Consider the following 141,539-nt stretch of genomic DNA (forward strand, 5'->3'; position numbering starts at 1 on the left):
GAAGACAACATACAAACAAATTTCCAGTGTTTCAGGGGGGTGGGAGCGGGAGGAGGAAGCCTCGGGGAGGGAAGGGCACTCTGAGACATGAAGACACAAACAGAGTGTAATATACAGGCTGGGCAACAGTCGTTAAAGCAAAGAGTAACACCTAAGCCACCGACCAATACAAACACCACAGAAGGGGACGAAAGTCGTCGAAGAGAGGAAATTAAAAAGCCAAACCAAAACCGAGAGAAAATAATTACCCGACCTCCCGCCCTCCCGCACGAGCCCCGCCCCCCCCCCCTCCCCAAAAAATGATCCGAAAGCAAAGCCGCCCTCCCTCCCCGCTGGCCCCCAGCACCCAAAAAGTCTGTGCGGGGCCGGGGCGTGCGTGGGTGTGCTCGGAGGGATGCAGGGGAGGGAGGGCATCGCTCGTGGGCGTGTTTGTGAGCGCGTGTGTTCGCGTGTGTGTGTGTGTGAGTGTAGCAGAGGGGCGTGGAGCTACACGTACCACTCCTTTTTGGAAATAAAAGACCCGTCGTTCTGCGACACCATGTTCTCGGCCAGGTCGAGCTGCTCGGGGTCGTACTGGAAGCCGAGTGTCCTCTCGTCGTAAGGTTCGGGGTGGGCCTCGCCCTCGTCGACGGTGAAGTAAGGCCTCTTGGCGTCCTCCTCGTAGGCTTTGGGGCCGCCCAGCTTGCGCTCGCCTCCTGCATCCTCATCCTCGTCCTCGTAGGTGCTGCCGCCCAAGGGGCCCGGCTTCTTCTCGTCGTCCGAGTCGTCGGGGTACTGGAGGTTCTGGGCCATGGGGGGGTGGTGCTGTGGGATGCCAGCCTTGCTGTAGCCGTTGCCGTACACGTGCTTCTTTGTGCTGTAGTCACCCTTGAAGGTGTGACGCCGGCGCCGGAGTACCACAAAGAGCACCACGGCCACCAGCAGGACCAGCGAGACGCCTCCCACTATGCCCCCAATCACCGGTGTGGGGATGTTCGGCTGCACCATGGATTTGTGATCATCGATTGGAGACGGGGTGTAGGGAAATTCTGGGTAGGAAAAGACAGATGGAAGGGGGAACAGTGTCAAACCATGCGGAAACGCGCCCTCCCTCCATGCTCTCATTGCCAGTTTGGGGCGGGGGGTGAGGGGGTGGGAAGATGAGGGTAAGGAACAGGGAAGGGAAAAACTGGGGAAAGGGGAAGAGGGGCGTCCTCACAGGGATCAGCTCTGCCTCAGCAAGGGGAAGGTGCCGTGCCAAGCTGGCCAAGCCTCATGCAGGAGCCCAGCAGGCTGGAAGCAGTGACTTGCCCTCCCCAGCCCTCCTGGTGTCTCCAGGCGCGCTCAGATCCCACCAGCCCCGTGTCTTGAGTCCGGACGCGCTCCGTTTAACCGGGTGACAGAGTTCCAGTTCCAGTTTCCCTGAGAGTGCTCCTGACAGGGAGCGAGACCCCAGACCCCACCCGAGGGTGGGCACCGAGCTGCTCAGAGGTGCCACGCTGGACCCACCAGCTCTGCACACATCCCAGCCCGGATCAGAACCAGCTGGGGCCAGAAGGCAGCAGCAGCTTGTGATCCCCCACCCACAGGTGCCCTGTGGCTGCACGGAGCTGCTCAGAGCCCTGCTGGCTCCTGACCCCTTGTGCTGACCCTGCAGCGTGAGGACACAGCCCTCCCACTGCTTCTTCCCCTTCCCTGGCCAGCACAGTGCCACTCCTCCTGCTAATCTTGCTCCTGCAGCTACCCTGACCTATTTAAAAAAAAAAAAGAATAAATAACTCAAAAAGAGGCAGAGGAAAGAGATGAGAAAGCAGCTCTCTTCTCTTTCATGCAGTTCAACACCTACACTTTGGCACAGATAAAGTTTGAGCCAGGACTTCAATCAGCCTTCCTGGGCACAGTTACAGCCCCTGGCCGAGCTCAGAGCCTGTTGAACACCCGTGTGCAGCAGGCGTTAAACACCACATGCTTGTCTCAGCCCTTCACCTGCCTCCCAATTCAGGCAGCAGGTGCCCTGTTAATGCCCTGTGACAGCCCTGGTTTCGCATGTGAGACCTCTCCCAGTGCTCTTCCCACCCCTAAGGCCTCTCTGCCAACCCTGGCCTTCACGTCTTCCCCCAGCAGCCAAGGAGAGGTGCAGACCCAGCAGCAAACTCAGCATCCCTGAGCACAGCCAGGGTGGGGTGATGGGCAAAGAGGGGCTCAAAGGCAGCAGATTCCAAAGGGATGAGAGGCAGTGACTGCTGCCTGCCCCCCTCCGTGTCCCTGCTGGCACAGCTTAGCCCAGCCACTGCGGGAGAGGGGACAAAAGAGCTTCCCCCAAGTGAAGGCACAGCAACAGCTGCAGGTTTTGGACAAGGGCACTGAATTCGAGCAATTGCTGGCCTGAGCCATAAATGTTTTAGGTTTTTTTGTGCCTGGAAGATGATTAATTCCTGCCTTTCCTGAAACATCAACCCAACAACAGTGTCTTGGTTTCTGCAGTGCTGACTTGCCTGGAGCAGAGCCTCCTGAGGCTGAACCCACACAGAGAGCAGCCCACTGGGCAGAGTGGGCTGGGGGACAGATGGAGGGGCCCTGCTGCAGCCAGAATGAGGAGCAAGATGCTGTGCAGGCAGGAGCCAGCATTTTTTTCCCAGAGACAGCCTTAGAGAAGCAGCAAGGACATGTCTTGCAGCACGGGGAGCCGGGGCTGGGCTGTGGAAAGCCAAAGCCACATGTTGCATCAACAGAAGGCCTGTCCCAGCCGGCTGGGTAATGCAGAACCTCCCTGCAGGGACAGTCACGTCCATCCCCTCGTGGTCCTGCCTGCTGAGGGCTCAGCTTCAGCCACACAACATCCACACTGTTCCCTCTACCCCTGCCCAAGCCACCTCCCCGGCGCTGCCCCTCGCTGTCCCAGCCTCTGCGGTGCCCAGTTCCCAAAGCTGTGCACGAAGCAGGGGAGACCTGGAGGCTGAGTGGGAGCAGGGGAAGCCCAGCAAGTCCCCAGGGGCTCAATCGTTCATTTTCCCACAGCTCTGAAGGCTCCTCACACCCTGCTGCTCCCTGCAGCAAGGCTGACTCTGTGAGTCCCCAGTGCCACCCCGAGAAGCCCCAGCCGTGGTGTGCAGATGCCCCAAAGCACACTGCTCCCTCTGCCTCGCAGCTCTGGAGAGCACACCCGAGAGGGGAAGGCTGTGCCTCATTTCTAAAGGAGCTTGGCCCACTTTCCTGTTAAAAGCCTCATTAACAGTCCAGGTTGGATGCGTGCAGAGAAAAGGGGGGATGTTTTCCTACCTTTCTCAGGAGATATTTATTTTTTTCCGTGCCCTTTGTGCTGCCCACCCCCGATGTAGCACTTGCCACCCCTGTGCCACCCCCGTGGCACTGCCAACGCCGCGGACACGAGCAGGAACACATCCATCCCTCCATCCCTGGTGGATTTCACACCTTGCTCAGGCAAGGAACTATTTTCTCCCCTCATCCCATCCCCACCCTCCGTTCCCATGCCGGAGAAAACAAACCCAGACTGTGGGAAGGGAGAAAGAAAGAAAGAAGGAAGGAAGACGGGGGGAAGATCACCCGCCAGCAGCCCCAAATCGCCCCCTCCTCACCCACACAGCTTCCTCCCTCCTCATCCTCCCTCCGGCGCCGGGACAAGGGGGGCTCTGGGGGTTAGGGGGTGACCCTGGGGTGGGGTCAGTGTCCGGGGAGGACGGGGTCCGGCCACTCCAGAGCCCGGCACTGCCACTGGATGGCGGCACAGACCGGCGCTGGCTCCGGAGCAGGGTGGGCACTGCCGCGACCCTCAGCGGGATGGGAGTGGCGTTCCCGGGAAGGAAGGGCTGTGCCCCGTGACCAGGTGCCTCGGCACTGGCAGGTGGTGAGCGGGGAGCGGCGTGTCACCTGTCCCCACGTCCAGATCCATTAACGGCCGCCGATCCCACAGACTGGGATCCACCCCTCTGCCCACCCCGTTCCAAACAGAGCAGCACCAAGGGGAGAGAGGGAAGTGTGGGAACAGGATCCCCTTTTTTTGTGTCCAAGGGGGCCGTGAAATTTCTGGAAACCGGTGTGATGCCTGAGCGTGCTCGGGGGCCCCATGTGAAAAATCCATTAGGAAGAGTCTGGAGAGAATTAAAGCCCCTGTGAAAAGCAGCCTGGAGAAACAGGAGACAGCGGAGCCGAGGGAGGGGGAACAAGCCAGGCTTTAATGCCAGCATGAAAAGCCTCCCCCCCGCTGCCACCCCCCAGCCCTTATAAAAAGAGGGAGTGCTGTATGAATAGGAATTAAAGCAGCAACACTATCTGCCCGTGCCCGGCTCTGCCAGCTGTTGCATTCAGCTCAGCTTCCTGTCCCTGTGCCAGCAGCCAGACCTCTGGGACAGCAGCTGGGAGAGCAGGGAGAGAGGCAGGAGGTCAGCCCGGGCTCAGCCTGGCACCTGGCCCAGCCCACAGGTTCTCTTTGATCCCTTTGCAAAGCTCCAGGCATCTCCTGCCCTCTTCCTGCAGCACCCCAGGGCTCAACAGTGAGGCCACAAACTTCCCCAAACCTTCCCCATCACAAGAGTGGCTTCAAAAGTACAGGTTTTAAAGAATCCCATCTTTCTCTTAATGGCAGTTTTTCAATAAAAATGAGGCATATGCAAATCGTCCCACCTGTCCATCAACCCTTTATCTGCTGCTTTTTTGAACTTGCTGGCCAATTTTAGTGCTATGTGACAGAACGAGCTGAAATTATCCCTACCAGAAAGCTCCTGGAGACGGCTGGGTGGGATCCTTGGTAGAGGTGGGAGCCAAACCTCATTAGACATCAGAGAACCCAGAGGGACAGGAGGCTGCTCCCAGGGGCAGGAAGGGCCCAGATCAGAAAAAGGGTATTTTTAGACACGCGGTAATTCTTCTGTGATATGCAGATCCACTGGAAATCAGCTTTCAAAAGCTCTTCTGCTCATCTGCTGGGATATTTTAAAAGACTGCTTCCTGTGGACATGTTTTTCCTTTAAGTCCCATTACCATTCTTTTCTCCTCAATTCTAAGGACAAGGGAAAAGCCAACCCCAGCCCAAATTCTCCCTGTAGCCACGGGCACTGAAGAAAATGTCAAACTCCATAGGGAATTAGCTGTTGGCCATGTGTCATCCCAAGCTCTTCCACAGGAGTACTCTGGATTTCCTTCTGCCTTGGAAAACCAAACATCCACACAACATGAACAGTGCTCCACAGAGGAACAAGGATCTGAATTTCAGTGTATTCACGGGGCTTCCCAGTTCCCAGATGGCCTCAGCAAACACAGAAATGACCCTGTAGGGTTTGTTTAGGAGCCAGATTGCTGATGGCAAACTTTCCCTGCCGGAACAGCCCACGCCAAATTATCCCAGAACTTTGCCCGTGTGTTAAATTATGTACACCAGGGAAGATAAGGAGAAACCTCGGGACAAAGCTGCAATTTGAGAAGCCCAGAGCACTGCTGACCTTCTCCCTCCCCGCTGCACCTCTGCATGTCCCTCTCCAGCTTTCCAAGCTTTCTTCTCCCTCCCAGGGGTTCCTGCAGGGCGGGTGGGGATGGAAAAACCACTGGCAACTAATCCAGCAGTTCAGCAGCTGCCACTGGCGTGTCAGGGTGTGACGGCTTTCGGGCCAGATGCCAAACGTGTCTTAGGTTTTAATCTCTCTCTCAGGTCACCTATCCCCTGTCAATCAAGCCCTGCTCCCGCGGGGGCCGCTGGCACAGATGCCACCAGACAGGAGGCACAGCCACTCTGGAAGATTAGCATCAGCCAGACCCCCCCTCGGGGCTTGCTCCTCTTTGCCCCCCCCCGGCCCTACATCCTCCCACCTAAATCTGCCTGGCTTTGGGAGCACCTGCTGCAGGAATTGGGATTTAGGACTTCCCAGAAAGGGCTTTCCCCTGCCCGGTGCTGCGTGGCAGCAGCTCCAGCGAGCCCCACGGGCTGTTTGCAGTGACCTTGCTGGGACGAGAGCTCTGCTGGTGTGTAAATAACTCTCTGCTGGAAGCCAAGCGAGCAGGGGGGTCAGCAACCCCTGCCAGCTTTTCCTCCCCTCCAGCCTGTAGCACATCCAAGGCCAGGGCTGCAAAGCTGCTGGCACAGGCTCTCCCTGCTCCCCCAGCTCTGTGAGTCTCCTTCAAATGTCCATTTGCCATTTTTTTTCCCTTTTTCCTTGTGCTTCCTCTGGCTGGAGCCAGTGCACAAGGGGGTGAATGTCTCCTGCACAGGGCCAGGGGGTGTCCATGCTCTGCTGCACCCAGAAGAGCCCATGTCCATGAATCCATGGACATTCCCACTTGCAAATGCTTTATTCGTGTCATGTGCAGCAGGGCATCCCTGTGCATGCAGGGTTGGGAAAACCATTTCCATGGCCAGGATGAAAATGGGATCACACAGGTGTGAATGTCCAATGGGATCACACAGGTGTGTAAGTCCAATGGCAGGACAAAAATGGGATCACACAGGTGTGAATGTCCAATGGGATCACACAGGTGTGTAAGTCCAATGGGATCACACAGGTGTGAATGTCCAATGGGATCACACAGGTGTGTAAGTCCATTGGAGTCGCACACATGTGAATGTCCACGACCAGGATAAAAATGGGATCACACACATGAATATCTGTGACCAGAACACAAATGGGATCGCACAGGTGTGAACATCCATGGCCAGGATGCAGGTTGGGATCACACAGGTGAATATCCACGGCCAGGATGCAGGTTGGGATCACACATGTGAATATCCATGGCCAGGATGCAGGTTGGGATCACACATGTGAATATCCATGGCCAGTTCTCTGTGCAGGAGCACACACGTGCAGTCCATAAGCACAGCCTCTTATTGTGTCACCCACTGCCTGCAATAAATAGTTACATGTCACACTACATGGCTTGCCTGTGACTGACAAAGGTCCTGCAAGGCAGGAGAAGCTATTAGGGGAACAGATTGCTGGAATAAAATATTAAATTTTCACTTATCAATCTCTTTAATGCGCCATAACTCTCATAGAAGCATTCAGCCTTCTCCCTCTGAACAAATTGCCCTCCCCGTCAGGGGGCTGAACCAGCCCTGCACTTTTCTTCTCTGGGGCCTGGAGGGAAGATTTTGGGTGGCAAAAGGGGGGAGAACAGGGAGACAGAAAGGGGAAAAGCTGCTGCAGGGTTTTCTCTGCATCAGCCTTCCGTGTTGGTTTTTTTTTTTTTTTTTCTCCCAAGGCTGGCTGCTCACTAGATTGAACTCCATTTATTGCGTGCAGCTCTTGAAAGAGGTTTCGTGGTCCACTGACAATCCCTAAATTGCCTGCAAGACCCAAACAAATGTACCTGTAATAGCTGAGAGAGGAGGGCTGAGCCCTCCCCAGCACCGGCCTAATCGCTCCTTAGGGAGAGCTGGATAAACATATTCAGATCCCATGAATTATTAAAGGATTTTTTTTTTTTTTCATGTGGTGCAGGCCTGGCCTGTGTGGTTGGCTGTTAATCCCTCCTCGCAGGGCAGCTGGGGGTGTGCCCTTCATTGCCTCTCATTTAACCTCAACCCCACAGCCAGGACCCGTGGGAACCAGCTGAGATTACAGGCAGGCAGACACCAACCCAACCCCAAAAATCCTGCCAGCCCCCACTTCCTCTGCCAGCCCTGTGCTGGTGGAGCCTGAGAACGATGCTCTTTTCCAGTCCTCTGAAAAAACACCAGGAAAAGAGACAATTCCAAATCCCAGAGAGGGAACCCACAGCCCCCGGTCTCTGGAGGAGCCTGTGCAGGTGAGCTGGTGCAGCCACCTTCAGTGCCACTGAGGTGCTGAGACACATCAAAAACGGGCAGGAAACATGAAGAGAGGGCTGTGCCTGGTGTCCTGACACCCCAAATGATACGGGGTGGTTGGACAGGCAGAATGGCAGCAAGAAATGGACACAGAGGCTATGGAGGAATGGAAAGTTACTCTCCTGTTTCTCTCAAAGTCTTCTTCAGTCCCTACTCCACCTCCTTCTCTGTGTCTGAGGGCTGAGCTTGGAGGTTTTTGAGCTCTGCTCGCTGTTGGGATGGATTTCTGTTGCCAAAGGGAGTCACGGCTTGTACCAGGCACTGCCCCAGGAACACTGAGGTGACAACTCCCCTGCAATGGCCAGCAGCTGATTTTGGCCATGACCTTGCCCTGGTTTTGGGTGGTTGGGCAGGGCTGGGCACAAAGGGCTTTGTTCTTCCAGTGCCTTTCCCTGGCAAAAGAAACAGCCCCCAGAGAAGTGGCCGTACCAGGAACAACTCAGCAGGCAGGGATCCAGGCCAGGAGGTGTGAAAGAAAGGCCTGCTACAGTGATAACGATCATAAATAAATACCGGGTAATTAGCATCTAATTAGCACATCCCATCCATTGACCTCCAAGCACTTGGATAGAGGGAGATTAGCCTGGTTTGCCCACGTTACAGAGAGGGGAGCTGAGGTGCCAAACACGGAGTTCTTGCTCATTTTAGCTGCCCAGACTGGGCTCTACGCTTGCTCAGCATTTACCAGCAGAGAAAGCTGGTGGAGGGGGCTGGAGTTTCATCACCCTCCGGTCAGACAACTCCCCAAGGGCTGGGGTGGCAGGAGAGGCTCTGACTGCCTTGGGCTGGACAGAGGAAGAGGGAACAGCCCCGGGAGCCTGTTCTGTGTTCCCCGTGCCTCGGAAGCCCCCAGTGCACCTCATTCACCTCACTGCCCACCCTGTCCGGGCTGTTCGCAGCCCAGAGCTCGCTGCAGTGCGGCTGTGCTCCACCTCACTGCTCCAAGAGGCACTTCCAGCCCCCCTGAGACCCACCAGTCACTGCCTGATAGCCCAAATCCCTCCTTTTACCCCAAAGGAATGGGTTAAATGTCCCTTTCTTGCTTTCAAAGCACCCACAGCCACTTTTCTCCCTTGGTGATGTCTCACAATGTCACTCTGACTTTCAGAAATCAGGTTATTGCCATATGTTATTTCTTCCCTTGAAGCTATTTCTTGACAAGACTTTCTCTCCCTGACACTACCTAAGCTTGCCCACATGTCTTTCCCTCCCTCCCGTGGCCGCACTGCTTTGCAGGCCGTCAGATTCCTTCTGTCTCCTGTGACATCACAGCCTCACTTCCCACCGCCTGCATGCTGGGATGTTGTTCCTCCCTGGAGCCCAGACAAAGCTCCTCCAGCACTCACAGGAACCCGTGGCAGGCAGGTGAGCGAGTTCACAGCACTGCAAGGAGCTCAAATGAAGACCATGAGAGCTGCCCGACACCAGAAACACCAAACACCATCCTGGACAAGTGACTCATCCATCTCCTGCCTTCCTGGCAGTCCACATCCTCATCCTGCCCCTTGTTCTGATCAATACCGCCCTGACGTGTCACTGCTGTTAACACGTACAACAATCCAAAGCAGAAAGGTCGGGGGGAACAGATTGAATTGGTGTAAGAAAGAAAAAGACCATGAGAGGAAAGGAGAAAAAAAAAAAATCCAAAGCAAACCAGTGCAACACCAGTACAAAGCCAAGAACTCCACTGCCCCGTTTGCCTCAGGAGATTCCCACACCTGGAAGGAGACGCTGGTGACTGAAGAGATGGAACTGGTAGATGTCAACTCCTCACACGTTTGCCTCCCTCCCCACCTTCTTGTCCACGTTCCAGAGCAGCCCAGGTGCTGTCCTACCTGTGACATTGACTTCCACCAAGCCCGAGCGTGTCCCGATGGCGTTGGTGGCCTCGCAGACGTAGGTGCCGGCCACGCTGTAGGACACGGGCCCTTTGAAGTAGATGGTGTTGTTCTGGATTTCCACGCTCCCTGGCAGGGTCCCGTTTGGCCTGGGGGGGACAGAGACCGTGGTTGACCCCACAGGTGACACCCAGAGGTGACACCAACGTTCTGGGGCTGTGCTTGCCCTTGGGTGTGGAAGCTGGAGGTGCTGGCTGGAAAATCCCCATTAATGTAGGCAGGAAAGGGACACAACCTGACCCTGTTTTAGCCCAATTTCCTGCCCATTTAACTCTCCTGATCAGCCAGTGTTAATTACAACTCGAACTCAAGGACAGCAGTGTTGATTTAGAGCCCTGCTCATGTCAGAACAGTCAGGTAAGTGTGAAACTGGAAAAATGCAAAACTAAACCTGGAGATACAGAAAATAAATTGACAAAGGCAGATGAAAAAATTTTAAATAAAGCCCCTGTGTGTTAGGAAAAGACACACATGGCCTGGTTATTCTTAATTACTGAAGCAAAGTAAAGTAATTACTCCTCTTAGGCAATTAAAAATTACTCAAGCAATTCCTCCCCCTCCTCCCAACCCAAATGTGCACATATTGTCAGCAATTTATAAGAAACAAAAGGGAATAACGGGGGTATAATTAGGATTGTGAAGAAGTGCCTAAATGCATGTATTTTGCATGTCTACATGTACACATATGTACAGAAAACACAGATTTCCCAGCTGCATCAAGCCAATGATCCCCAAGCTGATGGAAAAACACCTTAACCATGGTCCTATAGAGCCCTGAGCCTACACAAAAAACAAGACAAAAACACAAAAACAAGAGCCCAGCTCAAAAGGGTGGTGTGGGATGCTCCAGGAGGCTGCTGCCTCCTCTGACAGCTCCCCTGACTGCTGCTCATCACCATCCACATGGGAGGAGAGGAAAAGCACTGCTGGGTTTTACATTCCAGGCACAGAAATAGCCTCAAGGGGCATCTCTTCTGCCTTGGGTGCATTTTTGCCTCTGAGGCTTTCCTGGAAATGTTGAGAGCCCCCTAGGAGTTTGTCAGACTGGCAGAACCAACAGATGGAGAGAGCTGGGGATGGAGAACTAGGAAAAAAGGCAGGAAAAACAATCCTTTTCAGACTTCCACTTTGAACAGTTTGATCTGGGAAGTGGAATGAGAGAGAATGTGCTCCTTGCAAAGCCATGTTGAGAGCCTCTCTCCTGATGACAAATGCCAGCTGAAAAGAAGAAAGGATCCATTTGATCTTCCCCTTTTAAAGCTACGTGAGTGCTTACAGAGAAGAAAGAGCAGCAGAGAGAACCACATCAGGTTGTGTCAATTCCCACCTGACTGCCCAGACACCCCTCACTCACTTTTCAAGTCCCTTTAGTGTGTTCAGCCAAAAGCTGGAAACCTGAGGACAAGGAATTGTTGCTGTTTAATGTCAGTCACGTGAGGAGCTGATTCCAGGGAAAGGTTGTTCACACACAGACAAATTTTGTGTTATTTGTGCCCTTTCAAAGCAGGGAAATCCTGGGTTCTTCCCCAGCTCTGCTGCCGAGGCACTTGGTGGTGCTGGGCACGTGAATCACCTTGTCACATCTCAGCTGCCTCACGTCACCAGGGCAGAATATCATCCCAGTGAGGTGAGAGGGGGAAGTTTTCCCTGGATATTGAGGCTGCGCTGAGCTGGCAGCCGCCTTCACCACAGGCACAGGTTGTACCTTGGGGTGACACCGCTGACACTAATGGGACTGGGCCCTAAGTGACCAGAGGGTGAGTGAGGTGTGTGCAGAGACTCCTTGTCCCTGTTGGGAGGTGACATTTGCTGCTGGCAGCAGGGCTCTGGGGACACTTACAGCTTCCACTCGTAGGTGTGAGCTGGGGGGTTGGCATCAGATTTGCAGATCAGCTTCACATCCTTGCGGTTCAGGAACCAGTTGCCATCAAAGCCCTCGATGGTGACTTCTGGCTCATCTGCAGGGGTGGGGAAAGGCAGGAGAGCAGAAGGGGAAAAGGAGAGAGGAAAGGGTTGTGGGAAAGGAAAGGGGAGGAAATGAGATGGGAAGAGATGAAGGGCATGGGTGGGAAAAGGAGAGAGATTAAAAGGAGAGGAAAGGATTGTGGAAAAGGGGAGAAAATGAAGTGGGAAGAGATGAGGGGGCAGGAGTGGGAGAAGGAAAGAGATTGCAAGGAGGGGAAGGTGATGGGACAAGGAATGTGGGAAAGGAAAGGGGAGAAAATGAAATAGGAAGAGATGAGGGGGCAGGAGTGGGAGAAGGAGAGAGAACACGAGCAGGGAAAGGTGATGGGACAAGGAATGTGAGGGAGTGCAAAAGAGAGAAGGGCAGCAAAAGGGACACGACAGAGGCAGAGAAAGAAGGTAAGAAAAAGAGAAAACCCACAATCATTCCAAAGGATCCTTTCAGTTTCCACTCTCAGAACCAAGACCACGACCCCTCCACCAGCCCAGCCCCTCCCCTGACAAACCCCTCTTTTCCCAGAGCCCGTCCCCCAGGCAGCCCTGAGCAGGGAGCCCTCCCAGCCCTCCAGGCCCCTTACACTGCACGTTGAGGGTGATGCTGTCAGTGAACCTCTCCAGCTGGTAGTTGACCACGCAGGTGAGCTGCTGCCGGTGCGCCTCGCGGCTCGGCACCAGCCGGTACCGGCTGATCACCGTGATGGTGCCGTTGCTGTTCCGGATCTCCTGGAACTCCGCTTCCCCCTTCAGCTTCGTGTCCCAGGTGACGGTGCTGGGGGGTTTCCCGTTGGAGGAGGTGCAGGTGGCTACCAAGATCTTTTCTGTCCTGCCAGACTTGGCAATTAGTGGCCTCCTGGTGCCCTCCATCCAGTTCGTGGGCTTGGCTGCAGGGGAGTGCAGAAAGGAGGAGGAGAAAAGGGTGCAAAGGGATGGTTAGAAAGGCAATACTGCTCTGTTTGCTCCATGCCAAGAGCCATCTAACACCACTGAGGCTGTGACAGAGCTTGTGATGAGTCCAGAGCTGTGCAAATTGCCAGCAGTAATTCCCATGTAATAATTGCTTTATGGCAGTGCCTATGTACCTTGCACCATCTACCTGCATCATTTATGGGGAAACAATGGTGGAGGTGCCATAAATGTGGAATAAATAATAAATAAATAAATATGGAAAGTCAATCCTTTCCTCCCAGAGGTTTTCATCCCTGTGTTAGAAAGGAGCTGAAATTGGAGAGAAAACAACTCATGTAGACCTTGGGTGGGGTCTGTTCACTCACAGCCCTGAACTCCAGGGACAAGCTCTGCTTGAGTTTAGGATCAATCTGTTGTTTCTTCTCTCTTGAAAACCCCAGCTCACTGAAACTCACAACTCCCACAGGGACCTGGTCACTGTTACTGCACCTACATTAGGAGTAGGTGGAGGGAAAAGGGGAGCTGAGGCCTGGAAAGAAGAAGAGGTGTGACAGCTCAGCTGCCTCAGAACCACCTGCTTTGTGCTCCCTGCTCTTCACCTCTTCCCAGTCAACTTAAAAATCCATCCCAGGTACAATTTACACCCCCAATTCATGTTTGCCCTGAGCTCCCAGGATGTGAATCCCAGGTTCCTCCAGCTCTGCTGGACTGGAGGTTCACCCTGCAGAGCCTGCCCAGAGCCTTACCCAGCACGGTGAGGTTCAGCTGCCCTTCCCGGTTGCCGGTTGGGAAAGTGGCAAACTCACAGATGTAAACCCCCTCATCCTCCAGCTCCAGCCGGGACAGCTGGATGGTGCCATCCTTGAAGGAAGGGTTCCGGAAAGTCACCCGCTCCTTGTAGGGGGACAGGATGGACACGCCCATGGCGGGGTTGTAGATGGCCACATTCTGCTTGGTGCCGTTGGTGGCCTTCTGCCACGTCACCTGCGTGATCTTCACAATGGGCAGCGAGTTGGTGAAGCTGCAGTGCAGCACCACGTCCGTGCCGATGAACCCCGAGACGGAGTCATTGACCAAGACAGTCTGAGCTTGCAGCCCTGCAAGGAAATGGCAACACGTGAGCGCTGGGGTACTTCCCAGAAGCAGTGTGGTTATTGGGCATCAGGCTCAGGAATTCCTCTGTTTATTCCACTTGTTTCACAGAATTCACAGAATGACCGGGTTGGAAGAGACCTTCAAGGTCATCGAGTCCAACCCAGCCCCAGCACCTCAACTGAACCCTGGCACCCAGTGCCACATCCAGGCTTTGTTAAACACACCCAGGGATGGTGACTGCAGCACCTCCCCGGGCAGAACATTCCAGAACTTTATCACCCTTTCTGTAAAAAAACCTTTTCCTAATATCCAGCCTAAATTTCCCTTGGTGCAGCTTAAGGCTGTGACCTCTGGTTCTGTCAGTTCCTGGAGAAAGAGCCCAGCCCCAGCTGAGCACAGCCACCTTTCAGGGAGTTTAGAGAGTGACAAGGTCACCCCTGAGTCTCCTTTTCTCCAGGCTGAGCACCCCCAGCTCCCTCAGTGGTTCCTCACAGCGTTTGTGTTTCTTATTGGCATGGCTGATACAAGAGCAATTTGTGGCTACAGGCACCTTCTGCACCCACCTGCAGCTTCATTCTTGGTCATAAACACCTTCCTCCCACTATGGCCAGCCCAAGGCTCATCATCATCATCACCCAAAGGTACAAGGCTGGATCAATAACACCTTCCTCCCACTATGACCAGCCCAAGGCTCATCATCATCATCACCCAAAGGCACAAGGCTGGATCAATAACACCTTCCTCCCACTATGACCAGCCCAAGGCTCATCATCATCATCACCAAAGGCACAAGGCTGGATCAATAACACCTTCCTCCCTTTTGTCTTCAGCTCGGGGTGACTCTGAATCGGTTGTGGTAAATATGCAGGGCATGTGTGTCTGCAGGCATGTGAAAGCCCTGATGTTTATCAGCTCAGCACATCCCAACATATGCTAACACACACTCAGACATCCATTTAATCCCATTGGAGCTGCAGCAGTAATTAAAGGAGCTGCAGAGACTCAGCCTTCATTTCAGGGCAGCAATAATTCCCATACAAGAACGGCTTTAAGTCACTGCCTCTACACCTTGCATGATCTCCCTGTATCATCCAGGTCATTTCTGTGGCCTTTTTATAACCCCAGAAGTGGCTGAATTTAGGAACCTTCCACCCTGATTCTGTGGAAGGTGCTCGTGAAAAGTGGGAGCTGCAGTCCATGACAGCTCTTCTGTCTCAGTTGATTCCTCCCCCGGAATCTGGAGAAAAGTATCTCCCACCAGACTGACCCTGAAATTCATCTTTGCTGCCACTGTGTCTTTTCCTAATCTGTGTGTTTAGAGATAATGCTCTGGTAATTATACAGCCAGTATTTGTATGATAAATACAACAGAGAGGCAAGGTGGGAAGAACGAGAAAAGCGGGTTTTGCTCCCAGCTTCTGGGAGAATCTGCAATTGGATGGATTCTGGGAGCTGGGGAGGAAAGGAAAGAAAGGGAAAATCAAAAAAAAGAATGATAGAGAACTCTTTCATGTTCTGCACAGAGAGTGGGGAACATGAAAGAGTAATGGAACAGAGAGAGGGGCTGGGGAAAGAAAAATGCAGAGCAAGAGAAACAAGACAGCACCTCCTAACAGAAATGTCACCCTACTCTGTTCTTCCAGGGATGAATGGCTCCCTGTCCAAGGGTAAAATAAACTCCTCAGTGTTGGTCCCCGTGGCAGATGTGCCCTGGGACTTCTCCAAGTCTCCTTCCTGCAGTTTCTCTCTCACACCCATGAGTGCAGGCAGACAAAACTCTTCCCCACCCACACTCCATGTTGCCCCCTCACTCCCTACCTGCTGTTCCCAGCCTTATCCTCATCCCCACATCTCATCCACGCCTCTTCTTTCTCCCTTCTCCTTCCTGTGACCCTGAGGACAAGCCCCAACAACCCAGCCTGGCCACAAGACGCCACCAGCTGACCACAGCCATCAGCAGTTCCGACCGAAACCCGGCCTCCAGAGCTTTGTGTGGACTTGCCCCCTGTTCCCCGAGCCAAGCCCCACACCCCAGCACTGCAGCTGGGTGCTCAGGAATGTTTTCCAGAGCTTCTTACCACCACAGCAAAGTGCTGGTGCCCTCAAGTGCCTGCACGCACGAAGCCACCGTGTCCTCTGGGGCTGGCAGGGTGCACCCTTCCCCTCCCAGCACAGCCAGGGCCATTTCCCCCACAGTTTTCCCTCCACAAAGCAGAGGGTAGGGATGTCCCCACCCTGAGAAAGTCACATCTGGACCACGTTTCCCCTCTGGAGAAGGATGTCCCAGCAGCAGGACACAGTGCAGGACTTTTCTGCCACCAGTGCCCACAGCATCCTCCCTGATGAACTGAGGGCACAGGCTGGGTTTAGACGAGGCCACGCTGAGCTCTGAGGGAAGGATGGGTGGACAGGGGAGGGGGAGATGTCTCCACCATGCTGTGCAGAATATGCTGCTCCTTCCACCCCGGAGGTGAGCGAGCCTCTTGCAGCGTTGCCCACACCCGCCGAGGTGAGGAACAGCTTTGCCAAGCAGTCTGGCTCGGAAGGCTCCAGAGCCTCCCAGAGCGTGTGGGAGCTTGCTGGGGAGCACTTCAATCACGTAGCCAGGGCCTTGGGAACGGCCCAGCCTGGGTGGGTGTGCTCAGCACTCCCTCGGCTCCCAGGGCCGGGGGAGCGCGGAGTCATCAGCGCCTCTTTCACCAAGGGCTTGTGCCCCCAGTGGGGCCTGCCTGGGGCTGGGGCGCTGGCACAGCTGGCTCTGCTCCCCACAAGAGCTGGCTCTGTCCCCACAAGCTCCCTGACCCCCCATGGGGCCCAGCGGGGCCCTTTGAACCGGCATTTCCACACCCCAACAAAGGAAGTCACGGCTCAGCGTCTCCTCGCGGTGCCCGGGAGCAGCAGAGGAGCCAACCTGCAGGCAGGAGAGGGTGGAAGGCCACCAGCTTCTCCTCAGAGTCACCCTGCAGGGCTGGCAGTCCCTCGTGGCGTGAGCACTGCCAGGCTGAAGGCCGCCACTGATGGGCAACCGAGATGTGCCTCAGGAATGAAGATAAAGTCAATCAACCTGCAGCCATTCCAGCAGGGAATGTGATGGATAGCACTGGGAAGGTCAATCCAGTCCCTCACTCCATCCATCATTACTGTGCCCTTCCTTTATGCTTTGATTTCCCTGCAAATTAATGAACCGACCCTTTTAAAAATCAAGTTATTTATCTTGACCTTGAGGAGCAGCAACAATTCCCAGTTCTACCCTCCCCCTGCCATGGGATCCATGCATCAAAACAGGCAGGGCTTGGACATAAACTGGAGAAAAAGTGGATTTTGGAGATGATAAACCTAATCCTGAACCCACAATGGTCCTGCAGAACCCACCTGTGTCCAGGTGTGAAGAGCCAGGGAAAAAGCTGGTGCCAGTTGAGTGAGGACAGCTTGCCAAGAGCCAAACGCTGCCAAAGCTGGGATTCAGGCCCTTACACGCAGCAGCCTTGACAAAAACACATTCCAAACTTTCTCGAGGCTCCAGGGGAAAAGGGAAAACAAAAAAACAACACCCGGCAGAAGAAAAAACAAACAAAAAAGCACCCTGAAAAACCCCAAACACAGCGCGGAAATCGCGTTTCCTTTCCAGGTGACTGAACAACTCTTTTGCAAGACAGGAAAAACTCTCTCTGTTCCAGTCACCCAAGCCTTAAATCAGGAAAACAATGCACCCATTCTGCTCCAGGAGCACCCACAGCTCAATGCAGCGATGAGGAAGGGGGACAGATGGAGGAAAGGGTTTTGGGAAGTTGCTGGATCAACTTCCCACCCTAAATCAGAAGCCAGAGGGCAAACTTGGCTGCTGCCACGCTCTGGAGAGCGCTTGTTTGCAAGGTGACTGAGCTGGGCTGGCGGGCCTTCCCTCGCCCCGTTACACACTCAATAATTCATCAGGGCAAATGCATAGATAATTGATGGCAATGAGCACGCACGGCCGGCAGAGGAGGAGAAAATAAAATCACTAATCAGCCTCTGGAGAGGTTTGAACATATTCAGCTGGATATGTGTGTGTGTGTGTGAAGTGCTGGGATTGGCCACGTTTCTCCTTTGCTGAACGATCCGTGTGGTTGGAAGGGCAGGGAGAAAGCTTGGGATGAATCCTGCCATTTTCACACCCCAGATCTCCCAGTGCCCACCAATCCATGCTGACACCTCCCAGGGGCGGCCAGTACCCAAGCAAGGATTAGCTGGATAGGTTGCAGCTTGCCCACTTGCATTTTATTCATTAGTTTTGTGGTGTTATTTTTTGTCGCGGACCAAAAAGGGCCCAGCCGTGTGCCAAAGACATGTTGGTGCCAAGACCTCATTAGCGCAGACCTCGGAGATCCTACTCCTCCACCTTGGTCTCTGAAGTGGTTTGTGTTGATGCCTTTCCCCACGATCCCAACCTCAGATATTCACCGAGGCCTCGGGGGCACCGTGCACAGCTCGGGGTGCCCTGAGGCACACGGGCTGGGAAGGAAGGTCTGCACTCCCTGAGTGTTGGACACAGCAGAAGTGGCAGGTGGTGGCTCTTGGAGCTGGAAACCCTTTCTCCTAAAAGCCCAGGAGGTGCTGTTCCAGTGAGGCTCCCACACTTGCAAATCAGGTTCTTGCTCCCCCGTATAGAAAGCTCTGGAAATGATCTCCAGGCTCTGGGGGAGCTCTGTCACAACCTCACTCAATGCCTCTTTGTTAAGAGCCATGTGAACTCCACTCTGCTTTGCACAACCTTGCCTGTGCTGAGCCTCTCACCAATTCCTCTCCCTCCTGTTCCCTGATACTCATCTCCCCCCAGGGGCACTCAAACAGCCCTTGGCAGAGTGTGATGAGCCACCCTTTGGTGTGGCAATATCATGACTGATGCAGATGTCACAGGGATCGCTCCTGATCCTTAGTCACAGCAGCTGGGATCTTACAGAAGGACAAATCAATGCATCACGCTTCAACTTTGTGCACAAAGTCCCACAAAAGGACCTGATTTTGTGACAGCACCGTGGCCACGGGCAGTGATGTCCCACCCGTGGTTCTGTATCTCTCACAGACACCGCAAATTTTCCATGAAGGAAAAGTGGGATGGAGCAGGAGCCCAAAACTTTCCACTCGGTGGCACTTCAAAATTTCTCTGCTGGTGTTTCTGAACTCATGTTTCCAAAGGAAAACAAGGTCTGAAACACAACTCTTGTGCGGCAGAGCCTCCAGAACAGCCCAGGTGTGTCAGGCAGGGTGGGAAACACGGGAAAGAAGATCCTAAATCCCAGCAGGGGAATTTCAGGTGGCAAGAAGCAAAGGTGTGAGGTGGCGCTTGGCCAAGAGGTTGGGGTTAGTACCTCTGCTCCTGCCAGGGAGGCTTTGCATTGATTGCCAGGCATTTAAATCAGGATTCTGCTGCTCTTCCAAGAGCACAGAGCCTGCCTCGCCCTGCTGGGAGCCCGTTGCAATGAAGGAGTGGGCTCCAGTGAGTCAGTGGGCTCCAGTGAGTCACGCCCAGGCCCTTCCTGTGGCAGCAGACCTTCACTGGAGGTCTCTCTGTCATCCACTGATTCACTCCTGCAGAGCCTGAGCACCACAGGGATTGTAAAACTTGAGTTTTACACAAGGGGACGGGGGAGCCTCAGAAGGAAGATGAGAGAGATGTGGCAAGATTATAGCTCCAGGTGACATGGCTGCACATGAAAGGCCTGAGATAACACTGGGATGGGGTGGGGGCACCCTAAGAAAGAAACTGCACGCCCAGACATCCCTTCCCCCTTCCCAGTGGGAGCTGGGAGAGATCTATGGGAGCTGTCGGGAAATGGCAGCGTTGTACAATGGCCCGCCTGGCCCTCAGCCAATAAATCCCTCTCAAACAAGAAAGGACTGGGCTGGGCTTTGGCTTCAAATGGGAAACACGGGGTCCTCTCCTCGAGGTCACTGGTTCAGACCCAGATCCAGCCCATGGCAGCAGAGCAGAGATGATTTTATCCCAGGCCCAGTCAATGGCTTGTATCGAGCGAGGTCTCCAGCCAGGCCATCACTGGCTGCCTTTGGGATAAAGCCTTCTCCTGCCTGTGCAGGATTTCCTCTCTGGATAAATGGAGCACAAAGCAGCCTCAGGAGCCCCTGGAATGAAAGCTCTGCTCCAAAGGGCCTCATCCATAGATGCTCCACTTACTCCCTGTTACACTTTGGGAAATCTGGTCACTGAGCCACCGCTGGGATTCACACACAGGCCCCAAGCAAGAGCAAGGCCATGCTTGTCCCAGTGCTCCTCATCGAAAGAGATGGAAGAAAAGCAGAGGCCAGGGTGGGATGGGCCACAGACTGAAGGGACAGGGATGACCACCTGACTAGACCATGAGTTTTTCAACTTTGCAAACATGCCCAGCTGCATCCAGCCAGGAAAAGGGCTGCAGAGCAGGGGAGTGGGGTGGGAACAGCAGCCTGCCTCTGCTCCCAGCTCTCACTCCCTGCCGTTCCTTCCCTGGCTTTCTCACAGCTGCTTTGCTTCACCCCCCAAGTCACGGGGAGGGGAACATGCCCCATGGCAAAAGCAGGGAGGCTGGCAGAGCAGGGCTCCTGCAGAAAGAGCTGACACAGCACTGGGAAAGGCCTTCCTGCAATAAAGCTCCCAAAGCCCATGCTCAGCAACAAAGCACAAAGGCTCCGTCCCCGCCGCGCAGCGCCCGGCCCGCCCCAGCGCGCTCAGCTAATCCAGCTGCCAGCTCCCACACACCTGAGCACTCACGGGCTGCCCTGTGCCCCAGCCTGGCGTGCCCCAGTGCTGGCCACTTGGCTCATTTCCCCTCTCCTTTTGGGCTGGATGTGACTCCAGCTCCTTCCTCAGCTCCTTGTCCTGCTGTGTGCTCCCACCTGTCCAGGTAGCCCCAGGGAGGAGCTGGGTTGTGCTACAGCACTTAGGGGAATTTGATGACAAATGTCCCTCTGGAGGTGGAGTGACACCAGTGCTGAGTGCCTCAGTGCCCAGGGATAAAGGTGTCCCTTCAAACACAACCTTCAACACTTTTGGGGCCTCTCTCAGGATGTTTCACTTTTATTCTGATCTCCACAGCTCCTGCAGGCCTCAATCCCTGTGGCAGGCTGGAATCACAGATTTGCCCTAAAACTGTTCCCCAAGTCCTGGTTCACGAGAGACAAGGCAGGAGCAGAAAACAATCAGCTCCCCATGGAGCTTGGTTTCACAACTCCATTCTCCTTTCTCCTGCAATTTCCACGTCACATCTCCTTCCCTCCCCACTGCCTGTCTCCAGGATTGCCTCTCCAGCCGGTCAGTGCTTGTGCCTTTGATTTGCCCTCCTTCCATTGTATCTTTAAACATCTTCCCACCCCTCTTGTGTCTCCACCACCACACCCCAGCCCACTCGCTTGCCTCTGCTCATCCCCAGCCACTATTCCACCAGTGGATATGTCCAGGATGACATGCTGCACTAGGAAAAGCAGGCAGCTGGCCAGGCAAAGACAAAGATCCAAAAATCCAAGACTCTTCTCTCCAGAATCATCTCGCTGCCTGCCAGCAAGGAAAAAAACCAAGGTCTTTTTGCTTACCAATTCTAACCTGTAAGCAAAAGAAAGAGGACCACAAGCAGAGCCAATGCTTATTTGGTGGTTGGGTGGGGAAGAAAAGCTGGAAAATCAAGTGTGGAGGAAGGGAATGAAGCTGGAGCTTTGAGAAGAGGGAAGCTAATTAAGCTGAGACTGTCCTGAGACCTTATCTTGATGGGCTGAGTCCCCAAATGCACACGAGTGTTTGCTCTGCTCTGCCTCTTTCTTGGACTTCCTTGTTGCCTTGGATGTTGTTCAAGGAATTCTGGTCCAGTGCTAAATCTCCTCGCTATTAGAGCTCTCCAGGTGCTAAGGAGGAGAGATTTAATGAGGAGCTGTGAAGAGGGGATCAAGATAGTAACCCATGGAGAGCCTCATTTCCGAAAGGAGGGAACTTGAGACTGAAGAGATTCAATAAAAACAAAAATAAACTTGATGGCACAGAAAAATGAGAGAACATCAGATCCTTCCTTCCCTGGCTGGTCTGTGGGCTCGGAGCTGGAGCAGGAAACGGGGGAGCTCTCAGGGCTGGAGCAGGGAATGACTCACTCGCCTCCACAATGGGAACGGGACAAAGCCGAAACTCTGCTGACTCAGGCGTGACTTCAGCGCCAGGGTTAATAACTGGCAGCCTCCTCTGGCTGGCCCCACCAGCCAATTCCCTCTGTCCCCACTCAAACCAAGCCTCTTTCATCAGGACAGATGCCCGGTCACAGGAAATTATCAAAGATCCAAACGCTGGTCTTGCGTCCAAAACGCGGTGAAAAATGCATCCCTGCCAAACCCCGCTGGTGCTGGCCAGCCCTGTAATTTTCATGGAGAAGATCAAAACTCTGACGTTCCTGTAGCTGAAATGTATGTTTAAGAGTCACAGCTTTCTGCCTGTGGTTTTGCTTTCCTCCCATTATCTCTCAGGATATAACATATTGCTGATATCTCACTATCTCCCGAAGTTAAAAAGAAATGTTTCCTCCTCTCGCAAGCAGGAATGCCACACTCTGTTTTTCTGCAATTTGTTTCGAAAGACAGAAACATGCAAGTTTTTTCTGTAACCAGGAGAATGTGATATATGTTCTGGTGGCTGACAAGTAGGGAAAAGCTTTGCAAACAAGACAAATGCAAACATGGCACCAACAGATGCAATGGACAGACACCCTTCGCTGCCTCCCCGCCTGTGATTTCTCTTTTAATGCGTTTTTATCTTGCCCTAGAGATATCTCTGCAGGGAAGTGGGAAAGGCTTAGACCTCCCAGCTTTCTCTGGGTTGTTTAAAGATTCCTGCCCATGAGCAGCAGCCCAGAAAGAACAGTGAGCACAAATAACCCCAAATTCAGTGCTCTGCTCGATTTCCAGCCTGCTGCTGCTCAGCTTTCTTATCATCAAGCCCCTGTGTAAGGAATTTCTACAAATTTCACTTCTTCCCGGGTTTATGATCTCCACAGAGCAGAGGCAGACACAGCTCCAGTCCTACCTGGCCCCATCTGCAGGAATCACTCTGCATATTTATGGGAAAAACCTTTGCATCTTCAAAAGGCTTTTCAAACAGCAACTAATTAATCCTCCAACACCCTGAGAGGCAGGAAAGCCTTATTACCCCTGCTTTCAGGGTGGGGAAATCAGAGCTGCTGAATGACAAAGAGATGTGCCCAAGGCCACCCAGGCAAGGCAGTCTCACCTGGTTGGAGGTGGGGATGTGCAGAGGATGGTGGCAATGCTCACCTGAGGAAGCAGGGATGGAGGATTTGTGGGGAGGTCCCACAGCCCCACCCACCCTTCATGCAAATGGACAAGTCACCCTCATTTCCAAGGTTGAGGAAACCGAGGGAGATGAAGTGGAAAATCCATTTAATAGGCCGAGTGTGGAAACCTAAACATTGCCCAGTCAAGAGCTCCACTAAAGGTTCCCAAAATGTGGCTCACGATTTTACCAACCACGAGCAAACTGCTTGCAACCAAATCTCTGAGATTTTGTGCTGAGGACATGCCAGAAATTAGGAGAGACTTTGAGGCTGGGGGTGAGTGTGCCATTCACCCTCTGAGCAAAGCCAGCCCCACGTTTCTGAAATATCCCACATACTGAAAAAGAGTGGGGTTAGATTAGATTTTAGGAAGAAATTCTCTACTGTGAGAGACTGGCACAGGTTTCCCAGAGAAGCTGTGGCTGCCCTGTCCCTGGAAGTGTCCAGGGCTGGGTTGGATGGAGCTCTGAACAACCTGGGAGAGTGGGAAGTGTCCCTGCCCATGGCAGGGGGTGAAATGGGATGAACTTTGAGGTCCTTTTAACCCAAACCATTCTGTGACCCCGTGCTGGGTGGAGATGCAGCTCTCCCAACCTCCATCCAGGCTGTCTGGGGAATGATTGCTGGGCTTAGAGGGGCCTGCAAGAGCCAGGACTGTAAACAAGTGACAAGACCACCCATTAAAGGCAGGCTGAGCAGGGGGTGGGGGGAAAAAAGCAGGGAGGGAGGGTCAGAGCCCAGCAGGGAGACCTCCCAGCACGGGTCAAGCTCCCTGCCCCATCCTCTGGGGTGCCTGGGCTTTGCTTTCCTGGGAGACCAACACAGGAACAGCCCCTCTTCCCTGCCCAGAAAGGTGAGGGCTGTCAGCAAGGGCTCAGAGAGGCCAGAGCAGAGGGCAAGGCAGGAGGAGCAGGGAATTCTACAAGAAAAAAAAAAAAAAAAAAAAAAAAAAAAAGATTATTTGTCCTGCAGAGAGGAGTTCACAAACTCCCATTTCCCTTTGGACACCTCTCAGTGGGAGCAACACTCCTCCTGCTGAGTTAACTGGGGACTTAGACTCAAAAGTTGCATCTCCTTAGTGATTGTAATGCAATGAGGGACCCAGGTGAACTTCCAGGAAGAGAAATGAAAGATTTCTCCATGCCTGATTATCCCGTTCTCCAAAAAGGTGGCTTTGTGCTTCCCGGTAGCCCCAGGGAGGAGCTGGGTTGTGCTACAGCACTTAGGGGAATTTGATGACAAATGTCCCTCAGGAGGTGGAGTGACACCAGTGCTGAGTGCCTCAGTGCCCAGGGACAAAGGTGTCCCTTCAAACACAACCTTCAACACTTTTGGGGCCTCTCTCAGGATGTTTCACTTTTATTCCGAGCAGGAAGGTTGGGATCCCCACAGCTCTGGCAGGCCTCAATCCCTGTGGCAGGCTGGAATCACAGATTTGCCCTAAAACTGTTCCCCAAGTCCTGGTTCACGAGAGACAAGGCAGGAGCAGAAAGCAATCAGCTCCCCAGGGAGATCCGTGCACGGGCAGCAGGATGGAGCAAGCCAAGAGCCAACACCCCATTCCCAGCCTCGTGCTGGAGAAACCAGGCCTGGATTCTCAGGGTTAAACAGCTCAGTTGGCCTTAATTGACAGATTTTTATTGACTTTCGTGGTGATTTCACTGACTTTTGTTCAACTACATCAGCACCAGGCTCCCTGTTTCCTTCTCAGGGAACGAGCCACGTGCAGAAGGATGTGGATGCCAGATGGATTTTCCTGTGCCACTGGGGAGAGCTCCAGGGAGTCATCCTGCTCTTCCAAAGACCAGGAGGTCAACTGCTCTCAGGGGACTCCTGTGTGCTTTGTCTCAGCTCAGACTGGAGGCTGCCACAAAAATGGAAAGCATGCTATGAAAAAATAACCAGAGATGGTGGAAAATTTTCCAGCACAGCATATTTTTCTGATGGAAAGGGTCACTTAGTCCAAGCCAAAACCATCTAGTGGAACGTGCTGATTTTGGCAAAATTCTATTAAAAAAAAAAAAAAAAAAAAAAGCCCTTTTGATAAGTTTGAAATGGTTTTTCCTTGTGGACTCTCATTTCTTTGAAATGGCATTATGGTAAAACACCAGCCAGGAGTGCAGCCAGGATGGGATGCTTTGGTTGCCATGCAATGGGAGCATTTTAGATGAAGCCAGGCCAAAGTTTTCTTTTGAAATTTCCTTTCTGTGGATGTTTTCAAATGCCAGCCACAAAGCAGAAGGAGACCTCCCTCTGAAACGCCCAACTTCCCCACTCTGCCAGCCCATGCTGCGTTAGTCATCCCCGCAGCCGACCTTTCCAACAGCTCTCACCCCCAAACACAAATCACCTCCCTGTGGCTCTCCCCACCTTCACTCTCCACAGCCCACTCCAGGCTCTGATCCATCTGGATTCATCCTCTCCTGGGTCTCATCCCACCCTGTGCCTGGGTTAGGAGTTTTCTGGGGGCTTGGGCCAGCCCTGCAAGCTGGGTGGGACCCCCAGCCCCCCTCCAGCACCTCTCCCTCTGGATTCCCTGTCTGTTCCTCCTTCCTGACAGACGGATTTGCTCCCACCCTGCACCTGCCTGGTGTGCCCACCTCCTCCTCCTCCGTCTGCTGCTTGTGCCTTTCCACTCTCGAACAGCTCCAGGGGAGGCTGCTTGAGAGATCTCCTGTTCCTTTCAGATTTGGGGGCAAAAAGAGGGAGAGAGAGAGAGAGAACACCAACCAGGCTATTACATTTTTTTAGCAGACATGACAATATGGACGCAGCTCCTCCAGAACATTGTGCATATTTTAAGACAAACTTCACCCCAAAAATGTCAGCCAGCTCTCCTGGTGGGAGGAAGAACAAAGGAATGAAAGGGTCCTCCAGGTTTCCAGCAGAACTTTTATCATGGAAAAGATGGGAACACCTGAGCACCTTCCCCAGCACAGCATTCTGCTGCCTCCCCCAAGGGCTGGAGAGAGGATGGGTTATAATATGGGTTAAATGGTTAAAAATATGGGTATAATGGGTTAAAAATACCACATTTCCCACAGGAGCAGTTCTGTCCTCCACCAGGGGGGTGCCCAGTGTGGGGGAAATGGCTCTGGAGACAAAACAGTGGAGGCAGAAGCAGGGAGGCCTGGAGGGGAGATGGGCTGGGCTTTGCCCAGACAGGATGTGGACTCTTCATCCCTGGAAATATCCAGGGCGAGGTTGGATGGGACTTAGGGGAAGCTGTCCCTGCCCGTGGCAGGGTGTGGAATTAAATGGTTTTTAAGGTCCCTTCCAGCCCAAAGCATGCTGTGACTCCATGCCTTGACCTCCCATGCCAGGACCATCACCCAGGCGAGGAGGAACTCTGCAGGAAGAATCCCTGGGAGACAAGAACTCCTCCCCAGAAGGATGGACCAGCCTGGCTGTGGCTCCCCTCACTGCTCCACCACCTCTGGACGTGGCAGCTGGGCTGGGGCTGCTCCCAGGCTGCAGTGTCACTTGTTTGTCACCCCTGCTCGAGCTAAGAGCTGCTCAGAACCACCTTTAATTGTTGCTTAGGGACCAGAGTGGCAGAGAGAACACAGCTGGATGCTTGGCTACCTAAAGAGATGGATGGGAGGATATAAATAGCTAATGGCAAGAGGAAAAAGGACAAAAAGTCCCATTTCCAATTTGGTAAAACACTGACCAGAATAGTAGTGGAGGAAGACTTCCAGAAATAAGCATGTGGGTATTAAATGAATGGAAAATGAATTAAAAGAGAAGACAGGGAAAAGAGACTAAAAGGAGATTCTGAACCTGTTTGAACAGTAATTGTCCCAACTTGGAAAAAGAGTTTATGTCACCTGGGTTACTGGAGGTAACTTCAGAGTGACAAGAGGCAGTGGAGAAGGAAGGTAAGTTGTAGATAAATGTCATTAACCCCTGTTAGTGCAGGGCTTAGAGAGTTCAGAGGCTCAATCTGCAGTGAAGGGTGGAAGTCTCAGGAATTGTCTGTAAAAACTCTCAGAGGAGGCAGTTGAATGAACCAGAAGTTTTTTCCAGGCTTGAGAGCCTCCTGTTTGTGATGCTGCCACACCACCAGGGCTGTGACAGTCACAGGGATCTCAGCAGATCAAGAACGGGGAGAGGAGATCAGTCCAAGTGTGCCAAGGTGTGTTCTGCTCTGAGGTCATCCTGTGCCCTGACCCACAGGGATGGAGCAAACAGAGCACAGAGGATGAGAAGGATGTGCCCCAAAGGGAAAGGAAGAGCCTTCCCTGAGGGGAGGGACACACCTTCCTCGGGAGAGATCCCATCAGAGAGAAACAACAGCCCTGAAAAGGGAAATAACAGGCTCTTCTGGGGGCGAGCTGAGGGAGCCCAGTGAGTTCCTCACGGCTGCTCCCAGCCCTGTGGGTGATCCAGCCTCAACAAACACCCCGACAAGGACTGGGACATTGTGCTGTGGATGACCCCAAGCAAAGGACTCAGACAGGGAAGCAACACAAAGCCCGAGAGGAAGAGGAAGTTTACAGCTGTCCTCAGAAAAGTGAGCGTGGCCTTTCCTCTCAGAGCTTCCACATCCCCTGGGAAAGAACAACAACTCATCTGCAAGTCTGCACAGAGCCCTTTGGGAGCTGGAACCTCGGGCCTGACTACTCAGTGGCAAAGTGTGAATCCAAAGTAATTGCACTGTTTGCTCTGGGAATACTCCAGATACACTTGGCATCACAGAGGAACACTCAGAATTCTCTCCTTGTAGGATCTACAAACCCCCTCTTTCTTCACATCCCTAGGATTCTCTCCTCTCCCTTCTTTCTTTCCATTGCAGAGATTTTAGAAAAAGGCATTCACGTTTCTGCCTTCACTCTCTGCCTGTGTAATGAAACGTTTTTAGCCTTGCAGAGGGGGGGTTCTCTGGAGCAGACACTGAGGGCAGGGTCCCTTGGGCATAAAGATGAACGATCTGCAGGCAGCTGCTGGGGCTGCAGGGTTAAGCCATTTTAATTACCTGCCAGCAGAGCACCAGCCAAGGAATGGCCAATGTGCAAAGCAAGGCCTGCTGGGATGTCTCACCAGGCTCCTGCTGATCCTCTGTTAGATTAAATTCTTGGGTGAGAGCTGCCCTACGGTTTTATGGCAGCGGGGATGACTCCCCTGCACCATGTTTGGGCTGGGGCAATGCCTGCGATCCCAGAGCTGTGCGACTGCAAACCTCCCACCTGGGTGACACCACTGCGAAACCCAAGGAGCTTCAGCAGGCTTTGAAGCTGTTGCTTTCCCATTCCTGACGCAGCAGAGAGGCAGATCCCTCATCTCTATCTGTCCCCATCTTACCAAGCCCTTCCCAGCTCCCAGCAGGTCCCCGTGGTCCCCTCATATCCCTTCATCTTCCTCAGATGCCCACAGCAAACCCAGGGGAAGGAAAATGGTGTTTGGCTGTGTGTCTGTGTGGGCAGAGGGAAGGGAGGGAACAGATCTTTCCCAAGGGACTCAGATGGGAGTCAGGGCTGAGCAGATGCTCTCCTCAAGCAGGAAAAGCCATTTGGGGCACCCTGGCTTTGTGTGAAGGCATCTGAGGCCATGGCAGGGCTCCTTCCCAGCAGGAATGTGGCAAACTGTGCTGTCAAAAACTCCTGCACGTGCCTAACTCCCCTCTGCCTCCTTCCCAAGCACTCCACAGGGCAGCTCAAGCTGATCCAGGGAATGCTGTCCCCTCTCAGCTGGCAGTGGCTCTGCTGCCCTGACCTTGGTTCCCTGCCTCCATCGCTTCTCCCCCATGCCTGCAGGTACTGGGAAAGCCACAGCTGGGTCCCACGGGGCTCAGGGTCCCCATTCCTTCCATTTCCCTTGCCCTGGTGCATGGGAAGCCGCACCCTGACCTCTTCCAGCTCCGACTTGCTTTCTCAAATTGGGCTGGTTTTGGGCAGGACGTGCCCGGACCTGCCACCTCCTCCCCAAGCCTTTGAAGGCAGCCACGTAGGCAACTGCACCCCGCAGACTTTCGTGTGGAAAAGCCACAAATCCCTGAGTCACCTGGCTCCAGCCTGTGAAGCTTCCTGTTCCCTCTCTCGGTGGGACAGACAGGCCAGGACAACAGGACTCCCTTCCCAAAAACTCCTGGGAAGGCCGGCTTCTGTGCCAGGCTTGGGAGCAGCATTTTGGACCTCACAGTGGGAGAAGGGGAGGACTTTGTGCAGGATTTTGGACTCAGGATGGGAGAAGGGGAGGACTTTGTGCAGGATTTTGGACTCAGGATGGGAGAAGGGGAGGACTTTGTGCAGGATTTTGGACTCAGGCTGGGAGAAGAGGAGGACTTTGTGCAGCCTGCCGTGAGAAGGGGGAAGGGGACAAGGGACAGGGATTCCTGGTGCCACAGCAGATAAGCAGAGCAGATGATTCCCTGCAGGGCGAGCCCCAAGTCAGGGGGTTCTGGTGTTCTTCAGCCTCAGCAAAGGAATCTGCCTGCTTGGGGGATTCTCTGTGCTCAGCACTGACCCATTTCCCCTTTCCAGAGAGTCCCTCTCCCCCTCCAATCCACTTCCATCCCATTCACCCACTCTCCCTCTCCCCCCAGTGCTCTCCACGGAGGGCTGAGGCTGAGCTGGGTGTGGGAAGGAGCCACCTGGCAGGCAGGGCACAGAGCAGGGTGTGTGCACAGGGAACATGTCAGGGAAGAGGAAACACGTGCTGTATTCCAAGTACACAGGGCTCGGAACAAAACCCTCCTGGATTTCCGCAGCCCCAGCTCTGAATCCCCCACCAAGGCCATTTTCTCAACCAAAGGGACAATGGAGACCTGACATAAACAATCCCATAGGATCAGCACATGGATACCCAGCCTGCCCCCCTCTGCTGCCTCGCCTCCCCCTCAGCCGAGCTGAGGCCAGCAAGACACAATGTGTAATTAGGTTAATGAGCTAAGCACGGATTTTAATTGGGATTCCCCAATTTACTGGTCTATCTCCTCCTTTTGTTTTACTGCTGGTGCAGATTCCTAAAAGCTGCCCTTGCTAAAGGTCCTGATATTAGAAAGGTCTTACGGATCTTTAACTGTATTTAATCATCGAGGTAATTAATGATCCTTGAGCAAAATGGAGATTGCATCTAGAGTAGTTCCAGTCTTGCCCTTTAGCATCTGTTGTGTCTGGGCACAGGAATTCTGCAGGCAGGCAGGAGAGGGGCTCACACAGAGCCAGACAAAAGGATGGAAGAGAGAGGAGAGAGGTGGGGAGGGAAGGGATTGGGAGGAAAAAGCACATTTGAAATAGAGAAGGAGCTGAGTAGAAGAGAGGGAAGCAGGGAAAGGGAAACAATGCCATTCCTTCTCCTCACAGACAGGAGCCATTCAATTCCAGAGCCTGGAGTGTTGGCCCAGGGGGGATGGCTGGCTGTTCCCTGTGTCCCCAAACTGGACAGCCTTTCTGTCCCCCCTTTCTGTCCCCCCAGCTCCCATGAGACAACCACCCACTCCTCCTGCTCCCCTTCTCCATTCCTTGCTCCGCTCTGGCACTGTTTCACACCCCTTTTTTCTCAGGGAGACATTCCCAAAGTTCAAAACCTTGAGCTGGAACAGTGCAGAGGGGGAGTGATGGGCAGCAAGTCCCAGCACGTCCCCTCTCTCCCAGGCCACAAACCGTGCACCTCCCATCCCTGCTCCCAACCCCTGCGCTTCTCCCAGAGCACAAACAAAGCCTGTCCAACCAGAAACGGGGCTGCCTGCTCCAACTTGCCCCAGAAAGGCAGATTTAGTGAGAAATGTGACAGGCAAAGCAGCAGCAGGGACGTGGAATCAGCCCCTGTGTGTTGGGACGTACCAGAGCTGTCCTGAGCACAGGGATGTGTGAGCAGGGAGCTGGAGGGGGCTGTGCTGGCTTGCTGAGGAATGTCCCCTGGCTCCCAGCCCCAGTGACAAGGGACAGTTCAGCCCAGGCAATGCACTGCTCTCCCCTCCTCCAGCTCCAGCGAGGCTGAGCGCAGGAGAGTTGCACAAATCGCACGCGAAGCAGTGCAGCCTGGTAGTGGGGTGATATTTGGGACTGCACGAGTCCTCCCCAAAGGAAAATTCCACAGCAGATCCCCCTTCTCATTCCCATTCTGGCGGGCTCTGTGCCGGAGCACAGTGAAAGGTGCTGGTGTGGTGCTGCAATGAGCCTGCTTTCATTCTGTCACCGCGAATGAGCCCCGGCGTGGCTCCAGATCGGGCCCAGATAAGCTCTGTGAGTTGGGGCTTGCACAGAGGAGTTGCTGGGCTGGGCTGACATTTCCAGCTGCCCACAAACTGAGCTCCTCCAGCTTGGGACAGCCTGCAGTCAGGGTTACGGGCTGGGGGCAGAGTTCCCCTCCAGGTACTGAATGAAAGCCCAGCTCTTCCTGCAAACCTGGGGCTCTGTTGCCATGGGAAAGGCACTGCACAGAGCCAGTCCTGACTGGGAATCTGCCCCTTCCCACTCTGGAACAAGCTGCCTTCCCAGGCAGGTTTCAGCTTGCTTGGGCCGTCAGCTTGGCGGATCTCATTTCTGGTGTTTTCTTCTCCTTTATTGCCTCCTGATCTGCCCCAGGGCTTGAGAGAGGGCTGCCTCCTCCTTCAGAGCATTAGCAACCCTGCCAATTTTCCCCACTTGGAATATTTCATGCACAGGCCCTTCTTTCTCCCACGCTCCCTCCCCATCCACCTTCTCCGTCCCACGTCCGGCTGTGGCTCCTGTGGCTCCTGAGCCTCCAGGAGCTGGCACAGTGCAGGTGGTGCCCCTGCTCCCTGGGCATCACCCCTCCAGCCACGGCACAGCGGGGCAAAGGGGAACACCAGATGGGAGATACTGGGAGGGGCAGAGCAAGCAGTGACACCCAAAAACGGGGGACACGGAGCGAGCCAGCACAGAGGGGACAGGAGGGGAGGAAGTCACAGGCCTGTCCGCAGGGATGGGCCTTGGAAAGGGGCACTGCAGTGGGGAATGAAGGGCTGGGAGATTGGGAAAGCCTGGCTACAGATGCTGGGAAGGGAAGAAGGGGGAGATGTTGGAATCAGAAATGAGGGGAATTCTCAGAACTAAGCCAAAGCTTAGAATTAAACACAGGATTTGATCTGACACCTTGGAAAAGGCTTCCAAACTTAAGTGATACCTTTGGTCCTGCTCCCACAAAACCCTCACGCTGGCAGAGCAGGGTCCAGCCTCTCTCCCAAGGCTGATCTCCACAGCCCCTGATGCTGGGAATGGCTAAGCTGATTGCAACAGCCCCGGAGATCTGCATCAAGCCTCTCCTCCCTCCCAGCACACCAGATCAGGCCGCCTGATTGTGTCATTTATTCCCCCGTAAACAAAGCAGCCAAAGGAGAAACCCAGCCCAGAAATGAGAAGCCTTCCTGGAGACACAGCTGGGCCAGGCAGCAGGAGCAGGGCAGGGATGAGGCTCCCTGGCCTGACCTCGCTTGTGCTGGAGCTGCCTTGGGCTGGAGGCACAGCAACACCACCTGCAGCTGGCAAAGACCCCTGCCAGGCCCACCCTGCCCCACAGCACCCTCAAAAAAAGCAGCTGGAGGAGAACACAGCCAGCCCTCGAGCTTGAGGGCAGGAGCTGATCCAGGTTGCCACAGCAGGGAGGAGCTGCCCCTTCCAGGCACGTTCCCTGCTGTCCATCCTTCCCTGCTGCCACTACCCAGAGCTTTCCCTGGGCTGAACGGCAGGCCCGAGGTCCCAACCCAAAATCTGCAGCAGTGGGGCTCAAATCCTGCTGCCTGCTCACAGGGGTTGTGCTATATCCCGTCAGGGAGCGACTCCAACAGCCCACACCCTCCTGTGGGGATGCAGGACTCCAAGCTTCCTGTGCCTCCCTTCCAGCTCTGATATTCTGTGATTCCAGCACTGCAGCCTGACCTGGTGAGCAGCCCCAGCTGGGATCCCACGGAGGCACTGCACGCTGTCCCTCTGTCCCACTGTCACCAGGCCATGGTGGCCTGCACTGGAGCAGAGGCTGGGCAATTCCAGCACCCCCAGAGCTGGAACACCCCGAGGAGCAGGGGAGGAGCAGGGGTATTGTAAATGCAGGTGAGCTTGGTGGGAAGCAATGATGATGTTTGACTCTGCTTCAGAAGGCTGAATGTTTCTTTTATTATAACTATACTATAATACATTAATATACTATTTAAAGGAGAGACTAAAACTATAAACTTAGTTCTAACTACCATACCTAACCCACAACTCGTGACTCTCTGCTGAGAGTCTAGACACAGGTGGATCTGATTGGCTATTAGGCTTAAACAATCTTCACTAGACACTAATTAAGTAATCACTCTAGGTAAACAATTCTTTAAACACATTCTATATGTGAAAAACAAGGAGCAGAAATAGAAATTGTTTTCTTTTTTTTTTTTTTTTTTTTTCTTCTGTGTTGTTCTATGAAAATAAATCTTGACAGAGAAAGAAATGTGCTTACCACACCGGGGCTGGGCCCCTCTTTGATAACCTCACCCCGTGCCCCAGCTCAGTGCACCAGAGCCCCTCCAGCTGTTTTGGGGAGCTCCCCCCCAGCCAGGGCTGCCCCAAGGGGGGCTGGAGCTGTCCCTGGAGCTGCTCAGCCTGGCTGTGGTGCCTTCTCCTGTGTGGAGCTGTCCCTGGAGCTGCTCAGCCTGGCTGTGGTGCCTTCTCCTGTGTGGGGCTGTGCTGGAGCTGCTCAGGGGTGATTTCCCTCTCTGTGTGTGTGCCAAGGGCAGCCAGCAAAGCCCTGGCTGTGTCTGAGCTCTGCCTTCCCAGGAGCAAGGGGAAGAGGCAGCACACAGGCACCTGCCTCACACTTCCCATGTGTTTTCCTTTTCTCCCACCCTTCCACAGCACCTCTGGCTCTGCCTTTCTGGCACCTCTGCCCACAGCAGCATCGCCAGGAGGAGCAGGCTGACAAATTCACAGCAGGGCAATTCAGCGTACAGGGAGCCGGGGCTGTGGGAAGGGGAGGGCAGGGGGACTCACTTGGCCCTGTCACACTGCAGGAACACTTCCCTGTCACCCCTGCAGAGCTCGAAAGCTCTGCGCTTCACCAACGTGAACGCATCCAGCACCGGGAAGCACCACAACAGGAGATTTTAGCCACAAAACAGCAAAAAGCCCCCACTGTCTGCTTGGCACTGCTAGATGAGACAGAATCAGGCCAAAGCATGCACAGAGGTTGTCTGAAAACTCCTCTTGATCCACTGCCTTCGTTTTTTCACAGAGGTGGAAAAAGAGCAAAGGATCTTGAGGGAGGCAGAGAAGTCACTGGCTGAATGCACAGCCTACGAAACCTCGCCAAGTCCCTGAGAAACCTCGGAACCAGTCCTCAAATAGATTTTAAATGGAGTCCCAGGCCTTCCTGCACTGAGGGTGACGAAGAATAAAATGAGCTGAGAGCTTTTCAATGCACACACTGAGGACAAATGGCTTTTTAATTGATAATGCCAGGAGCTGGAGCCAGGGGATTCATCAGCCATGTTTTGGCACCTCTCAGCACCGCAGGATTCTGCCCACACTTGTGTTAAATGACACATTAACAGGAGCAGGAGTGCAAGAAGAGTGCAAGGACTCAGAACAGCTCAAAGAACTCAAGAAGCTGCTGCCAGAATCCATCTCTGAGAGTCCACCTGTGGAGAGCAGCTCCTGCAGTGCAGACAGCAGCTCCCAGCTGCTTTGGCTTGGACTGTCCCCTGCCACACCACAGCTGTCCCAGGGCACAGGGATTTCCTGCAGCGAGCACAGGAGATGATGCTTCAGCTTCAGCCCAGTCATCCTGCCCTGTCTATCCCCAGCTTTGGGAGGATGCCTTGTGCCCTGCCCTTGTGCCCTGTCCACCCTGGCTGTGTGTTCTGCTCTCCGTTCCCCTCAGGAAGCTCTGCCCGGCCTTGCTGTCACAGTTCTGTGGCTCCTGGGACCGTGTGGGAACCCAGGCAAGGAGATGAATCTTGGAGAGACAGTAATTACTTCTGTCAGGCTAATAAATTAATAAATCTCCCATTAATTCTCCAGATTTAATTTCCAATCCTTGCATTTTCTCTTCCTGCCATGCAAACACACCACAGAAAAATAGGGGAAGGCACAAGAGAAGCAGGAAAGGGGGAAGGAGGCTCCAAGAAAGGGCCACCTTCCCCACTGTGAAGCTGTTAAGCATCTCCAAGCCACTGAAAGGGCTCCTAAAGTTGCAGAAAGGTGAGAGGAGGAGGAGAAACTCTGCCTGCACAACGAGCAGCACACCTTGATGGAAAAACCCAGCTCAGACATCTTCATCTTGGCTCTCTGTCTGCACTCACTGCAAAGTCAGTGAGGAGAAGTTTTTAATTCAGGCACTCTGCATAAGAAATCTACCTTGGGCTGGATAAATCTGGAAGTGCCAATTTTTTCCCTTGGACATGAGGGAGTCTGGATGATTTGCTCCATTTTTTTCCTTTTTGTTTCAAAGCAGGGTCTTGCAGGGAACTCAGTGAAATCAAGCCTTTCTCACTGACCTGGACAAGAGGGAGAGCTCTGCTCATCCAGAGACTTCCCCAATCACTGCTAAAATCTCTTGTAGAGGAGACCTCAGCCTCTGTTGCCTCAAGGAGCTGCTGAGCTGGAGAACCCATTTCAGGAGAGCCTTTTTTGTTCAGAAATCACTTCTGAAGTGCTGCTCTCCTTAGTGGGGCTTAACCAGGACAGCCACAAGGAGAACATCACTTGAGCCTGTCTCCTCCTCCTTGGCACCACTGCTTCTTGCCCAAATTTCTGAGCAGAACTTGTCTTTCCCCTTCTCCCTTTGCAAATTCCCCCTCTGAGAAAAGCGACACGGGCTGCGGGTCAGATTTCAGACTCATCACTTAAAGATGATGCGTTTTGGCCCAGTGCTCAGTCCAGCCTTGGTAAAATGATGCTTGGTCCCACCCCCTGCTGCCCTCCTGGACCAGTCTGGGGCAGAGGCAGTGCAAACCCAGCTGGGTTTGTTGCAGGGGAGGAGGCACTGCAAGGACCTGCCTCTGTTTCCCAGCTCAGCAGAGCTCAAGTGGAGCATCCATGTAGAAATAATAGGAAGGGGAGGAAAATTAGGATCCTACTGTGGGCCATCAGGTCTTTTCCATTCCTTTCCCAGTCATACATCCCTGGATGACCCTGGATTCCCTGCCTTGCTTGCGATTTCTTGCTGGCAAGCACACAGGCAGGAGGATGAGAGGCTTGGTGCCAAAAAATAGGTGGTCAGAGCAGGAATAGGAGCAGAGACATGAGAGAAGCCAACAGAATCAACCTCTCCTGCTCAAAGCATTCCTCTCCTGAGCAGCGCAGACAGCAGCACGCTCACCTGTGCAGGTGCAGGGCTAAGCCAGCGCTTTTCCTTCTTATTTTGAGGAGGCAGAAATCAAATCCCCCAAGGATCGCCGCAACTCATGGCCACATTCCGGGCACAGAAGGTAAAAAAAAAAAAAAAAAAAAAAAAGCCAGAACAAAAGGCAGCAGCGGCTCCCTGCCCCCTCCCTGCAGATGTCCGCTGGCTGCTGCCTAATCCGCCCGGGCAGCCAGGCAGCAGTGTCACCCCGCGGGGGGACAGCGCTGTCCCCTCCCCGGCGCCCCGCACAAAGGGGGGGTCAGCGGGGCCGGGGGCGGCTCATCCCCGCTCCGCCGGGAGCAGGAACAAAGCGCCGGGGCCGGGAATTCAGCGCGACCAACAGCATTTCCATGCTAATGAGCGCTCCCGGTTCCATCCTGCCGCCCGTGGCAAATTGGAGCGAAAATCCAGGCTTGAGAGGATGCAACTTTTATGTCCGATGAGCGTCGCTGGGCTCCAACACCAATCCTCTCCCTCGGTTTATTTTTAATTGACTCCTACTAAGCCGGAGTGCATTTTCATCCGTTCCAAATGGAGCAGCTGTTGAAACTAAAAATCAGCAGCAGAAAGTGCGGACGTTTCTATTTTGCGGTGTTCACTCCTCAGCGCTCCATTTCCAAACCTCAGCAGCCTGCCCAGAACAAAGGATGCCTTGGTGCAGAGCATTAACCCCATCCTGAAACCTCGGAGTCCCCATCCTTGCAGCCCTCACATTCCACTCTGAAAGCCTCACATTCCATCCTGAAACCTCTGCATTCTCACCTGGCATCCCCATCCTGCCCTCCTGACATCCTCATCCTGTAGCCCTTGATATCCCCATCCTGCACCTCTCACATCCCCAAACTGCAACCCCTGCATCCCAATCCTGCATCCCCAACCTCCCCATCCTGCATTCCTCACGTCCCCATCCTATACCGCTCACATCCCCACCCTACACCCTCTTATATCCCTGTCCTGCACCCCTAACACCCCATCCTGCATCTCTCATATCCCATTTTGCAAAATCTGTATCCCCATCTTGCATTCCTCACATCCTCATCCTTCATTCCTCACATCCTCATCCTTCATTCCTCACATCCTCATCCTGCACCCCTCAAATCCCCACCCTTCAACCTCTGCACCCCCATCTCGTCTCCCTTCCATCCTCATCTTTCAAAATCTGCATCCCCAGCCTGGATCCTTCACATCTCCATCCTGCAGTGCCAGGTCTCTGGATTATTCTCCCTGCACCGAATGTCACCAGCGCGGTGACAATGTGCGGTGCAAGGTGAGCCTGGAAAGCTCTGTCCCCCAGGCAGGGAGTGCTTCTATCAACAGGGTCAGCAGGTCAGTTATCCTGTGCACAACCAGCCAGCACCTCAGAAAAGCCCTGGCAAGGCTCTGACCCCTGGAGTGGACAGCTGGACTCCAGGAGCTCATCCCAAGGCTGGGATTTAGCAGGCAGGATGTTGGGATCAGGCACCAGAGCTGACAAGCTTTGGTCCTGCTCACAAATAAGCCGTGCTCTCCTCCACGAGGCAAACACCAGCTGGCCAAGTCGTGGCCATCCCACTGCTCAGTCCCAAGGGATAATAATCCACAGACCTGGCACTACAGAATCCACTGCAGAACCCTGGGGATTGCCAAATCCCTGCACCAAGCCAGAGCCAACATGGAAATGCTGCAAAAGGGAGCACCTGGGATGGAGCCCGGGAGCTGGGAGAGGATCCCTCAAGCAGGGGTTGAGCTGTGGGGTCTGGCTGGCTCTGGGGACACCCAGAATTCACTCCCTGCAAAGAGGGGAACAGCCAGTTCCTAGGGGTGCTCTTGCAGGCAGCCTGGCCATGGAGTCCAGCTGCTGGACAGGTTTCTGTACATGGCAAGGGTTGCAAATGGGGGAATAAAAACTCAACTTCCCTCCCTCAGGAGTTTGCAACAGGGTTTCTACAGGAGCAGTTGTCCAGGGCCTGGATCCCTAATCCCAACAAAGCCAGAAGGAAGCTGGATCCTGGTGTAGGAAGGACATCCTTCTCTCCTTGCCTTCCTCGGAGAGCAGAATCCAAGCCCCAAGAAGGAGCAGGAGGAGGGGGTGGATCCAGGTAACACTTTGCTGGCACATGTCAGCAGGGCTTCCTCTGTAAATAACATTTCACAGCAGGACCATGCTGAGTGCCAGCCAGTTCAGGTGCTTTGGCACCTCATAGGTTTGCTGGGAGCTGAGGTGTTCAGAAAATCTGTCACTGACCGGTGTGGTCCAGTCTTAAAATAATTGATTAATTAAAAGCTGACCCTGAGCTTTTTTTTTTTTTTTTTTTGAAGGTCTGTCCCTAGCCCTAAACCCCAAAAAAGCCATTTTTATCTTTTGCCAACCAAACAAATCAAGCTTCAGACCTCTGATTAAATATTAACAACTTAGCACAGACCACAAGCAAGCTCCACAGCTATTTATTGCTCCAAAGGCAGCTGCAGCAAGAAGCACGGAACAAAACAAACAAAAACCAGCCAGGAACGAACCTGTCATCCACATCAACAAGTTTCCCTTGTGTGCCTGAGTCAGCTCGGAGCCAGGGGGCATTTCAAGCATCTTTCACTGGGCTCAGAGCTTGGGGACCTGGTGCTGTGGGAGCTCTCCCAGCTGCAGATGCCTCCCAGCACCCCTTTCTGGAGTGCTCCACGTGCTGGTGATGTCAGTGGTCCTCACTTTGGATGTCACTGCAAAACCCCTGCGATGCCTGAAGAGCTCGGTGAGGGTGAACTGGTGACTGGCTGGATTTATCAGCCTTTCATCCCCCTCTCCAAGCCCAGCTTGGGGCTGGCAGAGGCCTGGCAGTGACATTTAGGGACACAGAGATGCGATGAGGGCGTGCAGGAGGCACTGAGCCCACCAGCAGCCAGGGGGGTCAATGTTTGTCCCTGTGCAGTCACAGCCAGGGCCAGGTGTGGGACACCACTGGAACCAAGGTCAAAACCCCCAAACTGCCCGGTGTGCCTCCCCTTTGTACACCCCACACATCCACCAAGGCTTTTCCCCAGTTTCACTCCATCCCCTGGAGCAACAGGACGAGGGGAAGCTTGTTCCCCTCTGCACTGCTGATCGTTACTGGAAATCACAAAGCAGCTGTGCCTGCATTTGGGCGCCGAGCCAGGCTGGGATCCCCCTCCCCACCTGATTTCCCAGGCACGGGCTCAGGTTTCTGACGCACAGGATCAAATAACCCATCACTCAGGGCGAGATATTATCCCCTATTACCAATTCCATGCAAACAGCTCTGCTCTTCCCAGGATTAAAAGCCAATTAAAGAGCCTTGCTTTTCAAGGGGAGAGGAAGATGAGAGGAGGGGTTTTTGTTGGTGTCTGGCTGGTAGGAAATATCCCCCATAAGGACTATTGATGAGTTCTTTTCAGATCACACTGATTTTGCCCAGAACCATTTGGGACTCGTGTCTCCAGAGGAAAAACAGGAACACAAAGAGGACAACAACAAAATCCCCACAAGCCGTGTCCTAAAAAGGAAAAAGAAAGAACTTTTATTTGCAGGAGGATCAATGGTGTTTGCTGAAGTCAGCAATTGGTGTTTTGGGTTTCAAAGCTTTCTCAGGGCGAGGGAGCCTTACTCTCAAGGTGAAGAGCAAGCTCATAAATCTGGGAGAAGCTTCAAGCCCAGAATCTGCTGATTCCCCACTGCAGGGAGGGCAGAGCCAACAGGAAAAGGGCATTTGCTCTGCAAACAAGGAGCAGGATGAGCGCTTGTAAATCGCTGCTCACAAGGGAACAGGTGACATTCAGCCCTGCTGCACTCAGATCTGGGATAAAGGGGAGCACAAAGGTGACTTTAAGCCAGCTCTGCATTCACCAGGGCCATGTGAGCGCCTGGTTCCTCATCCCAGCTCCCAGCACAAGCTTCAGGTCTGATGCTGGGAAAACAAAGCTCGTCTTCAACACTTGAGCCTGGCCCCAAAGCCTAAAATCATGGAAGGGGTTGGAAGGGAACTTAAAGATCAACTTCCCACTCCCCTGCCATGGACAGGGACATTTTCCAGGTTGCTCCAAGCCCTATCCAACCTGAAATGCCTCCCATTGCCTCCTGCCCTGGGAGCAGACGTGTCCAGGGCAAGGGGATAGCCAGAGATGGGAAAATCTCCAGCTGGGACTGCAGCCAGCCCAGCCAGACTCCACCACAAAATGCACAGGGAGAACTCACCCCATCGATCCCCCTTCCCCGGACTGAGGAGGAACAAACAAAAAGCCTCGTCATCAAAAGCCCAGCCTGCCTCTGCAGCAGGTGTCCTCCCCAAAAGGAGCCCTGGGTTTAGGATCACGGGATCGTTAGGGTTGGAAAAGCCCTCCAAGATCATCGAGGGCAATCTGTGCACAAACACTAAACCACAGAGCTTCCCCAGCCCGCTCCTGTTGCCCCCCAGCCCCAGTACCTCCAGTTTGGATCCAGCTCCTGCCAGCCCTGCCACTCAGAGCAGCCTTCTGGTGCCAGGGGTGTGTGTTCAGCACACCCACCCCCCTCAGCAGGCAGGTAGGTGACCCCTCAAGGTCCCCTGCAAACCTGAATCATCTTCTGTTTCTATCAGGATGCTAAACTAGCACAAAAACATGTCTGTCTTTCTGTCAATCTGTCACTTCGCGTTCGCTTCGCTTTCGTCTGTCAAACATTAGCCCAGATCTCACTGTCAACAAGCAGATATTTATTTGTTGTTTCCTCTTTTGTTTGCTTTTTTTTTTCCAGGCCATTTCCACTTGAGATACACCCAGGCAGGCAGAGCCATACGCACACAAATAGCAGGGCACCATTTTCACTCCATTCCAGGCTTTTTTTACTGGAATGACTGGGAGTAACTCGCTCTGACAAGTGACTCCTGGCATTAAAACCAAGCTGCCAGGCTCCTCTTGGCCACACACCTGGGCAAGGTGAGGGGATCTGGGCTGGGCAGAGATGATCTTGAAGGTCCTTCCAACCCAAACCAGTCTGGGATTCTATGGGAATGGCTCCAGGGCTGGGGCAGAGGCAGAGCCTCCTGTCAGAGCATCCTCACTGCTTGTGGCCATGCCAGGGGGGCAGGAGAGCTCCCAGACCTCACCTGAAGAGATCCAGACCTCACCTGCACAGCCCCCACCCTCACCTGAAGAGATCCAGACCTCACCTGCACAGCCCCAACCCTCACCTGAAGAGATCCAGACCTCACCTGCACAGCCCCAACCCTCACCTGAAGAGATCCAGACCTCACCTGCTCATCCCCCACCCTCACCTGGCCACTGCCACACACCTGGATGGGACACCTGGGGGGAAGGCAAAGGCAGAGAGCAGGAGGAGCCTGGGGACAGCACAGCTCTAAGGGGGGGCCACAGGGAGGAGCCAGAAGGGTCCCCTCCCTCTCCCCTTCATTTCTGCCCAGGATCCAAAAAAAAAAGGGAATATTTTTCCTGCCTGGATTCTTTTTCCCGGCCCATCTCAAGCCACCCCGTTGCCATGGCGACGGGCCGAAGGAACAGATGGGCCTGGCAGGCAAATCCCCCTTCGAGGCGAATGCTCAGGGCCACACGCCTTGGGGACAGGGAGGTCACCACCCCCTGGCACCCCTCCCCTCATCCTCCTTGGTGGCACCTCGGGGTGGCTTTGCTGGACGAAGGGACAGGGATTCTCCCCTCCCAAGGGGCCTGAACCGTCTGAGATCCACCTGGCTGTGGGAAAATCCACATTTTCTCAGACATCTGGAGCATCTCCCTGGGTGCCTCCAGAAAGCCTCGCCCCTAAACCAGGGCATTGCACAACGGGACGGGCACAGGGGACAGAGTTCCCATCCCTGGAGGGAGTGGGCACAGGGCTCAGCTGTCCCAGACGGATTCATCCGACCAGACTGCCATGAGGACGGGGTGGGTGAAGATAAAACTCAGCCACTAATCTCCCTGTGGATTAACCATCCACCTGGGGCCGTGGTGTGGGGCTTTGGAGCAGGCAAACAACAGCTGAGCCCTCCTGGAGAGCCCAGAGCTCCTCTGGAATATCTGAGAGGAGCAGCCAGGCCTGTCCTGGGCACCCGGAGAGAAGAGGGTGTTCTTCCACCTCATCCTTCACCTCATCCTTCACCTCATCCCTCAGCTCGTCCTTCACCTCCTCTTTCCTCACCCTGCGTGCAGCCAGAGCTGCAAACCTGATGCAGCTTGTTGTGCTCAGCCCCAGAACTGGTTTCCCCTTTTCTTTTTTGGGGGGGGAAAAGAGCAAGTGTGAAGCTACACTTCAAAGGCTCCACGGCTGTCTGGGCCTGCACAGGTGAAGGGCTCTCTGTGGGGAAACACGGGCTGAAGGCACCAAGAAACTCTGCTGCAAGAAAAGGAGAAATAAAAAGGAAATGGCTGTTCTTTAGGAACTTTAGCACAGGCCGTCCCAGCTGCTCCAGCCTGTTTTCTCCTGAAAAACCCAAAGCAACACTCACTCTCCAGAGCCAGTTTTGGAGCTGTTACCACCATCATCCCAACCTCCCTGCTCCACACAAACCCCTGTGGGTGGTGGGGGAGCTCTGCAGCCCTGTCCCCATTCCACAGGGGCCACACATGGGCTTTCCTTGCCCGTGGAGGAGACTCTGGGGTTGGGAAGCAGCGTTCCTTAGGGCTCAGAGGGGGCTGAGGAGGGGAAGCAGGGTGGGAGATGATGCTGCTGGGAGGCTGAACCCCTCCAGCCTTCCCTTCCCTGCCCTTCCCTGCCGGGCTGCTCCCTCCCCGCGGCCCTGGCACGCTCTCAGGGGTGCTGGGTGCTGGCCTGGGGGCCCAGCCCGGCCCAACCGGCTCCAGCCCACACCCGTGGGAAGCTCAGGAGCCCGTCCTGCCTCTCAGGCGTGGCCCTTGGCCCGCGGGCTCCCGCCCGGAGAGCGCTCGGCTGCCAGCTTGGGAAAGGAGAGAGGGAAGGGCAGCACCAGCGCCCCTTTTTGGGGCTTCTTCTCCTTCACAGGGGGGGTTCCCTGATATTTTATTTTTTTTTTCTGCTGGTGTCTGGAATGCTTGCAAAGTTCTGATAATCCCTCACGTGCTTTATGACTTTATCCAAATTTCACTTTAATTTGTGTGTCCAAAGCTGTGGTATCAGTGGGAGACCCTCCTATTAAATCCATGCAGAAATTAGTTGGCTTCCTGGTACCATCAGCCTGTGTTACTGCCTGCCCCCCCGAGCCCACCTCTTCCCTTCCCTCTGCTCCCTTTCCCGGATCAAAGCTCCCCTCCCTGTATTGCAAACATTATTCAGCTCTGAGATAAGAGGCTCTCCAGCAGCACTTTATTAATCCCACAGGAGGCAGAAAGAAGCAGAGTGAAAGGGTTTAGTGTGGCCAGGACAGACTAATGTTCCACAAAACACCTTTGCAGAAGAGAGCCACGTCTTTTTTCCCAGAAAGTCTCCTGGAAAGCTTGGGTAATAATTAACAATTATCGAACTTTAAACCCTCCATCTCTCTCTCTCTCTGTGTCCTGACCAGGATTTTGTAATAACTCCCCCAGTCTGGAACAGTCCCAGCCCGGGGTGCTGGGGTGCACTGGGGCTGCAGGGTGAGGAGGAGGAGGATGCAGACAGACTCCGTGGGCAGGCAGGAGGCAGCTGCTGACTCTGCTGCTTCCCTGCTTCTCCACTGAGCTTGGAACTGAACCTCCCTTCCTTCCTCCAAGGAATCCTGCAGCTCCTTTGGCCACGGAATGAAGTGGCTCTTTGTGGCTCTTCCCAGGGAAGTTTCTCCCAGCCTTGGAATGCCAAAGACTCTTGCATATGGCTGAAATCATCATCACCCAGGAGAGAGACTCGGGAGCTTTTCTGGCACAGAGACACTTGTTTAAACCCATCTGCTGTCTGAGGCAGCCACACTCGGTGCCATGTGAGGCTCACACGGGGACAAACTGGGTGGCTCAGCGGGCCTGGGTTCCATCCCTACCTGGGGGAAGGACCAGGGCAGAGCTTTGGAAGTGCTTGCTCATGCAACAAAGGGTGTTCCTGTTATCTGCAGCCTACCACGGGGCAACTCAAGTGCCAGGAATCCTGCTCACAGCCGTGTAGGGAGCTTTTGGGAAAAGCAAAACTGGCTGCAGGTGCCTGGAGACTCCCACTGCTGTGTGGAGTCATGGTGGGACACCATGAGTGTCACCTACTGTCATGGCAGGACACCATGAGTGTCACCTGTCATGGCAGGACACCATGAGTGTCACCTGCTGTCATGGTGGGACACCATGAGTGTCACCTGTCATGGCAGGACACCATGAGTGTCACCTGCTGTCGTAGTGGGACACCATGAGTGTCACCTGTCATGGCAAGACACCATGAGTGTCACCTGTCATGGCAGGACACCATGAGTGTCACCTGCTGTCGTGGTGGGACACCATGAGTGTCACCTGCTGTCATGGCAGGACGTCCTTCCTGCCTCAGCACCCACGGCAGACCCAGGACAGGGCAGGATGGGAACACCTGACAGTCATTCCTGGTGCATTGTCCAGCAAGGAGCCAGGCTGTGGGTGGGAAGGAGCAGGGAAGTGCTGAGGTGTCCAGCCCACACCTCTCACCCTCCTGCAACCCCTCTCCTGGAAAGCAGAAGTGACCCGAACACAAAACCAGCAGAGCAAGAAATCAAGAGGCCTTTGTATTCAAACAGGCAGGGAAGCCAGTGGGCCATGTTCACCCAATTCCATGATGTCAGCCCCAGAGCAGCCAGAAACTGAGCCCAGTGTTTGCATGGACAGAATATTTGTACGTGGATCCATGCAAAAGCATTTCCTGCCTTCCAAACCTCCTGGGCAAGGAGCCGCCTGCTTCTGGCTGCCGTGAGAAAATGACCAAATAAAGGAGAGTCACCTTTCCCTGTGCTCTGCAAATGTCTCCTGCCTGGATCGGGGAGGATCAGGTGTGCAAGGCACCCTGCAGACACGGGGCAATGTGAGCAGAGCAGAGAGGGACAGCTCCCAGCAGCTCCTGACAAGGAAAGGCACACAGAGGTGAAGTGAGCCGGCCAAGGATATTCCAGGGAGCTCGTGGCAAAGCCAGGAAACACTGCCAGCCCTTCTGAGCTCAGCCTGCCTTTGCCATCACCTCCAGGCCATTCTTTCCCTGTAAGTAAAAGCTGATTCACGCCTGGTAGGAGTCGGTGTGAGGCAGCAGATATTCCCATTTCCAGCGAGGCGCTGTAAGGTACTCCACGGGCACGGCAGCATTTGAAATGTCAAGAATACAAAAGAATATATGTACTTAAGGAGAATGATCTGAGCCTTTTATTTCCAAAGTGAGTTTAGGGGCAGTGAAAGGTCTCAGATCAATACCTGCAAAACTGCAAATTGGAGTCCTCCCCTTTGCCACAGAGAAGGTACAGCTGAGACAGCATCTGCACAGACAGCCTGCCCACAGCCCTGCCAGCCTGCCTCAGCTCTGACCTTCAGGAGTTGCCTTCAAGTGGGAGAGGGAAACTCCCCCTTCCCTTGCAGCCCAGGGCTTTTGTTCCCTGGATGCTGATTTGTTTAACTTGGGTACATTCTGTCTAGGGAAGAACCTGAGTCTTGATAAACTCACTCCACGTGCACACCAAGGAGAAGCCTGCCTCATCCTGCAGCTACAGACAAACCCCAAGGGGGTTTTGCAGCACAGATTTTGAGGTAAATCCAGAAGAGAGCTTGAGTACCAGGCTGGCTGTGGCATTTTGGAAGGTGAAATGCAGTCACCTGCTCAAGTGCCCCACTACAAACAGGCTTTTCTTCCCCTCCCTGCCCCACAGCTGTCCCTGTGCTCAGCCCCAGGGACCCCTGGAATGGTTTTCCCCATCCAAAGTTGGGATCAATACAGCTGCCAGGCTCTGGCCACGCTACCCCTGCTAATTGGAATTACAACAGGCAGACTGCAGCTTTCACTCCATCTCTCTGTCGCTTGTCATAATGTAATCAAAATCTCTCTCTCTCTTTATCACCGAGCGTGACAGGGGCAGAGGCAGCCACGAGACTACAGATTCCTTCAGATCTCACTGGGGCTGGGGAGCTTTGCCACAGGGCTGGGCAAAGAGCCCCTCGCTGCCAGAACTCCAGCTTTTGGATGAGCAGGATAACGGGAGAGCCGGCCTGAACCCCCAAGGGAGGAAGGGATGGGGATGTGGGCAGGAGGTGCAGCCCCAGGTGTGACCAGAGGCAGCCCCAGGTCGGTTGTGGAGGTGGGCAGAGCCCAGGAAGGAGCCTCCCTCCTCTTCCTCGCTGCCTCCTGCCATCCCAGGCTCCTGCCTCGCCTCAGCCACAGGTTCCCAGTGGCTGCCAGAGCCAGAAGTGAGCAGGGATCACTGGATAAGGCACGAGGCAGCCTGGCACGGGCACGGGGCACTGAGCAGCACTCGGAGCCAAAGCTCTGTGCTCACCCAGGAGCCCGTGCACGTCTCGCTCCCCCCTGCTCTGAGGGCTTGGCCAATTTACAGAGCCAGGGTGATCCATCCTGGGCAAACGGTGCCGCATCCGTGATTTGTTGGCCATTATCAAACAGCAGTAATGCAGGGCTGAATTGCCCAGGATCAGCAGCCTGGACGTAGCCAGCTCCCCTGAGAGTGGCCATAAACAAAACTTAAATAATTAAGAGTGCTTGGGTGGAGATGCAGCCTCTAAGTATTCTTAGGCTTGTGCAAATATAGGAAATAAATTCTTGGAAGGTGCCAGGCTGGATGGGGCAGAGGGAGACTCATTTTCCAGATCACTTGAGAGCAGCCATTATAAATCTCAGTGAAAGATGCACCTCCCCAGGCTGGCGATATTTTTAAACTCAGAGAGAGAGAGAGGGGAGGGGGGGGGGGGAGAAAAAAACACATTTTAGTATTTACACCACAGGCAAAATGGGTATTTAAAAATCAGGGTACATTTTCCAAAGTCTGTTCCTGCCACGCCAACAAATAAAGAATTTTCTTTCTATAGTGTGCTAGCTGGCAATATTAGCCCCAGAGAATTCACTGCTACCACCATCATTCTGTTGTGAGCTGAGAAATCAAACTCCCAGAAGGACTGGGGGAGTCAGGGGATAAAGGTTCTTTCACTGGCAAATTGCTACTCCAGCTCCAAAGTGAATCAGCAGCAAATGCGAATCCTTGGAATCCTGAGGGGTGACTCCTGCCCTGTCCCTGCTTGCTCGGTGTCTGGGATGATGTCCCAGGGGAGTGTCCCAGCCCTGGTGAGGCCCCCTGAGCTCTGGAGCTGGGGATCCATGGATCAACAAGGGCAGGATCGCCAGGCCAGTTTTCCTTCCTGATCCTTCGTCGTGCTCCAGTTGGTCAGTGCTGGAGTGGGCACTTGTGAACTGGTTTTTGGGTGGACATCCAGGAAATCTTGTCAAGAGCTGACTGATCAGGGGTTGAATGAGGCTGCAGGTGACAGGATGTGAGAGTTTGCAGCCTGGCTCTCCCAGAGAGCCCCAGATAAGAACTGCCAGGGCACTGCCTCTCCCTGCAACCACTGCAGCCTTCCTTTTCCTCAGTCCTGCTCCTCAGGCACAGAGAACATTCCCCCCTTTACGAGCTCTGCTCTGTTCAAGCCTTTCTCCCTCCCCAGGACTGCTGCCATCCTCCAAAGGATCCCATCCAGCTCCTGTCAAAGGGATACACGAGCACACCCATCACGCATCACAGCATCCAGCAAATCCCCAGGGAAGCCTCCTGGAAAGATCAGAGCACTGCAACCACTCCCTGTGAGAGGAGATCCCCACAAGGCCTCCCCCACTTCCCCTGGGTTCTCATTGAATCTGAGCTCGAGGTAAATTTGCCAAAGCTCAGCCCCATCGCTGGGAAAAGTCTCTCCATAAAACACACGGAGAGCTCCTGGCCTCTCAGACAGCACCCAGATTTTGGGGGGCCTGAACTGGAGTAAAGAGATCCACGCCTGCCCTTTCCCCTCAGCACCTTGCACACGAAAATAACCTCACCATTCCCAAGAAAAATATCCAGCACTCCATCGAGCCTAGCAGAGCCAAGAGGGGTCCTGTATCCAATGGAAACTGGCAGCTGATATGAATTACAGCATGGCAGGGATGCTGCTATGCAACACATCCCTGATCCTCAGCGGCCGTAAATGGGCACAGCCCCGGTTCTGCCCCGTGTCCAGAGATGTCCCTTTCTCCAGCACGGTCCCCAGACACTCTGTTGGTGCAGCTGACCAGGGAAGAGCCCAAAGAGGCCCAGGAATGAGCAGCTTGTGCAGTGGTGCACCACCAAATCTGCTGCTGCCTCCTGTTCCAGCCCTTAGAACAACATCGCCTTGGCTAAGTGGGGAGACAGGCATGAAAAAGGAAATACAACTCCTCCAGAATGGGGGAGATCTTCTTGTGTGTTCCTAAACTGATCTGGATTATCCATCCTTAACATTTCCTCTAGTTTTGGCACCCCCACGTTAGGAAGGCCATCAGAACTGGTGGGAACAAGACTCTGGGCTTGCCTCCAAGGGGTTTCTGCTGATTGTGTAGCCCAAGAAAAGTCAGGGTAAAGCCCCCTGGATGCCTCTTCCTAAGAAAAATGTAGCCAGAGCTTGATGCAGGTAATTCTCCAGTGCAAAGTGTCCTCCTGACTGCAGGCTTTGTAGGGTGTTATTTCTAGGAGAGGTTTCAAGGGAAGGGAAACCTCCATCAGGGCCGTGGGTTTGGGTGAGGGGTGAGTTATGACTCCACAGAAGTGATAACTCGGGGCTGGTAACTCAGAACTGATAACTGGCACCAGGCTCGAGCTGAGCAGGCTCACGCTGGGCTGCTCAAGGGCAGGGCAGGGTTCATCCCTCCCTTGCTGCTCTCTCCTGCCCTGAGTGCCACAGTTCCTCACAGGGCAGCAAAACCATCCCATGTCAAGCTGCTCTGCACAGAAACCGGGAACAGAGAGTGACAGAAACTCTGACCTCTCTCCCCCCCTACTTCTCCTATTAAACTCTCTCTGGGTCTGTGACTTCTGCCCATCAGGGATCATTTGTAACCCTTGGCTCTGCCAGGGCACTCAGCACAACAAGCTCTAATTACAGCCCTCTGCTCTTGAGTCACACCAAACTCTTGTACCCATCAGCATCAGACCCTGAGCCCACAGCCAGAACTCTGCCCCCAAACTGTGCCCTTGGGCTGTGAAAATGGCCAGTGGAAAGCTGCTCCAGCAGCATTTCCCTTGGTCCAGAGGGTATCCTGCCAGGGAATAAGAAATGAAACCTGGTTTTGCCACATGTGAGAACCTCAGAGCAGAGAGCAGACACTCTTGGGACAATCCTTAGGTGGAATCCCTGGACCCACAGGACACAGCTAGAGGCCCTGCACTGCAGCAGCCTCACTGCCTGGAGCCACACACGGAGCACGAGGCTGCCTCTGCTCTCAGGTGGCCACGCAGCGCTCCAGTCCAGCCCCCTGGGTCCCTCACAGACAGCCCTCCGTGCTGGAATGGCTCTGGGAAGGCTGGAAAGGCTAACAGGACCCTCTGTCACTCCTGGCCGTGCCTCCTGGTGCCCCTCTGGAATGACTCTGGGAAGGCTGGAAAGGCTAACAGGACCCTCTGTCACTCCTGGCCGTGCCTCCTGGTGCCCCTCTGGAATGACTCTGGGAAGGCTGGAAAGGCTAACAGGACCCTCTGTCACTCCTGGCCGTGCCTCCTGGTGCCCCTCTGGAATGACTCTGGGAATGCTGGAAAGGTTAACAGGACCCTCTGTCACTCCTGGCTGTGCCTCCTGATGCCCCTCTCCAGCACAGGGGGAGGGAGGGATGGATCTTCCACAAGAGAAGCAAAACAGCCTCAAAAGCAGCCTGATTGCAGGTAGGGAGAGAACTGCTGGGAAGAGAGGTGGAGGCTGAGTCCTCTTGCCTAAGCAGGCTTGGGAGAACCTGCTGTCTCTCAGCCAGGTGGTCCATCTGGTGCCTGCCGCTGCTCCAAGGCAGGGATGTGATTTGCAGGTCCTGGACCACATCTGGAGCATCCCTGCATGGTCGGGAGCAGATGGAAGCACTTTGCTGTTTCCTGCAGCTAGAAAGGCAAATAGGCTGGGATGGAGGACAGAAAACCCCTTCATTGTGCTTTAACTCCCAGGAAGGAGAATCACACTGATCCTGCCTCTCCTAGGCTCTTCTCCCTGCACACCTGGAGGCTGAAGTGCTGTCCAGCAGTCCCCAGCTGGTCTGGCTCAGGGCCAGGGAGGGCAGGTCTGCAGCAGAGCGAGGCAGAGAGAGGAGAGCTGGGTGGATAATGCTTAGAAATGCTTCCATCTTGCATCACACCCAATAATGTCAAGGCAGGATTATAAACCTCCTGCAGGGACTGCTTTGTGGTGGGGGAATGGAGAAGAGATGGTTCATCAGGTTGGGTCAGTTCCTCCCACCCATCCCCAGCACCCCACAAAGCTGCTGACATGACAGGAGACCGCTGGCCAGCCCTCTGTGCCTCCCTAAGCTGGGCCCTCCTGTCCCTCTGAGCTGGGGACAGCGAGGGACAGGAGCTGTCTCCCCTTCTCGTGGCCAGGAGCTGCCCTGGGACTGCCAGTCTGTGGGGAGGGCTGCAATCAGTGCCCAGACGGGGACAAACACTCAGTGGGCAGCAGGAGTTGGGCTCCACACGTGTCCCCAAGGAGGCTGGGACACAGCACAGGGCACAGAAAGCAACACGTGCTGCAAAGGGCAGCGAATTTCACTTCCCATTTCTCCATGTGACAAAGAAGGGACGTTAAACCCAGCGAAGAGACAGAGGGGAAACTCTCCTTCCTCTCTCCCACTTCGTCATTTGAGCAGATTTTCTTCTGCTCCAGAGCCGAGGGCTTTCCCTTGAAAACCCTGGGTGTGTGCTGGGATGTGCCTCAATCCAGCCTGGGCTAATCCTGCACTGGGAGAAGCCAGGCAAAACGTGCACCTGGGAGAAATGTCCAGTGTCACGAGACCTCTCATTCCTTAGTTAAACAAAACCTTCACCCAAAACGCTGCTGTGGGTTCAGAGCTGGGAAATGTCCGTGCTGGGATGGCTGAGCTCTGGTAATTAACACAAAGAGGTGTCTCCAGTGCAAACTGGGTCCCTGCTCCAGTGGCTGGCGGCACCAGCTCACCCTTCAGCAGAGCTGCCCTGATTTAATCTGACGTTATTTGAAAAAGCAAGATCTCCAGGGGCTGTGAGATTGGAGTACCTTTCTTTGTCCCTCCCTCATTTGCTTCTGCATTTTTGCACTGATAAGCCTGGCTGGCCTGTGAAAGGGACTGAGCAAGAGCCATCAGCACCTCGGGCAAGGATGTTGCAAGATTCAAACTCTTTCTGGGCAGCCCAGAGGACTGTGGCCATCCTCCTGAGCACTGGCCAGCTCACCCCTGCCGCTCTCACACACAGCCCAACTCCAGCTCTTCCCAAAATTTTTGGCTTGGAGCAAACCAGTCTGGTGGAAGCTGTCCCTGCCCAAGGCAGGGGCTTGGAAGGAGATGATCTTTAAGGTGCCTTCCAATCCAAATCATTGTGGATTCTGTGATTAAAACCCCTTTTCCCTGCAGTGCTTGCCCCATCCCTGTCTGCTGGCAGTGCTGTGTAACTCCCCGGGGCGCTGGAGGTGGGAAGAGGTGGGAAAAGGCCACTTGATGCCGTCCCCCCAGGCTGTCCCCAACCCCAGTGGCACTAGCGGAGGGCACGAGGTGCCAGTGGCAGCCAGGCCTGGGAAGCAGGTCATGGACAACCGGCTCTTCTGGTTCCTTCCATGATTCAGCCGAGGTGTGAGCCCTGCTCAAAGGAGCCCTGTGGTGCCTCCCCTTAAGCTTGGCTTTTGTGGCCGGTCCAGCTGCAGGGGTGATGCAAGGAGAGATGTGCCAGGCCCTGCCAGCATCTCCTCGGCCGCCAGCTCATCCCAAGCGCTGGATGTGCTGCTGGATGTGCCCCTGGAATCTCCCCGCGGATGGGACTGGGCTGGAGCTCCTGCCTGACGACCGCTGCTGGCTCAGGGAGCAAACAGCGTCTCTGCCACGGGGCAGACACCCCCTGCTCGTGGGCTGAGCTGCCTCTCCCCCAGCCTGGCGCCTCGCCCACGCTGACACACTCAGCAGCTCCTCCATTCACGCCAGGGTAAAACCCGACCGGTCGGTTTAAGTGAGGTTTAAAGAGAGAAAAATCAGCCAAAGACACGCTTTTGCTTCCTGAAATAGCCTGATGCTGCTCTTTGTGAGTTTTGGGAGGAGGCAGGTGGCGGGGGAAGAAAAAAATAACAACCAAGAACTCAACCCAAAGGCTGAAGGAGACTCTGGCAACTTTTTTTTGCATTTTGGAAGCTACTTCGGGATATTAAAGCAGCTCTAGAAAGTACAAGATGGAGCAGATCCTGCAGTGACACGCTTTGGCTCTTCCCAGCACTCCACAGAGCTGTTGTACCTCCCCAAAATGAACCCTCCCTCCAGCTGCAGCCAAGTTTGACCTCAGCCCTGCAGGTCACCACGGCTCACTCAATGCTCCTTTCAAGCACCGTGATGGAAAAACCCCGTGTCAAAGCAGCTCCAGCCACCTCTGCGCCTCTCCCCTGTGGAGCATCTCAAAGCACTTCGCAAAGTGTTCCCAGGCCCCTCTGGGAGATCAGGGGGTAGCCCAGCAATAGCAGAGAGGAATTTGTCTGCAGCCAGCGTTTGGGAGCAGAGGCCCAGATGTGCAGAGGCAGGACCAGGCACAGATTATGCCTCTGCTCTGTGTGGCTGCATCTCAAGCTGCAGGAGCTCCACGGTGGGGATAAACAGACAGATTGTTAAGGCTCGTAAAGCATAAATTTAACTGCAAGTGTTCTTAACCTCTGCAGATCAGCTGCCTGGGATATCTCCTCCCCTTCCCCCACGGCTTTCTGTAACCCCTGTTGATATCAATGTTTGAATGGAGCGTGAGTTGATACCTGGTTCCAAGTGGATGGGCATGGAAGGCTGCAGGAACCATGAATTGAATCCGTTCTGGACGATTGAACTGCTCACATTAAAGATAATTTGTAAAGCAGATTTTTATACGAGACTCCTTACAGCTTTTACAGTGGCGGAACTTTTATTTCCTTATCAGAGCAAAGAAAAAAAGCTAACATTATCTGAAGGGGGAGGTGGGTGGGAATAGAATGAAATGGCATTGATCAGCTGGACATGAAAGGTTTTCCAGAGAGCAGGCGCTGCTCTGATTCTTCTCAAGTGTTGGGTACGAAACCACATTTTCCAACAAGTCCACAGCTACTAATTCACTTGTAGTAGAGGATCCTGAGTTTCCTCTCCTCGTTAAGCAAGCTGGTCTGTATTCAAAGCTTAAATACAGCTTTATATATGTTTATATATATGATTTTGGCACAATACATTGTGAGCTCGAGGAACTACGTGCCTCAGGAAGGCATCCAGACCTGGGGTCTGGTAAAGACTCTGCTTTGTGCAGCGCTGTGCTGGTCCTTCCCTGCAGCTCTGGGTCCATCCACAGCACCCAAACGAAATAAATGAATGAATGAATATTTAATATCCAGGATCAGACATTCCTGCAGCTGTGGTGCACCCACCACTAAACTGGTCGGGCCGAGAGTCTCGCCCACACAGGCTGCAGGGCACCGGAGCTCACGGCCAGGGTTTGGGGAGGATCATCCTCCTGGAACACTGCGGAGCTGGCTGTACCCCGGGCTTGGCAAGGCACCACGAGATGCACCACTGGCTTATCCTGGCAGAGCTGTCAGCGGGACAGTGCAAGACAAACTGCCACGCTACTGCAGAGGCAGGAGACGAGCCCGCCTGACTGCTGGCAGCACAGCCCTGAGAACAGCCAAAAATAGGAGAAGTGCAGGGGAAAAAGTCTCTCTTGGCAGGACAAGGTGAGATGCCAGGCTGTGTCAGGGTCACTGCGTGTCTCCTTGGTGAAAGCAATTCCCAGAGGAGCACAAAGTCCTTTTGGTTTAGCCAGCACAGTCACCACAGCATTGCTGCCCCGCCAGTGCCTTTGCCCGGGGCTGTGGGGAGGGGTTCCTGCACGGGGCTGCCAGGTGGGAGGATGAGGAGGGAAGGCCAGGTGAAGAACGGCATGGAAAGTTCTGAGACTCCTTGTGAGGAGCCAGAGCTCAGCCAGGCACCTGCCTGCAAGCACAGAGGAGTGCAGGGAGCCCGAGGCTGTCCCTTCCGTCACCTCTTTTTGCAATGCACAGCAGATCCCTTTGTCCTGGGAATACCGAGGTGCACCCAGCCCTGCTTTCTCACCGCCCTGTTAACCTTTTCCCTCTCACAGCCTCCCTGGTTTCTGGATCACCACCCCCTCCCATTCCATCTCTGTCCTCATCCATTTTAACCAGACCATCCAGTCGCTGTGATCTGTTCATCTCCCGTGTCCTGATGTTATCACATCCCCGTCTTTGCCAGGGCCGGGGAACTCTGGGCCCTGGCATTTGCTCTGACGGCCCAGACCTCGCTCACTGCGGCCACATCGCAGAGTCCCAGCCCAGCCAGCCTGGCCGCTCCTCCGGGACGCTGCCCCAGCGCCAATATCGGAGGAGTGGATGCAATTCCACCCTGCCTTCACCGCGACTTCTCTCCAGCCGCGGATCCCAGCGCGGCTGCAGGCACAGGCTGGATCCGCTCCTGTGCCCGCTGCCAGCGCTCCAGCCCCAGCCACCCGCAGCCGAGCCCCAGAAAGGCAAAACACCGGCTCTGTTTGCATCTCTCAGTTCATTCACAAGCTGTAAACGCAGACTGCCGATCCCCTTTCCATGGCTCCCACTCCCGGAAAGCCCTCCAGGACGGCATTAACCCGTTCTGCACTGGAGCAGAATAAATGAGTCCCCGCAGGGCACTCGCCAAAGTGGGTCACTCGCCCGCTTCACAGCGCTGTGCTGAGCCCGGGGCAGGTCCTAGCCCAGGGAAGGGACACACGGACTGCTCTGCCACCGCCCGGGTGGCTCCAGCGAGCTGGGGAGCAGTCGATGCGCATCTTTGCCCATCTCCTCCGTCCCAGAGATGGATCAGAACGCAAGGGATGGATCGGAACCAAAGGGATGAACAAGATGCCATCAGGCAGCCAAGCCGAAAGGCAGCGAAAGGAAGCGCTGAAAGCTGGGAGCGGTCCAGCCCCTCCGCAAAAGAGCCCGTGGGAAGTGTGTGCGGAGGGGAGCGGGGATTTTGGGGATGCTGGAGAGCCGAAACCCTCCCTCTCTCCTCCCGAAACATCTGCGCTCCGTGCCCAGCCTCGTGGCTGCCTTTCCGGGGAAGCCTGGCTGCTGCGCCTCGCTAGACGCTGCTCGATCCAAAAAGCAAACAAACGGCCTCGGCTCGCAGGGCTCCGGAGCCCGCTGCCTGCAGCTGCTTCCAAAACAAACGAGCGTGTTGTTCCGAGCCGAGCCGGCGCTGAAACCGGCCCCGGCTCTCTCCCACCCTCGCACGGATGCTCCCACACCTGCTCCAGACCCGGGCGCGCACCCCAAAACGCCGAGCCCACCCTTCCCCGCCGCTCCGCAGCACTCCCCGCACCCCCTTTCCCCCACGGGCACCCCGCAATCCCCCGCCGGGGCTGCCTCCAGCCCCGCAGCGCCCCGGCGGAGCTCAGCGCCCTCCGGGGACCGGCTCACCTGGTAGGAGCGCGGCTGCCAGGATGCAAACTCCGATAGTCCACCACGATGCACGGCAACTTGTCTGCAGCCGTGAAGCCATGAGAGTTCCTTAAGAGCGATGGGCAGGGGTCGGTCTGGCAGCGCCGCGGGGCCCCCCACCCTCCCAGCCCCCGGTGATGCTCAGGTCTGCTTGAAAAAAAAAAAAAATTCAAAAAAAAAAAAAAAATAAAAAGAAGATCGTGGATGGGTGAGGACAAAGAGGCGGCGGGAGGGCGGGAGGGCTCCGGGGGGAGCTCTGCACATCCGCGGGGCCCCTCTGGGCGGGCGCGGGGCGCTCCGGCCGCGGGGCAGCGCGGGCTCTTCCTTCCGCAGAGTCCGGGCGAGTGACGAGGGAAAGGGGGGTGGAAAATGCGATTAAAAAAAAAAATAAATAAATAAATAAAAAAAGAGAGGGAAAAAAAAAATTCACCCAAAAGAAACCCCAGGCAAAAAAGAAAGAGGGGAGGCAAAACAAATAAAGAGCAGCGAGGCTGAGCCCTCCGCGGGCTGCGGCGGTGCCGTGGCTCCGGCGGCGGGGCTCGGCAGCCCCCGCCCGCTGCCCGCCCTGCGCTGGGGCCCCGGCGGCGCTCAGGCGGTGCCGGTGCGGGGCCGGGCGCGGCGCTCCATGGCCGGGCGGGGGGCGCGGGGCCGGGCCGGCCGCGGGGCGGGGGTGCCCGGGTGCGGTGCCCGGGTGCGGTGCCCGGTGCGGGGCTCGGCGGCCGCGCTCGCACTCACGCACACACTCGCGGGCGGGGCCTGCCCCGTGATGTCAGCGCTCGGCGGAAGGAGGGCGCAGCGTTAACCCTTCGCCCGGCGGCTCCCGGGGATGCGCGGCGAGGGCGGGACGGGTGGCCGGGCTCGCCGCCCGCCCCTCCGGATGTTGGCAGCTGGCGGCAGCTGGGCTTTGTTCGCCGTGTCCGGCCGCGCCGCGCAGCCCAGGGCGCCTCGCCGTGGGTTGGCGGAGGTGCTCTTGCCTCGCCACGCGGGGCTTGTGGACTTGAGGCTGCTCCTGAATTCCCTTCGGACGCCGGAGCGCCCGGGCCGCGGCTCTGGCAGTGCCCGACACCCACCTCCCAGACTGAGCGCATTTTTCACCCGGCGCGATGTGAGTGAAATACGTGGAACCTAAACCGGCAATCCGAAACGCCTGGGATGTGGATACCACAGCGTTTTCCTGGGGCCTGCTGAAAGAAGGAGCTTGTTGTGGCCACCCTCTGTGCGCGCTGAGGAGCGAGGGGATTCGGAACTGGCACAAGAGCTGACGCGCGGGAGGAGGGGGCAGCGGTTTCGCTGCGCTTTGTGGCAGCCTTTATTATGTGGACACAGACACAGCCTTTGTGGATGTCTCGCTAAGGAGGTGTTTAGCCTGCTAATGCCGGCTCCTGAACTGCCCTGGCCTCTGCAAGGATGCTGAACCCCAAACAAAGATGTGAACAACAATGACAACAACCAACAACAAAGTCATGTTGATTTCAAGCTCCATTAGAACAACACGGGAACAAATCAATGCCTGGCAGGCAGAAAAGGATGGAATCAGTGGGGAAGGATACCACACATAGTGGGAAAGGGAAAGAGGGGGGGCAGCCAGCAGCTATAAAAAGATACCCCTAAGGACCCCTTCAGCAGTCTCCTCCTCCTTTTAATTCCTTTAGAAGTTAATTCCTGTTCAAGGGAAGGATGGGCAGCTCTGTAACAAAGCGGATTAGGCAGATACAAGGTTTGTTCTGAAATAACAAAAGTTATTACGTAGTAATGAGGTTTAGTTAATAGATTCGCAGACTGTAAGGCCGCTGGGATTCCTTTGGACATCCTGCCTGTGAAGCTGAGGCTGCTGAACTGATGATTTCTGCCTCCTGCCTCTTCTCTAAAGCTGCAGACCTGAGCTTAGGAGTGCAACCCCCCATCCTTGTGGGCAGGCAGGCTATGGGGGGTTCCCAGCATCCTTGTTGTTGGTTGGTTTTCCTGCCCGTGGAGTATTTATCTGTCTAATTTCAGTTTTAATCCATAAAATCTCATTATTTCCTTTCCCAACTCCATTAAAGAGATACCTCCGATGAGACATTGTTCCCCTGGGCAGCTCTCTCTGAGTTACCATGGAGTTCCCCACATTAACAATGTTCCAGCTTACATTATTCCCAGTGTTACATTCCCCTTTCTCTTCCCCTTTCTTATTCTGTTGTCACTGCACCTGAGCTGATGTCCCTGAGATCTGTGGGGCAGCCACACCTCAACGCTCCTCCTTTAAGCTTCCTGCATTTCAGGTGGCATTTCAACCCAAGGGAAAATTGACATTTCCCTTCAAGAATCTGGGGAGATTTGATAGAGCCTTGGCGCCTTGGCCTCCCAAATCACAAACCTCAACCATGTGAGACAAAAATGTAAATCCATTTAGAGCAGCAGCAGCAGCAGCAGCAGTGGACCATTAGCCCTGGTGCATGAGGCCTGACTTACTGAGCCAGAATGTATTATTTTCATGATCCTGCACAAAGCAAAACCCATCACATTTGGCACAGTTCTGGCTGTTAACTTCTAAGATTTATTACACAGTGCCATGGGGGCCCCTGTTCTGCAGCATTTTGTGAGTCCAAAATTTCCGTGAAGCCCAAGGGGACTTGTGCATGAGCAGGAGAGGCAGGAGCAGAATGCTTTGGTTTGGCAGTTTTTTTATTATTTCTAGGGGAGGAAGATCATAATATGTAACATATTTAATTGCATCATCCTTTATATTGTTTTTAATTTGGGGAGGTCTCTGTGTGCATGGCCTCTGAGGGGCCGGGGGAGCTGCCTCCTGCTTTGCTAGATCAGCTGGTTTAAGCCCATTTTTTTACTTCCTTGTTCTACCCCTCACAACAGTGGGTTCCTAAAACTGATCCCAGCCAGAGGTGTGGAAAAGGAGCCCTGACTGTGGTGCCTGCAATGATAAGACAGGGAATTTCAAGGTTCCTACTGCAGGAACACATGAACCATTGTGAGACTCAGAAATGCCTTCCATAAATCTCTAAATGTGTTCCACTAGAAACAAAGAGAGAAAAAAAAAACCCCACCCAACCCACCTGGTGCCTCATCAGAACTGGGCTGTGAGGAATCCCACCTTCTCCAAGGAAGATCATTTCTAAAACTGCGATATTTACCCTCTCTTGGGTTTTAGGGGTGGTAAAAGTCTCATTTTAGGTGGCAAATAGCCACCAAAACAGAGATCCAAAGCCTTTCCTGTGCACCCCTGTGAAATCTGGTTTAGGCACAGACCCTGGAAGTGGTGTAGGAACTTGGCCCACACTTAGATAAGTTGTCACGCCAATATTGTTCTTGAAAATCGCCATTAGAGCATGAAACAACATTTGGCTGGAAAAAAAAAAAAAGAAAAAAGAAAAAAAAAATCCAAAAAACAACAGGCTTGCAGTGTTTTGTGCTCCCAGCGTTTTGGCTGTTCTGCTGGCACCGGGGTTTTCTGCTGATGCTGCTGTGTGAGGTAACGTCTCCTCAGCAACCTGCTGGAATGGGACCTCCCCAAACCCTTCCCGCTGGAAAATGTGGTCTTTGGGCAGCAGGCAGGGGTTGGGATGGGGTTGGGATGGGGCTGGCACTGGCACGACTCCTTTGGATGAGGGTTCTGCTCTGGCACAGCTCCTCTGCATGGGATCTTCCCTGGCGAGCTGATGCACATCCTTCCCCAGGGTGGAACAGTTCCTGGAGTCAGACTTGTCCAAATCTTTCTAAAGCAGCTCCTGGCTGCTGTGGAATGAGCACAGAACCAGGGTTGGGCTGGTGGATGGCCCTCAGGGGAGCCAGGAATTCCCCCAGTGTCTTCCCAAGCAGTGGCCTCTTCCCAGTGGCTCCCTGCCACTTGAAAGGCTCAGTGGGAATGGACACCTTCGCTGAGATTTTTACAGTTATGACTACCAGAAAATCTTGGAAGGAGGGGAGGAGGAGGGGGGAAGGGGATGCTCTTTAAAGCATTCCTCGGTGGGGTTTTTCAGCTGCTTTTGTTTGCTGCAGAGCCCACAGCAGAGAGCTGTCACTCCGAGCTGGGAGCGCGTTTGACACTCCTGTCTCTGCCGCGTACCTGGTGTGTATTTGCTGCAGTGCTGATTACATTAACTCCCGTGTTTATAAACATTTGGAATCAGTGCAGAAGGCTGCGCTCGGTGGAATTTTGAAGCCGGCATCAGTTTTATTTTTGCTTTTTCATCTGTAAACACACATAATGCGTCTACGGCGCAGCCAGCAATGGGGGATCAGAGGTGCAAAGGGCTTCCCGAGCTGATTCCGTGCTTGGCTTCACTTCTGAGCTCTCCTGATGCAGCCTCCTGCATGAACTCACATATATACACCACACATGCACTGCACAGGCAGCTCGCACTCCCTCAGACCTCCGTGCACCATCCTATTTTAAAAGGCAATTCAGCACTGATAGTCGTTGCTGCCCTGCTGTTCTCTGGATAGGGCCAGCAGTTAGAGGAGGAATGAAGTCTGAACTGGGGAGAAAATTGCCTCCCAGTTAATGGGAGCTGATGCGAGCTGCGAGCAGGCTGCAAACAGCAGTGGGGTTTTTTTTCTCAGCCCCTCTGCTGAAGGGTTTGTAAGAGCCTTTCGGTGCTGTCTGAGTGCCTTAACCCTGGCAATCCCCACAGCACCACCTTGTGAGGCAGGAATTAAACCGTAATCCTCATTATTCATGGAGAAAAGAAACCCGGGGAGATTAGGAATCCCAGCCTTGCAGGAAGCAGGATGAGTTCTGCTAGGGATTTCCAGTGGAAAGCAGCTGGAATTGCAAGGCTGGTGGGCTTGGGGGGACCCACGGGCTGGAAATCCCTACAAGGGCTGGAGTGAGTGGATTTCAATCCAGGGGAGCTATTTGGGCTGGAATCTGGGGTCTTGCATGGAATTGTAGGAATTGGAATTGTAGGAATTGCATTGTCTTCTAGGAATTTCTACGGGTTGGAAATGCCTACAAGGGCTGGAGTGAGTGGCTTTCAATCCAGGGGAGCAATTTGGGCTGGAATTTGGGGTCTTGCGTGGGTAAGAGTGATGCAAACAACAACCATGGCCTGCTCAGACCACTGGCCCGAGGTTTGGCCAGCAGTGCTGGGCACTGCAGTGCCTTGTGTGGGCTCTGTGTCAGCCTGTTCCCATCAGCAGAGAACAATTCCTTCATCAAAGCTATGGAATGCCTCAGAGAAGGAGCTGCTGTCTTCCCAGAAGGAGCTGATACGGAAGAAGGGATTGAAAGGTGTCTCTCAGATGCACACAAAGCACTGGGGATGGTGTGTGCGTGTCCATGAGGGCCAGAGGCAGGCAGGAGATGAGGCACAGCATCCACGGGGAGCCCGTGGCACAGGGAAAGGGAAACCAGAGGAGAGAGAGAGAATGAAATCAGCAGGAACACTTCAAAGGGCATTGCTGATGAGGTCGGGCAAGGGGAATTCTCTCTCAGCTCCAAGATCTGAACCGAGGCACGGACACAGCTCGTTCAGAGCCAGCAGTTACTGCATGAGAAAATAGCATTTATTATTGAACAGCTCTGTGCCCTGACATCCCCAGGGCCTTGGCAGTGCCCATGCAAGGAAGGCAGGACACAGAGTCCCAAACCAAGTCCAGGAGCAGCCTCCTGATGGAGGGTGTTAGGAGCTGTGCAGCCATCCGTGAGGGAGAGCTCCCAGAGAGGATTTCTCCTGCCCTGGAAATTCACTGACACGCTCTGCTTCGGATTTGAATCGGGATCAGGGCTTGCTGCAAATTTACAAGTGGAAATAAGCCTTTTGCTTTTAGTGGTTGGACAAATAGGCTTCTCTTCCTGCATAAGCTCTTCTGGGGCCTGATCTCTGGGTTGCAGGGAGGGTTTGTGGGCCTGTCTCATTTGCAGGCTCTCATGGCAGTGGCACGAGAGGGTGAATTTGCAGAGCTGCTGTGCTCCTGCAGCCATCCCAAATGTGAGGGGCACATTGCCATCAGCAGGGCAAAGCCACTGCCACCCTCTGGAGACCTTGGAGTTGGACCAGATCCATGTCAAGGTGTAATTCTGCAGCAGCTCCACTGCACTGAGTTCAGCAAATCCATGCCAGACGTGGGGATTTTTTGGTGTAATCCTGGAGTGAGTTGAGCACAATCACTGCTGTGAACACAGAGGAGCCCCAGTGACAGGGAAGGGACTGCCCCACTCAACCCTTGCCATTGTTTCTGAGGCACATCCAGCAAACATTATCTTTTATCTTCCTTTCTTTCAGCCACGCCATTAATTTCTGTCTGTGCCAAAAAACCAGGACCCTCTGCCCCCATCCACCAGGCCAGGTGGGACACAGGAATCAGCACATCCCAGAAATGCTGATTTATCATCCCCGAGGCTGGCAGCTTTAATAGCTGATAAACAGAGATCTGAATGCCAAAGGCTGAGTTTCCCTTGTCTGCAGCCATGGATCTCCTGTGAGGTTTCCTGTGCACGTTCCTCCTCCAGCCCAGGAAGGGAAGGGGTTTTACTGTGAACAATGCACTGTGAGCCCAGAGTAATCCCCCTCCCAGCCTGTTTTGTAAATGCCAACCAGGCCTGCCTGATGGCCATTCAGAGGGGTTTTGCTGCAGCCTGAGGAGTTAGCAATGGGAATTTGGAGGGACTCCAAATGTTTCTGTCAGCCTGGAGTGACTGCAGAGGGGGCAGTGGGATGGGGTGACTGCTCTGTCCCAGGGCACAAACCTCTCCTCACTGGCCACTTCCCTCCTCCTGGCTCATTGTTCTCCATCCAGGAGTTTCTGCTTGCTTCTGCAGGTGCTGGAGGGAGGAGGTCACCTGGGAAATCATGAGACCTTTCCAAAGGCTCTGGGTGGCTTTGGCCACCTCCCTGCTGGCCTGGCTGTGGCAGGCACATTCTTCTCCCTCTGAGGATTTTTTCATAGAAAAACACAGAGAGAAGAAAGAGAAGACAATTTCTATTTCTACTTGTTTTTTCCCATGTAGAATGTGTTTAAAGAATCGTTTACCTAAGGTAATTACTGAATTAAATTCTAGTGGAGATTTTTTGAGCCTGATGGCCAATCCAACCCACCTGTGGCTGGACTCTCAGAGAGGGTCACGAGTTATGAGTTAGATATGGCAGTTAGAAAAGTAGGTTTGTAGTTTTAGTATCTCCTTCAAATAGTATATTAATGTATCATAAAATAGTTCTAATAAAGAAATCATTCACCCTTCTGAACTAGAATCAGCCATCAGCATTTCTTCCCACCAAGTTCACCTGCATTTACAACAGCTGGCAGTGAGCATGAACACGACTCCTCCTGGCAAGACTCCCCAAACTTTCCACCAGCCAACAAAACAGGCTCTGCTCCTAACTCCTCTTTGCTGTTTGGGTTTATTTGTGGTGAAAAAAAAAAATAAATAAAACCTGGGAAAAAAAAATCAGTGGATTAATGGTACTTTAGAGCCTTCCCATGAGGAAGAAGGATTCATGCAGGCTTTGGATTTTGGGGAGCCAGATTTATTCACCCTCCCTCCTAAGTGTGACTCTATTTCCATGTGCCATGAGCCCCTGCCACCCTGGGCACCCACTAAGAGCTGTAAAGTGACTTAATGAGTCATTTCCTCCCGAGCGGGGACAAAAAATGTCACATTAAATTTCTGTTTGCAAATTTTTCAGATGCGTGGCTCCAGCTCTCTGACACAAAATGAGCTCACAGTGGAAACTGTCTGCAGGGCTGCATTTCCATGGGGTTTTGGTGGGGATTTGGTGACGTTTCTGCGTTCCAAATCCTGTTCTCATGGGGGGACAGCTAAGCTAGCACCTACACAGAGTTTGGTGGTGGTAAATTCAATGTTTTCTACAGATTTGTGGCAAGGAGAAAACTTTTAGCAGCAGGAAGAGACCCCTGAGTTCAGCCTGTATTTTTGACACCTTTTTTCTCATGGAATTTTCTGTGTTCAAGGCTGGGTTGGGTTTGGTTACATTTTATTTCACCCTGATGCAAACAACTGGGACAAGAATTCAGATCTCCCAATGCCTGTCTGTGGTACCTCCAGATTTGAGGCTGAGCCTTCATCACCTCCTGCCTCAGTTTGCCACCAAACATGGCAAGTTTGGAGGCCAAAAACCTTTCAGTCATTTAACCCAGTGCTGGGATAAATGAGTAACTGGTTCCCATCTGGAGCATTATGGGGAAATTGGACCTCTGTGGAGCTGAAGTGTTGGAGATGGATAATGGCACGGACAAGCTGTTAAGGGCTTTTTGTCCTTCTGTGGGCAGCAAAAGTCTCTTTTCTCTTTCAAGATAACCCGAGTGGAGCTGGGCTATGGGCTCACTCCATTTGTCAAGTGATTCTTCTAAATGTATTTAAATACTTTTACAGCCTCTGTTAATGAAACTTTGGTGACCCCGGGGCTCCTGAGGGAATCCATCTGCATCTAAGTGATGGAAAATGAACTCGTTAATGGCTGGGCCCGGCTTAGTCAATATAGGATATCGATCCCTGGTGATGAAGGGCTGGATGGGAAGGGGCTTGGTTAAATGGGCTTTATCCTGGGATGAGCAGGGCTGGGTGGGCAGAGACTGATGAAGGAGAGCTGGGAAAACACCTCATTTTCCCTGCTAACTGCAGGGGTTTGGGAGAGCCTGCCAAACTGAGGAGGTGGTGCCTGAAGGACGCGTGGAAGGGCTGCTCGAGATCTGATTGCAATCTCTGTTTTCTGCTTCTGCACTGCCTGGCTCCAGGGCTCTCCTCATCCCAGAAACTTTGGATGTCCCAATTTCCCCCTCTGTGAAGGAGAGATGTCTCTCCCAAACCACCCAGCCCTGCCCCGAGCAAATCTGATTTCCTCTTGTCGCAGCTGATTCAGCCCAGGCAGGGAGATTAGATATGGATAAGGCAGGAGATAAAGGCTGGCACTTCCAGAAAGCCACAGAAAACTGTGCTCTGGGGGCCTGCATCCCCTGGGAAGTGCCCTGAAGGGTTTGGAATGTTTCTCATCACCTGATGGGAGTTATCCTGGGGGAAGGGCTTGTCCTAGTCTTGCTTTTGGGCTAACAAACTGCCCTGAAGTCTTTTCCTGTTGCCCATCATTGAGGGGAAAAAAAGGAGAGAACCACACCTGGAAATTTGGGAATCTGCTGCAGGAAGTGGGAATTCCCTGTGTGGCTGTGCCAACACATTGCACAACAGGAAAGGAATGAGATGGGGGAGGAATGACAGGTTAGAAGAGGGAATAGGGAACAAACCCCATATTTTTGGTGCGTTTTGGGTGCAATCCTTCTATAAACACTGGCAAAAAATGGTGTTGGGTCTTTTAAGAGCCCTGATCCAGCCTTTCATCACTCCCACAGGGCAAAACACGGCCCGGGGAGCTGGGAACAGAGCCCCAGACAGAGTAAATTGGTGGTGTTCCACAGGGTGATGCTGATTTCCATCACAGCGAGGTCAGAACAGCAGGGCTGGCTGGGCTTCACTCAGGCTCCCACTGCTGTGCCTCAGGGGCACTCCCCTCATTTAAAGGGATTGCAGGAAAAAAAGGGCAAGTTTGGAAAACTTGGTAAAACCTTTCTGGCTCTGGAGCAGCTTTGGCTGCCTGCGCAGGGCTTTGGGATCTGCAGGGCAGAGCTGAGCAGTTTTAGGAGGGTGGGATGGTGCTGTTGCCCTCAGGGATTCCCAAATACCCTGGGTCTCATCCTCAGCTGATAAAAGCTGGCAGAACTGATTTATGGCCACTGAAGATCAGCTGCAGCAGGCCCACATGAGAGCATTTGCTGAGCTCTCTGCTCCCTCTCCTCTCTCTCCACTTGCCTTCAGTCACTAAAATCTGCTTCATTAACAAACTCTCCTTAATCACTGCTCCTGAGCAGCCGAGTACTCTGCCCACTGGGGCTCTGCGTGGAGCTCCTTCCCAAGGATTTTTCCAGCCAATATAACACACACTTTAATGACTTTTCTTCTCCTTAGCCAGTTGTTGGAGGAGGTGGAGCAGTGGCTCTGCACGGTGGCTGAATGTTAGCTGTGAATCTGCTGACATCCTGAGCAGCCAGACATCTTCCTTCCCTGGAAAGGGGGTGGTCTTTTAGCTAAAAAAAATAAAAGAAATTTGACTCGGGGAATCGGTGGAGGTGATGCTCCAGCTTTTAGGGCCGTCATGGAAAAAGTATAAGGGTCTTTAAGGATTTCAATTTCGTATCTTCAAAGGAAAAACTCTTCCAGAAAATGTTAATCTGGAAGCGATTAGATTGTGAGGGAGGGAAAGATAGGCATGGAAAAGAGCAGGCTCAGGCCTGGAATGATGCTCAGGATTTGTGCTCAGCAGTGTCTGTCGATGCTGGTCCTGCACCCCACGGCTGACAGAGCCCTCTCCCAGCCCTGGATCCGACACTCAGAGCATCTCAGAGCTGTTCTATTCCCATCCTGGCGTGGAGCCATCTGTGTGAGACGTCAGAGTCTCCCCCTCACCTCCCTTCCTCAGCACCTTTGCCGTGGGGAGCTGCCGTGCCGGGGGAGCAGCCCGGCCCAGGCAGCCTCACATCCCGTGGGCGGCTTGTTTTCCATCCTTCCCACCCTCCCGGTGATGAGGAGGCCTATTTTTCTCCCTTTCCATGAGCAGAAATAGCTCGTGCTTGTCGTAAATCACCTCGGCTGCAGATGGTGAGTCACCGGTTGATCAAAGGCGAGACCCTTTTCTGGGGCTGGGAGGAAGAGTAGATGCTTCAATAAATCATTAGGAATCAGCAGCAAAGAGTGTCCCTTGGGTCTGAGGAGAAAACCTGGCCACCCCCTCATTTGTCCCTGTGCCCCTGCCATAAATCACAGATTTTAGTGTCAGGAGTGGGGACAACCACAAATTTTAGTGTCATGAGTGGGGACACCTGATTTAGGATCCCTGTCACTTGATTTAGGATCGCTGTCACCTGATTTAGGATCCCTGTCTCAGCCGTTTCTAGGAGCTGGGCAGGGCTTTGCTGCCCTAACCATCAAAGCTGGACAGCATCAAACCTGTGGCCGAGGGGGACGGAGGTGCCAGGAGCAGGGAATGCGAAGGGACAGAGTGTTGGCATGTGCCACTCACCGGCAGAAATCAGAGGAGGAACGCGGAGTCGAGCGGGATCAGCGTCAGCGGGGCACGGGCGTGACAGGAGCTGGCGTGGAGGTGACAGCAGCGGGCAGGCACGGGGAGGGGAAGTGCCAGCCTGTGACAGAACTGCCTCGGGATCCAGGATAACACACCGGGCACCTGTGGCAGGGCGGGAACGAGACCAGGAGCACCACGGCAGCGGGGAGAGGAGGAATCCCTCATCCCTCACCCCTCATCCCGAATCCCGAATCCCGAATCCCAAGCCTTTCCCCGCGCCTGCAGTGCCATCCCAGGAGGGAGGATGGGTCGCACAGGAGCACAGGGGGGTGTGAGAGCTGCCAGGGAGGAGGGAAGGAGCTGGAGTTGTTCCTGTACCCTGAACACTCCTCCCTCTCCTGCGTGTCTCCAGCCAGCCTCTGCGGGAAGGAAGAGACATCAGTGGCTCTTGAGGCAGAGACTCCGCCGAAAGCCGAGCAGATGAAGGGTTTGCCATCTGTGAACAAGTTGTTCTGATTGAATTAGAGAACATTTAACATTTACAGATAATTAGGAACAGCCACCCATTACAAAGGCGGCGGAGGGAAGGGGAGCTTTTGAAAGGCGATTGGAAGCTCCTTGACACATCAGCCAGGGGAGCTTTTCAGACACAACTTCTGAGCCTTTCCAGATGCTTTGTGCTCCTTGCATCCCCGAATCTTGGGAGCCCAGAATCTCCCCCTGTCTCTCCCTTCTGTCCTCTCCATTACTGTTTAACTGCCTTTTGCCTTCTCTCCCCGCCAGCACTCAGCCAGCTCCTCTGTGGGAGGTTTTAGCAGGGTTTCCTCTTTGGTCCCATACTGGGCCGTCAGCTGTGAAGCAAAAGGGAAAGAAATTTACTTTTCTGCTCCATTACTGTCACAATTCCTTTGGTCTGGAGTTGGGCTGTGCAGCCATGGGGAGGGACGGCCCTGGATGTAGAGGCTCCTGTGCTATCCTGACCTCTGCAGGAGAGACCTGGACCTAAAGCTGGTTAGGATTTTATTCAACCTCTATTACGGAGCAAGATAAATACCTTTATAATAGAAAAAAAATATTTTTTGTAGATAAAAAAGTAAAATAGTCTCCTTTACGCTCAAAAATACGTTCTCCTCTTTTTATCCTTGTGCTTCCTTAATGTGTTTTTACATCAACAGTATTAAGAAAAGCACGTTTGCCATCCTTTTCTTTTGAGCGCCAAAGAAGCTCAAATTCCCCAAAACACAAAAAGAGATGATTTCCATCCCAAATTTCTTCTGAAAAAGAACTGGCATTTCTCAAGCAGCTCGAGCAGTAATTGCCTCTCAGCAGTGCTGGTAATTTCCCCGCATCTGCTGCAGAGATACCCAAGGGGTGAAGCCATAAAGCTGCAGCTGCCCTTTGGCTGGAAGGAGCCTCAGCGATGGTTTTTGGGCAGCACATCCAAGGCTTGGCCTCTGCTCCCAGAGCCGTGGGCAATTCCAGGAGCAGAGCCATGGGATCCCAGTGGGATTGCTGTGCCTTGCAGGGAAGAGAACCCGCACAGGGAGTGAACAGGTTCGTGTTTGCATGTCCTCTTAGAAGGAAATGAATGCCCAAAGAAGTCCTGGATGCTCTGGAGGTGTTCAAATCCAGGCTGGATGGAGCTTGGAGCAGCCTGGGACAGTGAAAGGTGTGGAACAAAAGGAAGGGGGTGGAACAAAATGATCTTTAAGCTCCCTTCCAACCCAGCCCATTCCGAGAGTCCGTGAAACGGCAAACCGAGGTTTTTCCCACCAAAACATCTCAGGAATCCTGTCTGGGACGCTGATACCGACACGGGCACAGCTTGTACCCCGTCCCTGTGCCCCCTTTGCCAGGCTGTGCCCAGCAGGCGCTGCGCAGGACCCTGACAGACATCTAGTGGCATTTCCTATAACTACAGGCACGTGGGGCTGCCCAGGGGCACCAGGGCTGCCCAGGGGTGCCCAGGGCTGCCCAGGGGTGCCCAGGGGTGCCCAGGGCCGTCCAGGGGTGCCCAGGGGTGCCCAGGGCCGTCCAGGGGTGCCCAGGAACCGGGTGGGGATGGGGCAATACAGAAATCAACATCAGCCATTGGGCTGGGCAGCTCTGAGCTCCATCTTCTGCTCTGGAACGAAGAAGGGGAGAAATCCCAGCAGGGCTGGTTCTTGGACAGCCGGGCTGGATCATTGCAGGCTCACCCCGCACCACCCCGTCCCCGTGCCACCGACACCGTCGGCTGGCACTGGGCACGGGCAGGGCATGGTGGGCACGGGGAGGGGATGGTGGGCACTGGGAGGGGATGGTGGGCACGGGCAAGGATGGATGGAGGGCACAGGGATGGATGGTGAGCACGGGGAGGGATGGTGGGCACGGGGAGAGGATGGCGGGCATGGAGAGGGGATGGATGATGGGCACAAGGATGGATGGTGGGCACAGGGATGGATGGATGGATGATTGGCACAGGGAGGGGATGTATGGTGGGCACGGGCAGGGATGGATGGTGGGCACGGGGTGGCTGGGCACAGGGATGGATGGTTGGCACAGGGAGAGGATGGATGGTGGGCACAGGGAGAGGATGGCAGGCATGGAGAGGGAATGGATGGTGGGCACAGGAATGGATGGTGGGCACAGGGATGGATGGTTGGCACGGGCTGGTTGGGCACAGGGATGGATGGATGGATGGATGGATGGATGGATGGTTGGCACAGGGAGGGGATGGATGGTGGGCACAGGGATGGATGGTGGGCACGGGCAGGGATGGATGGTGGGCACAGGGATGGATGGATGGTTGGCACAGGGATGGATGGATGGTTGGCTCAGGGAGGGGATGGATGGTGGGCACAGGGATGGATGGTGGACACGGGCAGGGATGGATGGTGGGCACAGGGATGGATGGTGGGCACAAGGATGGATGGTGGGCACAGGGATGGATGGTGGGCACGGGCAGGGATGGATGGTGGGCACAGGGATGGATGGTGGGCACGGGGTGGCCGGGCACAGGGATGGATGGTGGGAAGCTCATCCCCGCCGCTCCCCGGGGCCGCACGTGCCCGCACCCCGGCTGCGAGCATGAGCAAATGCCTCCAAGGGGGTGTCAGACACAGTTACAGTGAAACGCGATATTTATAACAAAGTGTGGGGGAAGGTGTCACATCACATCACGCTCATGCTCCGGCGCCCGAGACGCGGGGATGGCGCTGCGGAGCGGGGATGGGGAGGGCGGGTAGGCAGCGGGAGGAGCCGGCTCTGGGAACGCTGATCCCTCGCTGGAGCCCACCCCGAGCAGGGCTTTCCCGGGGCAGGAGAGCAGGGCAGGTCTCTGCTGGGTGCTGGAACCGCCTGGCGGTGCCACTCGGCTCTGGGAGCCACCGTGCCTGGCCCTGCTCTGCTTTCCCATGGGGAAAAATAAACTCCAGGTATCTCCAGTGACCTTAAGCACTGCTCTGCTGTTGCTTTTCTGCATGGCCATATCCCACTCGCCTGTGCGTCAGCTGGCTTAGGAGCACAGCCTTGCTGATAAACCTCGCCTTACCAAGCTGAGATTAGGCACTGTAATCTTTTGAATAAACAGTTCTTTGGAGAAAGCTGTGTCCCTGCACACAGCTGGGATTGCACCGCTCCCTCCCTGGAGTCTGGGACTCGAGACTGCCCAGCTCTTCCCTAAGAAGCCAAGGGCCAGGTCTCAGAGCTGCATTTCCCTGGATCCTGCATGGAAATTCCCTCACATGCTGCACGGAGAGTGGTGGGAGCTCCTACACACGCACACGAGAATATTTCTGTGCGTTCATCCCCTGCCCTGGCAGCGGCACAGTAGGACCTGGAAGCAGTGCAGCACAGCCATCCCAGCCTTCTCTGGGGGCTGATTGCCCGGGAAGAGCTTTTGGCAGCTGCCTTTTCCCCCTGCTCAAACTCGGGAGCATCTCCTGAGGGCAGGCAGAGCTGCTGCTCCTCCCGTGCAGGTCCGGTGACAGCTACGGGCTGTCCCCACAGGGAATGGCTCTGTGCCCACGGGTCCAGGCTCAGGGAATGTACAGCTGAGCCCTCTCTGCCCTGTGGTCCCCTGAGACTGACTCAAATCCAGCCACGCTGCCCCACAGTCCCTCGTGGGCCAGCTCAGCCTCTGCCCAGCCCAGCCCAGCTCTTCCCCCTGTTTCTCCCCCCACGAGTTTCCTTTTTGGGCACTCAGCTGCTCAGTGCCTGCAGGGATCAGCGCTCTCTCCCAGGGTGGTTTGAGGTCAGTCTGAGCATCACAGCTCTGTCCAGCAGTGGAGACCTCATCCCTGCTGGTGTGGCACTGCCAGCTTTGATCCTCCTGGGAGTGCCACTGACTGCTGCCACTGGAGTGCCAGCGTGGTCGGGGTGACCTTGGCCCCGCTGCCTGCCCTTCTGAGGCTGCTTCCAAGTGCCTGCAGCGCTGCAGCCGCAGTGCCTGCCTGGGGATGGCAGCGGTGGCTGCAGGAGGGAGGCTGGGCTCTCCCTGGGAGGGAACGTCCCTGGCAAAGGCACCAGCTCCTGCCCGCTCTGCAAGGAGAAAGCAAATATTCGTTTTCCCAGGGAAATGCACACTTGACCTCAGCCCGAGGCTGAGCAAGCCCTGAACTGTCAGGTTCCACTGTCAGTGGTGATCATCAGCAGGCAGAGGTGACATCAGCAGGCAGAGGTGACATCAGCACATTGATGAGAGATGCCCTTGTTAAGTTATCACCCAAGGCTGGGCTCCTCCACTCCAGGCATGAAAAAGAGCCAGGAGAAAAGAGGGATAAGAGCAAGGCTGGCATTTAAACCCCAGAGGGAAAAGGCTGGAGCACCTTGACAGGTGTGGGCTGTGGTTAGTGGTAAATTTTGGCTGCTTTGGGGAGGGAAAGGGGCTGGAAATGTTCAGGGAGAGCCTTTCAGGAGGTTGTAGACTCGGTGTTATTGTACAGGGGTGTGCTGGGTGCACTTTATTTGTATTGTATTGTCTGGATAACACATCCCAGTTATTCCCATGATCTGCAGGGCCTGGATAGCACATCCCTGTTATTCCCATGATCATGGCCTGGATAGCACATCCCTGTTATTCCCATGATTTTATGACCTGGATAGCACATCCCTGTTATTTCCATGATTTTATGGCCTGGATAGCACATCCCTGTTATTCCCATGATCTGCAGGGCCTGGATAGCACATCCCTGTTATTCCCATGATCTGTATGGCCTGGATAGCACATCCCTGTAATTCCCATGATCATGGCCTGGATAACACATCCCTGTTATTCCCATGATTTTATGGCCTGGATAACACATCCCTGTTATTCCCATGATTTTATGGCCTGGATAGGACATCCCTGTAATTCCCATGATCATGGCCTGGATAGCACATCCCTGTAATTCCCATGATTTTATGGCCTGGATAGCACATCCCTGTTATTTCCAGAAGAGGAGTGCCAGCTGTGAGGATGCCAGAGTGTGACAGCCCAGGGAAATCCATCCGCACAGAACATTTCCCAGCGGGATCACCGAGGGACACGACGCTCAAGCCCAGCCAGGGGTCCCTGCTGGCTCCCTGCACACCCCACAGCGTGGGTGGCACACGTGGTGCCGGGGCTGTCTGAGCACAGGCGTCACCTCTGAGGAGGGGTGGCTGTCAGTGGGTGACACTGCCAGCTCCGTGTCACCCTCGCAGCCGCGTGTCACCGCAGAGCCCGGACACACCACGCCTGAGTCACTGCTTGTGCCAAAACTCAGCACTGGGTCCCAGCTGGGGTGACAGTGGGGGACACGTGTGGGTCCTGGGTGTCCCTGGGCACTGCCCACGGCCGTGGCACGAGGCCATGGCACGTCCAGCCCGCAGATGTGGCCACAGCCCCGCTCCCTGCACGGCTGAAAGGAGCTCGTCCTCGTCCCGCTCCCTGCAGTACTAAGGCAGCCTGGCATTTACCCAGGGTTTATTTGGACACTCCAGAGCCAGCTGCACACATTTTTTTCATTTGCTTTTTGTCTGACTCCATGCCCTTTTGGTGATTGCTTATAAACTCGGTGTGGAGAAGGGACCGACGCTCACTGCTTCCAGGGGAAGGAGGCTCATGCTGCAACCACCAGAGGCAGACAGACCAAGAGGGAAGCAAGCTGAGAGAGAAAAAAAAAAAAAAAAACCTAATGAATTATCTGTCCTGGAAACAGCGTGTTCTTTTTGCAATTCCCTTTGACTGTTTAGGGAAAGATTTATCCTCTCCTTTCTCTGACAGCACAGTTTGCAGTGTTGCTGTTAAGTTCGGGCCAGCCTGGATTAACTGTGCATCCTCAGTGTCTGATTAGCTCTATTTGCTGTGTTTTTATTGACCTATGCAAGAGGGAAATCTAGGTCAGGCCAGGCTGATGAGGCTGGAGCTGGCTCTGCAATATAAATCAGTACAAACGAGGCCATCCAGCCGCTGAGCCATCAAATCACGCTCTGGGGTGGGTGGCCTCCAAAGTGGCCAGGGGACATAATTAGGAACTTTCTCAAGCTGTCAATCAGACAGGGAGCCCGCTTTGGAGGTGGAGGGCTGTTCTTGGAGCTGCTCCTTGTTTCTGGGTGAGATGCATTTTATCAGCGAGTGGCTGCAAATAGAAAGGGCCCCTGCCTGGCTGTGACTCCGTGTTTCTGTGCACACAGGAGGGATGGAGACAGCTGAAGGAAGCCTGCAGGGCTGAGATGAATTTTTCTACGGAAGCAGGAGGGGAGGGCAGAATCTTTTACCCAGACTTTATTGATGGCTTTTGCCATGCACAGCCAAAGGGGAAGCAGTGGAGACTGTGTGCTCCTGGCAGTCCTGAGTCTCCTCTAACACTGCCACTCCTGGTTTGGTTGGATCAGAGCAGGGATCAGCCTGTGACCCAATCTGCAGCTGTGTTAGTCACCCTGCTCTGGGGGAAAGAGCAGGCAGCGATGGCTGTGACAGGCTGATTTCAGCTGCCTCACAGAACCCCTCCACCGCTGGAAAAGCTCTTTGCAGGGAGACAAAGGTGTCTGGTGCTGGAAGTTTCCAGGCTGGGAAGCAGGGAGCAGCCTCAGCTGGTGCTGTCTGGGGTGTGTGATGTGCTGGGAGTGCGATGTCACACGGCATTAGCTTCACTCTCAGCAGGGCCGAGGCGCAGTGACAGCGCCGGGCACCACGAAACCACCCTGGGAGGGGACAGGGGAGCAGCACGGCCACGCACAGGGGCCACACCCCAAAGTGGGCACCCAGAGAGGGGGTGCTGTGGGCACAGAGGGCAGGGCAGGCCGTCCCTGCTGTCACGTTCCCCGCGGGGCTCTCAGAAGGCGCTGCTGGCTCAGCCTGAGCTCAGCGGAGGGAGGCGAGCTCAGGTCAGCGTCACGTTGCGCTGCCAAGAGCCACACATGTGGTGGCCAGGCAGCGCCCCGGCCACGGGGAGGTGGCCCTGGAGAAGGTCACCTGGGTGGGGAAGCTGGCTGGGATCTGCTTTTGGAGGAGCAATGGTCTGGGCAGGGCAGTGCAGGGTTGAGCTCGGCGCTGGGAAGGGAGCAGGGAGTGCTCAGCGCGCGGAGGGAGGCAGAGCTCCTGCTGCCTGTGGGAAGCTCACAGATGGCAGGCCTCAGTGATCCTGCAGTCCTCTCCCTCCTGGAGGCTTCTGGAGGGATTTTGGAACGTATGGAGCAGGAGCACCTTCAGTGGGAGTGTCAGGAAATGCCCTTTTGGGAACAGGGAGAACCCACCGGTGTTTATACAGCTCCACACCCAGGTGGAGTGCAGGTGTCCAGCGCTCTTCTTCTGGGGAAAATCCGGTCAGGAAAACAAGAGGAACATCAGCTTTTGTGGAGAGAAAGAGAGAGAGACCTGCTGGAGATGCAAGGCATCCTCCACTGAACCCATTTCCAAGGAGATGCTTCCTTGGGCGAGGCTGGTGGATCCAGGGGCACCCGGAGCTGCCTGTCCTGCTGAGGGGAGCAGCCACCCGGGGAGGGCCTGGCCCTGCCTCCCCAGGCATTGACATTCCCTCCACATGCTGCTCCTGCCTCCCTCCCCTGCTTTATGGCTGTGATTTACTCACGTCACAGGCGCGGCATCGCGGAATTGAATTTACAGGAGGCTGAATTTATGATTAGAGAAATTAACCCTTCGCCGCTTCGTGCCTCCCCCAGCCCCTTCTGTGTGCACCTCTGCAGCACTCTGACTGAGAGAGCCCAGGGAAGACCCGAATTCCTGCAGGATTGCCGCTCCTCTGGAATGAAGGGATCAGGGAAAGGGTTCCATGGGAATCTGGGCATCCAAAGTTCCCGGGCTCTGCCCACAGAGCTGCGAGCTGGCACTGCAGCCGCTCCATCAGGCTCCTGGCTGCTCGTTCCATGCTAGAAGTCCCCTCTATAATGATGTATTCCCACTTCTGGGCGATTTCCAAGGCATTCCCAGCAGGTATTTCTCAGCCTCGCCATCCCCTGCCCCTCCCCATCGAAATTCGCCCTCTCTCCAGCTGAATTATTGGATAAACTGCAAGGCACAGAAGCCAAACAAAGAAGGAAGGGGAGCAGAAACGAGAGACAATTTACAGGTCACAAGCCAAACTCGCTACGGGACGCAGCTCCGCGGCTGAGTTTGTGTCTGGGGGTGTTGGAATTACTCCATCCTCAGGAGCTAATTTGGGACATCCTCTGCTCCCTGCCGGGGGAGGAAATGGCTCCTGTACAGCAGGCGCTTGTCTGTGACAGATCTCTTGTAAACAGCATAATAGCTCCGTGTCAGACAAGACATCTTTATCAGGTGCTCTGCCAAGGCCCCAGGGGAAGCTGGAGGACAGAGCGTGGTCAGCGGGGATTTTTCAGGCACAGGCTGGCTGAGATTCCGTCTGCACGGAGCCCTGGCTGAGCCAAAGGCTGCTCATAAAAAAGGCGGTCTGTGTTGTACCTGCAGCATCCCACGGCAGAGCAGCTTTGCTCAGGTATTCTCATCAGAGGCACTAAAGAAAAGATGATAACAGAACTGGAGCAGGCAGGAGAGCAGGATGGAGAGAGGATTTCCTGCTCTGGCGGAAGGTCAAAGACTTTTTTTCTTCCCCAGTATGAAAATCCTGGCGTTTTTCTTCAATCATCAAAACCCATTTTTATCCGGGCTTGATCACAATGATTCATTTGGGCCGTTTTATATTTTTTTCCTACTCCTACACATGTATTCACCACCCTTCCCTTCATACCTACAGTCCCCAAAATCCCAGTTTCAAATCTGGAACGGAAGTGCTGCTGTGTTTTTTTTTTTTTCTCTGGGATTGCTGTTGAGTGAGAGGAATCTGTCTTGCTTTCAAATGAACATTTTGGGATTTCTCTTTCTGCTGGAGGCTGAAACCAGAACAATTTCTGTGGGCATCAGCGTTCCTCTGGTGATGTGATTTTTTTTTTCCTCTCCTCTTCCAGCCTCTAAAAACCCACAGCCCTGTGCCTGTGAGTCCATCCATCCATCCATCCATCCATCCATCCATCCATCCATCCACCCACCCATCCATCCATCCATCCATCCATCTCCCCATTCCCATCCTTGCTGAGCAGCCCCAAGACATCCCCAGCTGCAGAAATCCTGCTCGAGGTGGAGAAACTGCAGCAGCAGAAGGAGCTTTTACAGCAAAGAGTGTTTATTGATATTTTATTATGCTGTTTAGCAGGACCCTGGTGCCTGTAATAAAGCATTAAGGAAGTGTAGCAGCACATTCTCATTGATCCCCCTTCAGTGCTGTGATATTTCTGGGAGGATCAGGGACAAAGAAAAGGAATCGTTTTGCTCCCCTCCCCTGTGCTGAGTTGCTGATGGCAAAATGCCCCGGGAGCCTGAGGATTAGTCAGATTTAACGTGCCCCCCAACTGAATAATCACAAACCACATGGTAAGAAGGAGAAGCTTTGGGGGTTTTTGATCTGTAGAACTGCACAGTGAGGAATCCATGGTGACTCAGGAGAGCTCAGATCTGCCCAGCCTGGCATTTCCTGGCTGGATGGAAATGCTCTGGGCTGGTCCAGGGAAGGGATGAGCTGGAAATCCCTCTGTGTGACAGCAGTGGCTGAGGTCTTGTGTGCTCTGGGGGCTGCAGCCTGGCTGGGTTTCAGCACAGGGAACAAACCCTGAGCTCTGCACCTGGCAGGGACCTGTCCCTCTGTCCCCCATGAACACTGGGATTTCACCTGGCACCAAAACTGGGAAAAAACCTGCTCTCACCTGGAATTCATCTGGTACCAAAACTGGGAAAAAACCCTGCTCTCACCTGGAATTCATCTGGTACCAAAACTGGGGGAAAACCCTGCTTTCACCTGGAATGTATCCAACACCAAAACTGGGAAAAAACCTGCTCTCACCTGGAATTTATCTGGTACCAAAACTGGGAAAAAATCTGATCTCACCTGGAATTCATCTGGTACCAAAACTGGGGGAAAACCTGCTCTCACCTGGAATTCATCTGGTACCAAAACTGGGAAAAAAATCTGATCTCACCAGGAATTTATCCAGCACCAAAACTGGGGAAAAAAACCTGTTCTCACATGGAATTTATCTGGTACCAAAACTGGGAAAAAACCTGCTCTCACCTGGAATTCATCTGGTACCAAAACTGGAGGAAAACCCTGCTCTCACCTGGAATTTCTCTGTTACCAAAACTGGGAAAAAATCTGATCTCACCTGGAATAAACCAAATAAACTCTTAGGTCAGAACTCTTAATGCATCCAACCTCGTGTTTGAGACCTGCCTGTGCCCCCCTTCTCCTCTTGGGCGGTGCTTTAGGAGCCAAACCTGCTCCCAGGTGAGCTCCAAAGGGCAGCTTTTGTTCCTGGAGCTGCTGGTCCTCACCCCTGGGAAGAGCTGGGAGCCTCTGGCTCTGCCATCCGTATGCAGGCACATAATTCTGTCTGGGATGGAGGTTTTATTCTTGTAAACATTGTATTTATTATTAAAAGAATACATATATATATAGGCTGGTGAATTCATATTGCACCAAAAAAAAAAAAAAAAAAGTCATAAAGCTCCCACTAAAGAGGCAGGAAAATGCTGTGAGAGAACAAAGCAGGAATTTATCATTGGGTTTGGGCAATCTCAGAGCCAGGCATGGCGTTGTAAATAAAACACACAGCGCTGCTTTCACCACAAATGTACCCTCAATCAGGGAAAAAAATACAAATAATTTGAGGCCTGATCTGCTCCTCAATCAGGATGTGACTTATGCTCAGGAATCGGAGAGATAAAAAATGGGGGCAATTTCTAAATCACTCTGGTCTCCAAATGCTTCAGTGTCTTCAACTGTCGGAGGGAGGAGCTTTGGGAAGGAGCAGAGGAATTTGGAATGCCTCAAATTTTGAGGTTTAATCCCAGTTTTCTTAAATTCCAGCACCCCACAAATGAAGGCATCCAGTGCTGTTCATCTTTTCTGAACAATTTTATCAAGTTCCCCACACAAAACCTTTAATCTTTATGGGATGATTTAACTCTTGCCCTGCTTGGTGCAGGCTGAAAAATTCCAGGATTGGTTTAAACCAAGAATTTCATGCCTGAGGTCCTTTTAAAGGATCTTTCAGAGGGATTAAGGAAAGCAAAGCTCACTAATATCAGGCTTTAATTTGCCACACTGGCTCCACACTGCTGCTGGTGGATTTGTGGGGCCTGCAAATGAAGGTGAAAGCTTTGCAGCCACTAAAACCACGGTGGCAGTGACTTGTGGAGATCCTGACGGGGTGTAAAATCCCTGGCTGAGGGAATTTCAGCCCGGTTTTAAAACACTGACCAGACAGAACCTGGCCCTGTGTGCCAGAACCTCCCAAGGATGCCGCAATGCAGAATTATTTTGGTGCCTTAATGCATCTGATGCAGCTTCAGAGCTATTTAAGTCCAGCTTAACTTGTTCTTGATCCCTTAATTGTATCATCAGGAGCATTTCCAAATCAGTTCTGCAAAATATCTCCCTCCTGGGTCTGAGGAGAGCCATTATCCAAGTTTTGATCCATTTCCCTGATAAGAGTGATGAAGTTTTAGTGAGGCTCTGCTTCCTGTGGGTGCTGAGGAGGCAGGACAGTCTGTGCCTTCGGGTGACAACCCCAGAGGTGACATTCAGCTGTGGCTCTGTGGGCTTTTGAACACTCTGGGGGTGTCTTGGTACCCGGGGAAGGGGTAACTCATGCTTTGTACAGGTAATATTGGGGGTTTTATCTCAATCCCGTGGTTCAGGGCGCTGTGCAGGCACCCAGGGGTGCCCGGGGTGCCCAGAGGGGCAGGCAGGTGAGGGATGAGCAGCAGGAATGTCATTCCATCCCTCCTACAGCTGGGGGCTCCGAGGCACAGCAGGACCGAGAGCGCCTTTCCCATCCTTTCCCATCCCTGCGGGTTTTCCTGGTCCCCATCAGCCACGGGATTCCCGAATAAAGCTGTGTTATAAATGAATGCTCCAATTTATTAATTAAAGAGAATTTATTCAATGGTCCAAATATAAATTTAGAGAATGACAACGAAAAAAGCCACTATCCAAAAAGAGGTCAGTGCCGAGCCCGGGTATCGGCGCTGGGTGAGACTCAGGTTTGAGAATTCCAGATTTATGCCATTCCCTGCTTTCCAACAGCCCCTGTGTCCTCAGACAGGCACTGGGAAATGCCCTGTGTGGTGCTGCCTGGTCCAGAGGCAGATTTGGCTGAGGTCAGCCCAAGTTCATGACTCTGCCAGGAGTTTATGATTTCTTTGTTATGGAGGTTCAATACGGATTGATTTTAAAATAAACTTTTTTTTTTTAATTTTTTTTTTTTTTTTTTTTTGGAGGGGGGACAATTTCATAAATTCACTTTATTGTTCGGCTTTGATGTTATTTTTCCATGTGGTCAGCATAAATCTTCTCCCTTGATTCCCTCACCACTGGTTTTTAGACCTTGAGGCCCTTCTCTCCCTCTCTCCTGATCAAAAGCTGGGCATGGACTGAAGCTCAGCTGAGGCTCAGGTCTAGGGGCCAATTTTGAAGTTGCAATTCAGGAATTCAGCCAGCCCAACTCACTTTTTAACCCAAACCTGTATTTTCTCAGGTATTTTCAGTTGGAATCAAGGAATTTCAAGACTTTTGAATGAGTATTAACAGATGGGAAGTTTCAAGTGCTTGAGCATTTGCATCACGGTGTCATTTGGATAATAATTGATTCCCCAGGGATGCCTGGGAATCAGCTTGGCAAAGAGGAATCTTTAAAAGGAAACTTTATCCAACGTGCTAAAACCTAAATGTGTTGTGAAACAGGAACTTCTCCCAGCCTTAAACACAGAAATCCATCAGAGCTCCCCTGGTGCGCTGCCAAAGGGAACTGGGCAGGGATTTGGGAATTCTGGAGGATAACGGGCAGGACTTACCCTGGATTGTCCCAGGGAGGTTCAGGTGACAAAAATGGGAATAATCCTCAGCCATGCAGCTGATCCCATTAATTGGGATTAATTCAGTTTGAAGTTTTCACCCCACGCTTTCCCTTGGGAAAATATTCCCTCCCATCCTCAATATAAATTTATTCTGTCAATTAAAAATCGCCTACAGCTGCTACCAACCCTCTAGGCTTTGACTGGCATCGGGGCAGGTGGTTTTGGGGGTAAGGAAACCACTTTTGGGAATTCTTTCCCCAAGTGTCACCAATTCTTTCCCCAGGTGTTTCAGCTAAAGCCAATGTCCCCAAATCCCCATCGCTTGGGTCACCACCTCTGCAGGAGATTTATTGAGCAGCTCAAGCCCCAGTTTGCCTTTTGGGATGTTCCACTGGAGTTTTTATTGGGTTTTTTTTTTTTTTGTTTGTTTGTTTGTTTGTTTGGGGTTTTTTTTTGGTCCATTTTTTATTTTGCAGTTGCACCTCGCCGTGGCTGTAGGTGCAAGGTGATTTTTCCATCTGCTCTGCTCTGCCTCCCTTGACCTCAGAGCTGCAGGATAAGGTAGGAAAACTTTCTGCTGTTGCTTTTTGTGAGCCTCCCTCCAGCCTGGAGTGCCAGGGGAAGGAGGAAAAATCTCTCTGGAGGAGATGAGTGTGTTTTAAAGAGCAGTGATATCTGTCAGTGAGACAGCAGCTGCTCTGTAATTCACTTCCAGCTCTGCCTCCTCCTCCTCTTGGCCCAGAAATGTCGACACAGCACTTTTCTCTCTCTGGGGTTGTTTATTGAGGGCTTTTTAAAAATGCTTTCGGTGTGTCTAGGGGCAGTATCGAGGAGAGGACAAAGAAAATTAAGGAAAGCTCGGAGTCTGTGCAGCCCCTCCCTGGATTGTCAGAGGTGGATGAGTTAATTTTACCCAGGCTGAAGGCACAGGAGGCCGAAGGAGCATCGAGGGGAGCTGCTAAAATCCATCCAGAAGTGCCCATCTGTTAATTTGGCATTTGCAGGCTGTCCCTGTGCTGCTCAGGGAGGTCAGAGAGCTGCAGGGCACCGAGGCTGTCCCAGAGCAGCTTTTTGGGAGGTGTTGGGAGCAGCCAGGCTGTCACAGGGAAGAAACTGGTGGCTTTTATTGGGTGGAAAATGCAAAAAAAAAAGGAATTCTGGTGTTCCCTGGGAGCACCTGAGTCACTCTGTGTGGCCAAAAGCATTCCTGAGGTTTTTCCCCCCAAGCTCCCATTCCCAAGGTTTCACCCTGGGTCCCATTCCTGAGGCTTTTTCCCCCAAGTTCCTGAGGTTTTTCCCCATTCCCAAAGTTTTCCCCCAAGTTCCCATTCCTGGGGTTTTTCCCCCATTCCTGAAGTTTCTCCCCTCCAAGTTCCCATTGTCAAGGTTTCCCCCCAAGTTCCTGAGGTTTTTCCTCCATTTCTGAGATTTTCCTTCCAAGTTCCCATTCCCAAGGTTTCGCCCTGCGTCCCATTCCAGAGGTTTTTCCCCCAAGTTCCCATTCCCGGGGTTTTTCCCCCATTCCAGAGGTTTTTCCCCCAAGTTCCCATTCCTGGGGTTTTCCCCCCATTTCTGAGGTTTTTCCCCAAAGTTCCCAAAGTTTTTCCCCCAAGTTGCTATTCCCAAGGTTTTGCCCTGGGTCCCATTCCTGACGTTTTTTCCCCCAAATTCCCGAGGTTTTCTCCCAAGTTCCCATTCCTGGGATTTTTCCCCCATTCCCGAGGTCTCCCCCCCTCCAGGTTCACATCCTCGAGGTTTTCCCCATTCCTGAGGTTTTCCCCCCATTCCCAAGGTTTCGCCCTGGGTCCCATTCCCGAGGTTTTTCCCCCAAGTTCCCAAGGTTTTTTTCCCCTATTCCTGAGGTTTTCCTTCCAAGTTCCCATTCCCGGGGGTTTTTTCCTCCCCCATTCCCGTTTTTTTTTTCCTCCCCCATTCCCGGTTTTTTTTTTTTTTTTTTTTCCCATTCCCGGGTTTTTTTTTCCCCCCATTCCCAGGGGTTTTTTTCCCCCATTCCCGGTTTTTTCCCCCATTCCCGAGGTTTCCCCAAGTCCCCTGTCCTGCCTTTTGTCACCTGCTGCTCTCTAGCCCTGCCTCTTGCCCAAATCTCCATCAGCGCCTCATTTTTTGGGGCATTACCAGGGAAACTTGGCTGCTGTCCCTAATTACGGAGGGATCACTAATTATTCCTGCCCTGAAACCGGGCTGAGTTTACCAAAACCGGGACTTTTGTCCTCACACCGTGAAAGATTGATTATTTTTGTTGAGATTTTCTGTGAAAAATTAATGAGGGGAAGCACGGTTTTGCTGGCTGAATGTGAGTGGCAAAGGAGCATTTTGCACCTCTAGATACCCTGGACATATCGAGTTTTACCTCTGATTTAGCAAAGATTGGTAAAAGATGAGTATTTGCTTAAAAAAAAGGGGAAAACTGCCACACACTGCAGAGGAAAAAGCTGAAAATTTCCTTGGGAGCAGCTGATTTTTGGAGCTCCAATAACCGAAGGTTCATTGTTCACCCACTCTGCTAAAAAAGACTTAAAGAGCTGGGTTTTTTTCTTGTTGTTGTTTTTTGGGGGGTTGTTTTAGTTTGTTGTTTTTTTTTTTTTTTTTTTTTTTTCTTTTGGGTGGTTTTGTTTTTTTTTTTTTTTTTGGAGCGGTTTTGGTTTTTTTGGGGGTTTTTTTTTGGTGGTTTTGGTTGTTTTTTTTTTTAGTTTTTTGGTTTTTTTTTTTTTTTTTTTTTTTTTTGGGGGGGGTGAAATAATGCTTCTGTGTGTGGGAAATTTCCTGGAAAGGCTTTTCTTTGAGCACCTTTATTTTCTTTGAGCACCTGTCCTTTCTTGCTGCTGCAAACCCCACCCATCAAACGGGAGTTCCTGGAACGCTCCCTCACCTGCTCCAAATATTTTGGAATTCTTGGGAATAGCTGATGAAAACTCTGCCAGGTTTCAGTGTGAGCTGCTGGGTTTATTTAAAACACTGCTTGCTTCAAGTTGGGAAAGGAAAACTTCCTTTATAAAACTTCCCTTATTTCTGCAGAATTAGGGGGCCAAATTGTCACCTGGAACTTCCTCCTGGAGCAGAATTTGGGTTCAAAAGCTGTTGTTTAGGTGGAAATAAGTTGATTTATGCCAGCTGAAAATGTGTTTCTAAAACTGCTTGAAGCTTAGCGTTCCTTTCTCAGCATCCCTGCGAGATAAGGATTTACTGCAGCTGTTGGAGAAATGCAAATTTTTTTTTTTTTTTTTTTTTTTCTCTCCACGAAATATGTCTCCTCATAAAAATGCTTCTTTGGTGTGTGGAAATATTTCATGAGCATCTTTAAGGTTTTGATGGGAGATGGGATCCCAGAAAGCAAAACACTTTTTTTTTTTTTGAGCTTTATTTTTTAGAATGCTGGGTTGGTTGGATTTTTTTTTTTTGTTTGTTTGTTTTTGTTGTTTTGTTTTGTTTTTTTTTTTTTTTTTTGCCACAGTCTCAATTATTTACATTTTCCTTGCTGATAAAAAAGTGTGATAAATGAAAGCAGGCAAGTTTCTCATGCACACAGAAAATGGTGTTTGGGGAGAGTGAAGAAATTGCAGTGTATTATGGTGTTTCAGGCAGTTCTGCCAGTGACGAGCTTCAAATAAGAAAATCCTGGGTTCAATTTTTATTTGGCAGATTTCTTTTTTTTTTTTTTGCCTTTTATCAGCTCCTGCAAAGCAGTCCACGCTTAAAGAGCAGAATCAATACCCGGGGAGGGTCAAGCAGCTTACAATTCATTACATGTGTGTGTTTCTGTCTGACAGTGCAATTCTTCCTTCTCATTTTTCACGTCAACTTCTTCTCGGGGAGAGGAAAAAAAAAAAAAAAAAAACAAAACAAAAAAACAAAACAATAAAAGAAGGGAAAGAAAAGTAAGAATAGACAAAAAGACAGAGAGATTTACCCGAGGCATCAAGTGGAATGGGAGCTGACAGGTTTCCTAATGTTACATGCCCAGAACAAAAATGATTCCTCGCTGTGCTCCTCTGTAAGTGCTTGAGAATCCTTTGTGCTGTTCAGGGGAGCCTCAGCTCCGGGATTCCCCACTAATTCCTCCCAAATTGTGCCCGAGATGCTCGCTGGCCCGGCAGGAATTACCCGGCAGATCAAAGGCGAGCAGCAGTGAATTGTTGGGATCTTTTCCCGGTTTTGTCACCGAATGTGCCCAAATTCCCCCAGGCAAACCAATTCTTTTTGGCTTTTTTTTTTTTTTTTTCCTTGTTGTGAGGCAAGAGTAGAGGCAGCTTTGGGAAGGGTGAGGATTTAAAACTGCTGGAAAAATCCCTGTTGGGGCGGGATCTCTCTGCTGATCCAAATTACCACAAGTTTCAAGCGAATTCAGCATTTTCCCAGGTCCAGCCGTGTTTGCAGGTGCCCTTGGAGGTCCCAACCTTCTCCACTCAGCAGGGAGCTGCAAATCCAGGGAAAAACCTTGGCTTGGGGCTCCCACTCCAGCAGCTGGAGCTGAGGGGGCTGTGTGAGACTGGTGGGGTGTCCCTCCAGCCCTGGGGAAATTGCAAAATCAAGTCACAAATACATCAGGAGAGGTCCCAGGCTTGTCTTGGCTGGAATCTCCCAATGAAAAGCTCATGGATGAAAGGGAGGATTTGGGTTTTTGGGACTGCTTGATCACAGCCAAGTGTCTGGGAGGGCTTGGAGACACAAACTTCCACCCTTGGGAAGCTCAGGTGGATGTTTGTTGCACTGGATCATCCTGACGGTTGTTTTTAGGCAGACCTCATTTACGTTTGTGTTTTCTGGGTTGGGTGAGGGAAGACCAAAAGGAAATTTGGTTTTTGCAGTGGATTAAATGCAGCTCCTCTTCAGGGCTCCTGAGGTTTCAGGGTTCCTCTGCTGCAGAAGGAGGAATCAGCACCATCAGCTTTTCTACTTTCCCACTTTTCCTCCCATGTTGAACTCGCAGGAGAGGTTTGGTCATGGAGAAGTGGGGCTGGTGGGACTTGGGGGGTCACCTAATCCATCCCCTGATCCCCTCTCCAACTGATTATATCACATTAACCCTGATGGAAGTCCCTAAAATCCACCTCCAACAAAGATTCCGTGCACTCAGTGTCTGTTATTTGCCCTCAGCATTAAAAGTTTATCCTAAGAAGGAATTTAAACCTCTCTTTTCCCATCTCCTCCCCTGCAGCTTCACCCTGTTTCCCCCTGTCCTGCCTCCCATGGCCTGAAGGATAATTGCCCTCTTCTCGTCTCAGAACAACCTTTTACATAAGAGAAATTTGCTCTATCTCCAGTTCAGAAAGCTCTTCCCTGGGCTGGGAAAGGTCAGATAAAATTGCCTTTTTTTGAGGCTTGGCTTTCCTAAGCCTCCCATCCATCTCCTGAGTGAGCTGGGTGTTGATACAGAGCCCGAGGTGAGCTTTTTGTCCACCAGAATCCCACTCAACAATTGAATTCCCACACCCTGCTGGGGCAGGATGGCAAAAATCAGCACTCCAGAAGTCAGGGTGAGTCCATACCTGTGTCAGAGCCACAGACTGTTTGTTTTTCGTGGCAGAGCTGTTTGCTTTGGCTGGGGGAGGGACCTGCCACTGTCCCCAGCTGCCTTGGGACACAGGATGTGTTTCCCAGTGGGATCTGCTCACACAGCTCTGCCCTCTGAGGTTGCCACCAGGGCAGTTTCTCCTCCAAAGCTGGGCTGGAAATCGGTGGAATCCCTTGTCCTGGGAAGCTCTGGCTCTGGTTTTATGCCTTGAGCTTCTCCTCGGTGAGATGCAATCCCTGTCAGAGCTGACAGCTCCAGCTTTCCACATTAGCCAGGAAAACATGCAGGAATAAACCACTCGTGCTTCTCCTTCCCTGTCATGTTTTCCCCCAGTACCTGATGTTTGCAAGTCTCTCTGCTTTCAGATCAGCTCCAGGAGCAGAGCACACACACGAGAGCTACAACTTTCTTTCACTCCCTCTCCCTCCCCCTCAGCCCGAGTGTTTAATTTGCTCCCGACTCTGCTTGAGCAATTTTTTTGAGAGCACAGTTTATATTTGCCTATGCAAATCAGCTGAGCAAATATGCTGAGGAGCTCCAAAGATAGATCAGGACGTTTCAGCACATGCCCAGCCCAAAGGAAAATCATCCCAGGCCACTTTGCTCTGTGTTAACCCCTTCTGCCTTCACTGGTTTGGGGCTTTTTTGGCAAGGAGCAGCTGTCCCAGCTCCTGTGGTGGGGCTGTTCTGCACAGGAGCACACACAGGGCTGTGTATTGAGGAATCACTTGTCTTTCATGTCCTTTTATTGGAGAACAAGCAGTTCCAGGAGCTGCACGAGTCCCAGCCAGCTTTCCTTCAGCCCTCTGATTGATGGAGTCTCTGGTGCCTCGTAAAGTTCTGCTCTTCTGAGGCTCTGGGCATGGTTGGGGAGTTCATAAAAATCCTCTTCCCTCTGGGTGCTCTCTGAGCTGGGCCCAGCTGTTGTCTCTTCTTTAGGGGGCAGGGAAAGAATTTGACCTTTCTCCTTGAATCCCCACCAGCGGTTATAAAACAGCAGAAAAATGAATTTTCCTTGAAAGTGGTGGATGGCTGAAATGGGTTCCAGCATCTCCTGCAGAACTCTGGTTTCCTAATTCAATTTGCCCTCCCTACAAGGGGGGAACGAGCTGCTTGGCATTCAGTGGGGTGACAAACAGCTCCTGCAGAATAAACTGTTCATTCCGGAAAAGCACGGCCACACTCCTCGGGAACACAAGTGACAGCACTGGAGAGTAATTACTCCACTTTGGAGGAATGCTAATTACTTTGGAGAGGGTTTTTATTCTGGAATAAAGACCTGCTGTCGCAGTGTCCTTTGGGAGGCGCGAGGGAATCGTTTCTCCGCTCCAGATGTTTTCCTCTTGGAGATGAGGGCTGGAAAGGCAGGGGCTGTGGTGCTGCTGAGCCTGGGGAAGGAAAAAGGCTTTTCAGGGATGTTTTATAGCAGGGTTGATTTAACCTCAGAGCATGTGGAAGACGACACGGCTGCTCCGTGCTGTTTTTAGCTGAGTTTCCTCGAGAAATGAGCCTTACATAAGCAGTGTCTGTATCCATCACTTCTGCACCATTAGCTCACTCCAGCCGTGTTCAGCACAGCACAGGAGGGCTCAGGGGCCGGGGCTGCACGTGTTTGGGTGCTCAGGGAGATCCTGGGCTCAGGGAGAGGCTGCAGGATGTCATTCTCCTGCTCAAGCATGGAATTATCTGTGGAATGGGATTATGGCTGAACGCACTTCTCCTTGGAAAGCTCTCAAATGGCCAAGCCCATCAACACCACAGCCCCAGCACTGATTTCTGAGGCCACAGTTTTATTCCTGGTGGTTTAAAGCTTCAGCAGCCCCACAGACTCTTCTCTCAGACTGAGCTGGAGCTAGCTCTGAGGAGGAAGAGCTGTTGCTCATCCTCTCTTCTTCTTCCCATTTTGCTGTCCCAGCTCTCCCCAGACAGAGTCAGATGGCAGCTCGGGGTGGTTGTGCTGGTTCTGCAAATGTTTTACTGTGCTTGCAGCCAAAAGCAATCTCACTTTGCCAGACAGTGGAATCTGAACCCTTCCCCCTCAGCTCTGCACTGGATGGAGGGTGAGGGACAGCTCTTGTTCCTCTGAGTTGTCCAAATTTATTGCCCAAATGGACGTTTTGGGTTGAGATTTAGTATTTTTCACACCTCTGCGTGAGAGAGGAAGCTCCTCTGATTGCTGTCATCTGCTCACCTGGGTTAGGAGGGGAAGAACAGGGGAGGAAAGTTCTGCTTTGGGATGGGGATTGCTCCTCACCTCTTTCTCTTAACTGAGGAGCAGTCTGGATAATTGCTGACATTAACACCTTCTCCTGGTTTTGGGGCATTTTGATGAGCTCTGTCTGAGCAGGATATGGATCCATCTGCTGTGACTGTGCAGAACAGCACAAAGGGGGAAGAGAATACTGGAGAATGGGGGACTCATCATGGGGGCCGTTTCCTGGCGTGGTGTGCACCCAGAGTGGAGTGGTTTGGGGGAAAAGCACCAATTTTTGTGTCCCATCATGGTTCTCTGAGAAACCCCAGCTCAGGCAGGGCTGAAGGCAGCTTTGTTGTCACTGCCCGGGGTTTGTCCTCCTGCTGAGGGCGACTTCAGCTCCTTTTGCTCCCGATTGCCCCAGGGCACAGCGAGGTCACCCCGTCCCCAGCCAGAGCAGGGCAGGGGGCACCCCCTGTCCCATGCCAGCCCTGCCCATTCCAGCTGCCAGGACAGCTGTGACGAGGGGCTCTTGGAGGTGTCAGAGCGACCCTGCCGAGCTCTCTGCCTTGTCCCCAGTGTCCCTGCTGCTGCCTGGTGACAGCCAAACGCCTGCTGCAAGGCCTGGCACCTTCCATGGCTCTGGGACGTGTTCCCAGTTCCAGGCACAGCAGGGAGGATTTTTTTTTTTTTGTTTGTTTGTTTTGTTTTTTTTTTTTTTTTTACGTGTGTCAACATTAGAAAGCAAAAACCAGACAGGGAAACATTGAAGAATCTCTTGCCCAGCCCAGCTCTTGTGCTTTTATTTGTCAACACTTATTTTTGTTTCCTGGCACAGCGTGGAAACATTTGGTCAGTGTTTTGGCTCGTGTCCCTGCTGTTTTCCCTGTCTCCTGCAGTGTCACTTGGAAGGACATTCCAGGCTTTTTTTTGTCATTTCTGTCAGGCATGAAGCTGTAAAATATTTGGGTGGTGGGGTAACAGTGTTTTAATCCCAGGAGATGTTTTTTTCCTGGCTCCAGGGCTGCTCTTTGGGCAAGGAAATGTTCTCAAAACCTTCTGCAGAGCTTCAAACTTGTGGTAATTTGGATCAGCAGAGCTGCTGAACCCGTGATCATTTACCTCAGCAAATGATGGCACACAGAGCTGGACAGAAGCAAAAATAATTTGGCTGAGCTGATGCTCAATGGTCCAAGGCTTAGTTGGAGTCTTAATAATTGTAATGCAATTACCCTCACAATTATGGTCAGATAAATCAATGCTCAGAGATCAGGGGAATCTTGAATTTCTTTTTGTTCTTTGTCCCCATGTTCTGGGGAAATTTATCTGGCTAAAACAGGACAGTGGGTTGGAGGGAACAGGGGTCTGACCCAGCACAGCCTGGGTCATATTTATCCAAAATAAAATAATTTCTCCAAAAGAAAACATTTTATCCAAAATCAAAATTTGGATTAGTCCTATTTTATCCAAAATAAAGATTTTTGGCTTCACCATTTCCAGCAGGTATTTTACTGATGAGCAGAAATATTCACCAAGCTCTGTTGGCTGGGATTGTCTCCCGGGGTGAGGAGCTGGGGGATGCTGCACCAGCCAGGGACTTGTGCAGTCTGCTCAAACTTTCCATGAGGCTTTGAGGGTTTTTCCTTTTGTTCAGGGTGCTTTGAATGTGGTTCTTCATGATATGGATGATGCTCTGTACGTGTATATATATATATAGATATTATATATATAATTTCTTTTTTTTTTTGTGGTAGGAGACATGTTTTAGCATGTGTGTGCTCCTGCTGAAGGTGATTTTATATAAATTTATTTTATATTTTATATAGAAAATAATAAATATATTTTAAATACATATTATATAATGTATATTTTAATATATCTTGTATATGGTATATATAAAAGACAAATAGATTATAAATATGTTTATATATTATATAATGTATATTTTTAATATATCTTGTATATGGTATATATAAAATACAAATAGATTTAAAGTATGTTTATTAGATAATGCATATTTAAAATATGTCTTATATACTATATAAAAATATAAATAGATTTTAAATATGTTTATATACGATATAATACATATTGTAAGTATATCTTATATATGATATAAAATATAGATTTTAATATATTTATATATTATATATACAATATATATTATATACAAAATAGAAATATATATTTATTTATATATTATTTATTCTATATTTTATTTATATATATATTAAAAATATATAAAAATATAGTTAAAATAGAAAAATGTAAAGGGTGTTTGCATGCACAGGGACCCCCTCAGGCGGTGATGAGAGAGGCAGAATCCCTGGAGGAGGAGGTGCCCGAATGGAACATTCCCTGGGATGTTCCTGGGGAGCTGAAATGGGAACCAGCTCCTGCCAAAATCCAGTGCAGAACTCAACAGGCATCAGGCACCAGGGAACTTCTGGGACATTTTGGGAAGCGCAGGGGTTTTGTGTTGTCCTGAGAGGCGAGGCATGAACAGACCTGGATGAAATATGGAAAAAGAAGGGCTCATTTTGTGGGGTCAGCTGGCAGGGCTGGAGTCCCTGCGGCCACCCCCAGCTCTGTGCTGCTCCCTCCATCCACCTCCTGGCAGCAGGGATGTATTTCTTTATCTGTGCTGCCTCAAGAGCAGGAGTTTCCAGGAAATTTGGATTTATTTTTTTTTTTTTTTGCGATGCCCTTGGGGCATTACCTGCAGTCCTCCCCAGGTGAGAAGGCACAGACTGGCTCAGCCTCTCCAGAATTCTGGCACTGCACTCCCCTGCCCTTGAAAGCAAGGGGAGATGAAGAGATAGTGCCTGGCTGGCCACCAGAACGAGTGGTTTTCATTAAAAGCGTGTGAAAAGCCTTGCTGTTTTTCAGCAGTGATTAAATGAAAATATATGTACACGCCAGAGACCTGATGTCAGCCCTGTGGGCAACACAGCCCGAGATGAGAGACTGAAGAAATAAGAAATTGTCACTGATGTTATGAATTCGCTGTGCCCCCGGGTCTGAGGGTTTTCCTTGATGACAGTTTTTTAATATAGTGCACGGAAATCGCTTTGAAGCCAAGAATTCCGAGTGCAGCTGGCAAAAGGGGGGATTTGCCATGCAGGAGCCTGGCGAGGGGAGGGGTTCCTTTAAAAAGTAAACTGGGGGGAGCCTGAAAAGCACTTCAGGGCTCTCCTGCCTTCTGATGCTGACAGATGACCAAAACGCTTGGGGGCGTGGGTTAATCTGGATTTTTAGTCAGGAAGGAACTGGAAGATTTTCAGGGCAGCACAACGCCCTGAGCCAAACCAGATTTGTCTCCTTACAGCTGGAGGTGTTGCAGTTTTTGACCCCTTTTGCCGCCCTCAACGTAAGAATCAGAGTTGTTCAACAAGTGCCTGCTGAGATATTCTCCCAGAAGTGTTCTCTGCACCTGAGCAGGCTGCAGGCACGGGTCAGGGCTCAGCTGGGAGGCAGCTGCTCAGCACTGGTGCTTAGGGGAGCTTTTGAGGCCAGCACAGAATCCTCTTCTTTCCCCCTGTCTCACAGCTCACCTTGAAATTCTCCCCAGAGAACAGAACAGGCACAAAGGCAGCTCAGGAAGGGCAAGAGACATCCTTGTCAAAATCCTTGGCGTCAAAAATAGCTGCCTGAGACGCTCCTGCTTTGAGCTAAATGATGATCCTAACTCGCTGTCCTCGGGTTTTTTGGCACAGTCTCCTTCCCTCTGCAGCATCTGCCGGCCCTGGGTAGCTCCGGGGCCCCATCCCTTCCTCTCAGGCAGCAGTGCCCAGGCTGCAGAGGGCAGGGCTGCCAGATCAAAGGGCCCTTAATGAACGTGGGACCAGTGGCTTCCTTAGTGCCGGCCTTACAGGGCTTGGAAAAGCTCCTGGCAGCAGGGGAGGAGGAGTGCGGGGTCGCTGCTGCTGGAGGAAAGGGGACAGGGCTCTTTGGGGCGTGCAGCTGCCCGGCTCAGCCCCTCACAAGTGAATTTGAGCAGCTCCATGTTGGCTTGATGCTCATTTTAGGGCTGTCCCTGCCTCCTTCCCTTTCCCTTTTCTGTAAAATTCCTCATTTCCCAGCCCCGCAGCCAAAGGAGTCTGAATGCCCAGGGTTGGCTTCTCAAGGTTGTTCATTTTCCCTTCTCTAGAACATTCTCTCTCTGCCCTGCTGAGCTCTGTCCAGCAGCTCGGCCATGGCATTCTGTCTGCCCTCAGGGCAGTGTTCACATTTTATACCAAAAACTCCGTGTGCCATGGTTACAATAACGTGCCAATATCTGTCATTGGTGTTGGACAGTGTGTCTGTGCCTGAAACCAACAGAAAAGTGTCACCAGCACAGCGAGACATGGAGGGCAAGGAGAGGGAGAAGAAGGTCAGGACACGCCCAAAGCCCTCCATCTTGTCCCCTGAACCCCATTCTAAAAAACCCCAAAATTCCACTTTTTCACCCTGTGTTAACTCAGCTACCACACCACTCAAACCCTTGTGGTTTGTAATTCCTCACACAGAGTTGGCAGCTTTTTCCAAGAGCTAAAATTGAAGCCACAAGTGTTTGTGACTTCGTGCCAAGGTCTCCAAACCCCCTCCAGGGTCTGGAGCCAGCCAGGGCAGCCAGAGGGATGTGCTGGGCTTGGACATGGAAAGCCCACGGCCCACCTGTAAACCCAGACCTGTAAACCATCAAATCCCCTCCTCCAAAGCTCAATTTACCTCCAGCTTTACATCCCCTTGGTCAATAAGTTTTCCTCTGCCCCCCAAATAAATTGGCCTCCAATTAAATCCTTGGGAAACATCCAGGTAAAATTGTTGCAGCTCCTGTTTTACTTCTCAGGGAGGGGAGATGAAGATTTCTTTTTAAAAGCCTCATGCAAATGTGCAGCTTTTGCTGCTGTTCAATAAAGTTGATCATTTTAGTGAGGAAGTATCAATGCAATTTTCCACACCACTGGCTTAAAGATTGGCTCTGGGTGTGAACGCAATCATTCCTTTTTCTCTCATTTGTGTGGGGAGCAAACAAAAGGGAAGAAAATCTTCTGTTGTCTCCCCATCAACGTGATTATATCCTAAATAAATCTCTGAAATCCTGCCCCAAAACAGGCAGCACCACTGCATTTTTGCAGGTTCTTATTCCATCTGTGCCTCAGCTGAATGCAGAACTCGGGAATGTCTTTCCAGCCCATTGCATTTCCCAGTGAAAAATGTGAGAATTACCTGTGGGAAGCCATCGGGATGTAAAACACCTGAAAATGAAATATTAACTTTGCCACCCAAGCCAGTAATGGCTGTTATGTTTTGTATTATAACACATTAAGGTGAAGTTCCTGCCTAAGAAAGAAATAAATAAAAAATCCCCCAGCTCCTATCCCAGGAATGACAGGCTGATGGGAGAGGATAAAATTGGAAAGTTGGTGGGGGGGAAAAATATAATATATTCACAGTTTAGATGACAGTGAATATAAAGACAGACTGAGCTTAAGTGGAAATTGCAAAATATCCCTGGGAAGTCTTATTCCCTCCAGATTGCTGCCAGATATCCTGGAAAGTGTGTATTTGTAGCAGAAGAAAAGCAAAACCTTATGGATTGAGGAAGTAAAAGCATCTCTGTTGCTGTTTAGTTCATGGAATTGACAGAAAAGCTCAATATTTGTCCCTTTTTGGAGCAGTTTCCTGGCTGTGCTGATCAGGGTGGGTGCACACAGCTCCAAACCCCTGGGCCTCAGCAGTGTCTGTTTCTCCAGGGCAGGAGGCTTGGTGTACCTTGAATTTTGTGAAAAATTTTGCTTTTTTTTGGGCTTTTTTGCCCCTTTACTGCGTTGTGGTGGGACCTGCTCTGAGCTGGAACCTGCAGGCAGTAAAAACACCTTGAGAGACTTAGAGGAGAATGGATAAAAAAAAGCTTTAATTCACTGTTTTCCCTTCACTTTTTGCCCCAAAAACCTCCTTTTATCACTTAGGAAGAAAAATAATTGCCAAAAAAAATCCCTCCAATCCTTTTCCTGCTCTGTCCCTTCCAAAAATCTGAATTTTCCTTCCCCTAACGCTGCTCGTTTTGATGTGAAAAGGAGAAATTCTGGGTCATTAGCACTGATTACATCATTTTGGAGCCCATTTTAGGATTATTTGTTTGCACTTGCTTCTGTTTGGGCTTCTTTGCTGTTCATCGGGAGTGAGCTTCTCATTTTTTTTTTTTTTTTTCCTTTCAGAAAGAAAAAGTTTGAGGCCAGATTTTGTGGTTAACAGATGCCAACAGGAATCCTCTGCTCTAAAGAGCCTTTAGATAAATGGGTTCTACTCCAGGGCTGGTAATTAAACAGTCTGGAGACTTCAAGGGCCAGGAAAGAGGGACAAAAAGGTGATAAAAACAATGCAGCTGATAATATTTAGGTTTCAAAATGCTCTCCAGCGAGTTAAAGGGGCACCAGGTGTTCTAAACGAGCTCAGATGAAAAATTATGGATAAACGGGAAGCAGTGGATAACGAGGGGCAAATTCCTTAATGTTTTCTAGGACTGAAGCTTCGTTTGAAAGCAATTTTCCTGTCAGGAGTTAAAGCAGGCTGGGTGTTTTAATGGGAACGCTCCCAGCAGGGATTTCTCTTCCTGGAGGTGCCACACCTGGAATTTTTCCCGTTTTTAGTGACCCCACAGTGAGTTCATCTCTGCCCTGCCCTCAGCCCAGCTGCTGCAGGTGATTATTGGCCAGGAATGAGGATTTCTGGGAAGCTTTGGCTGTTTCCTGGAACAGAATGTGGGGATGGCTGTCCAGTCTGGGAATTTGGGCTGCTGGAATGATGGATTTGGATAATTTTGGTTCCCAGTGTGACTTTTTGCTGTTCCTCCCCATCTCCAGAGCTGTGCTGGGCTCTCTGTCTTTGCAGGGAGAGGATTTGGGAATGGGTGTCTAATTTGGGAATTCTGGCTGTTTTTCCATCCAAGGACACTGCTGGAATGATGGATTTGGATTATTTTGGTTCCCAGTGTGACTTTTTGCTGTCTCTCCCCATCTCCCAGAGCTATGCTGAGCTCTTTCTCTTCCCAGGGAGAGGATTTGGGAATGGCTGTCTAATCTGGGAATTCTGGCTGGTTTTTCCATCCAAGGACACTGCTGGAATGATGGATTTGGATTATTTTGGTGCCCGGTGTGACTTTTTGGTGTCCCTCCCCATCTCCAGGGCTGTGCTGGGCTCAGCTGCCCACCCAGCTGCTCTCTCCCTTCCCAGGGAGAGGATTTGGGATCCCTGATGGATTTCCCTGGAAATCTGCACCTCTCTGAGCAGTGGGATGTTCTCTGCCCTGCCCTCAGCCCAGCTGCTGCAGGTGATTATTGGCCAGGAATGAGGATTTTTGGGAAGCTTTGGCTGTTTTCTGGAACAGAATGTGGGGATGGCTGTCCAGTCTGGGAATTTTGGCTGTTTTTCCATCCAAGGACACTGCTGGAATGATGGATTTGGATTATTTTGGTTCCTAGTGTGACTTTTTGCTGTCTCTCCCCATCTCCCAGGGCTGTGCTGGGCTCTTTCCCTTCCCAGGGAGAGGATTTGGGATCCCTGATGGATTTCCCTGGAAATCTGCACCTCTCTGAGCAGTGGGATGTTCTCTGCCCTGCCCTCAGCCCAGCTGCTGCAGGTGATTATTGGCCAGGAATGAGGATTTTTGGGAAGTTCCAGCTCTCAGTCTGTGACCTCCCCCTGCCTCCTGCAGCCCCTGGGCAGATCCTGAGGGATGGATTTGTTAAACCCAGCTTGGGAAGTGCTGTTTGAACTAAAAGCATCATCCAGAATTCCACTGGAGGCCTTTCCAGGCCAGGCTTTCTTTGCAGCACGCTCAGAAATTAATTTTTATTTGCAGGCTCGTGGGGGGAGAGCTCTAAAAAGCAAACAGAGGGAAATGCAGAGAGAAACTGCATTAGAAATGTTTGGAAAAGGCACTGCAAGGTCTCCTCTCAGAGAGGAAAGTTTTCCAGGTAAAGAGTCCCACACAGGGATGGCTCTGAGGATTAATATTTAGGAGGAAAGCAATCAATTATGATGAGTAGCAAATTATTTTGCAAGCATTTTGTGCTATTAAGGACACATAAAGCAGAAGAGGAGATAACCATCCCAATTAATAATGATTAATGCAGCCCTGTCAGCAGCTGGATCCTCACTGCCTGCCTAGAGCAGAGCCTGGCTGTGTAATTTAACACTCAGAATTCAGCACAGTCTGGATTTATCACCATTATTTTGTTGTTCTTTGTTTTGACAAACATTATCAGCGAGTGTTTGTAGCTTCTCACTCAGGTGTGGTGCTACAGGCTGAGCCACGTCTGGTGCTCTGCCAGGGGGTTTGACATGATTTGTCTGGGATAATATAACAATAATATTCCTCATCTGGAATAATCATAATATTCCTTACCAGGGATTTGAGGTGCCTCTAAAAGCTGTGCCATCCCCAGGGGTGACAGGGAGGCAGCACTGCCACGTTCTGTGCTAAAAATCAAATTTTTATCGAGATCTCTTAATCTCTGCAGTAAGCACAACATGCTCTGGCTGATTGCTTCCAAGGAGAAAACTGATTTTTTTTTTATTTTTGGGCTGTATTGGGATTTTTGGAGCCTCCAGGAGTTGTCAGAACAAGGGGATGATAATCCAGTGAGGACAGGGAGCTGTCCCCAGCTCAGAGGGGATGTGGGGCACAGCAGTGGGCTCACCTTGGGGTGCACAAGTGTGGGGAAACAGGAAAAGTGGATAAGGGAAGGGAAAAATGAAAATTCATAGTGGGGAAGGTGGCTTTGTCCCCTGTAATCCATTCCAGAAAAGGAAGAATTTCCATTCCACCGTGCTCTCTGTGAATGAATCTGGAGCCCAGAAATCCCCGTGGCGTCTGAAAATCTGTTTACACTGAATTCATGGAACAGAATTTACAGTGAATTCATGGAACAGAATGATCATTTAGGTTGGAAAAGCTCTTTAAATTGAGTCCAGCCACAAACCCAACACTGGCACTGCCACCACCTGCCCATGTCCCCAAGTGCCACATGCACACCTCTGTTAAATCCCTCCAGGATCTGTTAAATCTCCTGTGCTGAACTTTTTGGTGAAGACATTTTCCCCTAAAATCCAGCCTAAACCTCCCCTGGTGCATCTTGAGGCCTTTCCACCCTCATCCTATCACTTGTTACTTGTGAAAAACAAATTATGATTTAACCGTTTCTGCTTTTCATAATTTATTTATCCACACGTTCAATGCTGTTTAATGGGAATTTGTAAATTTATTAAGGTAGATTTTGCTGATTTATATTTTTTATGTGTAACTGGTGGGTGATTCCTTTCTCCTTCATCTCTTTAAATCTTGGTTTTGGTGGCTGGGTCTGAGTTTTAAGCTCGGCTTTTGATGGCACAGCTCTCACAGCAAGCTCTTGGCTTCAAGGTGCCTCTCTGAAGTGCACCAGGCAAAGCTTTGCTGGGCTGGCTCTGTGATAAGGGGAAAAAAATTAATTTTTTAATGGGTTTGAGGAGAGGGAGGACTTCTAACTCCTTCAGGAAGGGTGGAATTACACAGATTTTAAAGAGTATAATTAAAGATCTGCTTCTTCTAGGTGAGGCTTCCTTGCCCCAGTGTAATAATTATTAATTATTCATAGAGAAAATTAACCCAAACGAGGGAAAACTTTTGGAATCAGAGGTCACTTGAGGCCACCTGCTAAAATTGGCCACAGACAACACTCCCCCTTTGGGTCTAAAAATGCCTCTTGCCACCCTCAGCCCCATCTGAGATATGACTCAGAAGTGACAGAGAAGTGTGGATTCATTGGCAGCAGCACAGCCAGGAAGGGATCCAAAGGGAACAGCTCCAGCTCTCAGCCCAGAATCCCTGAAAAAACGAGGGATCATCCGTTTGGGAAAGGCTGCTGCAGGAATCAGGGGGATTCAGCCTTGGGAAGGCTGAGCTAGAGCAGAGCTGGGCAGAGCTAAAGAATAAAGCAGGGATTAAATAAAAGGATCTCCTCCATGGATCCACCTTGGGCAGCACCAGAGCCCAGCCAGGGCTGCACCCAAATGAACCAAAATGGTCCCAAAATGAACCCAAGAGGAACCAAAATGGTCCCAAAATGAACCCAAGATGAACCAAAATGGTCCCAAAATGAACCCAAGATGAACCAAAATGGTCCCAAAATGAACCCAAGATGAACCAAAATGGCCACAAAATGAACCCAAGAGGAACCAAAATGGCCACAAAATGAACCCAAGAGGAACCAAAATGGTCCCAAAATGAACCCAAGATGAACCAAAATGGCCACAAAATGAACCCAAGAGGAACCAAAATGGCCACAAAATGAACCCAAGAGGAACCAAAATGGCCACAAAATGAACCCAAGATGAACCACAATGGTCCCAAAATGAACCCAAGATGAACCAAAATGGTCCCAAAATGCACGAGCGCTCCCGGGGGCTCTCACTGGGATCAGCTCTGCTCCATTTGCACCTTGCAGTTCATTGTCCCATCCCAGCTTTAGCCCAGGCACTCCCATCCTGCTTGTTTTTCTCTCTCCAGCCCACGCTGTTTGTGCTCCTGGGCCTGAGGTTTGGATCATTTGTCCTTGGTGCCCAGCTGGAGCAGGAACTGTTTTGTCTCCCTGCTCTGCTTCATATCCCCTAATATGAAGCCCAGACCCGCACACTGAAGCAGCACAGAATGTGAAAAATAGAAAAGCTAAAATCTGAGGCATCAAGGGCACTTGGAATGCTGCTGATTGTGGCAGGCACATTCCTCTCTCTCTCGGGATTTTTCATAGAGGAGCACAGAGAGAAGAAAGAAAATTTATATTTCTGCTCCTTGTTTTTCCCATGTGGAATGTGTTTGGGGAATTGTTTACCTGGGGTGATTGCTTGGTTGGATTCTGGTGAGGATTGTTTGGGCCTGGTGGCCAATCCAATCCAACCCAACCCAACCCAATCCAACCCAATCCAATCCAATCCAACCCAATCCAACCCAACCCAATCCAATCCAACCCAATCCAACCCAATCCAATCCAACCCAACCCAACCCAATCCAATCCAATCCAATCCAATCCAATCCAATCCAATCCAACCCAACCCACCTGTGGCTGGACTCTCAGAGAGGGTCACGAGTTGTGAGTTAGATTTGGCAGTTAGAACAAGTAGGTTTGTAGTTTTAGTATCTCCTTTAAATAGTAAATTAATGTATGATAGCATAGCTCTAATAAAGAAATCATTCAGCCTTTTGAGCTGGAGTCAGACATCAGCATTTCTTCCCACTGGCTTCACCTACATTTACAACAGCTGATGATGTCCTGACACATTATCAGCTCAGAATTTTGTTGAGTTTGACTCCAGCTCCTTTCCTTCCATGCCTGGCAATTCTTCACATGGACTGTATTGATTCCATTTGCTGGAGCATTCGTTCCATTAATTTTTTTTTTCCATAATGTGGGGTTGAACATGTTCCTAATGGCTCCTGCAAGCCCTGTGTTTCAGTGGCACCAATAAAATAATTTGGTTTAAATTGAATTGGACTCGGCCAAACAGAGAGTGGAAATTGAGAAAAGGAGCAGAGAAGCGCAGGGTTCTATTGGAGGGGAAGGAAAGCAAAGGGAGAGAATTTTTATTCCTAAAGGAGAGAAAAAATGTGGGAAAAAAGCAAGGAGAAGTGACAAAAATATCAAACTGGGGAAATACCAGTGGTGACTTGGCTGTGGGGAGTGCTGAGCTGGGATCAGAGTGCACAGATGTGAGGATGCTCTTTGGAACACACAACCCCGGTGCCTGGCAAAGAAAATGCGAATTTTCCTGCAGAATTTCACCCTCAAAGGGGAATTTCCCAGTTCACCAGCTGATTTCCAGCCTTTGAAAGGAGGGGAAGGGGACATGGTGACAGTTTTCCATGCCCTGAGCAGTGAGGTGAGAGCAGCCTTTCCTTCCAGGTGTTGCTCAGGATGTCTCCAGGTGTTCAGGCACCTTTCTTGACCTGCAGATGAAGCTTTTAATGTTCAATATAATTTCTCCAGGTTCGTGGGAGCACCGACGTGATTCCAAGCCAGAGGAAACTCAGCTGTGCTCCCATTCCTTCTCCAAAGGGTCCCTCTCCATCCTTTCCTCTATTAGACCAATCTGTGCATTTTGTTTCCTTCCATTCTCTATTCATTTTCAATTTTTATTATTTTTTTATAGAAATCTTATTTTAACTTTGATCTGATTTTCCTGTCTAATTGACAGGGAGTCAATTATCCCCCTGAATAGGACTGTCACACGCTCAGCAGCAGGAATTGTCAGGTGTCTCTTTTTGAGGGGGGGGGAAGTGAATTTCACCTCTCCATCCTCCCCTTCCTCCATTTCCTTTAGGTTTGTTTCCCCTCTCAGGTTTGTTTTATTGAGGATTCGATTTGAAAACAGGGAAGTGGAACAAGGAAATGGTGGATAATGAGGGAGCAGGAAAGGGTGAGGTGAATTTTAATGGGCTCCCTTTAGGAGGGGCTGGTGCTGCCTGTCAGGTTCCCATCGGACTGGGGACATTTCTTTCTCTTTTTGGGTCTTTCCTGTAAAATTATTGGGAAATTCTGTCCATACGAGTGAAGGAGGTCTTGGAGAGTCACCTTCCCAGTGCACGGGAGCAGCCAAACCAGCCAGGAGCTGTTTGGGTCTGGGCCATCCCTGATGAACATCGCAGGGATGATTATTTTGGGATGAATTATGGCTGGAAATCTCTCTTTACCCAGCCCTTGCTGCTCCCGTGTGCCTCGAATCCAGAGCCTGCTTTACAGAGTGGGGGGCTGGGAGAGCAGCATCGTTATCCCCACGGGAATCTGGAGAGGAGGAAGCCACAAAGAGCCCAGGAATTGCCACTATCCTCTCTTTTTGCTTCCTGGAGGGCAGCGAGAGCAGCTTAATGGCATCTTGATATTTAAAATCCAGGCAGGAGCTGAAACTTCTGGGTTTTTCACGGGTGCCTGACATTTGGGAGAGCTGTGACGGGATAAATGCTCTGATGAGGTGTGAGCACCTCCAGCTACGAGGAGATCACAGAGCTAATGATGGCTGGGGCACTCTGAGAGAGATGCTGGGCTGGGGAGAAGGGGATGGGGCTGGGGAGAAGGGAATGGGGCTGGGGAGAAGGGGATGGGGCTGGGGAGAAGGGGAATGGGGCTGGGGAGAAGGGAACGGGGCTGGGGAGAAGGGGATGGAGCTGGGGAGAAGGGAACGGGGCTGGGGAGAAGGGAATGGGGCTGGGGAGAAGGGAATGGAGCTGGGGAGAAGGGAATGGGGCTGGGGAGAAGGGAACGGGGCTGGGGAGAAGGGGATGGAGCTGGGGAGAAGGGAACGGGGCTGGGGAGAAGGGGATGGGGCTGGGGAGAAGGGGATGGAGCTGGGGAGAAGGGAATTCTGTTCAGGAGAGGGGGATGGGGCTGGGGAGAAGGGGAATGGGGCTGGGGAGAAGGGAACGGGGCTGGGGAGAAGGGGAACAGGGCTGGGGAGAAGGGGATGGGACTGGGGAGAAGGGGAACAGGGCTGGGGAGAAGGGGATGGGACTGGGGAGAAGGGAATGGAGCTGGGGAGAAGGGAATTCTGTTCAGGAGAGGGGGATGGGGCTGGGGAGAAGGGAACGGAGCTGGGGAGAAGGGAATGGGGCTGGGGAGAAGGGGATTGCGCTCAGGAGAAGGGGATTGAGCCTGGGCAAAGGAAACTGGGTTGGGGAGAAAGGAATTGGGCTCGGGAAAAGGGGATCAGCCTCTGTCCTTGCCCTGTGAGTGGGAATTTTGCTGGCTGCTTCCACTGAACGCACCCAGAGCAGCATCTCAGCGAGGGATCTCCATTTCTGGATGGTTTTGAAGGGGCTGTTTTAGGAGTTGAGCCTTTAAAAAGGACACAAGGGTGGCTCAAAGACACGGGAATGAGCACTGAAATCTGTGCAGGGCCTTGGCTCCAGTGCTCCCGACATTTCCATATGCCTGGTAATTAAATTGTGAGTCAAGGGAAGGAGCCCAGCTCCTCTAATAGCAGGGAAAAGGAGGCAATCATGGAACTTCCATCTGTCTGCAAAGATCCTTTATGGGGCAGATCCATCAGCAGCCCTGAGCTCGTGTGCCAGGCTCAATTAGACTAAACAGGATCAAAGGGCAGGCTGGGTAATAAATATCCCTGCAGAATCAAACTGGAGTCTTCCCACTCACTGCTAGAAGGGATAATAATCATTAGTGAGTGAGCGAGATCCACATCCAGGGAAAGCTGGGCTGGGGGAGGGAGTGATGTTTTATTAGGGAGTAAAAATCCACATCTCCTGTCCCTAGAATTGCAGCAGGCTGCTGTTATTCCCTGGATTGCTTTTTGGAGTTTGGGGAAGGACTGCTCAGCCCTACATTGATCGTGGAGAGGTGGCCCAAATAATTGGGAAGTGTTTAAAATGTACACGGGGTAATTGAGAGTTGCTGTAAAAGCCTGGGCCAGGCTCAGAACCTCCTCTCTTCTAATGAGGCATAAGGTGGACAGAGATTGAGTCTGACTTGCAGGGAATTGCTTTGCTCTCCTGTTTTTAGGGCCCTCTGTGTGCTCATGGAAAAGCTTCCAGCAAAACTTTTGTGTCACATTTCCTATAGGAAACGTAACACCAATTGTGTCTGGAAAAAATAATGAAAAAGCTGAACTAAAGCCTCTTCTGCCTCAACAGCAAATAAAGAGAAAATAAAAATATTTTAGTATCAAGGCCTGCTTTCCATCAAATTTCCTCCTGCCTTTGCAAAATGATACAACAAGAAAAAATACCTAAAGGAAAGGGGTATTTGCAGGAGATGAGCCTGTTTTGCCACCTGAGTGTGGGTTCAGTGATCCAGCTGCCCAGGAAACGCAGTTTTGCTGGAATTGTTACCAAGGGAAGCCTTGCTGGGATGTTTCACTGCCTGCTCTGGTCTGAGCCCTCCCTAGGGGTGAATTTTAGGAAGAGCTCAGTGGAGGCAGATAAATCAACTGACCCCTCGTGCCAGCAGCTTTTTCTCTCAGGCGCAGGCTGAGGCCTGCCCAGGCCATGAGAGGCCACAGCCTGTCTTGCCCCAAAAATCAAAACTCTTTTTCTGGGGGATTGTTGGAATTTTGGTATGGAATTCCTGTGTGGTGAGGTGCTGTCTTGAGCATTGTAGGCCAGCCTGCAGTGGGGGTTTTAGGCCAGCCTGAAGTGGGGGTTTAGAACAACATTTGCTGCGTTGTTAGGCTGGCCTGAAGTGGGGTTTTAGGCTGGCCTGATGTGTTGTTAGGCTGGCCCAAATTGGGGTTTTAGGCTGGCCTGATGTGTTGTTAGGCTGGCCCAAATTGGGGTTTTAGACTGGCCTGCAGTGGGAGTTTGAGCCCAGCCTGATGTGTTGTTAGGCTGGCCTGAAGTGGGGTTTTAGGCTGGCCTGATGTGTTTGTTAGGCTGGCCCAAAGTGGGGTTTTAGTCCAGCCTGCAGTGAGAGTTTGAGCCCAACCTGATGTGTTTGTTAGGCTGGCCCAAAGTGGGGTTTTAGGTCGGCCTGATGTGTTTGTTAGGCTGGCCCAAAGTGGGGTTTTAGGTCGGCCTGATGTGTTTGTTAGGCTGGCCCAAAGTGGGGTTTTAGTCCAGCCTACAGTGAGAGTTTGAGCCCAACCTGATGTGTTCTTAGGCTGGCCTGCAGTGGGAGTTTGAGCCCAACCTGATGTGTTAGGCTGGCCCAAAGCAGGGTTTTAGGCCGGCCTGGTGTGTTGTTAGGCTGGCCCAAAGCGGGGTTTTAGGCTGGCCTGATGTGTTCTTAGGCTGGCCCAAAGCGGGGTGTTTAGGCCGGCCTGCAGCAGGGGTTTGAGGCCAGCCTGAAGCAGGGTTTAGACAAACCTGACCTGTTCTTAGACTGGCCTGGAACGGGGTTTTAGACCAACCTGAAGAGGAGTTTAGGCCGGCTTTCAGTGGGGGCTTTAAGCTTGCCTGAAGTGGGCTTTTAGGTGAACCTGAAGCATGTTGTAGACCCCGCCTGAAGTTTCAGACCAGCCTGACATGATCCCAGCTCTTCTCTCTTCATCCCTTGGCTGGAAAATCCCCCAAGCCAGTGGCAGTGCCCGGATGGAAAAGAGGGAAGGGCCTCATGCCCAGCGGGGCTTTTAGGAGCACCTGATTTTGATGACCATAAACATTTTTTGCTGCTGCATCTCTTTATTTTTCTGTCCTTTTTATTTCTTTTTTTGGCGGGGGGGGGGGCGAGTTACCACCCAACTCCACATTCCAGGGAGATTTTCTCCTTTTCTTCCTCCCCAGAACAACAATTTCAAGCCAATAAAGCAAAACACAAACTCTGCAAGCGAGCACCGAAGTGTTCCCCGTGGCTCTGGATCCCCCCCTGTGCCCATCTGCTCCCTTTTGGCCGGGCCTGAGCTCTGCTCTGTCAGCAAAACGCTGGGATTAACAAATCCCAGCCTTGATTCAGTGCTCTGGGAAGTGCCCACGCTAGCAGGCAGTGAATAGATCCCAACTTTAGCAAAAGGCCAAGCAAATTCTGCCTCTGAGAGCACAATTTATTGATTCAGCACGCTCCTCTCTGACACTCCGTTGTCTGAACCTCACATTTCTCACCTTTTTTTTAGCAATTTATTTGCACACTGCCTTTTTTTTTTCCCCCACCCTTTAATCACATTAAAAGCAACGCTGAGAACGCTTTAAACCTATACATTTTACAGCACATGAAAATATTTACCTGGTGTTGCTGCTGCCTGTAAATATTGCGGGGTTTTGTGCATTTTTTTCCCGTGGTGTTATCACTGTTTTGGAGCTCTGCCTGTCAAGTTGGAGCACATTTGCATAGGGATTTGCTAATTGACAGCTTTTAAGCTGCTAGGGAACAAGAAAAGAACTTCTTTCTCCCCGTGTCAGCAGCAGTGCACTTTATTTTCTTGCATGCAGTTCAAAATATCTTTTTTATTTACGAAATTAAAATTCAGTCGTTCATTCCCTTGGATTAAACGCTGCTGGTTATCCTGAAATAATTTATTTTTCTAGGGATATTTTGTATTTCTGTCATAAAACTTCCCCATCCTGCTACATCCCAGGATTACAGAGGCTACTTAGGAATTTTGGGGTTGGTTTTTCCTCCAGCTCCACAGTGGAAAGTAAAAATATAACTAACTCCAAATCCTCCCTTATAGTGAATTTCCCCCCAAAAAATATCCTTAAACCCCTTCTCATGTGCAGCATTTCTCCTCCTCTGCCTGCCAGATGTTGATGATCATTCAGAAATGGATTTGAGGAAGAAAATAAATCAGCAGCACCCAATAAGAGTTTATCCAGTGGCTCTAAATTTTAATTACCTCCCGATTTTGATGTCCTTGTTGGGGTTTTTCCTTCTTTATTTAATTGGAGTTACCTTGTCTCAGTGTTTTCTACTAAAAAGCAATCCTGGTTTTCAGGGTATTCTTGCTTTATGACAAGGGAAAACAAATTAAAATTAATATAATTGTGGGAAGAGAGGAAGAACTTAAAAAAACCCAAAAAAAACAAACCAAAACCCAAATCCCAGCGTCACTCAAATGATGGCCCAGGGCAGAATTTCTAGATAAGATCAAAAAACAAACTTAGCTTGGTCAAATGTTCTTCCTCCTCATGGTTATGTAATTTCTCTGGGTCTCTTGCTGAATGATGAATAATCACAAAAATACTGCATTTTTAAAAGTTCATTTTTGAATAAAATTTTGAGCTCTGATGGGCTTAGGCAATGTTTTATCCCTAACCTAGGAAGAAGAGTTTCCTTTTAGGGTTTTAGTTCCCTTTTTTTGGGGTCGGTTTAGTATTTTTTATTATTTTTTTTTTACTCTGGATGATTCTTGTCCCAGCTATGGATGCAGAGAGATGTTCAGGATTCTGGATTCCCTCCCAAGATCTCCACACTGAAGAATTTTGGGTGTTTTATCCCTCTTTTTGTGAAGAGTTGGAAATACCTGATTTAATTCTTTTACTCTCACAATTACATCTAAGGAGAGGGGGAGGATGTTGAATATTATCCCCTGATATAATTTGGAATAAGGAATATAATTAGAGTTGACTAAAACAATTCCTGAGTTTTGGCAAGTTGGATTAATGATTTTCAGCAGGGAAAAAATAGGCAGGAATTGGGAGAGGGGCTGGAAGTTGGGTGTGGCTGCAGGGCAGAGCCTGGAGCCGTCCCTTTGCTGGAAATACCCAACAAAACCCTTCAGGTTCTTTGTTCCTCTTCCCTCTTCCCTTTGACCTCTCCTCCAAAGCTGTGCCTGCTGGAAAATTCACAGCATGACCAGGTCGGACGAGACCTTCGAGATCATCGAGTCCAACCCATGCCCTGACACCAAATGTTTCTCTGCTTGTGGTTTCCACCTTCCCATTTACACCCAAACAGGACCTGCTGCAAATTCTCTCTGGTTTTTTTGTTTGTTTGTTTTTGTTTTGTTTTGTTTTTGTTTTTTTGTTCTTTGTTTTTTTTTTTTTTTTTTTTCTCCTGCACAAATTTCGGAGCCCCTGGGTCTGTCCCACAAACCCTGCATTTGACCAAAGCATTTCTCTGCCTGTTTCACCTGAGACTTCTCCTGAAACAGTTCCACAGATTCTCCAGGGCTTTGGGGGTTTGATTTGTGAGTGGTTTTAACAAAACCTGACCTTTGGAGTTATGGATTTGAAGAGCCAAGCCCTGAGAGCCTGACCACTCAAACAATCCAAGCCACACTTTTCCCCAGCGAGGGCTGTTGAGGAGGGAGTGCTTCTTTCCCTCCTCCATAAAAGTAGGAGCTCTCAAACCACCTCCTCGTAGGCTGTAATTTTGCACCTATCTTAGCTGTGCTTCGGCTGGGATTTATGGCACAATATACGTTTATTTTGGATAGCATCTTTCACACAAACACTGCCACTTGAAGGCTTTTCAGAGGCAAATAAAAGCGAGGCAGCGCAGAGTACAAATTAGGGAGAGCAGTGCTTTGGAGGTGTGGAGTGGGGAATACATTTGAGGCTGGCAAATGAAGGAGAAAGGGAAAAGCTGGAGCAGGGGAGAAGCAATATATTTGATTTGGAGCGGTTTAAAATGTGGAGTGGTGTGAGAGAAACTGGGGGTTGAAGGTGTGTGCTTGGTGGAAACGTTTGAGGATGGATGACAGCGTTCCTGAGAGAGGGAGCAGTGAGAAAACCAGAATAGAAAACTGGAACAGAAAACCAGAATAGAAAGCTGGAATAGAAAATTGGAATAAAAATCTGGTGGAGGCACACTTTCACCAGCTGCCTGTGTGGTGATGGAGCGGAGCTGGAGCTGAAGCTCCTCCAAGTGTGGTGTCTGTTCCCTGTGACAGCTCTGATTTGCAATTTCCTGTCCAAACGGGCTGTGGATGCCCCTGCAGCCCCCAGGCAGGACTGCTGGAATATCTGTCAAGTCTGCTGCCACTGGCACAGGAAAATGAGGGAGCTGTGGGCTTCAACAGAGGAGTTGTCACCGCTGTCACAGCGAGCTGGCTCCTCTCTGCAAGGACAAACGGAGCCCGGCTGAGATCTCAGACACGTCCCAGCCCATCCCTGCGGAAAGCTCTGAGTGAAGCCGCTCATGCCCTGCAAAATCTCTGGATTAGGGAGCAGGAGCTCTGCTTTTTAGGGATGTTGTCCTGGCCGGGGTGGAGGTGTGCCGGCGCCAAGGCTTTGTTCCCTCGCAGGGATGAGGGGGAATGTGTGAAAGGCCACAAAAAGCCCGGTGGCATCGCCCCAGGGACGGATCTGTCCTCCCGAGCCTGAGCCGAGTGGCAGCGCACAAATGTAAAATAATGAGGCAGCAGCCGAGAGTGTCTGGAGCAGGCGGGGAGGAATGAAGATGGATGAGTGTAGCTAAGAGACAATTTGAAAAGGGATAAATACAGGCAACAAGTTATTCACGGCGGCAATTTGTAAGGAGTGCTAAAAACCTTCAGACAGGATTGTTTCACATCGCCTCGCTTTCTATTTGCAGCCTGACAGTTCTCATGTAAATGGTGCTGATGGATGGCTGCAAACCAGGCCCCTGGAGCTGCTCCTCTGCTGTTGATCAGCTTAACTCTTCTGCTGCTGGGTTCTGAGGGGCAGCCCCAAGGCATGGGGAAAGTGCGTGACGGAATGGGAAAAACCTGATCCTGGGTGCAGAGGAGCAGTGGGAAGGGACAGGGATGCTGAGCAGGTTCCGTGGGACGGGGGAAGGGAATTTGGTTGGGATTGAATGGCCTGAAACACAGGGAAAGCTGAGGAGGAGATGGAGAATTTTCCCACAAAGTAAAGCGATTGAGAAGTTGTCCAGAGAAGCTGTGGCTGCCCCATCCCTGGAAATGTCCAAGGCCAAGCTGGGCAGGATTGGAGCAGCCTGGGATAGTGGAAGGTGTCCTTAGGGATGGCACAAATGGGATTTAAGGTCCCTTTCAACTCAGGCCATGTCATGATTCTGTGATTCCTCACTTGGTACCATTTCTCCTTCATGCTGGTCATAACCTGGACTGACCTTCCTGCATCACATCCTGGGGCCGACAGGACTCCAGGGATTACCATGATGGCTCTAGCAGCTGGGGAAAAAACAAAGAAATCTATGCATAAAGATATTATTACATTCAATTCAGCATTTCTTCTCCTTTCTAAGGAAGGAGAGGGAATTGCTGCAAGCAGCAAGAATAGGCAGGAGCTTTGTAAAAGAAAGATACAGAGAATTTGAAATTGCTGTTTTATTGGAAGGCTTTGAGCCAGGTTAGTCCAGGTAGAAGAGGTTTTCCATCCTGCAGGATTAACAGAGAAAAACAAGGGGAGGGAGAGGAAACACTCAAGGCAGACTCAGCTTTAGCCCCATTTCTTTTTCAAACATCCTATTTAGAGGTGCTTCAAACTTTATATTGCACGTGCAGCCTTGTGGGGATGTGGGTATTGGGATGAGGTTTATTCCTGTGCCTCCTGCCCACCTTCCCCTGGGTTCTTTGTGATCTGTTTTGCCTCCAAATGGAACTTTCATCCCCTGCAAAGTCACAGGCAGGTGCATTTTGCCAGATTGAGCCCATGAAGAGTGGCTGGGTATGAACAGGATTCTCCTGGAGAGAATCTTCCCTGCAATATTCCAGCAGAGAGAGGCTCTGGGGGAGGGATTGCCACTTATCCCTGTGGAAAGGCTGGAGCTGTGTTGGCCAAGCAGAGGGGACAACCTTTGTCCCTCTGTTTGGAGACCTTTGTCCCTCTGTTTGGAGACCTTTGTCCCTCTGTTTGGAGACCTTTGTCCCTCTGTTTGGAGCGCTGCCATTGTCCAGCAGCACTGAATTGTCCTAAATGCGAGAAGGATTTTGGCTGGGAGCAATCAAGGAGACCACAGCAGCTCCAGGATTGCTCCCCAAGTGCTCCATTGACCATGTTCCCTGGAATCCTGCACAGGATGGGTTCTTGTCCCTGGAATCCTGCACAGGATGAATTGTTGTTCCCTGGAATCCTGCACAGGATGGGTCCTTGCTCCCTGGAATCCTGCACAGGATGGGTCCTTGCTCCCTGGAATCCTGCACAGGATGAATTGTTGTTCCCTGGAATCCTGCACAGGATGAATTGTTGTTCCCTGGAATCCTGCACAGGATGGGTCCTTGCTCCCTGGAATCCTGCACAGGATGAGTCCTTGCTCCCTGGAATCCTGCACAGGATGGGTTCTTGTCCCTGGAATCCTGCACAGGATGGGTCCTTGCTCCCTGGAATCCTGCACAGGATGAGTTGTTGCAGTGCTGAGTGAGAAGATCCAGCAGTGTTGTCCCAAAATTTGCTTTTAGTGTGGATTTTTTTTCTGCAGCCAGGGCCAGCAGGATGAGCTGTCCTGGCACAGCGAGCTCACTGCCACTCAGGGCTGTTTGCCCTTTGCCAGAGCTGTGGATTCCCTTTGGAATCATCTCCCTGTGACTCAGCATTCCAGGGATTTGTGGCCCTTCCCTCTCTGCTGCAGCATCGGATGCTCTGGGGAGAGCAGCCAGGTACCCAGGTGTACATCAGGCCTCTGCAGCAGCTGCCTCCTCTCTTCCCTGACAAGAAATTCCAGGCAGCCTCTGGATTTAGAGGCCGTGGTGAGCTGTAAATCTCAGGGCTGGCATCGCTGAGGAGCTTCAACACAACTGGAAAGCTCAATTTAGGAGCCCCCCACTTGAAATAACCAGCAGTGCTGCAGAATTTTCTGGCTGAAAACCAGTCAGAAGCAGGTCTGCAGCAAAGAATTTCTGCAGAAATCTGAGAATTTCAGGTTTATCCTTCACCTTGAGTTGATTTGGACCAGGTATAATTCTAGGAAGGACAATGTTCTCAGCTAAACTGATTTACTTGTGTGTGTTCAGGTCCTTAATTCATCTGAACTCTTCAATTAATACTGATTTTAAACCCATGATTAATGATTAGACTGATTTTAGACTCTTTCTCAGCCAACCCATCTGCAAACCTCCTCTTCAAGGAGTATCGGGGTTTGGATTATAATTTATGTGATGCTTTACTTTGTCCCAGCTGGATTTTCTGCCTGTGCAAGGAAGAGCTGTGAGGATTTTTGGTCCAGGGGAGTCATTCCTGGGAGATTTCTGGAATGTGGCACAGCACATGGAAACTGCACTTCTGAAGGTCACATTTGAAGTTTTTGGTAGAAAGAATGTGCTTTTCTGCAGCATTTTGATTTAGGAGTGGAAGATTTTTGAGCTCCCCTGCTGGGATCACTCATGAATATTAAATTAAATAAAGAGTGAGGGAGTGTTGGCCCTCGAGTTGTGGCTCTGCTTCCTCTGCCTGCTGATGTTGTCACCCTGGGGAAGAAGAAACCTGTTAGAAATCACGGATTGTGCTGATGGTTTGAGCCTGGGAGAAAATGTATCTGGGATGGGAAATATCCACGTTGGCTCTGCCCCTTCCATAAATGTGGAATTACCAGCACAGAGAATGGTTGAGAAACTGGGATTCATATCCCTCTGCTAAGATTTGGGACATCCCATTCCATGCTTGGCTTGCAGATCCCTCCAGCTCTTTTGGGGTATAAACCTAAAATTTGATCCATTTTCTCCTCTGACTTCACCTTTGCAAACTGCATTTTCCTTTCCTCATCCCATGGTTGATCTTCTTCCAATCACTCTCATTAATTGTGTGATCTCAGTAATAAAATTTTAGGCCCCACACAAATTGGGTTTTATCCCAAAAATCCTCCTCAGTGCAGGGCTCAGGAACTGCCCTTGCCTGCAATTCTCTTGTAAAGGTCCTTTCTTATATCTGATACTCTCATGCTTTGCTTATTAATCCTCTTCCTATTTTTCTCCTTTTCCCCTTCTAACCTCGTGTCCTAAACCATGAAAAATTCTAGGACTGGTGCAACTATGCAACTTTTGGAGCCTAAATCCAAAAAAACCTTTGTTGTGAAGTCCTGCTTTTTCCTGGAGAGGCATTTCCTGATCACTTTTATGGAAAAACCTGCAAGTTCCCTGCTTTTTTGCCTTGGTTTTTACCAGGAATCTTTGACATCCTGTCAGTGGAGAAAGGAGCAGGCCCAGGGCAGAGAAGTTCTTTATCTGGAAGAGAACACGTGGTGGAAATAAGGGATGCTGGAGCTGTGTCACAGCAAGCAAACTGACCTTGTGCTGAAATGGTGATCGTGAGCATTCCGGGGGATATTGGCTGCAAATTTGTCAGTGCCATAATTAAAATGTACTCACAGAATGGGTTTTTATTCCTGGGAATGGTGCAGAGCAGCACTGGAGTGGCAGGCATGGAGCTGTGGGGTGGGAGGAAGCTGCAGCTACTCCTTGCCTTAGTCTTTACCACTACGATTAATTTTCATTACAGAGGAAACGCAATTCAGCCCAGGAGACCCTCTTTGATTCCCAGGGAGGAAAGTGCCTTGCTTTTATGGCAGGAAACTAGATTTTAAACTGCTTTTAGATCCCCTTGCAGGCTGGTTTACACTTCAAGCCCCAGTTTGTCAGCTGGCAGGTACCTGCTGCTTCCCCTGGGCACCCTTTTCTGTCTGCCTTTGGTTTCCTCCTCTCCATGCTCCAGGGCACCAGGCAGCTTCTAATTAATCAGGGTCAGGAAGAAAATTTCCCTGAGGAAAAGCTCTTTTCTCTCCACCTGCTTGCAAGGCTTTCTGAGCCTTCTAGCAGAGCTGCTGGGCAGAGAGAGAGTGGATGATGGTAAATGAGGCTCGTGCCTAAAGCAGCCTGAAAATGTCAGGGCTTGAGCTCTTCCCAACATCTCCTGGACTTTTGTGTCTTTCCCTGCTTCTTCTGAGCTAACACTGGGAAATATTGGCTGATGGGAGAATTGCCAGTGGAGCTTTGGAGGAGTTTCTGTGGAAGAACTGGGGGGATTTCATCCTGCTGGTGAGCTGCAGCCTTGGCATGGAATTCCCAATATTCTCCAGGTGCAGGCAGGATCGAGAGGGAAAGCTCAGGGATGGGTCTGGTTTTAGTTTGCACACTGATGATGGTCACCAGGGGATGCTGAGAGAGAGCAGCAAATTTTTTATCCTTTAGAAGAAAGGGTTGAACTTATCTGCTGATGCTCCCCACGTTCAATTTACTCCTCTCTTGAGGTGTAAGAACATTTCTCTCCTATCTGGGGCACTCACAGCAGCTCAAAACTCTCAGCTGAGCAACTGCTCCCAAGAGTCTGGAGCTCCTGCTCCCTCTGAGAGCAACAAACTCTTAATTTTTGGTGCCATCTGCATAATGGGCATTTTCTGTGCTGGGAAATCGCACTGAGGTGGGCAACAGTGAGGGGGAAATAGGGTTATTGTGGATTTTTACCAGTGGGATGAGTTGTCTCTTCCAAATTCCCTCTGTGGCTATGACATGAGCACAGATCTCTGGTGTCCCCATGGAGTTTTTTAACCCTCTGGTTGTTTCTGCCAGTACAGAAAATTGTACTGTTCAGCATCTGATGACTTCCCTCAGTCCATCCTCTCTAATCCTAAAAAAAAAAGGTGAAGTTTTCCTCTCTCAGGTTCCAAAAATAGGGAGCTCAAGTTTTCAAAGAGCTGCTCTCGTGCCCCACATCCCCCCCAGTGCTGAGGGTGTTTCAAGGATTCTTTCAGCTGCCTGGAATGAATCCCAAATTTATCCTTCAAACACTTACCAAGAAGCAGGAGGTCGAGGCTGGGAGAAGTTTGAGAAGGAATTTTACGGAATTAAAATTTGGTTTCCTCCTCAAGCAGCAGCTGCCCCAAGTCCTGCTTTAGCAGAAGGACAAATCTTGCAGAGCTCCAGCTTTTTGGAGGGAGCTGGGATCCATCCCATCCCAATCCACTGATTTCTCTCCTTTCCCTTTTGGATTCCAGCAGAGTCAGCACCTTCACCCAGCTGATTCTGGTGCTGTTGCCTTTGGGGGTCAAGCTTTGCTTGTTCTCTTTGTTCCCTCATCCTTGCTGGCACAGAATTTTGGATACAGCAACGTCTCTGGTCAGGATTTATCTTTGGTTGGCTTGGGCAGATTCCCATTGCAGGAGAGGAGCTGCAGTGATTTGGAGCTCCAAGGCAGGCTGTCTCCAGGTTTTGGGGATGGCTGAGGGATTTCCAGGAGGGAATGGACTGGCTCAGGTGGACAGAGGTGCTGGAGAGCTTTGGGACGGGTGGGATATGGGGGGTGAGGAGGATGAACAAGGGGAGAGCTGCTATTATAAAACAGGAACTTGTTAAATTTAGCAGTCAGCAAAGGCAGTGCCAGCTAAAAACCCAAAATGAGGCTTCTATCCTTGTGGGGAAAAAAAAAAAAACAAACCAGAAAACTTTGTGTGCCCTTTTACTTGGGTCCTTTTCCAGTTCACAGAATCCTAAAATGGTTTGGGTTGGAAGGAACCTTCAAGCTCATCCAGTTCCATGGGCAGGACACCTCCCACTATCCCAGGCTGCTCCAACCTGGCCTTGGGCACTCCCAGGGATGGGAAATGCACCCCAGTCCTTGCCTGGGTGCGACCCAGGCTGTGGAATGTGCCCTGGAAAGGGAAGGAGCACGGAGGATTTCTTGTGAGAGCTTCTCGGAGCCGGCAGCTGCAGCCAGGTGAAATCTCATCTCCCCGATATTAAACTTAACCTTTGTGGTTCCACTTTAAACAGCTGTGGAATCACCCTGCCCCTCCTTTCATCGTGGGAGGGGTTTTAAGAGAAGGGGTTTTTGTTTAATGCTTCAGTCCACTCAGATTTACTGGAGAGGGGAGGGAGAGGGCACAGCAGGAGGGGAAAGGAGAGGTGGTGGAGGCAGCACCCAGTGACAGGAGCAGGGAGTTTTCAGGGGGATGCCTGCATTAATTTGGGCCAGGAGAGCACTGGAACATTCTCTCATGGAATTTGCCACCTTTGGGATGTTTCTTGGGGAGAATAAGATAAAAGTTTGCTGCTCCAGGCATAGCAGATATTCAGGGAAGCAAAGCAGAACTGATACAAGTCAGTACAGATTAACATGGAATAGTTGTGCCTTCTGTCCTTCTTCTTCAGGCCCCAAATATTCCCTTCAGAATCCTCTCCAGTTCCCCAGTGCATGAAGCTGCCCCACACACGCAAATAATTGATCAAATCCTCCCCCAGTTGGACCAGCTGAGGAAAAAACCCAAACCATGAGAATTGGTCCCCTCCGAGTATCATTGCAGTGTCCCCACTTCCTGCACTGCAGCCCGTTATCTTTAATTAACACTCCTAAATTCCCTTTTCTCTCCTTCCCAGACCAGTTAATAATTCTTAGATCTCATTAATGTTTTTATTTGTCCTCAGCAAATTCACATTTTCTTTCCAAGCCCGACTTTTTAACAAATAATGAGTCTAATTTATGCTTGCAAAAACGAGCTGACCTTCTCAGCTTTATATTGCAATTTGAAATAAAATAAAAAGGGAAGGGAGGAGTGCTGGAAAGTGACTCCAGAAGTGGCTGTACAAGCATTTCTTTGCCTCATCAGTTCTTGTTTTTTTGTGTAAATTGGCTGATTTTGGCCCCTCTGGAGCAGGAACAAAGTGTCCCTGCAGCAGCAGCCCCACCATGATTCAGCAGCATCTGTCACCACGTCCCCACCTGGCCAAAGTCCCCACTCTGCCTTTGGAGGACGAGGCAGGAGCTGCCAGGGCTCAGCACAGGGAGCAGGGATGGGTTTATTATTAGAGGAGGATGCGTTCTTAGAGGCTTAAAGCTTGAAACGCCACACCTTTAAATAGCTGCGAGGTGAGCAGAGGGAGGGCGCTGGCCACTCCACCTGCACTGTCCTCAGCCAACCCTCGGCCTTGGGGGGTGAGGGGGCTCTGCTGGGAGACTGCAGAGAAATGGACGTGGAAAACCTGGAGCTGAAGGAGCTGGAAGTGGTTTTTCCTGGAGATTTTAAGCGTGGAATAGCGCAGGGTGCCTGTGGTATTGAAGTGATTTTGAATTTTGTGCACTGGGTCGGGAGGGGCTGGAGGGGACAGAAATCCACTGGGATATCTGGAGAGGGCACAAACCCACTGGGACACCTGGAGGGGACACAAATCCACTGGGACATCTGGAGGGGACACAAACCCACTGGGACACTTGGAGGGGACAGAAATCCATTGGACACCTGGAGGACACAAAATCCACTGGGACACTTGGAGGGGACAAAATCCACTGGGACATCTGGAGGGGACACAAACCCACTGGGACATCTGGAGGGATCACAAATCCACTGGGACATCTGGAGGGGACAGAAACCCACTGGGACACCTGGAGGGATCACAAATCCACTGGGATATCTGGAGAGGGCACAAATCCTCTGGGACACCTGGAGGGATCACAAATCCACTGGGACACTTGGAGGGATCACAAATCCACTGGGACACCTGGAGAGGACACAAATCTACTGGGACACCTGGAGGGGACACAAATCTACTGGGACACCTGGAGGGGACACAAATCCACCTGTACCTGGCAGGGTGCAGGAAAAGGTGCAGGAAAAAAGGGATTGCAAAAGCAGCAGCCCCACCTGCAGCGACCTGCTGGGGAAAATGCCACTCTGGGGTGGATGCCAGGCACCTGCAAAGGGACGCTGCCATCCTGCTGCCCCCGGGCGAGCTTTGTCCCCTCCTCCAGCTGCACGGTGACTGCTCCCAAGGGCAATGCCTGAGATTTAATGCCAGCTTCCAGTGCTGCATCCCAGCAGAGGCCACCGAGTCACCGGCACATGACTGAGGCAGGGCTGGGCTCGGCTCTGCTGCAGCCAAAGCTCTGAAAGGCAAACAAACAAACAGGAAAGAATCTGCAGTTTGGGATGCTGGGAGAGGAGACCTGATAAAAGTTCCTTGGAAGGGATTTTCAGCATCTGGAAAAGCTGATGGAGCCTATTGTTTAGGCTGAGCAGAGGTTTTATCTCCAAAATGTGGCTGAAATGGAGAGTTCACAAAGGATATTCAGGGGATGGGGCCGTACATAATGCAGAGAGCTCAGAGCTGTGTCTGCCTAAGCTCTGTGGGGCTGAATTTAATGATAATCACTGAGCCAGCACTGCTCCCCGGGGCTTGTTTTCATCCTCTGAGCCCCCAGAACCCCGTGGGTAACCGGGGCAGCAGCCGTGCTGACCAGCACCGTGCTGAGTTAATGCTGGGCTCTGTTTTCCCCAGGTCAGTTTTACCCAAACCTCCCGTTCTGGGCTGGAAGAGGAGCCTGGCAGCAGAAATGTGTAATTCCCCCTCAGTGCCTGTCACTGCCACAGGCAAGAGCCACCTCTGGGTGTTTGTGAGGAGCTGCAGAGCTGGGGCATCGCTTTGGGGCTCTCGGTGGGGTTGGGGTGTTATTTTCTTTCATCCCATAGATTCCTAGCAGGGTTTTGCATTTCTTGGGGCAGCACAACAAAGGTTGTACCTGGGGAAGGTGCTGCTGCTCCCGACAGAGGCTGCTGCTTTGTCAGCTGCGATTGCTGCATTCCCCTGGCACGGAACGAGCTTCCCCCAGAGCCGGGGACTTGCAATTCATCCCTCTGGGCAAAGCCCGGCTCCAGCAGCAGGAAAGCTGAGCTTTACAAAGCCTCAGCCTTCACACACAGCCCTGGTGGTGCCAGTGCCCTTGAGCTCTGCTCCTGCAGTGCCCAGACCCTGCAGGCAGCAGGAATTTGGGAATTCGGGATCAGCGGCACAGCTGAGCCTCAGCGGGAATTTGGGAATTTGGGATCAGCGGCACAGCTGAACCTCAGCGGGAATTTGGGAATTTGGGATCTCAGGAGCTCAGCCCAGGCTGCCAGCACCGAGCAGTGCCCAGGGGAACACGCAGCTCTGCTGGGTCTGAGAGCAAAGCCATCCACAACGAGCACAAAAAGGAGAATTTCACGTTTTCCATCCCAATCTTTGGCCATCCCGGGGCAGATTCCTGCAGAGGAATCCTGGCGGCGAGAGGTTGGTGAAGGAGCTGATGCCAAAGCCCCAAATCGCCTCATGGTGGAGTTCAGAGGCAACAAGGAGGAAATCAGAGATAAAAGTGCCCGGGCAGATAGGAGCTGTGAGGCTGAGCTGACAGGAAACAAGGCCGGGTTTAGGCTGGAATCAGTAGCCCGGGGGGATGGAGATGGGATTCATTACGGGCAGGCTGAAGCAGATTTTACCCGCCCGACAATTCAGTGTGTGCAGGAGAATTAAGGACTTTGACTTCCCAAGGACTGACAACAGAAAGGGGATTTGCAGCAGATAAAGTCAACTTGCATAACTCTGTACAGGCTTAGAGGAAGGGGGAGAAAAAAAATTTCTTCTTTTAACAGCTTTTCTCACATTTTCTTTTTGTTCTGCCCTCTGTAATGGGAGGAACCATGCTCCTAGTGTCGGGGAACAGCTGCATTTTCATTTTCTCTTGCCTTTTTGTCTGGTATCCAACCAAAATATCAGTTCTTGCTGTTCTTCCATTCTCTGCCTGTCCTGTGACCCTCTGCTGAGCTCTGGATCACAGAAATACCCTTTGGCACAGAGGAGTGGCGAAAGGACATTTGCCACCTTGGAGGGAATGATTTAAAAGGAGCCACCCAGTCAAAAATGTCCCTTCTGTTCCATCCCCTGTCCCTGCATGGACACCCCGAGCAGCAGAAGCTCAGCCCCAAAGGGCTTTTCCTCAGCTGAGCTGGCAGGAAAACTGAGACACATTTTGCTGGGCTGTCCTGCCTGGGGCTCTCCAGGAGGCTCAGACAGGGACAGAGCTGGAGCGTGAGGAGGGTGAGGAGAGGCTTTGGGATCCCCAGACTAATGAGCTCTTGTGTGCGAGGGACACATTTTCCTTCAAGTCAGCAACTCCCAGGATTTTTATTTTCCCCCCTTTGCCACTTAATCCATGCAGTTTCTTCCCCACCAGGCACAGGGCTGGTGGAGCAGCCCCAGCCAATCCCTGGTGAAATATTTCCAGCTGCTGGCTGAGCAGAGTGGAACAGGGCAGATGTCTTTGGGCAGAACACAGAAATGCTCCCCTTTTCCTCTGGAGGAGGAGGAGGAATGGATGGATGAGTGCACAGGAGAGCCCTGGGAGAGGCTCGTTCTCCTCTGGGACAGATTGTGCTGCTCCTCTCAGGGCAACATCCTCTGGCAGCAGCAAGTCCCTCTGCTCTCCGCGGGCCTCGGGCTCCAGGAAATTCTCCTTTGGCCTTTTCATTTCACAGTGGCTGAGGATGACATTTCCAAAGCAGTCTATGGAAATCAGGGGGCTGCATCCCACCGGGAGCTGGACCTCGGCTCAGGGATAACACTTGGCTGAGCTGCTGAGGCTTTGTGTGCCTCTTCCCCGGATAATCCCAACTGCTGAAAATGTGATTTTGGGGCTCTTCTACACCTCCTTTGTACCCTCAGCCACCACAGGGCTTTTTGGGATTTGCTGTCCCACGCCATGAGGGTGCAGGATTGAGCGAGGCCGGCACGGAAGGAGCTCTGTGCTCTTTGCAGGGACCCTGAGAGATGGATCTGTGGGAATGGGACATGTTTGTCTGTCTCACTTTGCCCACCTGGGTGGGGATGATGAATTTCCTTCTGCCTGGCCTCCTTCTGGATGTGTGAAGCTTTCCAGACGAGCTGCATCACTCCAGAAGCAGGGTGAGGCTGTAAGAGCCTCGCTTCACAGCACCTGTTTGCTGCGGGCACATTAAGCACCTAACACAAGGTCTGGGAGCAGGATTTTGTACCCCTGTGATGGGAATGCCAAGCAGAATTAATAATGAAGAGCCCGGGTCCTGCTGGTGCTGCAGAGGAGGGGAAGCAGCTGTTGTTTGTTTGGTTTAATGGCTCACAGAACAGGAGGCCATAAACAGTTAAATTCCTCCTGACAGCTGGGGCTGCTGAGCTCTGGGGCTTCTCCAGCACCTCTGCTCCCCTGCAAAACTCGATGTTTTCCTGTCCAGTGCTTTGATCAGAAGGAGAACACAAACGACACCTTGATGATTACTCACATTTTCAAACGCAGTCCAGCAGCAAGAGCTGTCACCTTTCATATCCCCCCTGGGCTGCCCTGCCTGCGTGTCCCCTCTCATGATTTCTCACAGCTTTGGCTCCCTGGGAGATGTGGATGAAGGGTTGGTTTGGTGTGGGGTTTTTTTTTTTTTTTTTTTTTTTTTTTTTTTGGTGGCTGGTCAAGTAATTTCTGATCAGTGAATAAAAACAAGAGCTGCTTGAGAAGTCAGGGAAAAGCTGAGGATCAATGGGATGTGAAGTAGTTTTTCCCTCAGGGGGGCTGAGTGGTTCCACACGAGGGTTATCAGTGGATAAATGAGTTGAGGAGGTCAGCTGAGCCTTGCTGCAAGAATGGCTTTTTCCAATTCAGGCCGTGATTTAATTAGACCCCTGAAACTGTGGCGAGACAGTGCTGAGTGGATGGATATTGGACAAATAAATATTACAGAGGCCACTTTCAAGTTGACTGAAACGATTCATAAATTACTGATAAAGTTGGGCAAACTGCTTGGGCTGGAGGAGAGACAGGAGGGGATTTTGTGTGTGGGTTCAGGATTAGCAGTCCCCAGCAGGCTGGGGTGGGGCTGGATCTTTGCTCCTGGACACCAGAGGAAATTTAGGGCGCAGCAGAAAAAAATCTTGACTTGCAGATCACAACTCAGAAGTGAGAACTGCTTAAAGTAAGATTAATTGATATTCAAAATTGCTGTTGTGATTGCAGGTCACAACTCTGTGTGTTTTCTAGAACACAAGTGCTGGGTCAGGGAAATATTTCAACCTTGTTCTGTGCTTTCTTCACCCAGGCTTTGTGCTCTGCTCACTGCTAATTAAATGCCCAATTACTCGGGGTGGAGGCCCCTGTGCCTTCCCTGCCTTTGGAATGCTGGAGAAGGTGGTTCAGGCTCCACAGCCACTTCCAAAAAACAGAGGATTGACCACTGCTGCCCTCAACCCAAACCCTCAGCACCCTCACACTCCAAACCAGCCTGTGCTCAGCAGGCTCCTGTGGATATTCTCAGCTCAGTCAGAGAGAAAAAGAGAAAGATTTCTGCCAGGCTAAGCCTGGGGGAAATTCTGAGAGGAATGTAAACAATCTATGATCTTGCTTTCCATTCACATTGTTTATAGATCTGTTCTGCCACACTGACCTGAGTCCAGTGTACCAAGCAGGTGAAATGTTTTTACTTTAAGACCAATGGAATGAATGTTCACGATGTTCTCTATAAAAGAGAGAAGTGCTTTTGAATAAACACTCATTTGCCTTCTGAAATCCTGCGAGTAATTTCGCCCGTCCCTGGCTCAACAGCGTCAGGCTCCTCCTGCCTCCTTGACCCTGCAAACCTCAGCTTCTCCTTCCATCACCACCTCCCTTCCTTCCCCTTCTCCTTCTGAGAGTGCTCACCCCATTTCTCACTCCTGCGAGCAGCTGGGGCTCCTGGAAACCAACTGGAGAGGGCTCGTTCTCCAGGGAAGTGCAAAGTGCAAAGGGCTCACTCTCCAGAAAAGTGCAAAGGCTTCAATCTCCAGGGAAGTGCAAAGTGCAAAGGGCTCATTCCCCAGAAAAGTGCAAAGGACTAATTCCCCAGAAAAGTGCAAAGGGCTCAATCTCCAGAAAAGTGCAAAGGACTAATTCCCCAGAAAAGTGCAAAGGACTCGTTCTCCAGGGAAGTGCAAAGGGCTCACTCTCCAGGGAAGTGCAAAGGGCTCATTCCCCAGAAAAGTGCAAAGGGCTCACTCTCCAGGGAAGTGCTGCCTTGCAGCATCCACCGCCCTTGCTCCCCATCACCTGCAGCCCCTGTGCACACCTTGACAGAAGGGGATGCTCTGAGGAACTGCTTCAATTTTTTACTCCTTCCTCTAACCCACGGCCGCAGTGCCCAATGCTTTAAAGCTGCTGCTGCTCCATAGATCACCCCAAAGTGGTGAAGTCCAGTTAATAACAGCCTGGAAAATGCCATCCATCAGCAGAGGGAAATCATCTCCCAGCAAACTCCTTAGTGCCCAGTGTGGCCGTCTGTGGCAGAGACAGATGGGGCTGGGATGCTTTGGGGGGCTTTTGTTCCCTTTTTCACTCTCCCTGAGCCCTTTTTCAGGGTTTTTCTCTTCGAGGCAGCTTGCCTGGGGCTCATCTTTCTTCCCCCTGCCCTGGAATTCCTTCTGTACTCTTAGCCAGATGTGCGCAGAGGCTGTTTCTGTCCCCATAAATGTACATTTTTACATTTTAGACAGCTCTAAACACTCCTGCTCAGGACTTCTACCTCCCTGCCTGCCTCCTGCTCTCAGATCTCTCCTGTCCTGACATCATTTCTCAGCTGGCTCCCTGCACATCCTCTCATCTCTCACAGCCACCAGGTCTCAGCTGCTGAATGTCACCATTGTCAGGAGTCAGAGAAGGGATCTAAAATCACCAGGCAGGTGATTTTGGATTTTGCCTCCCTCCCTGCGCAGCTTTTTCTTCCATGCATCATTTCCTGCTGCTGCTGGGGCCGTCACAGGGTGGGGAATGGCAGCAGGGATGGGGAATTTGTGGCCCTGCCACAGCTTTTTGTGCATTTGCATTCCAGTCCCTGCCAGGGGTCAGGGTGCCACCGTGCCAGGCGCTGCTTTCTGCCACCACGATGAGAGGTGGCAATGTGAGAGCCATGCAGAGGGAAAAGGAGTCTTTATTCAGGGCAAAATGAGGAGCAGAGATTGCCTGGTGCTGGTTTTCCTCTGAGAGGATGGAGTATCCACCACGCAGAGCTGCATTCCTCCCGATTCCCAGCTGTGCTGTGCTCTGTGTGCGCACACCCCACACTCTGCGTCCTGGAGGTGCAAATGTCCTGCTCGTGGTGACACAAACAGGGCTTTCTTCAGGGGAAACGCAGCACTGTCCCTTGACAAATGTCATGATGGACTCACAGAATCACAGAATAATGAGGTTGGAAGAGACCTCTAAGATCATCAAGTCCAGCCCGTGCCCTGACACCTCAGCTAGACTGTAGCACCAAGTGCCACGTCCAGTCTTTTTTAAACACATCCAGAGATGGTGATTCAACACCTCCCTGGGAAGACAATTCCAGTGCTTTATTATTCTTTCGGTGAATTTTTTTTTCCTAATATCCAACCTGTACCTTCCCTGCCGTAGCCTGAGGCTGTGTCCTCTTGTTCTGTCAGCGCTGCCCGGTGGAAGAGACCGACCCCACCTGTCTGCACCTCCCTTCAGGGAGCTGTGGAGAGCAACGAGGTCACCTCTGAGCCTCCTCTTCTCCAGGCTGAACAACCCCAGCTCCTCCAAACGTTCCTCACAGGGTTTGTGTTCCCAGCCCCTCACCAGCCTTGTTGCCTCCTCTGGACGTGCTCAAGCATCTCAACGTCCTTCCCAAACTGAGGGGCCCAGAGCTGGACTCAGTTTATTCTGAAGCCAGACTAAAGCCCCCTCCCCTCCCTGGTGAGCTGCACTGCAGGGTCAATACTGAGAGTTATCCATGTGCTAATAATCCCACTGGAGAGGTTGGTTTGGGGTTTTTTCCCCTCTGGGAAGAGATCCCTATGCAAGGGATCCTGCATTCCCTGTATTCCAGCACTGCCTGGCCACGTGCTGCTGGAGCTGCTCCCCTCCCGTTCCCAGAGCTGTGTCAGGCCAGATGGGATGTGAGCAGGGAACAAACAGCTTGGCTCTGGCTGTGCTCGAGTAAACAAGGGCTGAACAGATTGTGGGGCAGCCAGGCGTGGCCCAGGTGACCCTGCACAGGCAGCCTGTTGGACTCCTGTCTCAAATACCTGCCAGACACACATGATTTTCCTCCTGAGGGAGCTGCAGGGGCCACGAAGGTGCAGGACACTGTGCTGAGAACCCTTGCAAAAATTGCTGAAGGTAAAAAGTGACAACAAAGCTTCTGGACAGGGATCCTGATGCTCCTGGCCTTTTCCCCACATTTATTGCTCCTTTCGCAGCTCCCTCCCCTGCTGTAGCCTGCCCTGGGATGGGTTAACAGCTTATTAATGCTCTGCCTCGTTAGCAGGGTGTTTGGGATGGCTCTGAGTGCTCTCTGAGTTATTGGGAGCAGGTTTTAATGGCTGCATCACTTCCCCCCTCAGCTGCCGGGATGTTCAGGGATGGATTGTTCACTGACCTCACACAGCCCCAGGAAAGACCTCCACTCCCTCTAAGTGCCTGCTGCTGGAAGCCAGCAGTGCCCTGATGATCCAAACTGGATCTGGAGATCTTTGTTTACAGGATAAATAACCACACACTTAAAGCCTCTTAATTAAGAGCTGTCTGTGCCTCGGAGCGAGAAAACTTCAGTGCTGGCTGTCAGTGCACAGGCAGATCAAAAAATCCATCTCAGAGGCCAAACAAAGCCCTCTGGGTTTATTTAAGTGTCTCCAGGCCAAATGCCACGGCTCAGGCTTCTCCAGGAGGTGGGGAAGGAATTTTCCCTTCCTCTTCCATGTGCCTCCTGTCCCAGAGCTGCATTCCTGGCTGGACAAATGTACCTGAGCAGGATCAGCTTGGAAGCTCCTGTGGCACCAGCTGGACAGGCTCTCCAATAGCTGAGTTGATTTTCTTTGGTTTTAAGTAGGAAAATAAAGAGAAAATAGTACAGAAGAAGGACTGTGATAGGGACAGGGTTGCTGTTCCCTTCTTTTGAGTCTTGTTCTGAACTTGCTCACATTTGCTAAGTGCTTGTTTGATTAGAGCAGGTGTCAGAAACTGAGGCATTAAATCCCAACCAGCTTCCTTGGATCCCCAAACCCTTCCCCCAGCTGATCTCCTGCAATATTTCAGCTGTCTTTGTTCTGCTCTGGGAACTGACCTCTCAGCCTGATGCTGAAACGTCCTGAATCCAGCCTGGACCCAAAACCAAACCCTCTTTTGTCCCTTTTCCCCTCTCTGTCTCTGGTACTTTGCTGTCCCCCAATCCTCTGCTGTGCTGAGGAATGAGCTTGGCCATCACAATTGGGAGCAACTCTTCTGATCCCTCCTGGCTCCAAAGAATTCCAGCCCAAACCAAAGCAGCTCCCTTTTGTTGGTAGGTGACAGCACTGCAGAACCACCTGTGAATCCCATCCTGGGCAGATACTCTCATTTGACAGCTTAAAAATGATCAATATCCCACAGAGAAGTAGGAAATCCTCTAAAATTAATTTCTCTCTTCCCTTTCACCCTCTTGGCTGAGATCTCTCCTGAAATCCTGCTGCCCTAAGGTCCAGGATCAGGGAACTCTCCATGAAATCTGTGCTGCACCTCTTTTTTTTTTTTTTCCAAGGAAAACTGCTGTTGGTTGACTCTGGAGCTCAGCTTTTAGCAAACAGGCCCACACTTGATTGCTCTTTTGTCTTTACAAAGGCAGCAGCAGGGAAGTGGTGAGCGAGTAATGTACTTGTCTGTGTCATTATTAAGTAACCATAAATAAAGCAGATAGTAAAAGCAGTCCTTTTTTACTCTCTCTTTTCAAGCAGTGACAGGAGCTTCCTGGAAAATTACCTTTTTACCTTTTTCCTTTCTCTTAGAGTACAAGTTAAAAGGGTTTTGGTGTTTCTCGACATCTAATAAACAACCACTTTCCCCTCATTTTGCCTGTGCTGAAGTGGAGGTAATGAATGCATTTTATCACTGTTCTCCAGAGAGGAGCAGGAATCAGGGATGTGAGGGAACAGGAGCAGACATCTCCTTCCATCCCCACACTCTGGGTGCTGTAGGGAAGTCAGACGTGGCAATTCCTCTCTTCCATCCCAGAGAAAAGAAATTCCAATCTTTCATCCCATAGAAAAGCAGTTCTTTGGGGAATGACTTAAATTGATCCCTGCTATCCATCAAAAATGGGATGTGGGGGGAAAAACACCTTTGAGATTTCCCTGCAACACAGAGAGAGGAAAATATGTAAATAACCATTTCAGGAGCCCCAAAGTGCTGTCCTGATATCCCATCAGGAGCAGGTTTTGGGGCAAAAGGCAGGTTCAGAGAGGGGAAGTGGCCGTGGCTGTGACACCAGAGGAATTCCTTAATCCCTTTACTCTCCCAGTCAGGAATCCTGTAGTATTTAAAAATGAGATTTTTAAATAAGATTTTGTAAATGAGACGCCCCCCAGGGCAATTCCAGCTCCAGAGGCACTTATTTCTGATTTAGCTGCCGTGCCCTCCCACCCCTGAGCTGCTGGGACAGTGAAAGGTCACCAAATGTAAAGGGAGTGATTTTAAAACCAATAATTTGTTTGTTTGGGGGTAATTCAGGGAGCTGGTGTGCAGAGTGCTGCTCTCACAAGGGAAATGGAGACCCCCTAAAGTCCCTGGGGAGGTGCTTTGATGTTGGGTGGTGGAGCAGGGTTTGGTTTTTAGCGCTTTGCCCAAGGAATTCTGCAGAGCAGCACAGGTGTGCAGTGCTGGGCTCAGGTGAGCAGCTGGGGCCTTTCCTCAGGTTCTGTGGACTTTGCAGAGTGGTTAAAATTAGCACATTAGTGACAGGGAGTGTGAGATATTATTGATTATTTATTATTTATTATTTCTGTCAAAAATTGAGCCAAGCTGGGGAGGAAAGCCTGCTCCTTTTCCAGGGCTGTTGTCCCTCCAAACCCCATCCTGGCTCCGAGGTGCTGGGATCCCCCCTGTTCCTCTCCTCCCCACTGCCCCAGCAGCAGGAGGCTCTTCCAGCAGTGAGTGACACGCTGGGAGGATGGAATGACAGCTTACAAATGCATCAGCAGGAAGCTGGGCTGATCTTTCGAGGCAAAGGCTCTGTTTTCCATCCAGGAGCAAAATTGTTTCCGTGTCCAAGTGGATCACAAGTGACAGGCACAGCCAGGAGGGGAAGGACCCCCTGCCCTGCCAGCAGGCAGTTATCAGGATTTATTTAGCTCTGTGCATCCTTCCAAACATCAGCCTCAGAAGGGGAAGGTGGCAAAAAAAAAAAAAAAAAAAAAAAAAAAAAAAATTGAGCCACAAAAAAAAAAAAAAAAAGTGCAGGGATCTGCCACCTGTCTGTGCTCCGTTCTCCAGGGTGTTCAGGACTGAATTTAGATTTATTTATTGGAATGTTTCTTTGTCATTTCTATGCTAATTGAATTATTTAGCCTCCAAATAAGGCTAAATCTTCTAAAATTCATTTCTCTCTTCCCTTTCCCCCTCTTGGCTGACCTCTCTCCTGAAATCCTGCTGCCCTAAGGTCCAGGATCAGGGAACTCTCCATGGAATCTGTGCTACATCTCATTTTTTTTTTTTTTTTCCCAGGGAAAACTGCTGTTGGCTGACTCTGGAGCTCAGCTTTTAGCAAGCAGGCCTTTCTCCTGTTCACAGGAGAAGGGATTTGGGTGCTGCCCGCAGAGCCTGCTGTGGTTTGGGATGAACAGGAGTTCAGTGGGAATCGAGGCAGGTTATCCCAGGGCAGCGGGGACTGGAGCTCAGCTCTCAGTCCAGTGCCAGTCTGGGCCCTGGGCAGCAGAGTGACCTCACTGGCACAAGGCTGAGTGCTTGAAGGGGGGATTTGGTCCCAGGACTGAGCTGTGGAGCTGGGGAATGGTGAGGAAGGGAGAGCATGGAGAGGGGGCTGTGCTGATTTTTCTTCTCACGGGCCAAGGAGGATGAAATGACCGAGCTGGGCTCTCACAACAGGGGGCTAAACAGAGCTCCTGCTCTCCTCCCACTGCCTTTTCATCTCATTTTTCTCTGTGGAAGTGTCGCCCTGTTCTTTTGAGGGTTTCAAAGTTCTTCTAAAAGTTCCTATGCCTTCTGATATTTACATATTTCAACTGAGTTTTCTCACGCACTGTCCATGTAAATAATGATTGTTTTGCATTCTTCTTTGTGAGTGAAGAGAATCGATGGGCTGTTGGTTTGCCCAGTGTGGCTGGAGAGGTGGCAGTTTCACCCTCCAATCCACTGTCACTTTTGCTACTGTATATATAGAGGAATCAGAAAATAAAGTTTGCTTTTTTTGGGTTCTTTTTCTTTCCTTTTACACCTAAGCTGCTTCTGTGGGTTATTTTGTGTCACAGTGTGACACGGAAGCATCAAACACCTGGTGAGACATCAGTCCTGGAGCCTCCTGTCACGCAGCTGTGCTGGTGCAGCCCCTGAGCCCAGCCCCTCTGTTGCCCTGATTTTTAAAAGTGTTATGTTTTCTTTTATAGTTTTTTTGGAGGTTTTAAAGTTCTTATAACACTTCTTTAGCCTTCTGATAATGTTTATGTATTTCTACCGGAGTTCTCACCCACTGTTCATGTAAATAATGATTGTGTTGCATTCTTCTTTGTGGGAGGAGAGAACTGATGGACTGTTGGTTTGACCAGTGTGGTTGGAGAGGTGGCAATTCCATCCTCCAATCCATGGTCACTTTTAGAATTCTGTAAATATCAGATGCTCGAATAAATCTCTCTCTTTTTTGGCCTTTGAACTGACCAAGCGTTTGTGTGCTTTCTTCGTGTCCAATAGCGACACCCCTCACAGCTCTGCGCCCGTGTTTGGGGGCAAAACCCAAACTTGACCTCAATTCCCGTGTCAGCCCCGCTGCTTTTACTTAACTGGAATGGTTAGAGGAGTCTGTGTGGATAAACCCTGCTGGGAGGGACAGGGATGTGGCAGCATCCCCTGGCTGGCACTGCGGGGCTGCAGCTGCCTCGCAGTGACATTTGTGACTCCAGCATTCCCCTCCTGGGCCATCAGCTCCTCCAAGGCCCATCAGCTCAGGGCTCTCATGCTCAGTAACTCTGTGAGTGACCTTGGAAGGCACCAAGGGGGGCAGGGAGCCCTTCCTGCTTGACAAAGCAATTTTTTTTTTGGACTGAAAAGCTCTTTTTTTTTCCCCTCCAAGGGGCTCCTCGGCGGTTTGAATGCACAAGGAGGGATGGGGATGTTGGTGATTGTCTTGACATTGCCTTCTCCTGTGCTTGTGCTCTGTGAAATCCTCCTTGCAGGGCGTGTTTGCGTTTAACTGTTGCCTTGATGGGCTGAATTCCACCCTGGCTTTTCCATCCTTGCCCTTGGCACCGAGAGGGCTAAAAGGGGGAGGAGCAGGCAGGATCTCCGAGCATCTCCTCTTCCAGCTGGGCTTTTCCTCCCTGTGAATGCATCCTGGGGCAGGAACCGTGTGGAGGGCGAGGTTATTCCACACACTTCCCAAAAGAAACCAACCATCAGAGCCATAAGCTGTGAAATTTTAGCTCTTCCTCATGCTGCAAGAGAGGGAAAATGGAAAAAAAAAAAGAGTGGGAAGTGTTTTTAGTGCTCTCCTAAACAGGCAGAGCCTCAGGATCCTGGAGACTTCCTCCCAAGACAAAGAAGGATTATTTGGGGGGTTTATCTCTGCCTCCTGCACCTCACTCCTCTCTTGCCAAGGCCGATTTGAGGAGCTGGAAAAGTGCAGAGGGAAGTGAGGCAGGAAGCAAAATATTATTTAATTTTATTTAAATTTAAATTTATTTATATTTTATTTTTATTTTAATTTTTTTTTTACTATTACCCGAGATGACGATTACCTGTGCTGAATATTACCTGTGGTCAGTATTACCTGCGATGCCTGGGGCGTGGGGGAAGGAAAACAGAGGTGTTGTGTTTTAGCTGCTCCTGCCCCGCTGCTGTTGGCTTTGGACCTGCACGATAAACAATGGGGAATTTACCAAGGCAGAGATTCTGCCTCATCAGCATCATTAATGGGGAGATAATTAGTGCAGCGGGAGTGTAACTCTCTCTATTTATGGCCCTGCAGAGGTGCGTCCTCACCCCAAAGCACACGGGGTTTGTTCCCATCCTCTGCAGGTGGTTCTGACTTCCACCAACATGAATTAAGCTTAAATTAAGTCAATTTTTTTTTTTGCAACAGAACCAGCTTGAGAGCTCTGAGCATTCATCTCCTTTCTGGGAGTAAATAGCGCGGTGACCACAGATTAAGGAGCTGCCTGAAGAGCAGCTTTAGCTGTGAGTGGGGAGTAAATGTGTTTTCCAGCTCCTCTGCTGAATATTAATGTCCCATCCCTGGAGCTGGGTGCTTTAGCAAGGGATCTTCCTGCAGGAGCCCTGGGTGAGTGCTCTGCAACAGAGGGAAGGGACTTGTCAAGGGTTTTATTTACAGAGTTGATGAAAATAAACAGAGGCATGAAATTGTTTTTTTTCTGGTTTTTTTTTTTTTTTTGGAAAACACTCAGGATCGCTGCTCCCCAGCAGGTAAAACAATGAAAATGAAAGTTAGAGAGGGGTGAGCAAGGACAGGGCAGAGTTTTGAGGTGCTGCAAGGACAATTTGCTGCCCATCCTCCCCCCCAGCTGCAGAACAGTCAAATTCTGCCTCAGGACAGGGGGCACAGCCTCTGCTGAGTTAGGGGATGGTGAGGGGTTTATGCTGTGTGGGATTTTTGGCATGATCTGGGGGAATGGTTGCAATCCAACAGCCCAAGGCGTTGGATCACATCCCCCCAGTGCCCCAAGGATTGATCCACACTCCCTGGATGTGCCATGGATCTCCTGTGTGTCCCCCTGAGGGTTCCTTTGCCTTATAAAGCCAATATATGGAAATGCAACACAAAATTTAAGCCCTCAGCACTTCTTTAATCCTCTCCAGCAACACTGGAGTCATTCTCTGTGCATCCCATAATCAAATTTCCCTGGGTTTATCTGTCACTTGCAGACCTCCACCACCCTTACCTGGGAGCAGGGACTTGTAACACCAACCATGTCCTATTGTTCCCATTTGTTTGCTGAGCATGCCGGTGGAGAGGCATAAATATTAAAATATCCCCATTATAAAGCCAGGCCTCCATTGATAAATGATGTATAAAATCAATTTACAACCCAGGAATAAAAAGCACCCATGAAGTGGCTGCTAGCTCCAGGTACTAGAAAATTATTCCTCCATAACTTGCTCTGACTGGAACTCATTACACACTCTGTCCGTGGAATGATTTTGTTGTTAAAAACTCTGTCACTCAGAGCTTATTTATTCCCTCTCCTGGTGAAGAATCCCGGAGTGGCTGCTGCCTGTGGAGCACAGAGCTGCTGTGCTCTGCTGGTTTTGGGCAGCCCCTCACGCCTCAGTGCTCAGCAGAGTTTGGGAGACGGGGCACGAGGAAGAAAATCAGGAATTGCTGATGTCTCCTGAAGCGCTGGCACCTGCACGTTTAACTTCAGGCAGGTGAAGGGTCCCACTTGTGTCTGATTGTGCTGAATTGAACCCCTCGGTCACACTCGCCAAAGGGAAAAGTTTCCCTGCCAAGGAAATAAAACCTCTGCAGGTTGTCCAGGTTTGTCTGAGTGCTGCTTTTCCTTGGGGTTTCCATTTTGGGAAGGAGCGACGTCAACACAGACTTGAGAAATCTGGAATAAAGGCATCTTCCTCCCCTAATACACAGCTAAGTTGTCAGCTTTGCCTCTTTACACAAATTTTCTGGGCCATAAAGGAGAAAAATTGTTTGGTTCTTGACTGAAAGGAAATTTGTGCCAGCAGCATTGTATTGTCTCAGTGCTGATGGCTTTGCACAGGGTTCTGTGTACAAAATATCCCAAAAAGAAAGAATTTCCTGTCCTTTGAAGGCAAGACCTGATGTGCAGCTGTGTTGATAGAGGGAGGTGTCCCTGCCCATGGCAGGGAGTGGAAATGTTTGAGCTTTAAGGTCCCCTCCACCCCAAACCATCCTGGGATTCCATTCCCTACTCTGCTGGTGCCTTGTGCAGGCTGGCCTAGAGCAGAGCTGGGCAGAGCTACAGAATAAAGCAGGGATTGATTCAAAGGATCTCCTCCATGGATCCACCTTGGGCAACACCAGAGCCCAGCCAGGGCTGCACCCAAGATGAACCAAAATGGTCCCAAAATGAACCCAAGATGAACCAAAATGGTCCCAAAATGCACGAGCGCTCCCGGGGGCTCTCACTGGGATCAGCTCTGCTCCATTTGCACCTTGCAGTTCATTGTCCCATTCCAGCTTTAGCCCAGGCACTCCCATCCTGCTTGTTTTTCTCTCTCCAGCCCACGCTGTTTGTGCTCCTGGGCCTGAGCTTTGGATCATTTGTCCTTGGTGCCCAGCTGGAGCAGGAATTGTTTTGTCTCCCTGCTCTGTGAGGAGAGCTTACCAACACTTAATATGAAGCTCAAAACTCCGCACCTAAGCAGCACAAAACCTGAAAAATAGAAAAGCTCAAACCTGAGGCATCACTGCTCCCAAAATCAAGGCACTGAGACCCCCAAGGAACCAAGGTGGTCATTGAAATTCACCCCCGTGGTGGAACCTGTCCGTGGTGGCTGCAGACAGACGTGAGCTCACTGTGCCCTTGCTCAGCCCTGGCTCCAGGCCAGCTCTGCTCTCTGGGAGCTGCATTAGCTGATGAGGCTTTGGGCAGGGCAGGGAAGTGTGCCCGAGCCTGGCACGTGTGGCCCCGCAGCTGAAGGTGAAAACCCTTCCCAGCCCTCACCTTCAAACGCTCTGCCAGGTCCTCCCAAGAGCTGCAAGGCTCAAACAGAGGCACAAAAAGGCCAGAGCAGGTGGGGAGGGCAGCAGTGGGAGCTCAAAGCCGTGTTACACTGCGTGGCTGATGTGGCAGGACAGAGCAGGGCATAAAAATAAACCCAGTGTGAGCCAGCAGACGTGGGTTCCATCAAACAGAGCTGCTGGATTTCTGACAGGAGAACACATCTGCCTGCTGTGGGGGGCAGAATGGAATTTATGCCTGGAGGGGCTGATGTGGAACAGAGAGTAGACAGAGTAAAAAAAAAATACAATAATTATTTCTTAAAAAGTCTTTAAAGGATACACCTTAGCCAATACAAGAGCCTGGCCAAGGCTACACCCAGGATAGATCCAAGATGGATCCTGGTCATGAGTTTTTACAATTTTATAAGTTTTGGTCCATTTCCATATTTGGAGTTAATTGTCCAATTCCAGCTCCAGGTGATGCAATCCCATCCTCCCAGTTTGCTCTCTCCACTTCCCCATGCTTTATACTTTTTGGGCCTGAAGTTGTAACAGTTGTCCTGGGTTCTGGGGCTGGAAAAGGATTGCTCTGTGTGCCTGAGCTGTGAGGAGAACTTGCTGACACTTTAGATGAAGCTCAGAGCTACACATCTAAGCAGCACAGAATGTGAAAAATAAGAGCTAAAACTTAAGGCATCATAAGAACATCCTTATTTTCCTCTCAGGGCTTGCTATAAGCTGGAATTTTGATCAAGGACAACTTTCCTGAGGTGGAATTAACGAGCTGAGCACAAGGTGGAGGAGAGGCTCAGGAGCAGCATCCCTGGAGGAGGGTGTTTAAAGCAGCTTCCCCAGGGATGGATTATTTTGGTCCTCAGCTACTCAATACCTTTATTAATGACTGAGCTGATGATCCATGTCCTCTGCAGATGAAGTAAAGATTTGTGATGTTGCAAATAACGCAGTTATTGTTACAGCATCAGGCAAACTGCCTGGTGAGGCGGCCACCGTCCAACAAATCACGGCTGGAAGCACCCAGTGCTTCTGGAATTGAGATTCCAGGCTCTGGAAGCTCAGGATTTTGCCAGAGGTTGGCCTTGCTGTCCTGCTGGGCATTGTTTTATTACTCTGTAGCTCTGCTCACCAAATAAATGCCGTTTAATGCTCAGAGTCTCCCTCCACAACACGGGATTTAATCGCGCCCTGGTTGGAAACCATCCTGCAAGGCTAATCCCAGGCTGAAGCAGTGTAAGCAAGGAGAGAATCCAGCTCCCTGAGACTTCTTAATTCAGAATATTGGCACCTCCGCAGCCTCTGGAAGAGGCAACACTGTCCATAAGTGCCATTTTTGGGCACATTTTTGGGTGCATTTTTAGGGTAGCCAAGGAAGTGCCACTTTTGGACACATTTTTTAGGATAGCCAAGGAAGTGCCATTTTTGGGTACATTTTTGGGCACATTTTTGGGATAGCCAAGGAAGTGCCATTTCTGGGTACATTTTTGGGTACATTTTTGGGTACATTTTTGGGATAGCCAAGGAAGTGCCATTTTTGGGTACATTTTTGGGCACATTTTTGGGTACATTTTTGGGATAGCCAAGGAAGTGCCATTTTTGGGTACATTTTTGGGCACATTTTTGGGTACATTTTTGGGATAGCCAAGGAAGTGCCATTTTTGGGTACATTTTTGGGATAGCCAAGGAAGTGCCATTTCTGGCTACATTTTTGGGTACATTTTTGGGATAGCCAAGGAAATGCCATTTTTGGGTACATTTTTAGGGAACATTTTTGGGTACATTTTTAGGATGGCCAAGGAAGGATGCGCAGGGAGAGGGGCAGAGAGCCCAGGTGAAGGCAGAGCTGAGCGTTCCTGGCGCTGTCCCTCCGTGTGCTGGGGACACCTTGGGGACTAAACCTGCCCTGTCCCTCAGCTCTGCAGGGCACGATCAGAGGGTGAATAACTCAGAAATCAAACCCCACTCTTCCCTGCGGGGTGCAGCTGGTCCTTACAGCTCCTCTGTCACTGCTGATCCCTTCAAGAGCCACAGCTGCCCCTCCAAACTTTTTTTTTCCCCTTTTTCTCCTCTGAGGCAGGGGTTGGTGGCGTTCACCTTGTTAAAAAGCCGTTATGCTGTAAAACAATCTCTCTCTTAATAATGATATGAATTTAAAATGCCACAGAGAGAGTCATAAACCCTCCTGGTGGGCTGTTACAAGCTCAGAGCCCTTTCCCTGCCGTGCCAGCAGGATGAGGCTTCTCCCCAGCCCCTTCCTTCCTCCATGGGCACTGCTGAGCACTGGAACTCGTATTTTACACCAAGTACCCTGCTTGAAAAGGTCAATGGCTGATGTTATTCATGGAAGGGGGGAAAAGGAGGAGGGAAGAGAGATCTTCCAGCTTTTTGCCGTGGAAATTCCTCTCAGTTCTGCCGAGGGGGCTTTGGCACCTCCTGGGAGGAAGCAGAGGAGTGGGGTGCTCATGCAGTGCTGGGGAAAAGGTGATTTCAAAGTCAGGCCGGCCTCTGCCTTGCAGAAAATCTGAATTTCCAACAGGTTCCAGCGTGTTTGGATTTGTAGGGATCTCCAGGCTGAGTGGTGGAGTGCTCTGGACAATTGCAGAGCTTCTCTCCTGCTATTTAGTGCTTCTTAATGCTCCCCCTAAATTAATCCTGAGCTGGACTGAGTCAGGTCGTGTAACCCTGCCTGGGAGCTCCAGACAAAGCTCAGGAGAAAGGATTTGCCCAGTTTTAACTAAAGGTGCTGAGGGACACAATCCATATTTTTTTCTGGAAAAAAAAAAAATAAAATAAATCCTGTCCTCCTTCCGGTCTGAATTGCTTCAGCTTTAAGCCTCCAGGTTTTGTTCTGCCTTTGGAAGATTAGAGAGACCTTTACTGGCTCAGGGTGGGTTAGAAAGACCAACAAAGCCCTTTGTTCTGTCAACAGGCAAATAAAGCCTGGCTTTGGTGTGAAGTTCAGCTTCTCTAAGGTTGGGACTTACTGCTCTGCAGGTGACTCTGGTCTGCACTTCCCTCCTGGGATTTATAAACTCCAGGGCTCTCTCTGTCCTGGTTTGGGGGTTTTGGGGTGTCATTGTGCAGCCAATATTTACCCAGATAAAATTTTCCCTGAATTCTCTCCTTTAGAAGCACCCATGAGAAATGTTTGGGTTCCTGGGGTTTGGGAGTGTCCTGGCAGCTGCTCATCCCTAAAAAATGAGCTCCATGGAGGGTTTCAGAGCAGGCTGGAGTGTCACAGCACCATTTCCTGACCGGGTGCATGCTACAGCCCTGAACTGCTCACTCGGGCGCCCTTTGCTGTCATCTCCCACGTTGCACCTCCCGGATTTAATTCCAAAATGCCAATTTGATGGAAGAGCAGGAGAGAGGGGCAGGAGCCACCTCACAGAGGACACCAGAAAACCCCCAAATCCTGTCTGTGTTGAGCTCAGGCTGCTTCATTGCCGGGAGCAGCTTGGAGGGTGAGGAGGGAGATGAGATGTGAAGGCTCAGATTGCTCCTGCTCAGGAGAATTCCCCTTCCTGCCACCCCCTGCGACACTCAAATGACAATCAGCAGTGTCTGACACACATCCCTGATGGATGATGGAACATCAGGGCAGGCAGGCAGGGAAACAAAAACCAAAACCCAGGTAGAGATGGTGTTCAACGACAAATATTGAGTGTTTTGTAGTCAGCACTGCTGTCCTGCAGCTGCAGCCCCTGCTGACTGCTCTGGGTGCAGACAGGAATTAAAGGCCAGGGTGTGAAGACAGAGGAGTTTTTGTTGATTTGCTGCTTGTCCCTTTTTTTATGTGAATGCTTTCAATTTGATTGCCAGCCTGAGAGCTTGCCATGTCCTGCCTGCCCATGAGCCAGGCGTGCTCTGTGTGCTCATCCCTGCTTTCTCCAGCTCAGGGCATTCCTGTGACAAAATTCACCCTCCTAAGCTCAATCAGACACAATAATTTTCAATCTCAGAGTTATTTAGACTTTATGTGTCCCCTGCAAGACACAGAAATGCTCAGAATGAGGTTGAATGGCTCAAGGGCTGAGGGAAGAAGAGGTGAATAATTCCTGTGTTTGATCCAGAGCTGGCTTTGTCCCTGTTTGTCAGCTGTGATCGATGTCACCCGCTGGTCTCTATTGTTATTCTGTTGTTGCTTGTCACACTCACACCTTCCTTTGAATCCTGCTCTTGTCTCTTTTCCTTCTTTTTTCCCCCCTCTCCTGACACCGGGCTTGTGAGTAATTTACCTATGACAACAGGAGACTAATTCTGTTGTTCTGTCAGAGGGAAATTGAATCTGGGGCTTGAGAGCTGGGAGAAATCTTCAAATGGATCTGGAGCAGGAAAACTCTGCTCCTCTGTGTTCAGTTCTCTGGCTTGTCACGCTGCCTGATTAAGTCTTTATGAAGGGACAGGGAGGAGGAGAAATGAGGGGGGAAAAAAACCCACAGGAGCTGGACTGAGAGATGGAAGGGAAAGGAGGAGAGGACAGGAGAACGAAGAGCAAGAATAAGAGGAACGAGGGAGATGGCAAAGGCAGTAAATGGAGATATTGGCAGAGCGTTCAGCTGAGCCCTCAGTGAAGCTCAGTGGGGCTCGGACAAGGGTTTAGGCCGTTCCTAAAGGCCCAGCAGGGCAGGGGACAGTGCTGGGGAGCGGGCCAGCCCTGCAGAGCCACCCTTTGGTCCATGGGGACACTCCACATCCCTGCTCTGCTGGGCAGGCAGAGCTGGCAGCTGCTCCTCCCTGAAAACTTCAGGCTGGAGTGCCACAGCACCAATTCCTGACCTGGGGCACCCTGCAGCCCTGAACTGAATTATTTTGTATGCGTTTGTTTGCGTCTGTTTATTTTTAGAGTGCGTTTTTTTGGTTGTGGTTTTGTTTCGTTCTTTTTTTATTATTTTTAGTTTGGGTTTTGGTGTTTTTTATTTTTTTTTAGATGGTAGATGTCGATAGTTGGTATATTAATAGTAGGGTCTTTATTATGTGTTTACTGGATGTTATTTTGATTAAACAGACAGTTTATAATTATATTATAATTCTATTCTATTCTATATTATTTTATTATATTATAACTATAATTATATTAATTATTTTAATGTAATTATATATTTTATTATTATATAATTATATATTATAATTATATTCATTATTACTATTTTAAGTTTTTTACTACCTTTAAGTTTTTGTTAATATTAGAAATAAAAGTTATTTTAACAGTATGTGTATATATATAGTATTCCTCTTAATATTTGCAAAAAGCCAACAATATAATATGTATTTATTTATTATGTATAATTATTATTTATTATATTATCATTTATAATGATAATACATAATTATAGATATAATATATAATATATAATATAGTATGTATTATATATAATATATACGATATACTATATACTACATTATATATTATATTTTATATATTATATATTATAATTATATTATAATTTCTTTATTATATTATATTTATTATTACATTTATTTGTTATGTATATTTATTTATTATGTATTATATATTTTATATATAATATGCATTTATAACAGTGCTGAATTCCCAGTGCTGAGGGAGCTGGGCTTTTTTTTGCTTCTGCCTCAAGTGGAGCTGCAAACAAAACCTCAGCTTTGCCTTTCTCCTGGGTTCTAAGAAATGTGTGTATTCTGTCCCCATCTGTCAGAGGTGGGGCAGTTCTCTGCTGTTCGTTGGGCAGTTCTCTTTATCTCTTCCACAAACTAATCCTTCCTCCAGTAAATCTCTTCTGTTCATGGGCCATTAATTATTAATTATCTCCTGTTCATGGGCCAGTGAGTGTCACTGATAAAATTCCATCATCCCATGGGGAGAGGCTCCGCCCAGGGTGAGGAGCCAAGCATTCCTACCTGGATACAAGCTGAGGTTTGGAGCACCACAGCAGCCTTTGCCCACTGCATTCCCAGAGGAGCAGCTTTCTGCCCCACTGCATTCCCAGAGGAGCAGCTTTCTGCCCCACTGCATTCCCAGAGGGAGCCCAGGCCCATCCACACCAGCCCTGGAGCTCCAGAGGAAAACTCCAGCCTTGTCCAGGATCCTGCTCCAGCAGAAGCACAGCTGGCACTGCAGGAGGGCTGAGCCCCCATGGAACGGCACTGCTGCCACACCCTGACCCACAGGCTGTCAGGGCCTGCTCTGACTCTGGCACTGGTTTGGTTTTTTTTTGTTTGTACTATTGCATTTGTATTTTTTGTTTTCCTAGTAAAGAACTGTTATTCCTACTTCCATATCCTTTGCCTGAGAACCCCTTAATTTCAAAATTATAGTAATTGAAAGGGAGGGGTATTGTACATGCAGGTGAACCCGGTGGGAAGAAATGCTGATGTCTGACTCCAGTTCAGAAGTCTGAATGATTTCTTTATTATAACTATTCTATAATACATTAATATACTATTTAAAGGAGATAGTAAAACCACAAACCTACTTTTTCTAATTACCATCTCTAACTCACAACTTGTGACCCTCTCTGAGAGTGCAGCCACAGGTGGGTTGGATTGGATTGGGGTGGGTTGGATTGGATTGGGTTGGGTTGGATTGGGTTGGGTTGGATTGGATTGGATTGGGTTGGATTGGGTTGGATTGGCCACCAGGCTCAAACAATCCTCACCAGAATCCAACCAAGCAATCACCCCAGGTAAGCAATTCTCCAAACACATTCCACATGGGAAAAACAAGGAGCAGGAATAGAAATTGTTTTCTCTTTCTTCTCTCTGTGCACCTCTATGAAAAATCTTGAGAGAGAGAAGAATGTGCCACGGCCACAGAGGGGGTTTACATTTTCCATTTCAGGGAGGCTCCTGCCTTCCTTAAGCAGACACCTGTCTGTTCAAACCAAGACAGTCTTGAGGAATGTCAGAATTAACAGAGCCCCGCTCCCTCCTTGGTGATCTGAGTTTGTTCATTTGCACAACTTTTCCCCCAGCCCTTGTGGAGGGTCCCACAAACCCTCTGTGCCCAAGGACTGCCAGCTCCACCCCCGTCCTCAGCAGCATCCCTCAGCCCAGCTCCTGATGCTGCCTCACTATTAATTGGCTTGTGTAATCTCCGAGATTGTTATTTATTAATAGATTGTTCTGAGCGTAGCAAAGTTCATTATTTAAAGCAGGAGGCTGAGAGAGATCCAGAGGAACAGATGGATGCATGGAAGCATCTGAAGATGGAGTATTTAAAATTCCAGGCATGTGCTGAGCCTTGACAAAGGATGGAAAACAGAATCAATCATCATTATCTAGGAGAAAAGCCATCAGTCTGTGTTTAAAATAAGCACTGTGGGTATTAAGAGATGCCAGACTTTGCAAGAGTTTTGCCTGGTAGCTGCAGACCCCGGGGTTAGGAACAGGACTGGGGAGCACAGAAAAACAGATATTTAGGCATGAAAATGCAAGGAGAGATGGTTCTGATGTCCACCCAGTCCTGACTGGCTGCGGGCAGAGGTTTTTCTTCATGGCTGTGGTGGTTAAAGTCACCCCAGTAGTGCTGGTGAGGACTTTTAGATGCTAAGGACTGCTGTGGCTTGGGAAAAGATCCCTAATATTTGTCCTAAAAAAGGAATTTCCTCACTGGAATGATCTGATTCCCCACCAGACTGCCTGAGATGGGTTCTCTGTGGAAGGTGATCGTTGCCTGTGAAGGTGCCAACAGCAGAGAGGGGAAGTGTCCAGCAGAAATCAGGGGAAATTTGGGAGCTACGAGGGATTTTTGAGTCAGCCAAGCCTTAAAGATGGCTAAAACCAGTCACAGAGAGGCGAAGTCACTGTCACACTGAGCTCATGGCAAAGATGAGACTCCAGTTTAGGAATTGTAACCCCCAGACCAGTCTCTAACCCCAGTTCCCAACACGTTTTTCTCTGTTGAGGTGGATTGTTCTGGTCCTTGCCCACACAAAGGCTTTTTTCCCCACAAGCAATAAAATAATATCAGACATCATCTCTCTGTTGGCCCCCTGCATGTGAAAGCAAAGGTCAGCTCTGTTGTGAACTCTTGCTAAAATGGCTCTAATTGCATCCAATTTTCCAGACATGAATTTATCTCCCATTAGCAGGCCCTGGAATACTCAACTCTAATGGCCAAGCTGCTGCTCTGAGCAGCCTCTCAGTAATTGGTTAATAGTGGGGCTGCTTGGTAATAGGTAAACAAGTATTTTTCCTTCTAAATTTAAAATTTATATCATGGCTTTTCCTCCGAACAAGGTTATTTCTGGCCGTGCCCTGGCTGTGCTTTTGTGCTGAACCCACCACGTGTCCTGGGCTATTACAGCATCTCCTTTCTGCCCTCCTCAGCTCCTGAGGGAATATTTGGGATCCTTGCTGCACACAGGAGGCTTTGCTGGAGGTTATTTCACCCTCCTACAGAGGAGCAGAACACGCTCAGTTTGTGGGGTTGTCTAAACACCTTTCTTTCTCAGAACCCACCTTCAGCTTTCTCCTAAATGTTGAGATTTCCTGGCATGGCACCTGGGAGGCAGTGCCATTTCTCCCTCCCTCTGCTAGCACTTCTCCCTTGGAGCTTTTAGAGGTTTTTCAACACTCCTTGAGTCCTAATGTGGCTCTTCCTTGCACTGGGAGGGCAACTGGAGATCATCTGATGAGGTCTGATTTCACTTCTCCTTTTTTTCTCTGTCTCACAGAGAGAGTCCTCTTAACCCACTCGTCCCCTTCATCCCTTTTTTTACACCTGGAACATCAGAAAGGGAGAAAATGAATAAATCTTTGTGTTCTTCACAACGGGGGAAGGGGCAGGGGAGAGGCTCTGTGAGGATTTCTGCACAGATCCTTCCGGAGCTGCTGGAAGAATTCAGGTGATGGATTTGGGGCTGTCAGATCCATCGGTTACTTCAGGAGACATTTTGCAGATCCCAGCAGAAGAAAATGATGGCTGGACAGGTGGGAGATGAATCCTGAAGTGATTCATTGATGTTTCCTTTCTCGGTCCTTGTTTGGGGCAAAACTGCCCCTGGTTTCCTTGAGTTTGGTCTGGGCTTGTTCTTTTTTGGGATGGAACAACAGAGAAATAACTTTGGGGTTTGTTCGGGGTGTTTAGGTCACCCCATTCTGCACTGGCTGTGCAGTGGGGCAGAGCAGCTGGGGCTGCCCCTGGACCCCTGCAAGTGTCCAAGGCCAGGCTGGAGCAAGCTGGGCTAGTGGGAGGTGGCTCTGCCCATGGCAGGGGATGATCTCTACACCCCTGCCAATCCAAACCTGTGATCCTAAAATTCCTTCCTCCCTTCCTCTTCCCACAGTCTGCAAGAGAAACTGGCAGTGGAGTTGTGGGAGCTGCCACAAATTCTTCAGCAGATTCTTCTTCTTTCAGTAGTTCTGGTGAAGGTGTAAAAAGCTCCCAGGTGATGACCTGGAGCAATCTGTCCTCTGCACTGAGTCTCATCCCACCATCTGAGAGTTAGGAAATGATTTTACAGTCACAAACCCTGACTCTTCCCCTCAAAATCTGCACCAGCTCAACCACACTTTCAGATTTTATTGCTGCCTGCACCATGAGCCTCCCTCTGCCCCCTCAGCCCTCCCCAGCCAGGCCAGCCCAGGCCAGGAATAGTCCTTGCTGGCAGGGATAATACAGGAATAAACAGATTAAGGAGGTGTAGACAGGGATTTACATTTGTTTCACCAGCTGTCTTCTCATTCCTCGTGTTCCTCACTTGGACATACCTTGGCAAAGGACTGGAGTCAGGGATAGGAACAGAGAGTGATGAAATTAAAGTGAAATATCCTTAAAAACGTGCAGTTGAGGCTGTGGCCAAGCTGGAAAGAAAGCTCAGAGCTCTGCTTTGGGAGGAAGAAGTTTTTAAAATTAAATTAAGTGGGAGTGGGATGAGGTGTGGGGCGAGCAGAGCATGAGCTGGAGGTGAATTCTCCCTCCCTCCCCATCAGTGCGTGTGGGATTGGGAGCACAACTCCCCCAGGCTGCTCCTGCCCTTTCCAGGAGCAGTGAG

The 141,539-nt window shown here is 51.3% G+C and overlaps 1 protein-coding gene across 1 annotated transcript; it reads right to left on the reverse strand.

The window, feature by feature from the left end:
• Positions 1-293: 293 nt before the first annotated feature.
• On the reverse strand, positions 294-56,332 carry NECTIN1 (nectin cell adhesion molecule 1). Its single transcript, XM_053996967.1, has 6 exons — positions 55,737-56,332; positions 13,308-13,658; positions 12,234-12,536; positions 11,531-11,648; positions 9,628-9,779; positions 294-1,028 (listed from the first exon to the last, which is right to left on the reverse strand). Exons 1-6 carry the CDS (start codon positions 55,816-55,818, stop codon positions 487-489), a joined length of 1,548 nt encoding a protein of 515 aa, XP_053852942.1. The 5' UTR covers positions 55,819-56,332; the 3' UTR covers positions 294-486.
• Positions 56,333-141,539: the final 85,207 nt, after the last annotated feature.

This window comes from Vidua macroura, chromosome 22 (genome assembly GCF_024509145.1).
Source record: "Vidua macroura isolate BioBank_ID:100142 chromosome 22, ASM2450914v1, whole genome shotgun sequence".
Taxonomy (NCBI): Eukaryota; Metazoa; Chordata; class Aves; order Passeriformes; family Viduidae; genus Vidua; species Vidua macroura.

Bases quoted from the DNA above. Each gene is read 5' to 3' on its own strand.
- NECTIN1 (XM_053996967.1), bottom strand. From the start codon at position 55,818: ATGGCTTCACGGCTGCAGACAAGTTGCCGTGCATCGTGGTGGACTATC. The intron at 13,659-55,736 runs GTGAGCCGGTCC...ATTTCCTTGCAG, and splicing joins GGCAGCCGCGCTCCTACCAG to GGCTGCAAGCTCAGACTGTC. The intron at 11,649-12,233 runs GTAAGGGGCCTG...CCACCCCTGCAG, and splicing joins CATCACCCTCAACGTGCAGT to ATGAGCCAGAAGTCACCATC.